Here is a 144,179-nt window from a genome sequence, read left to right as displayed (position 1 = left end):
TTCAGTCCATTTATTTGTGATCACAGGAATGCCCAAAACAACTCCATTAAAGTCGGCATGAAACGGAAGTTGAGATTGTCATTTTTTCCTTGTTGTGACGTATATCCGAGTGAAACGGCTTCTGAAATTAGAAAAAAATGTTGGGCGGGGCTTGATTTCGTCCTTCGGGAATTGATTGGATCGTTGGAGGTTGGGCGTTGCAAACAAAATGGAGGCAGATTTGAATGCCAGTTTACATTCAGTTGTGGAGGATTTCTCTCCACCGGACTCCCCACCGTTACCCTCACATGAAGGATTTTTTATTTTATTTTATTATTCCCGCGAACCAAGATGAGTCAAGTCAAGTTATCAGCCTTATTAGACATTCTCGGTTTTCAGTCAAGTTCACCCTCGAGAGCATCTCGATAGCCGCACCCTCATCGGCTCTGGCCGCACCCTTTCGCCATGGCACGTGACCGAAAGAGAAGAGAGGTCGTTTCAAGGGGGGAGGGAAGGGTAATGTATTTGATTAAAGATTATAAGGGTACATGAATTTTAAAAAATTAATGAAGTGCACAGATAAATAATTTTATAATAAACACTACAATATTACATATAAAAAGAAGATTTGTCAAATTTGATTTCATGCCGACTTTAAGGCTTACACATTTAGAAATATATTGATAACATATCTTATGTTTACATCACATTTCTTTAAAAATAGTGAGCATTTCTATACATTTTCCACAAAATTATGCGATCTGAGGATGTTTGAGCGATCTTTCCGTCTCTCTATACTGTTATCCTTTCAGCCAGATCAACAGAGGGAGCTCACGAGCAGAAAATTGGAGTTATTATTTATACGAGTTAACCGGAGTGCATATTATGACATATGCGGATACAAATAATCTGGTATCAACAAAGGCACAGGGAAGAGACTGATTAGACACGAAACCAAATAAATACACGATTATAATCATATATGATTTGTCTACATTCTTCAAGCAGTCTCTTGTATTTTCCATAAACATACGTGTATTTTTTATCGCAATGATTAGCATAAGTAGCCGTTAGCATTGAATAAATACTGTATATTTCTGCCTTATACGGTGATCAGATTCCCCATCGGATCACAAGGAAGTTATTTCAAACACTCACTGGTGTCTGAAAGTGAGTTTTGAGCTGACAGTTGTTTAAAACATCTTAAATGTTGACGTTAGCTGGTAGCCTGATATAATAACATGGGAAATGAGCAGCGGTGCTGACCGTCTCCTGACTCATATAAACTCCACCTTTGTTCATGACCACTCCTCAAGCCCCAGTTGACCCAAAAAAAGTCCTGGCTGTTGGCCCTGAGGAAGCCCAGATGATGCCCGATCAAGCCCTGGAAGTGACGGTGGAAACGTGACTGAACCTGGCACGCACTCATGCTCGCTTTTTTTCATGCTCGCAATAACACGTACCAACATCAAAGAGATCTAAAAGAGGGTTATGTTCAGGTTGGATGGTTTTATCCGTGTATTTTGTTGAAGAATAGGATCTTTAACAGTCAAAAATGGTTATGTACAGATGAATCATGCTTAGATTTCTCTTATACGTATTCACCCTTTTTCTCATTACAAATTAAGAAATGAATAGTACTGTTAAAAAGAATGAACACTTTAATAAAAAAAGACACATATCAGCGGCCTAAAAAATTGTGTTATTCATGGAGCGAGTTGTCTCACGAGGGCCAACACATTAATATCACATAAACAACGGAATAACACTTGTTTTATTTTAGTAACCCACCCTGTAATTGGACACTTTTGCTTGCGGAATAAATTAATAATGCAAACAGGGCATTTCTACAGTGCAGTCAATAGCTGAAAGCTGATGCTGCATCCACATCAATAGGTGCCGCTGACCACAGAAAACGATTTCCGGACAATTCACATGACACATTATTACGGCAAGTTGTATTTGACACAACGTCAATGGCAAATCATTACATTCAGATTAAAAACTTCAGTACTGAGATTCGTTCTGCTCGTGTCTTCTCTGCACAAGTTATGTTGGAGGCACACCAACAGTAGTCATTTTCAATCAAATTCTACCAAGACCAAGTGCTTTTTTACTCTTTACATAAATTTTGTAGCTCTCCACTTATTGCATTTGTGTCTATTTTCATATTCCCTAAGGGGGAATTCTATTTCAGGAGAAATATCGGGGACAGTAACTCAGATTAGCTATAACCATTGAGTACTTCTTCACGGCGTGCGTATGAGCCGACTTTCAATTATCGAGCTGCAAGTTTTTATCCTGTTTGAAGAGATTTTTAACTAAACAAGTTGGAGGATTATGATGAAATGGGTGAACCTATGGTAGTTTCAGTCACTGGAAATGTTGTCAACTTCATAATTCTGCCCGTTCTAAGGCTAAAGTAAATCGCTACAGTGCCAATGACAGGATTTCACAAGTAGCTTGTAAACCAGGGATGAGGAACGTCAGTCCTAGGGCCGCTGTCCTGCAGAGTCTAGCTCCAACACTGAAAAAAAAAACCTCACCTGCCGAATTCACCCCCTATACTCTCAAATAGGGCGTTATTTGAGGGGACAGCCATTTGTAGTGGTGTCCGAAACCATAGTGGACGTTATTGAGTTCACTCATTCAATCGCACATTGCACTGCAATAACGAGTGTACAATCGATGTACACTCAGCGGCTATCCGAATTTACTCACTCCTTTTCATTCACTCCTTCAAGTGAACAGTATTAGTGGACTAATGTAGGGAATAGTGAATGAGGGTTTAGGGGGCGATTTCGGATTCAGCCTTAGTGATCCTGAAGACATTGATTAGCTTGTTCAGGTGTGTTCGATTAGGGTTGGAACTAAACTCTGCAGGGCAGCCCTCCAGGACCAACGTTCCCCATCTCTGATGTAAACACAACAGTGTTTCATGTGCTGCTGTAACTCTGACAGAAACAGACATAACCTAGAACAGCTCTATGACAACGTGAAACAAGACAGATTTCAGAAGTTTTTGCAAAAAAAAAAGGACAAGGACAAGGACAAGGTTTTGCTGCAAAAGACAATGACATTTTCTAAATACCAATGAATTGACTAAAGTGCACATTTTTGAAAATAAGGCATTTCAATAACTGACTAATAACCTTTTCATTGCCATTAAAGTGAAATTACTGAACCTAAACATAGAAGCCTGATAAAAATGCTCATCTAAAAAAATAAAAAAAAGTCAGACGGACTTAGAGGTTTTTGCATCTGAAATCTTCATTTGCTCCCGCACATCGCCTCTCTTCACAGTAACATTTGTTGCTACCATAACTCTGTACTCTCCAGCTGGGCTCTTCAGCGCTGGAACTGACCTCATCCAAGTCACGAGGTGGCACCAGACGTGGGGCGGAAATGCCAACGTGCAGGGGCGAGTCGCCTCAATCAACTGTTCCCTGTGTAATTAAGAGAAAAGCTGCTGCCTCCCCTGCTATCGCTACCCGTGTCTCCATATTCCCCATCTCATCTACAAAGACAACAGAACGGTCAATCTTCCAGCCAGCAGAAAATCAAAGGGGGGATTTTTGTCAATGCCTTGCACCTCCCATTGACGTTAGAACCGATGCCGCTCTTTCACCGGCTGTGGTAAATATCATGCCATTCCGAAGCCTCTTTCTGAAAGCTGCTTTTATCCCCCTGGCAGCGTGTGGTGGACAAATGCCAGGGAAAGTAAAGGCAAGTGGTTTTTACCGAGGCAGAAGTTTAGATGAAGCGAAGGAGGGGAAATCCACAAGTTACCAGAGCTGACCACTCACGCCCACTCGTCTGCATTCCTGTCCTAAACCTCAGACCTCACAGTGACCGGCGACATAAACAGAAAAACACACAGACACGCACGCATGACACTCTCAGATATTAAAAAAACATCACATGTCCACCACCCCAGGTACAGTACATGTACACTACCAGTCAAAAGTTTTGGATAAAACCTATAAAAATCTATAATATAGATTCATTTTTTTTTTATGTTTTTAAAAGAAGTCTCTTCTGCTCACCAAGGCTGCATTTATTTGATTAAAAAAAAAAACAGTAATATTGTAAAATATTATTATAATTTAAATCTGCTGTTTTCTATGTGAATATATTGTAAAATGTAATTTATTCCTGTGATCAAAGCTGAATTTTCAGCATCATTACTCCAGTCTTTGGTGTCAATATGATGATTTGATGCTCAGGAAACATTTCTCATTATTATGAATGTTGAAAAAAGTTATTTACATTTTTATTTCAAGAATATTTTGATGAATAGAAAGTTCAAAGGAAAAGCATTTATCTGAAATAGAAAGCTTTTCTAACGTTAAACACTACCGTTCAAAGGTTTGGGGCAAAAATTGGGTATTTAATGTAATATATATATTATATATATATATATATATATATATATATATATATATATATATATATTTTTTTTTTTTTTTTTTTTTTTTTATATATATCAAATAAATGCAGCCTTGGTGAGCAGAAGAGACTTCTTTTAAAAACATTGAAAATCTTAACGATCCAAAACTTTTGACTGGTAGTGTATATAGACAGGTTCCAGAATGAACACTTGCCAAGTGCCAATGACGTGTAAAAAATAGCTTTGGCTGTTGGCTGGTAGCTTTATTAGAAACTGGCTCATAATGCATGCTTTTTCATACAAATTATAGTCTTACCCTTGATGTGTGGGACGTGAAAGGTTACAATACAGTTACCGTCATTGACAGGGGTCCTGATATAGTGTACACACAGCAAACACACACAGGAGTCAAACTGTGATCCAAGGGGTCAGCGGGGATGATTGAATGTGAACAGAGCGCCTTGACATCTGTCAGTGTTCATATATTCAAAATCAGCACTTTTAGCATTGGTCCCCACAGTAGTGTTTAAAGCACTGCAATATTCACAAGTCCTGACAAATTAATTAGTATCATGCAGTTTTAATTCCACATGAGTCTCTCGTCTCCAGTGCCTGACTTCTCACAAAGACATTGTTTGATTTCCTTCAAATATTTATTGCTGTTTTGCTGATGGTACTGTGAAACTGATAGTGCCGTGTTTTATCCGTGAATGTGTTTGGCTTAAAGCGAAACAGGAGAGCATCACTTTTCCACATCTGAAAGACCTGTACCTCATGCTCTTTGAGGACCTGATCTGCTTTTATTATAGAAGTGAATCATTACTCTGAAAGTGCAGCTTCTAAAATGTTTTACAACCAAATGCTATTGGAAAACCTCTCGTGAGACCACAGAAGAATGTATATTGGAGAAAGTCATAGGGGAATGTTTTAAGTAATAATAACATTACCGGAGAATCATTATTAAGAACAATTTACCATAATGCCATAGGAGAAACTTTTAAGTTCCTATAACAGCACTGAAAAAAGATGTCATTGTTACAGTGTAATTATACATTTTAAAGTCCACCTGTAGTCAATAATTGTATCCCTTAAAACTCATCTATGATCACCAAAATTACATATTTAAAAGTTGATTCTACTCATCTACTCATGATGACTCAGGAATCTACTCATGATGTTTTATGAACAAAGTTCGGGAGGAGCACGTTAAAATAATCAATCCAATCAACTTGCCATCAAACAATAACCATGTCTACCCTATCAGCATGAGAGGAAGCATACATATTTATTCACTCTGTCAACTCACCTAACATTCCTTGACAGTTTTCAGCATCCCTCTACTCACTCTCGGCTTGTTCTTCCACAGCCAGGAATACGGGGGGAGAACTCTGGGTTCGGGCCGAATACCGAGCCCGGAGCCCTCTCCTCGGACAGCACGCCAAATATGCATTTATTCTATCTGACTTATTTGTAATTGTGAAATCTCAATTCTCCAGCGACAGTCATCTTTGTTGTAAACGATTTCAACCCAAGAGCTCGTTGGTGACGTGGATGATTACCTTACATTTGATCATCTGTCCATCATCGTATAAAGCCCGCCCTGACAATTTGATTGGTCCGAACAGCTTTGGTTCGAGCATAATGGCTCCACAACGGATTAAGTCCAGACCGAACTTCCCGACCTAAAAATGTTGTGGGCGGGGCTAAGTTCGGCTGGCATCCAGGCTTCAATGTTATGGCTTTACAAATCAAATTGGTTAAAACAGAAAAACGTAATATTTTCTTTTGCTTGCTGAGAAAGAGAGAGTGCCGTGTTATCTTTAGTAAAGGAATTGCAGTTGGGCTTAGCTTTCCTCTCTTCTTTCTCTATGCCAATATTCCCCTTTGAAACCCCCTGCCTTGAATTATATCAGCACAACGAGGCAGAAAAAGTCCTTGCTTTTCTCATTTACACTTTAGAAGACCTGTCATTATGACTGTATAGGTAGATTAGAAGCAAACCATTTAAATGCACTTTCTTGTAATGTTAGATAGGCTATAGGGATAGAACAATCAGCGCTGTACAGTGCCGCTTCCCAGCACAAACCCAAAGGGAGGCTATTTTTGGCTTCTCAACAATTTCAGTCCCAGCATGTAGGATCACTGTGAGCTTGAGTTTTCTCCCCAGGGCTTCAACAGAAGCATGCACACCAAACAAGAAAAGCCTTGGGGATACGGAAACAACTTTAAAGACAAAGCCGTGGAATCAGCCTCAATAGCAGTCTGGTAGCAAAGAAAAGAGATGTAGGAGTCGTGTGTGTGTGTGTGTGTGTGTGTGTGTGTGTGTGTGTGTGTGTGTGTGTGTGTGTGTGTGTGTGTGTGTGTGTGTGTGTGTGTGTGTGTGTGTGTGTGTGTGTGTATGCAATGCAGATTGGAACTGAGAAATTCATTAACCTTGTGTTTACGGAGTTTATTTTAAAACCAGCCAGAACATACTTAAGATATTCTACATGTTTATCTTCATCAAATTGCTGAATCACACACATGATCAGGCATTCAGAACCAATTACTGAATCTAGCCGAATCTCCGTGTCAAGTTATCGCAATATGTTCAGCGGGTGACACATTAATGGTGACAGCTCCTCTACCAGCTAGTCAGCCCTCCAGCAAGCAGAGAAGAGGGGAAAAATAGACTAATGTGTCAAAGCCATACCAAGAACTTCACCAGAAGGAGTTAAACTTAATTTACTGTCAAAGCACCCATGACAACAGCAAGAGCAATATCAGACAAACATCAGTCCTAACACTGTTAGTGGCATATACAGTACAATGTATTAATGCTATTCCTCATAATGAAAGATGTAATCATTTTCACAATGACTAGAAAATTATTTGGATACATAATTCAAACAGATATCAAAGCATCCGTGCTAAAATGCTGCTAGAGCTGCTAGAACTTCACTATTCTAAGTCATTTTACGCTCAATTAACCTTTGTGAAAAAGAAGTGAGCTTAATTGTATTGAATGTGCACATGTAGTGTACGTAAAGATAGTACATTCACTGTAATATTGTCAAATTTAAAGTTTCAATTTGAAGTACATTTGTTTTAATAATCTTTTGTCATGCTTTAAAGAAGAACACTGAACATACTAAAGCACATGTAAAGTACTTTATTATAATTTAAACTGTTGTGTGTTATTCAATACATTTAAAATTAATATATTATAACTTTATTACATATTTGTAATTACAAATATATTTAAATGCATGGCATGCAAGCTTCAATAGAAATGACATGAAGTATACTTTAGTTGACCATAAATGCTTGTCAGAACATTCCGCAGTACACTTTGAACATAGTTCAAAGCAGCCGCGGCGCTACCATTGGGTCCAGGTGGGCCTGGGCCCACCCATTTTCTACTATAGTTTTGTACGTTTCTTCATTCGGATCTATTTGTGATCCATTCCATTCTAAACAAACAACGCAGTTTACATGCGTCGTCCTTGTTACATTATTCATTAAGATAATAATTAATAAATGCACGCATAATTAGTGATCTTGCTAAATGTTGCAGATATGTTTTACTATGCATGCACAAACAAATGCCTTTCAACTTATGTGTGCAAAATTCAGAATAAAATGAATGTGCAGCAATTTGTACAAATAGAGAGTCTGTAGGCCTACGTGTTGTAGCCATTAAATAAGCTCATTTAGTTTCATATTTGTTAAAATATTATAATGTTATTTTTTCATTTTATGTTGATTTATGAAAAGTGAACAGCACGAGTAAGATATATGCGCAATATATCGAGAGACATGGCATGGGTCAGACATGATTTTGACCACTTAATTGTTTTGTTTTGTAGAAAGCCTTTTTTTAAGTGAATTTCGTTTTGTATAAATTGTATCTTAATTTTAATTTTTTTTTTATCAACCAATTGCCTGTATTTAATAAATAAGAAGCAAGTAGACGATATAATCATGGAGGTGCCCGCGCGGTCACTTGCATTGCACGTTAACTGGAGCGCATCTCATAACTTAACCGAAACTCAGAGTATGCCTCACAGACATGAAATATATCTTAAGAAAGCTTGAAATGTCTTTTTAACAATTTAAAACGAAAAGAAACTCTCTGATTATGCTACTCTCTGATTATGTAATCCATGATGTGCATTTCTCTCTATAGGCGCGTTCACTGGAGATGGCGATCGTCAACTTCATCTTTACAGCTGTTAATAAACTAAAAATAATAGGCCTATAATTTTATTAAACAATAAATTAAATGAAATTGTAATTGTATTAAAAAAAGCAACAACAAAAAAATCCTGTTTAAGTTTTTTTTTTAACCTATGCTAATTACGCATTAAATTCAGGTAGACTACTGAGTCGCTGTCCTCAGTGCCACAGAAAAGCGCTGAAACGGAGATGAAGGGGAACCCGTTTTTATATATATTTTTTGGCTTATTTTAACTGGCCCATCGAGGTTTCTGGGGGCCCACCTACAATCAAAATCCTGGCGCCGCTAGTGGTTCAAAGACAATAGAAGTATGAAATTGCATTTAAAGTTGTACTTAAGTCCTACTTAATGGGTCAAAAAAGTACTCTAAAGTTGAGCGTATTGCATTTGATATAACTATAACGCAATCTAAAATGCACAAATAAAATGCAGTTAAAAAAACGTACGTGTCCAAAAACATTATAATCAGTTCACACTTAAGTATATTTTTAAATTTTACTAAAGTTTACTTCTTATTCACAAGGGAAGGTCTGTCAATCAAACCTCTGTTGATCAGATACCAATTCACTTCTCTTTAAGCAATAACCGGTCAAGCAATAAACACATAACCAGTCACAGCAGTTCTAATCCACCTTACCAGTAATACAATCTTCCATATCTAGCAGTTCTACAATCATATAGATATTCCACATCTGTGGCAAATAACATGATCCTTTGACTTATGAAACAGCTGTTCAGTTTTTTAAACCTCTAGAGTGCCTTAGCTAGCATCTCCTGCAGTCCTTATCTTTAGTTTCTCATGAGCGATACGATTTTCAGCAGGCTGAGCAATACTGAATATCACTTTTCACCCTTATCAGCATCATTGTGTGTTTGTGTATGGTGGAGGAATCTGTATGGCATGAAGTGTTTAAGGATTATTGACGTCCTGCTGGCCCAACATTTCCCATCCACTTCCAAACAAGTGGAAATCAGCAAGCTATGATGTGGAATGGAATACTAGTTTACTATTTTTTAAAGTAAAACAGCAGGTATTATTCCTCAATAATCATGATCACATTACATGTGTGACGTCTAATTATCATCTTGGAAATTAGAATAATTTAATTCAGTTTTGTGAAATTAGGTCTTTTTTTATGATAGAATACGTCCATACCAACATTGGCTCAACCAATGGTGTGAGTTTGTGGCAGGACTATTTCTCTGACCAATAGCAGAGTGTCATTATTTTTATAGTTCTGAAATATGTAGTATACAGCATGCTAGCCTGTTATTCTGAAATAAGGTGTGTACTGAAAGTCAGTCTGGCCAACTTTGGATTCACAATTAAGATGTTTTTTTGTTTTATGTTTTCTTCAGAAAAGATATGGATGATAGGTTTTTATCAGAATATTACACACAAACTGTGTTATGCTGTATGCATAATTAGAATGATCTAATTTGGCAAATCAAATATAATGTTAGAAACTATAGAAACGAGTCGAGCAATATCACTGAAGCACAATACAGTACCTGCATCAATCCAGTAAGTCCGGCTCCATGGCAACCATTCTAGAGATATTTAATTCAACAACTACAGAAAGGGAGATTAGAAGGTGAAACACAATTTATCTTAAATGGATAGTTCACCCTAAAATGAAAATTAAGTCATCATTTATTCACCCTGGTGTTGTTGTAATGCCTTATTGCCCTCCTTTCTTTTATGGACCACAAAAGGTGTCCCATTCACAGTCATCCATATAATGGCAGTGAATAGCAACCAGCATCAAGCTTTTTAAAAAAATAATCAAAAGTATGACAGATTGATGCCATGCGACACGTGCTTCATATTCCATATGTTCTGGGGGTGTAGATATGAAATTTAATGTATTATTTAACGAAAATCCTGACATTGGCCGTTGGTCTTCTGTGTGGGACATACGCATTTGTGTGACTCTGTGAGCGCCGCAGTTCACTCCATCTTGTCCAGAAAAAGTACTCAAGTTGTGAGAAAATAAAAACGTGATATGAAATATAATCTTTGTACCTTCTTCTCTGAGGTGAATATATACATTGTGTTCGGTCGTAACAAGAAGTTATCGTGTTCACATTGGTCAACTGTCATAGAGATATTCAACTCTGTGAAGAAATTAAACCAATTCCAATTGTAATTCTATATTCTATTTTTTATATGTATTTTTATTTAATTTATATTTGTGCAGCAAGGACAATATAAATTGATCAACGTGACAGCAAAGACTTTAACATTGTTACAAAATATTTTTATTTAAAAAAAAACAAAAAAAAAAACACTTTTGAACTTTCTATTAATCAATTGTTCCAGATCAAATACTGAAAAAGAAGCAACATTAATAATAAGAAGAAATGTTTCTTGAGCACCAAACCACCATTAGATTGATTTTTTAAAGAGCAAGTGACACTGAAGACTTGAGTGCTGAAAATACAGCTTTGATCACAGTGTTACAGATTGACAGACTCGAGACAGGTATGTTTATTACAGCAATGAGCAATGGGAAATGCAGGTAAGCAGATTAGAGTTATTGCAGTATAGTGATGAAGAATTGTGAATTTGGAGATTTTGGACCGGGGATGCAGACGCCTTGTTACACTGATGGTGAATAAGTAATCTTCAAACATACATGGAGACAACACCAATGGAGACAGGAAGGAGAATGAATCACACTGGAGAAATGCAGGAGAATCGAAGGAGTAATCGTCAGAGCTTTGGAACACAGGTAAGTAGTCCTTCACTCATAAAGTGCAGACGAAACTGACCCCTGGGTTAGCTGGTTGACTTGTTGACCTCAGGAAGGCCGGCTGGCATGAGAACGACTAGAGAACCGGCTGAAAGACGGACCTCTGAAGTGAAGACAACGGCTGGCCTGGCGAAACAGAGAGAACAAATTTGAGAATATAAGAGCGTCCATTGTGGCTGAGATGAGGGAGCTTTGATCGGCCTTGTGCACATTACTCCTCCTCAACCTGCAACATTAATAATAAGTACGACGGTCCTGAATTGTTAACAATGACAGAGGTGCGACCGTGTTAGTACGGCTTCAGGAAACTGTCATGACAAGTTCATTTCTCCAACGAAGGATCGTAGCAGGGTAATTAATCAGCGAGTTACATTGTTGTATGGGAAACGCACCAACGACCAGCTGACGAGTGCCCAAACCCCTTCTCAAGTCATCAAGCCAGACCAGCCTAACTAGCTTAGTGGTTTAAACAGTGACAGCAGAGCCTCTGGATATGTGTCACTCCAGTGGGTGCGATGGACCAAGAGTCAAAGTTGGTTTATTGCCATTTTTCTCTTGTGCTATAGAGGAAGGAATACAATTTTGATTCGGTTTTAAAAGATAGTGAACAAATTCACTGTATACTCTCTATATCCCCTAATGCACTCAGTGATTTGGAACGCTCCACACAGTTCTAGTGATGGTCATTCACTCTCGTCATGAGTTTGATGTCAGGGCATTGTTGAGATAATGGCCCTGTTTACACCTGGCATATGTGTTTTGGTTGATCGGATCCAAAGTAGAAGGAGACACATACCCTTTTACACCTGGTGTTTTAATCCATCTCTTTTTTCCACTTTCCACCACTTCTGTCCTGATTACTTCTAGTGGAGTGTCTAGCTGCTCCCGACGAGCTGGATGGCGCCTTGCATGGCTGACACCGCCGTCGGTGTATGAATGAGTGAATGTGAGGCAATATGTAAAGCGCTTTGGTGGCCATGGGTCTGTTGAAAGCGCTATATAAATGCAGTCCATTTACCATTTACCATATGACCAGGTAAATGTATGGGTTTTTTCAGATCTTTTGATCTAGAGGACAAAATTAGCTCGCGCAATTTACATATGAACACAACCGTAGACAACGGAAAAACATACAGAGAGCATCAGCTTTTGTTTCTGCTCTGATAGACGAAAGACCCCGGTGAACTCTGTGAGTGTGTGATAGAAATCAGGAATGGTGAGAGAACGTTGTGCTTGGTACGTTTATCATCTTCAAACCAAACTTGGGTCTTCAGCCGTCAAAGTTTGAATCCCGTCTGGCTAGTGCACTTCCCATAATGTTTACTCATTAGGTCAGTAGGCGGAGAGTAGGCGGACTTTTGTGGCTTTTCAATCACATTTGACCACATGAGCGTTTACACTACGAAAGCAATCCAGTCTAATGCATTTTTGACTACCTCTGGAAGTGATCAAAAGTGGACAAGCTCAAAACGTGTTAGACCCCATTTACATCTGTATTTAGCATCGTCCACTTGTGATCTGATCGATGAAAATGCATCTAAAGCTGTCATCCAAGTCGTCTCATTGTCTTTTCTGCTCCCTTGTTTGTGTGTGTGTGTGTGTGTGTGTGTGTGTGTGTGTGTGTGTGTGTGTGTGTGTGTGTGTGTGTGTGTGTGTGTGTGTGCCTGGAATTCCTGTAAGACAAACCCAGTCATTATCTGCATATTCATTCAAAGACTCTATTGTTATTGATTCTCCTGCTCTTCATTACTCACCTTCATTGGATTGTGTTCCTGCTGGCTCTAACAATAAATGTACCTGTTCATTGTTCATCTGACTCTTCTATCATCATTGTGTCCAAGCCTATGACAGTGGAACAAGGAACGAGGAAGCTTCCAGAAGAGCTTGTATGTCCTGTGCGAGTATGTCGAACCTGACACACATACAAATTATTCAAACGCCTTCAAATCTGTCACAATAATTGTATTTTATGTTTTACCTTTGCAGTTTAAATATACCATTCACCTCACCTATTTTAACAGGGAATTTTGCTTTATTATTTATTATGAATTTCTTAAATAACTAAACTTCAACAACATAAGGGCAGATCCCTTTATCGCAGCTGATGAAGCTTTGAAATGACGCTTGAGTGATCAAAAATCTTCCAATGTACAAATAAGATTTTCTTCTATTCCTCCATCCTCAGTTTCTTTCCTTGCATGATTCCCTTGCATCCTAAGGGAGGTGGAGTTGTGAGAAAGTGAGGAAAAGAAGCAAGAAAAGAAAGTGAGAATGCACAAATAAGAAATGCAAAGCACCCTTCATTTTAAGGTGTCCTTGTTACAATGTAATTATACATTTCAGTGTTGAGTAATATTAATTAACTATGTACTTACTATAGGGTAAGGATTAGTTGCATTTATTTATGTATAATTTATATTTATTACTCGGTAAGTGCTAAGTAATTACTATAGTAATTACATGTAAAGCACACTGTAAAAGTGTTATCTGTATTATAAACATTATCATTACAAATGTGCAATCACAAATAATGTTTAAATAAATGACATCAAAGCTTCAATAGAAATGACATTAAAGTATATTTAACTTTACCACAAATGCTTGTCAGTATATTCGACAGGACACTTTAAACATAGTTCAAAGACAATAGAAGTAATTCAATAAATACTTTGATTCTTCCTCTATACGACTCATTAACAGCACCACAGTTCCTGAAAGATTCTCACATTCTTCACCACCATGGAATCCCAGCATGCACCTCTCACATGTGACTCATTCTAATTATATCCCTTTTAAGTGCAAAACAAACACCTCTTTGGGACAATTTCATGCCATCTCCCCATGCTGGTGATTCACCACAGCTATTTTTTCAAATCATAAATAATGATCAACCAATAATATTTATATTTTATATAGTATAGTGCCTCTTAATCCATAGTCATTTTTATGTCTCAGGAGTAGGCTTATTATTATGTATTTTTATCTAGCAGATTTTAAATTATTATTACACAATGTTATTTTCACAATGTTAATAACACAATGTTATTTTATACAATACTGTACATAATTTTTGTAGTGTAATAATAATCATGTTGTTGTTAATTATATACAATGTTATGTTACGTGTGTGTGTGTGTGTGTGTGTGTGTGTGTGTGTGTGTGTGTGTGTGTGTGTGTGTGTGTGTGTGTGTGTGTGTGTGTGTGTGTGTGTGTGTGTGTGTGTGTGTGTGTGTTATGGCAGGAGCACCGAGAAAGAAACATTTGCATGTATAGAAGGTTGTGGAATATGGAACAGGATTAATGGCTTTGCTCTTAACACAATTAAGGCCATTAACCATATTCACAGCTTGCTAATCTGAACCAATTAGCCTTTAATAAGCCGCCCAAAGACGTCCTTCTTAAATTATGCTTGACCTTTTTGCAGTTTATGAGAACAATTTAGTGCAAACATTAAAGAACCCTCAGCGTGGACATAAGAAGTCATCTAAAGCCATCAGGATTTAACATTAAATGCCTCACGATTTACAAAGACTTACACTGTGTTTATAAATCAGTATGTTTGATTATTGAATAAAAATCAAGCATATTGTCCACCTCTGAAAGGATGGATTTGAAAACTCTCCAGTGTATCTTGATGTGGGCTTTCAAATGAATTTTCAAGAAAGGAGGCGCATGTCATTGTGAACTAACAGAACGCTGAATCAAATAGAACAAGCCTCATACTTTTCCATTTTTCATAAATATTTAAAGCCGAAATAGCTTGACTCGACATTACCATATTTCAATATCAACCTTTTCAACCTCCTTTTGCTACTTTGATGAATATGTCAAAGCTTCACTTCTGTCCTCTACCTTTCGATTTGGCTCTTCACTTTTGGCTCGTTGAAGCTGTCGCTATCTTGTTTATCCAATACCTCAACAGATTCCCTCTGATTAAACTGGAACAACAGCTGCTGGTGCATTTGAACACAACAGATTTGAACCATTATGAAGGAACCAGAATTAACCTGAATGAGCATTTACAGTTTAACATGCTTATTTCTCTGAGACATCCCCTAGAGGTAAACATAAAAACCAGAGGGGACAAATAAACGGCACACTTTCAAACCATAGCTTAATTCACTTTGATTGATTGTTTGATGCTGCACACAGAAAACACTTATCACAGCTACACGGATGATGAAGCAATCACTGGAAACATTTTGTTTTATATTTACAGTACATGCATGATTAACTAGTCTTACAAGTCTATCTTCTAAATATCAAAATATTAGCCTCTGGTAATAAGTATTTGCAATCCATTTTAACCATGTCCAGGTTGTTTTTGTTGTCCACATGTGATAAAAAGTGAAGGCTATCCACAGCAGTTTTGAGAAACTCAAATGCAGCACTGTAAAGTGGTAATGTATTCAGACCTTGCTTGTATCAGAATCCTTTGAACCAGCATGACCTTGTGGTTAATGAGTTACACTTGACTGCCAGTGTACTTTCACCCACAACACACCATATTGGGTAGAATCCAGCATTGTAAGAGTCTCAATGTCCTTTCTGACTCAATGGCTCCAATTTGACTCTGTACTCTACATTTATTCTGCTAGTATGAAGACCTTAAAAAAAAATACCCTGAAGGCCATGGCTCTGATATATTTTAACCAGTTAAGAAGCCATAACTGTCATGATTATGTTTTGTTCAGTGTGTTTTGGTTTGGTTATGTTCTGTTTCTGTTCCCTTGCCATGTGTATCCTGACCTTGTTTCCTAGTGTGTGCCAGTTAGTTCCCTTTCGAGGGAACTGGAACTGCGTCGATGACGACACTTTGGGGAACGCGCTTATCGTAACACATCTGAAGTATAAATTAAACTAATACAATCCCGATTGGTGCTGTGTCATGACGTAACATGTGACAGCATACACGGAAGCTACAAAGGTACACCGGCACACAAAAGAGTTTTTACAACACCTATTTGGTGTTGTTTATCCCGTAAGATCTTCAAATAAAGGTCTGCATTGCAATATAGAATCTAGTAGCTCGGATGTTGCGTTTGCCGAGGCAGCGCGTAGATTACGGGTCTGCAATAAAGATTCTGTGGCTGGGATCTCGCGTTTGCCGAGGCAGTGCGTAGATTACGGGTCTACTCTGCAATAAAGATTCTGTGGCTGAGATCTCGCATTTGCCAAGGCTGTGTGTAGATTAAAGGTCTGCATTGCAATACAGAATCTATAGTGGCTCGGATCTCGCGTTTGCCGAGGCAGCACGTAGATTACGGGTCTGCAATAAAAGGGACACACGCGATCTGTGAAATAATACTGTTTGGGTGCGAGGCATTCACAGTCAGCTCCTGAGGGTGCTGGCTGTGTTCATTGAGAAATATCTCGACGCGTACAGCTGTGTGTTTTCGGGTGTTTCAACTTAGCGCCCGTTGACTTACTTCTCGAGGGATGAAAGCCAAATATATTGTAACAGCTCGAATCTCGCGTTTGCAGAGGAAGCGTGTAGATTACAAGACCGTATAAATAAATAACAAAACAGTATTGTCTGGTGATTATGGCTGCATTTAATTCTAAGAAAGGAAAATTATGGAATGTTATCTGACTTTAAGAAGTTAGATATTTTAATTCAGCCTACCATTCAGACCGTGTTTCACTTATCCAGTGTTTATGGCTTCATTTAATTCTGAGGAATTAAAATGATGAGCAGCGAACGCACGCTGCTCTGTCTGCCCCATAGGCTTGCGGCCAGGCAGTGTTCGCGTCCGCACATCGGAAACTGTTTTCGATTATTCCCTGCCGGTCCTCCGCTTCAGGGTGTCGAGAACGAAACCAAAAGAGCCTGCCCTCTGGGGAGTCCTCAGTAAATCAGCGAAGGCATGTTGCTTTGTCTGCCCCACAGGCTTGCGGCCAGGCAGTGCTCTTGCCCGCACATCTAGAATTGCTTCGACCAAACCCTGCCGGAGAGCTGCTTCAGGGGATCGAGAACGAATCTCAAATAATACCCGAAATTAGTCTCGAGAGGCTGGTTCCCTTGGTACGATATTTCAAAGCATGGCAAGACCTGCCAAATATTTCTCCTTGGGTCCTGCGCACAATAGAGAAGGGTTAAAGGCTGCAGTTCGATTCTGCCTACCGAAATTCATTGGGGTGGTGTGGACTGCAGTCGACCCAGTGCACAGTCGGGTATTGGAACAGGAAGTAAACTCCCTGCTGGTAAAGGAGACCATAGAGCGTGTTCCTCTGCTGGACAGGGAGTCCGGGCTCTACAGCCGCTACTTCATAGTTAGCAAGAAGTATGGGGAGTTGCGCCAATTTTAGATCTAAGGCACTTGAATCTGTCTCTGAGGAGATTCAGGTTCAAGATGCTCACTATTCCCATCATTGTGAGTCAGATCAAATCTGAGGATTGGTTTGTCACGATAGATCTAAGGGACGCATACTTCCACGTATCCATGCTTCCATCTCACAGGAAGTTCCTGAGGTTCGCTTTCGGGGGCAAAGCGTTCCAATTTTGGGTTCTTCCGTTCGGCTTAGCTCTCTTCCCTTGCACGTTTACCAAATGCATGGGTGCAGCTCTAGCTCTGCTGAGGCTTCAGGGTATCAGGGTGCTAAATTATATCAACGACTGGCTTTTTATGGCCCAGTCACAAGAGCTGGCAGTTCGGCATCGAGATGTCATCCTTGCTCACATCCAGAGCCTGGGGTTGAGACTCAACACAAAAAAAAGCGTGTTGGCACCGGCCCAGAGAACCAAGCTCTTTGAAGTGGTCTGGGACTCGGTCACGATGCGGGCACAATTGTCTCCGGCACGGGTCGAGTCCATCCTGGCCACGGTGACCAGGATAAAGCTAGGCCAAGCCATCACTGTAAAACATTTTCAGAGAGTGTTAGGGCTCATGGCAGCAGTGTCCAACGTTATTCCATTCGGCCTGCTGCTGGCCCTACAGTGGTGGTTGAAAACCAAGGGGTTTTCCCCGAGGGGGAACCCATTCCACATGATTCAAAGCTACGCGCAGATGCCTTCGTTCCCTATCTATGTGGAAAAAAGCTTGGTTTCTGTCCCAAGGCCCCGTGCTGGGAGAGTCATGTCACTGGAAAGCCGCTTCAACAGACGCCTCCCTCACGGGATGGGGCGCGGTCATGGATGGCAGGGCTCTGAGGAGCTTCCTCCCAGACCTCAAGGGTCACCATGCAGGCAATGTGTCAGAGGTCTCCTACTTGATTCATCAGGGGGTTCAGAGATCGCACCCTCTATCCAGATTGGCACATCAGGTCCTCCTGTGATCCCAGGGGAAACTGTTATCTCTCAGAGCAATGCACGTCCCAGGGGACCAGAATCAGAGAGCAGACATCCTGTCAAGGCAAGGGCTGAGGCCCGGGGAATGGAGACTTCATACAGGACAAGAAAGCCTGACCAGGTGCATGTGCCGGGTGAGCTGTACCTGGCCTCTGGAAATATTTGTGAAGCATTGAGGATGTTTACATCTGATTCTCCCATCTCCCCAGGTTCTATTGTACCTGATTCTCCCATCTTCCCAGGTTCTACCCATCTTAAAGTCTCCTGTGCCTCTGTTGGTTCTGGCCAGCTTGAAGTCCAGAGTTCCCATCCAGCCTACATCTCCGACCTCAATAATAGTCAGTTCCTCTGCCACGCCTCCGCTTGTTCCCTTCAGCACCTCAGCTCCTCCTCTGACACCTCTCCACTGTATGGATTTACCTTGGGTCTTCCGGTCTCCAGCTCCACTCAGTAAAGAGGTTCCCCCGGCTCTGCTTCAAGCCACTGATCCCATCACTCCACCTCAGCCTGTTGACCTATCGTCTTCGCCTTGGCTGTTCCCTCCCTCGGCTCCACCAGAGACCATTGTCCATGTGGCTCCAATGGGTTTCCTCGTCCCTCTGGCTCTGCCTTGGTCAGACATCACCCTGCCTGCGCAATAGACTTCCCATCCATTCCGCTGCGCTCCATCTCTCTACCCCTTCAGTTCCGACTGGCTCCGCCTTCCCTCCGGCTCCTCCTTGGCCCTCAGTCCCATCGGCTCAACCTTGTTTCCTGTACTTAAGCCCTTAGTTTCCTTAGTTCATTGTTCCGTGGCGTAAGTGTGTAACATGGTTGTGGATTCTAGCTCCTGAGTTTTCCCAAGTTTTCCCTTTTGGGTTTATTAAAAGACTATTTTGTTTTCGTTTGTCTTCATGCGATCATTACAGCCACAGTATTTGATAGTCACATTAGCAAAATTTCATTCAAATTTTTATGCAGGCAAAAATATAAATTGTCTGTTGTCAACAGTGTAGTGGAAGCAGAACTCACAGAAAAGTCCATTTAAAACCAAGCAGCTTCTGTTGGTCAAAGCAACAAATTCACATGACCAGCTTGAACCTGTTGTGGAATTTGCGCGGGGATGCGTAATTCGCTGTCATGCGTAATTCCCGATCGTGTGGATTTTTATTGACTGTACTGGATTTTGCCAGTTAAAATGTGGCTAACAAGCGTAAATGTGACCGCACCTTTATTCCCTGAATGTTATCAAATGACAAAATACTAATTACTAAACACTATGAAAATTTTGGTCTTTGGTGTTTTATGCCCCCAACGGCACCTTCCAGGCAGCGAGGGGATGGGTAGGTTTAAGGTTGAGGGTAGGGTTAGCTGCCTCTAAGGAGCCATTGGGGGCTTAAAACACCATCGAGCGAAAAATTTTCAAACTGCAAAAGTGGTAACCTGGATTTGTTCACTTTTTTTACAAGATTTAAGCCATTGCAACTTATATTATTGTTGGAATAAATGAATACATTTGAGATTGTAACAAAGTTAAAGGCTCAGGGAAGAGGGAGGAGGTAACCAGCGAACAATCAACGGAAATTCTATTATAAAATAAACAGACAGAAAACAAAAAGTAAAGCGACAGCCCCTCACAGACGACTGCCACACATAAACATAATAGAAACACAACATAAATAGTCCAGGCCTGGTCCTCTATCAGCCTTCACTGTTGTCACTCCTCCTTTTATCCTTCCGGAGCTGCTCTGTGAGAGATACGAGGTAGTTGTGGCGCGCAGGTGACGCTCATTAGCACTTGCGCCACCGGTCTCGCTTCGCTCCCACAGCTCTCTCGGCCCTGCACTGCTTGCCACAGAGAAGTTCTGAAGTTGTAAATAAAGGAAAGATTACTGGAGTGTGTTTTACAAGAAAATACTATTTAAAGGGGTACTGAACCACTGCCAAAATAGGCTTTCAGTAAAATTTGGCTGCCTATGCACTAGAAAGGCAAAACAACTTTTGAAATTGGTGCTACCTGACTAGAAAAAAGCAGAGAAAAAATGGCTGTTGTCTTCCCTTTTGCCAAATGGTAGGAAAACTTCAACACCCAGAATGCACTAAGCATTATGCCATCCAAGGCCACTCCCACCAGTCTGCTGTGGATATATTTACCAGAGTCAAATTGTGACAAGGTTAAGTAGTAAATACTTCTTAGCAAACTTTTAGTCATAATGGTCTCCACCTGTATTGTTCCCGGGTACAAGGATTCAAGAGTAAACGTTTAGCGGAAGTGAATTACTTTCAGTTTCTAATGAAGGATACAGCGTGTTGATGGCAGTGACTAAAAAAAATGTAAATGCGGAGAGAACGGCGCAACAGAACATCTTAAAAACTTCTGTGTTTGTAGTCAACATTTCAAACTGGATGAACACAGTGTTTTAGACCAAACAGAGGGAAAAACTGAAGTCCTGGTGACACATAAAGGACTTTTTCTGACAAATAAACCTGAATTTCTCAGTCCAGGCAGGGGTGCGGGAAGTAGGGGTACTGTGGGTGCAGCAGCACCCCCTGTTTTCACATGATTGTAAATGCAACACAAATTTTTGTTCATATATATTTATTCATATTTGGCATTCAGTAATTTATTTGTAATAAACACTTTAAGTGGACTATTAAAAAAGTGTCATTTATATATTTAATTGTTTTCCAAAACATACACACAGAGTGTGATGATATTGTGACCGTTGCAGTGTGCATAGAAAGAATTTGTCCGCTCTACTCCCGAGCGCAAGTCCTCCACCTTCGGTGTTGTACAAGATAGGCAGTTTTTCTTCTATTAATTTTTATTTCCTGTCACTGTGCAGGCTCTTTCATTGTATGACAATGCAAATGACTCAATAGCCCTTTTATTTAAAGGCTTTATTTATGTCCCATAGCTTTGCATTACGATTGCAAGCAGTATCAATAATATCAAAAAAGTGATGTGCAGTCAAATGTCCCAATGTGTATGTTGTTTAAACGAGTGTTCTTACTGATACACTTGTTGTGCTTTGTGGAGTTTTGACGTGTTTTATAGTCTCAATACTGTTTCTTATTCAAATGTGGTGAACCATTGCATTGCACAAAATGTTCTTTCTAGTGGGAAAAATGGTTCTTCTATGGCATCACTGTGAAAGGCCTCTTTCGAAATCCTCATTTGTCAGAGAGAAGTGCAGAATCTGCTCTATCACATCATTGCAGTATGATAAAGATAGTAATTTTCCATGAGGAAAGGTAGTACATCAAGATAATTTTATCTAACTGAAAAGTGAGTTTATATCCACAGGAACAGACTAGTCCTACTTGTTGTACTGGTCTGTGTTCAGGACGTGGTCACCAGGCAAGCATGACCTAGGGCTATCAGGATGACCGATAAGGGAGGGTGCACATCTCCTCAGTGAAATGGAAACCAGAAAATGTTCCATTGTAAGAAGACATCATAATGGCAGTCCCCACAGTCAGCTGTTGTAAGAACAAGATCTATAGATATCAGATGAATCAAACTATTGTCTTGGTTGGTTGTTTGGTTAGCTCGCACCCATTAGGTCCACAAGGAATATTAGTCCAACGCATAAAAACAGAAAAGACTTATCGATTAGGTACGATAAGAGATGACCTCAAGGTCAGCAAAAGATAAATCAATATGAGATAAAGTTCATTTCTGGTGTCTACAGTCTTTGTTTGATTACACATTTTTTCACATTCAACACTATGTGTCCTTTGCTGAAGGCTGTGGCCAATCAATTTTTAAAGCACTTTTTGAAGTCCAAAATAGCTTTCTTTCTATCTTTCTTTCTTTGTCTGTTTGATGTTTAAAGTAGCACTGAACATTGCAGCAATTTGGTTTTGATTGTGTCTAGCTGTCCCCATCACAATCGTTATTAAATAAATAGTGATTCGTAATATTGCATTTTATTTTGTTAGGTTTTATGGTATTTTATGATGATTTTGAACTTCTGCACATAAAATATGAGAGTCTTAATATCTTTGCTGCATATATGTTTTGGACACTTAATAGCATTTTAATCGCAATTAAATAAAAATGCATTAAAATATACATTTAAAATAAATATGCTTAGCTTAACTGTAAAGTGCATTTTGACCCACTTATAAGTAGGACTTAAAGTCCCCCTGTGGTGAAAATCAAGCTTTTAATGTTGTTGTCTATGTGGTCTTTTAATATGCTTTAAGACAAACCATATACAAATTCATGAGTCAGCACCATTGCTGAGTATTTTCTCCTTAAAACTGCAGTGAATCAAAGACAGTCTCAAAAACACGTTTGAAATCGCTGGTGTTTCTGACGTCACAAACTACCTTGTAACCAATCAGGTCAATGTGAGATCATCAATGAGTTGATCTCTTAGCTGGGGTGAGTGAGTGGAGGTGGGGCTCATTTACATATTCATAAAACCGTGTATCACAGTCAAGCTGTTTGAAGGCATGCATATATATATATATATATATATATATATATATATATATATATATATATATATATATATACACTCACCTAAAGGATTATTAGGAACACCTGTTCAATTTCTCATTAATGCAATTATCTAATCAACCAATCACATGGCAGTTGCTTCAATGCATTTAGGGGTGTGGTCCTGGTCAAGACAATCTCCTGAACTCCAAACTGAATGTCAGAATGGGAAAGAAAGGTGATTTAAGCAATTTTGAGCGTGGCATGGTTGTTGGTGCCAGACGGGCCGGTCTGAGTATTTCACAATCTGCTCAGTTACTGGGATTTTCACGCACAACCATTTCTAGGGTTTACAAAGAATGGTGTGAAAAGGGAAAAACATCCAGTATGCGGCAGTCCTGTGGGCGAAAATGCCTTGTTGATGCTAGAGGTCAGAGGAGAATGGGCCGACTGATTCAAGCTGATAGAAGAGCAACTTTGACTGAAATAACCACTCGTTACAACCGAGGTATGCAGCAAAGCATTTGTGAAGCCACAACACGCACAACCTTGAGGCGGATGGGCTACAACAGCAGAAGACCCCACCGGGTACCACTCATCTCCACTACAAATAGGAAAAAGTGGCTACAATTTGCACAAGCTCACCAAAATTGGACAGTTGAAGACTGGAAAAATGTTGCCTGGTCTGATGAGTCTCGATTTCTGTTGAGACATTCAGATGGTAGAGTCAGAATTTGGCGTAAACAGAATGAGAACATGGATCCATCATGCCTTGTTACCACTGTGCAGGCTGGTGGTGGTGGTGTAATGGTGTGGGGGATGTTTTCTTGGCACACTTTAGGCCCCTTAGTGCCAATTGGGCATCGTTTAAATGCCACGGCCTACCTGAGCATTGTTTCTGACCATGTCCATCCCTTTATGACCACCATGTACCCATCCTCTGATGGCTACTTCCAGCAGGATAATGCACCATGTCACAAAGCTCGAATCATTTCAAATTGGTTTCTTGAACATGACAATGAGTTCACTGTACTAAAATGGCCCCCACAGTCACCAGATCTCAACCCAATAGAGCATCTTTGGGATGTGGTGGAACGGGAGCTTCGTGCCCTGGATGTGCATCCCACAAATCTCCATCAACTGCAAGATGCTATCCTATCAATATGGGCCAACATTTCTAAAGAATGCTTTCAGCACCTTGTTGAATCAATGCCACGTAGAATTAAGGCAGTTCTGAAGGCGAAAGGGGGTCAAACACAGTATTAGTATGGTGTTCCTAATAATCCTTTAGGTGAGTGTATTAGGGGTGTCGCAATATACCGGTATTGACGATAATTGTGATATTCAAAGCATGAAATATCGACATCGTGTTAATTTAGAGCAATACAATATACCGGTATTGGCGTTTTCTAGACGCAGTGCTCGTCCGCGCCCGCGCAGCTAGAGTGAAACACTGTCCACACCCGAAAAAAGTAAGCTGAGCTTGCCAGTATTAACAACAGAGTTCTTCGGCTTCAAAGAAAACAGCACCTTAGAGGTGGTCGCACACCGGACGAGAAGCGCAGCGCCACGTCTTTAAAATTCGAACACATTCTGTCTGAGTGTACACACACCGGACGAGAAGCACAGTTCTATTCGGCGCCCAGCAACGGCTCAGGACCTTGTTCAAAATCCTGCCGCGACACAGAGCGCAGAAAAATCACTGTTCAGATCACAGACTCAGCAACTATTGTATTTAATTGTATAGTATAATCATAACATAGTACAGACATTATCTCAATTCCATAATGTCCTTAAACATAATGATATTGCTGGCCATAAACTGAGAAAGTGCGTGTCCGGTGTGCAATACCTCGAGTTGTCATAGACGCGACGCGGCTATTATTTTACTAGTCATCATGGAATGGGAAACGTGACATTAACTGTTAACAGGGGGTTTCTGTGTTCATATATTTAATAAAGGGTGATTATTAAAATTAAGAACCCCGTTTTCTTTACTCATCTTATTTTTGTATTTGTATTTGCACTTGATTTTTTTATTCAAATCTGCTATCTGCATGACTTTATTGGCGTCAGTGCAACAACAGGTTTAAGAGCTTTTCAGTTCTTCAGGAAACCTTCAGACAGTGTTTGGCTTCAGTTTGAAACCAGATAAACTTCACATGCTTGTCTTCCTTCACAAAAAATTGCCATAGATTGAGTACGCAAGAAGTAAAGATGCATGTGCCTTGTGTTTATCAGTATCCTTATGTTTGTTGGGTAAAAAAGAAAAACTATATAAACAAAGTAAAAATTAATTTGACTGATAACTACCCCCCCCCCCCATCCCCATCCCCATCCCCCATCCCCATCCCCCATCCCCATCCCCCATAGATTGTATAGATATCGCGATATATCGATATCGTGAATTCTTTTGGCCACAATAACCGTGGTGTGAAAAATCTAACATCGTGACAGCCCTAGAGTGTATATATATATATATATTTTTTTTTTTTTTTTTTTCATTTATTTTTTATTTATTTATTTTTTTCAAGGAAAAAAGTTACAATTTTGTCATTTTGGTGATCAAAGACGAGTAAAAAAATGTACTACAGGGGGACTTAAAGTACATATTTAAGGCCCCGGTTTCAAAGACAGGGCTTACAGGGATGTCCCTTTGCACACACCGAATGCAAATGCTGCAGCGCCAAAGACAGACAAACGTTGACGAGATGACATTGGCGACTTAATTTGTGAGGTATGAATATTTTGCTTAAATCATTTTCCATCCTGAAAAATACTGCCAATAAAAGTTGTATTACTTCGAGATGTCAGTTTATGTCAGAGAATATACGTGTTTTTCATTGTAGATGAGCTGAGCTGTGAAAGCCAGATCGAATGTTTTGGCAACTTAAAGGTAAAGTATTCATATTTTGAAATCATTTGACATCTCGATAAATGCTGTCAAATCATAATTAACTGATGTAGAATACCAAATAGTATTTGCACTTCACGTTATGAGGTTTTGTCGGAGTCTGGAAGTGCAGGTTGAGGTTTCTTTATTCTTACAGTGCATAAAATGTGTGCAACTTAATTATTACTAATAAAAAAACAGTTTTGTCTTTATTTTGGTGGATAAAATGTGTTTGACTTAGTTATTTTATATTTAAAAAATAATTGGCCTTGTCTTGTCACACGCACATAAAAAAACACACGCACATAAAAAAACCCGTCTCGGTTACTAATTTAACCCTCGTTCCCTGAAGGAGGGAACGAGAGCCGTAACGTCGACGTGACGACGTAATTGGGATCACTTCAGGGAGCCCTATCAACTTCGAGTGTCTACAGAACGAGCCAATGAACGCTGGCGTGCGTGAATCGCGTCACGTGCCCCCGCCCCGCAGCGCGGGTATAAACAGGAAGCGGGCGCACGCACACATTGTTTTTCGCTGAGGAGCCGAGATTTGTGACGGCCATGCAGTGATGGTCAGAAACGGTGGCGACGGGACGTTACGTCTCCCGTTCCCTCCTTCAGAGAACGAGGGTTACATTAGTAACCGAGACGTTCCCTTTCAGTCGCTCACATTCGACGTAACGTCGACGTGACGACGTAATTGGGATCCCATGGAAAACGCCACAGTTGCTGCCACATCCAGCGCCCTACGCAAGACTCTCAGACCCCCAACTGCTGGGGCGGAAGACCTGCGTAAAGGGAGTTCAACTGCTGTTCCATTATACCCCACACAGTGGAACTCTTGGATAACACTGGGAAAGCGTACCTTTCCAGGGGAAAGGACGCTGTGGAGCCACATCCTGCCCGAATGGAGGTAACATGTGGAGAATACACATATGGACTGGCCGAAGGGGCAGTGCAACATATGGAATGTCACTGGGGTGGCTCCACCCGAAGGGGGAGACTACACCGACAGTGACGGCAGAGCAGACTCTGCCGAGGGAAAGACACGGGCTCACCGCAGGGAGCTGGTCGTGGAAGAATACACATATGGGATCGCCGCAGGGATCACCACATATGGAACTCAGCCTAGCACAAGTTACACAAGCATACGAGCACTAGGCCTGGTGTTGGACGCTCTGCAACGTCCGACTGCCGAAGGGTTGCGAAAGGAACTCACAGGGTTCGCCAATTGGGGAACTCGACTGGAGCAAAAAGCGCACGTATCCATTCCTAGGAAGGGAGTGGCGCAGCAAGCTGACACTAGAGCGGGAACTTCGGTGTTACCGGCTAGTTGAAGCGAGCACACAGGAAGAAACCGGCTCAACACGTAGGCTATAAAACCTAGCGAACGTGTTAGGTGTCGCCCAGCCCGCAGCTCTACAGATGTCTGTCAGCGAGGCGCCGTGTGCCAGCGCCCAGGAAGAAGCGACACCCCTAGTGGAGTGGGCTTTCAACCCGGCCGGGCAGGGCACGCCTTGGGCTTCGTAAGCCAAGGCGATGGCATCCACTATCCAGTGGGCCATCCTCTGCTTGGAGACAGCCTTTCCCTTCTGCTGGCCTCCGTAACAGACGAAGAGCTGATCTGAGGTCCTGAGGCTTTGCGTTCTGTCCACGTACAGACGCAGAGCGCGAACGGGACAGAGAAAAGCCAGGGCTGGGTCTGCCTCCTCCGAAGGCAGCGCTTGCAGGTTCACTACCTGGTCCCGGAAGGGAGTGGTAGGAACCTTGGGCACGTATCCGGGCCGGGGTCTCAGGATCACGTGAGAGTTATCCGGGCCGAATTCTAGGCACGATTCGTCGACCGAAAATGCATGCAGGTCCCCTACCCTCTTGATAGAGGCCAATGCAACCAGGAGTACTGTCTTACAGGACAGGATTTTTAACTCAGCTGATTGCAGAGGCTCAAAGGGTGGTCTCTGAAGTGCCGAAAGGACCAGAGACAAATCCCAAGAGGGTATAGAGAGTGGGCGAGGAGGATTCAGTCTCCTGGCTCCCCTCAGGAACCTGACGATCAGGTCGTGCCTTCCCAAAGACTTACCATCAACAGCATCGTGATGTGCGGCAATAGCGGCAACATACACTTTAAGGGTGGAGGGAGACAGCCTTCGCTCCAGCCCTTCTTGCAGGAAGGAAAGCACGGCTCTGATTGAGCAAGATCGGGGGTTCTCCTCGTGAGAGGAGCACCAGTCAACAAACAGGTTCCACTTCAACACATAGAGGCGCCTCGTAGAGGGGGCTCTAGCGGAAGTGATGGTGTCAACTACCGCAGGGGGTAGGTCACCTAGAACCTCCGCGTCCCGTCCAGGGACCAGACATGGAGTTTCCAGAGGTCTGGACGCGGGTGCCATAGGGTGCCCCGTCTCTGAGAGAGCAGGTTCTCTCTCAGAGGGATGGGCCAGGGAGGGGCTGTCGCGAGGAGCACTAGTTCCAGGAACCAGGTCCGGTTGGGCCAATACGCCGCAACTAGCAAGACCTGCTCCTCGTCCTCCCTGACTTTGCACAAGGTCTGTGCAAGAAGGCTCACTGGGGGAAACGCATACTTGCGTAGGCCCCGGGACCAGCTGTGTGCCAGAGCATCCGTGCCGAGGGTCCCCTCGGTCAGGGAATAGAATAACTGGCAGTGAGACGTGTCCGGGGCGGCAAACAGATCTACCTGTGCGGTCCCGAAGCGCCTGAAAATCAGCTGGACCACCTGGGGATGGAGTCGCCATTCTCCCAGTAGCACCTGCTGCCGTGAAAGCTCGTCGGCTGCACGGTTGAGCAGGCCCAGAATGTAAACGGCACGAAGAGATCTCAGATGCTTCTGACTCCAGAGGAGGAGATGGCGGGCGAGTTGTGACATGCGGCGGAGCGTAGACCACCATGACGGTTGATGTACGCAACAGTCGCAGTGCTGTCCGTACGGACCAGTACATGCTTGCCTAGTAGCAGCGCTTTGAAGCGGCTCAGCGCAAGACATACTGCTAACAACTCGAGGCAGTTGATGTGCCAATGCAGTTGAGGCCCCGTCCACAGACCTGAAGCTGCATGCCCGTTGTACGTGGCCCCCCAGCCGGTGGCAGAGGCATCCATGGAGACCACAGAGTGCCTGGACACTTGTTCCAGGGGAACACCTGCCCGCAGGAACGAAGGGTCCGACCACAAGCTGAGAGTTTGGCGACAGTGCGGAGTCACTTGGACCCAGCACGAACCGCTCTGCCACGCCCATCTCGGGACTCGATCATGGAGCCAGTGTTGGAGCGGCCTCATATGAAGCAATCCGAGCGGCGTAACCGCGGCTGCAGATGCCATATGCCCCAGGAGCCTCTGAAAAAGTTTCAGTGGTGCCGCTGTTCTGCGTCTGAGCGTGCTCATGCATTTCAACACTGACTGGACATGGGCCTTGGTGAGGCACGCTGTCATGTTGATCGAGTCCAACTCCATACCAGCCTTAGGTGGCTGAGGTGACTGAGCACCATGTCCCTGTGTTCACACAACTTCTCTCTCGACTGGGCCAGAATAAGCCAGTCGTCGAGGTAGTTGAGAATGCGAACACCACGCTCGCACATGGGAGCAATGGCCACCTCCGCGACTTTCGTGAAGACGCGGGGCGACAGGGCCAGCCCGAAGGGTAAGACCTTGTACTGATATGCCCGCCCCTTGAACGCAAAGCGAAGAAACGGTCTGTGTCGAGGGAGAATCGAGACATGAAAGTACGCGTCCTTCAGGTCGATCGCTGCAAACCAATCTTGGGGACGGATGCATTTGAAAATGCGTTTCTGCGTAAGCATCTTGAACGGTAGCCTGTGAAGGGACCGGTTCAGGACGCGCAGGTCCAAGATTGGTCGTAACCCACCACCTTTCTTGGGTACAATGAAGTACGGGCTGTAGAAGCCGGTCTTCATATCGGCTGGAGGGACAGGCTCGATCGCGTCCCTCGCCAGTAGGACTGCGATCTCTGCCCTGAGCGCAGGGGCATTGTCCGCCAGAACACGGGTGAACAGAATGCCCTTGAAAGCAGGGGGACGCCGGGCGAACTGAATCGCATAGCCAAGTCTGATGGTATGGATGAGCCAGCGAGACGGGCTGGGAAGCATTAACCAGGCTCCCAGAGACCGAGCAAGTGGGACCAACGGCACCACAGACGTACCCGGGGTGGGGCAGCGCGGCGGAATGCAGGGACCCGACTCGGACGGCACAGCGGCCCGAAGTGGGGTCTGAGTGTGTGGTGCAGCACATACCTGCTTCCGTAGAAGGGCAGAGTGAGTGTGCTGAGGCGTCAGTGCATCCGGGACACAGCCACTGCTGCCTGCTGGCGATGAAAGAGGGGCTCGGGAGTGACAAGGCATGGCGGCGTCATCGACTGCCAAGCGCACCCTCTTGGGGCCCAGAGGTTTCAGAAATTGCTCTTTTTTTGAAAATGTGGGTACCACTGACGGTACCCGTTCGTACCAGTGGCGGAACAAAAAGAAAAGGAAACAAAAGATTCTCCACCCGGCCCTCCACCGGGGGAAGGAGTGGCGCCTTCGCCATCTCCTGAAGAACAACTTGATCCACCTCTGGGCCGCCCGTCTCAGGGTCGTTTGCACCGTCGCTTGCCTCCTGGTTTGGCAGCGGCCTGGACAGGCTGGGTCGGCTTCCTACGGCTTACTCCACGCTGAGGCCTGGATGGTTGCTGCTGCTGGGGCTTAGTGGGAGCGGAGGACGCCGCAGAAGGCCGACCTCGGCGACGAGTAGATGGAGGGTCTGCGGCCGGCGGACGGGTGGGAGCAGCAGCGGTTCACCGGGGCAGGATGTGCCGGATGGCCTCCGTCTGCTTCTGTGCGGCCGAGAACTGCTGGGCAAAGTTCTCGACCGCGTCGCCGAACAACCCAACCTGGTAAAGAGGGGCATCCAGGAACCGATATTTATCGGTGTCCCTCACATCCGCCAGGTTGAGCCAAAGGTGGCGCTCCTGGACCACCAAGGTGGACATCGCCTGACCGACTGAACGTGCGGTTTCCTTCGTCGCCCGGAGGGTGAGGGCGGTTGCCACACGGAGCTCCCGGAGGAGCTCTGGGTCAGAACCACCCTCGTTCATGTCCATGAGCGCCTGGGCCTGGTGGACCTGTAAGAGCGCCATGGCATGGAGGGCGGAAGCAGCCTGTCCACAGGCCTTGTAAGCCTTCGCCGTTAGACCGGACGAAAACTTACAGGCCTTGGACGGGAGTCGTGGATTACCCCGCCAAGAGGAGGCGGACGCCGGACACAGTTGCATCGCGACGGCCCGCTCCACTGGGGGGATATCCACATACCCCTTAGCTGCCCCGCCGTCGAGGGTGGCGAGGGGGGAGGAGCCACTAAGACGGCTTCCACGTCCTAGAAAGCTCCTCATGCACCTCCGGAAAGAAAGGTACCGAATCGTCCAACCGAGAAGGTTCGGGACGTGGTGGAGGGTTCCACACAAGCCCAACCTTCTCGGCGGCCCGGGAAAGCATAGCCGCCCATTCTGGATCGGTCTCGGACAACGCTACACGCCCCGAGGGGGGTAACGCAGCCGAGTCGTCATCTCCAGAGGACTGAAGCTCCCCCTCCGATGCTGCGATCGACATCTGGTCGTCAGGAGGAGCCCCAAAGGAAACAGTTGGTCGTTCCGGAGAAGGACCAAGACGTTCGCTAAGGGACTCCAATGGCAGCAGCGCTTGTGAGGCGTGAGGGGCCCGCGGAGGTTGACTCGACGGGGAAGCCCTCACGGTAATCCTCAGATCACCCTGGTCATGCACTGAAGTAGGTCTATTCTGCAGGGAAGAATAAACACTAGATCGGGGCATAGGCGAGGGGACTGCACCTCCCTTGAGGTAAGCGAGTCTCGATCTAAGCGCTGAGATAGTCATATTCCCGCAATGGGAACATGAATTATCCACAAAAGCTGCCTCAGCGTGTTGAATGCCCAAACACGAGAGGCAACTACTGTGGCCATCTGCTGGTGCCAGGGAACGACGGCATCCAGAAACGCACAAGCGGAATGACATCTTGAAAAAGACGCAGGGTCGCGTTTGTGTTGCTCTTTTAGTGAAAACAAAAAAATAGAAAAATAACTCTCTCAGTGCTGAGGCACCCAGGGGTAGCCGCGGTGTGAATGAACACACAGGGAAACGCCCACTGAACCGACACACACACACAGAGACACAGAACAATAGTGCTGTGAAAACAGCAGTTGTGAGCTGCAATGCTCGCGGCCACCGCTGATCGCGCCGTCACACCAACACAAGGAGAGTCCTCTTCTCGTTCTCAAAGGCAGTCTTTTCCTGTAGAGTTCGGAAGTGAAAGCAAAAGCTCGGCTCCGAAGTGAAAGACAATGTGTGTGTGCGCCCGCTTCCTGTTTATACCCGCGCTGCGGGGCGGGGGCGCGTGACGCGATTCACACACGCCAACGTTCATTGGCTCGTTCTGTAGACACTCGAAGTTGATAGGGCTCCCTGAAGTGATCCCAATTACGTCGTCACGTCGACGTTACGTCGAACGTGAGCGACTGAAAGGGAACTCACAATTCTAACTTTATAACATGCAATTGCGACTTTATATCGTGCAATTCTGACTTTATATCTCCCAATTGCGACTTTATTTCTCAGAATTGCGACTTTATATCTCGCAATTCTGAGAACAAAAGTCACAATTCTGACTTGATATATCGCAATTGTGAGAAAAAAAGTCAGAATTGTGAGATAAAAAGTCGCAATTATTATTATTTATTTATTATTCAGTGGCGGAAACAAGCTTCCATAGATTATTAAAACATAATGATTTAAAATGCACTTTAAAGATTATTACGAAGTGTACTTTTTAAAACTGTAAGTGTTAGAAAACATATTCATTAAAGTGTTCTCTCTTTATGTACCTTTAAGTGGCATTTTATTTCATTAATATTATAGTATCTGTACTGTAAGCAGTTTTTTAACTTTTGTACATGAGCACATTCAATATGAGTAGTCTGTGGATTTATAATGTTGCTTGAATGCAACACCACAATCAATAATAAAATGCTGCATTTTACAGCTATGCGGAAGAATATTTGGACCAATGAGATTTCACTTTGTCACACCATGACAGGAATAGAAAGCCAGGGATTGTCTACAGAAGTATTCATACTGACTGCGATATGCAGAAACAAAGCGACTGGAAGTCATTTATTTTTCAATGACAGTCATTTCAGGCGACATGAGTGACAGCGACCTTTGCCAATGTACAAAGATGAGCAGAGTTTTAATAAAAAATGTGCAGTGACACGATGGGCAGTGACAACATTGAACTTCACATGATCCACCACCTGAAACATTAGAGTATGAATGCCTATTAGAAACAGTACAGAGTGACCTCCATTGATTTAATTGTGAACGCCCCTTGCACGTCTTGTCACATCGCTTGTCACAGCTGGTTTGGAAAAAAACGTATATAGAAGAGACACGATTTATTGCTTGTCTCATCATCCTGGTAAGCCTAATTAGGACAAAATGTAAAGCTGAACTATCAGGTCATCTTATGGCGTCATTTTTTAGTCAAATGTTATGAGCGTGTAAGACATGCTCACGAGCACATTATGTTATTTCACACGCGCAAAAATGAACCTTCAGCTGGCATGATAAAAGTACTCGCGCACAAATTCAACAACCGAGAGGTGTACAGGTAGCTGCGAGCGAGCGCCTGGCATACTCTCATAGGTTAACTCTGCTTGTACAGTGGAATCCTGCTCGCGCGCAGCGGGCTTCTGCTCGCAGAATGCTGTTTTGCTCGCGCAGTGGATTTCTGCTCGCTCAGCTGATTTCTGCTCCCTCGAGTCTACACGACTTTTGACAATTTGGGGGCGGAAACCAAGGAGGGCACTGACCCTCTTATGATTGGTCACTTTCATCATGGAAAATCTTGGGAAATCCTAACCCCGCCCACCTTCTGACGCAGCGCGCGTCACTCAGCTCGTTCTGCTACTCCGGTTATCTCTGTGTATATTTTAGGCAACGAAATATGTGATAAAACACCTTGCTAACTATTTTCGTTTTCATTTAAAGAAATCTTAAACATGATAGCCACACAAATGTGGTTCAGGCAACGCGTATTGATTATATTCACTGCACGTAACGTTTGCCTATTTATAACAAAACGAAATATAAAACACAAACCTGCCTCTTTTCGTTTTAAATATAATATAAAAACATTAAACATTTTAATATGGCCCAGGCAATATGTGCATTTGTACTAAACAACAGATTTTGCAGTAAACAACATATACAGTTTTTAAATTTTTAAATACAATTATTACAATTTAAAATGACAAAACTCAACCCAGTCTCTTTTTGTTAAATTTCAGTTTTATCAATATTAGCCATTATAAAAGTATAAGTAAAAGGTATAAGAAGCTATACAAATAAAGCAAACAATTCAGTCAAACACACAAAGTCAGCGCTCTAGTCTAACCATACAACGGTAATGTTAAATAGCTTATAAAGTTATGAAACTTCCCCTCAGCCAAAACGATTGGCCAGGGAATAAATTATAGATTCACGAGACCAAAAATCGGCCGTTAGATATACACAAGACGAATTATATCTCATGTTTAACCACTACAGAGCGGGGTACATGAGCGCCGAGCACCCGGTCATCGTTGTATGGTTAGACTAGAGCGCTGACTTTGTGTGTTTGACTGAATTGTTTGCTTTATTTGTATAGCTTCTTATACCTTTTACTTATACTTTTATAATGGCTAATATTGATAAAAGTGAAATGTAACAAAAGGAGCCTGGGTTGAGTTTTGTCATTTTAAATTTTAATACAACGAAGATGATCTGTAATGGTGTTTACTGCAAAATCTGTTGTTTAGTACAAATGCACATATTGCCTGGGCCATATTAAAATGTTTAATATTTTTATATTATATTTAAAACGAAAAGAGGCAGGTTTGTGTTTTATATTTCGTTTTGTTATAAATAGGCAAACGTTATGTGCAGTGAATATAATCAATACGCGTTGCCTGAACCACATTTGTGTGGCTATCATGTTTAAGATTTCTTTAAATGAAAACGAAAATAGTTAGCAAGGTGTTTTATCACATATTTCGTTGCCTAAAATATACACAGAGATAACCGGAGCAGCAGAACGAGCTGAGTGACGCGCGCTGCGTCAGAAGGTGGGCGGGGTTAGGATTTCCCAAGATTTTCCATGATGAAAGTGACCAATCATAAGAGGGTCAGTGCCCTCCTTGGTTTCCGCCCCCAAATTGTCAAAAGTCGTGTAGACTCGAGGGAGCAGAAATCAGCTGAGCGAGCAGAAATCCACTGCGCGAGCAAAACAGCATTCCGCGAGCAGAAGCCCGCTGCGCGCGAGCAGGATTCCACTGTACAAGCAGAGTTAACCTATGAGAGTATGCCAGGCGCTCGCTCGCAGCTACCTGTACACCTCTCGGTTGTTGAATTTGTGCGCGAGTACTTTTATCATGCCAGCTGAAGGTTCATTTTTGCGCGTGTGAAATAACATAATGTGCTCGTGAGCATGTCTTACACGCTCATAACATTTGACTAAAAAATGACGCCATATCATCTGCTCTGAAATAAATTTGCACAATAACCTAGACTTTAAAATGGCAAATGTGATTTACAGCATCATGTACACTATCGGTGAAAAGCTTGTTTTTGAAATATGTCACTTTTATATATGAGCCTTTACCAAAAAAAACCCGTCTCGGTTCCGTATGTAACCCTCGTTCCCTGAGGAGTGAATGGAGTGAAAGGAGTGTTCCCGTTACGTCAGTGAATGACGAAATGGGGGTTTCTCTTAGAAGCCTATCACCTTCGAGTTCTACAAAACGAGCCAATGGCAATGGAAATGCCATGTGTCTGCGGAATTTGCATAGCGCAACTCCGCCCCACCGCGTGGGTATAAAAGGAGGACGCTGGCAATCTCGCAATCATGTTTTCCGCTGAGGAGCCAAGACTGAACTCCAGGCCATTCCAGCGGTACAGCTGTTGTGGCAGAGTTACGTCAGTGAATGATGAAATGGGGGTCCCAATTCAATCATGCCACAGCAACATGTCTTCCAGTGCCCTGCGCAAGACTGAGCTCCCTGTCGTGAGACTAGCACGGATGAAGGGCTAGGTTTAATGCAGGAATACTAAGCTACATTGGGTGGCATATCCCAGGTGGAATATGTAACACAATGCCTACCCGTAGGGAAGACTTAGAATACACATATGACCCGAGAGCGGGATGCATATGGAAAACTTAGAGGTATCCAGCCCGCAGGGTGGAATGTTTCAACCTCGAGATGGCAAGAGGGGTCTTGCCAAGGGAAAACACATGCTCGGGGGAGACTTAGCGTGGAAATACAAATGTGGTGGTTGCCCAATGGGGTAACCATGCACATGGAGCACCTAGCCAATTACGAGGGCTGACTAACTGGGCTTGCACTCTGGTGACGGCATCAACAGTGCCGGAGGAACTCAGGGTCTAAGGAGAACTCATCTGAATGAAATAGCGCACATATCCAGTCCACAGAGTCGAATGGCACAGCAAGCGATGACACTGAGCAGGTCCTACTTTCTGGATAGTGGAAACGAGTACATGAGAGGACACTGGATCTGTGCGGAGATTATAGAAAATACATATCATTTACTCTATCTAATTATATGTAAGTGTGAACTTGTGAAAGTAAAGACAGCACAAGACAAGACACAAGAACCAAACAGAGGGCTTGAATACATGGCTAAATGAGGAACCAAACAAGACTCAGGTGAACATAATTAATGAAGCAATGAGTAACCATAGAAACCAGCTAGCAATAGGGGCTTCCTCACCAGGTAGTTATAGTTTACACGACAACGCTATGCTTAAAATGAGGAGACAGTTTTCAAAAACGTGCACTTTGAAACCCATTAGCAAAATGTTGCATTTTCATGCACCGAAAACACCGTTGTCGTGTAAATGAACGGCCAAAACTCATAAAAAGTTTTACGTTTTTAGTTGAAAACAGTGTTTTGTAAACAGCCGCTTAGTTATATGAACTAGCCACCATGGTGGTTCCCTGAGAACTAAATTTCCCCCTAGAACCATTTTCCTGGTTGCATTCGCACAGCCAGTAGGAACTCTGAAGTGACGTTAGACCGGCTGACTGCGACGTCATAGTGTAGCAGTCTCAACATTGTCAACAACTAGTTGGAATGTAGAAAGAGAAGAAATCTCCTACGACAACCTGTGGAGCTACATATCATCGAGGCTGAGAAAAGAACACAAAAAGACAAAAAAGCGACAGGTAAATGCCATTTAAAATAGCTTTCAGTATGTTTATTATGGAGTAAACTGTGTGCGTTTGCATGGCTTTTTTAAAACAAATGGTGGGTGCCGGTGTTTCGAATTGCATGCGTTCAATGCGTTGCATTGCATGCCATTCATTAATCCTCTCCCATGGCCTCATGGGATAGTAAAGTGTCCATCGAATGCGCACTTCAGAATCTTTACCCGGAAGTAGTAGGTCATCCGGGTACTTTTCGCTGGGTACTTTTTTGAAAACTATGTATTTGAACATACTACTCTTTTGGCATACTGTTCTTTTTTTGTACATACTATATAGTAGAGAAGTATTTGATTTCAGATGTAGTGATAGCCTTTCAAAGTATACTCCATGATGTACATGTACAGAGGCGGTCCCTTTTTAATCAACAGTGTGTGGACTGTTGCCATTTTGTGGACATACTAATTAGTGCAAAAGAAAATCAGTGCGCAATTGCAATCTGCACGTACAGAGTATGCACGGTTAGAAAAATCGGGCTGCACACAGTATGCATGTACTGTGAATATGACAGTTAAGTATACTTTGGGCAGAAGAGACTTCATTAAAACATTAACATTAAAAAATATGTATTATTCCAAACTTTTGAATGGTAGTGTAATTCTGTCACTTATATGGGTATTGTCACTTCCTGTGACTTCCTGTGACTGCTCAGCCCTCTAGTTCCACACAAACCATAAAGAAAACACCATCCTAACCTCTTCCTACTGGGAAAGTATCCGCTCTTGTCTAATTATGGGGCATTCGGGGCAGGAGGGAGAACCCGAGCCAAGCACAACATGCCAGTGACTGGCAACACATGAGACACAGAGGCCGTTCCTGTTTTCAGCAGACCATCACTCCTTCCCTTCCGCTCCAGTCATCCTTCGTCTGGGCAAGGATGTTGAATGTGAGTGTGGAGGTGAGTCCGTCCCACACTGACCCATATATAAACACGAGGAAGAAAAAAAAAAAACCAGGAAGCAGCCCACGACAGCTGTGGCTGAGCCCAGCCAGTTTCGCAATGGGAACCTGTTACATTTGTCTGACAGGAAGTTGGTGGTAAATGGTTGCACCATGCATTACAGAATGTGCCCACAGAAATGCCACATCAAATGGTGCTCGCTATCTGGATCCCTTTCTGCATAATCATGGTACTTTTAATCAAAGCAAATGTTGACTGATAGTTCAAACTGACACGTCTGGGTCAATCCGTCCTTCACTCAAACATGTCAGATCATGACCCTTGAATGTACAGTACATTGGTTACTATCCAGTGAATAGTGGTAGATGCTTTAAAGATCAGAAACTGAACTATACCATCTGTCTGAACTGTGAGGAAGTCATAAAGGATTGGTCAGGAACTGGAAGGGCTGTTTTAGTATCATCAAAACTGCAAGCCAGCTAACAGGAAATGATCTCAAAACTTTAGCTAACAGTGTGGCAAGGTTCTATAATTTTTATTTTTTTCAAAAAATCTTACAGATATGTTAATAAAATAGTTGTTCAAACTTATCTGGTCTTAAATAATGTTCTCAAAAAGTTAGCACAAAAACATTACACCTTTTTTTAAATGTTGCCACTTCTTTCAGAATGTTCAGAGAACATTCCCATTATATTTGTAAAATTATAGAAAGGAATGTTTCCTTAACGTTCGCATAACCGAGGGAAAAAAAAAGATTTTAAAACATTTAAAAAACGACATATCAGAGAACATTATTCAGTTTTTATAACTTACTGGGCACGTTAGCAAAATGTTAGCACCCTAGCAACCACATAGCAGCCTCATTATAGTGACTCTTTGCACAGCTTTGCATCACATTGTCACCTAAAAGTGCTAAAAATCTAGTTAAGGTTAAGGATAATGTACATCCACGCTGCTGTTTTCACAAAATAAACCCCGACAGGAGGATAAGGCCTTGTTTATTTTGCGATAACAACAGGCTGGATATACATTATCCCACTTATTATATGGCTATTTGCCACATAAGTAAATAATCAGACACACAATATTGATGTAAGTTGATATATTTTATGAGCTCATTAAACGCAAAGCTTCTGTGAATAAAAAGAGTACAAGTTCAAACAAGACATGTAAGGGATTAAGTACAGTTTTATCACTTATTACACAGCTTTTCACCATAAGTAATGATGAGGAAATGGGATACTGATTTGAGAAAAAAACATTTGAACATCTTATCTGTTTATTATCTTATAAACCATTACACAGTTCAAAACAATCATTCTAGCAACAAAACAAACACTTCAACATTATTACCATAGGCCTACCATTAAAACTGAAGTGGCAGTCATTATACAGCATTGCTATTGACCACAGTCATTATCGGGGAATAGATGACCTCATAATGTCGCAAATGACCAATCAGAATCAAGCATTCCAGAGAGCCATGCAACAATATTGTTTATTGTACAAACATTGGGAAGAATTACATTCTCTACAGCCACCTGCCTGCACAATAGTGTAATCCTTCCAAGAGAAATCTGAGAAAGGTTAAAATGACAGGATTTAACCTCAACCGAGGGGATTTCTGTGTGTTTCTTTATCCCAGGCTTTAGCTAAAGTACACTGGGAGGACACATCGCCTCATTTCACGACTGAATCAGCACACTTGAATAAGACTGTCAGTTTAAGACCAGCAGTAATATGACCTTGAGCAGCTCTATGCATCCGAGCAACATTACACTGTATTTCTATTTAGGTTGGGAGATAATAGAAAACACTCCTGTATATATTTATTTCTTGAACACTATGCACTTGTACACAGTGCAATGATATGGCACGGTGCCACTCTTTTTGATGTGGAGTGATCAAAGCCAGGATCTGTTTTTTATTCTCTAGTCTGTCATTCTTTCTCAATTCAAAAGGTTTTTCATTGTCCAGATCTTCTCATCCACACACATTCAGCAACGACAAACTGAGTGTGTGGGTCTGAACTCTCAACATATCTTATAACATCTCATCCATCTTCTAAATCTGCATATGGTAAGAGTTATTTCTTTATTCAGATTTTTAACAAATTCTAATCCATCCTTTTTACAAACCATTTGTCCTATGCAGGGAAGCTGGATCAGACATGCACTATTGTTTAAAAGTGTGTAAAGCATGGCGGATCAAATTGCAGCATAACTTTAATAAGTAAAACAAAAGCAACGTAATGGTGTGCTCTGCACAGACACTAAACTGGGGAACCTGAAGGACTTAAGGGCTGTTTACACAACACCGTTTTCAACTAAAACAGGAAAAATTGTATGCGTTTTGGTCGTTCATTTACACTACAACAGTGTTTTGGGGGCCTGAAAATGCAAACTTTTGAAAACGGGTTTCAAAGTGCAAGTTTTTGAACATGATATTGTTTTTGTCTCAGTGTAAACTGTAAAAATGTGAATTTGTGAAAGTGGTGACGTCATGCACACATGCGTAGTACGTGTTCAGTCTATAGGCGCGTAGTGTCGCCAACTACTGGCCTGGCATGAACAATACAGTGTTTTTAGTTGTTTTCGTGTGTACGGGGATCATTTTGACAATGTTGTCGTCTGTTCACGAAGAACGTTTTTAGTGCATCGTTGTCATGTAAACGTACTCTTAAATGCACAAAATAACTAATTCAATACTAACCAGGTGTGTTCAATAACATAATGAATTGCCATTACAACTAATGACAAGGGGAAACATATAAACCAAAACACAGGCAAAACATGCCAACTAGAGTATTAGTAGATGTCCTGCTTAATATCTGCTAACATTTTATTGTGATGCTCCCCTAACAGACTACAACTACATGTCAACTTATTCTACTAACCCGAAACCTAACAGTACAGTCTACTAATACTCTAATGATACTCTAATGAGAGTTAGTTAACATGTAGTTACTTATAGTTAGTGTAATGTCTAAAGTGGACCATAGAAATAAAGTGTAACCATCACTTTTGATCAATTCAATGCGTCCTTGCTGAATAAAAGTACAACCTTCTTTTAAAAAAAAAAAAAAAGATAATTCTTAGCGACCCCATACTGTTAAACGGTACTTTACGCATTCATACTCATTCTCAAACTTATAGACAATGTAGTGTCTCCAATTCCCCTGTCCGTGGATTGTTGAAGAAACAGGAGAACCCATAGGAAACCCACGTCAACATAGGGAGAGCATGCACAAAACGGACTCCTGACTCAGCCGTGACTTTAACCCACTGACCATCTTCTTGTGAGGGTAACCCACTGAGCCACTGTTTATTATTGTAAAGTCATGTATTATACTTAATATTTTAGCTCATTATCATAAAAAACTGACTTTTCCACCCATTGTCTACTTGATCATGGACTACTACACTGTTGTGTCACTACACCTCTATTGCTGACATCTCTATAATACTTCAGTCCTCTCATGGGTCACTCAGTTTGATTAAACCCAATACCAGTCAAAAATGCCTTATTTAAGCACTTTTAGGCCTTGTTCACACAGAGATGCATTTAGCTGTATATGTTAAAAAAAATTTAACGTTGTGCCGTTTCGTCCAGACGGATCCGACGTTTTGGGAGCCTGAAACCCCAGTTTTTTTTTTAAACCGGTTCCCGGAGTGGATAAATCTGAAACCGACACCCTTGCATTTTCGTGTGTACAGCCAAAGCCAGCCAATCCATACATTTTGTGAAACGATGATGTCATCACCCCACGTGTCGACCCTAGTCAGACACCACTACGTTATTTATAAATACGTGTTATTTTATTTCATTTTATTACTGCACACTGCAAAAAAAATCCTGTTGTTTTTACATTAAAAAAAAAAAATCGGGACGATAGAATAATGAAAGAAAAAAAAGAAAAATTTTAAACTGGAGATGAAATGCCATAAAATGTGAAGTGTCACACAGGGAATTCTGTGAATGTCATTGTACGCTTTTTCACTGTAAATTATATGATGATTTGTTCTTTTTACTTTCTAAAACTGTACATTTTACTGTATTCTACCTTAAAATGACATGAAATGTCCTGATAGATCTTTTATCACAGTATTTTACAGTCTTTTACCATTCAGTTCTAATTATTTCTCAGTACATTGCAATAAAGAAATAGCATATATTTATAAATAATAGTATGACAAAATATAAATATATGTGACTGGTGACTAAGACTAATGAAACAAGAGGTTGTCATATGTTCAGAATGGGATCTCATCAAGGGCTTGATCGTTTTACTTTTCAGTAGACTCCATTATTGTGAGGAGAGCAAGAAAGATGAATGGTGGATGAAAGCTGGACTCATCTTTGATGATGGATGCTTGGATGAAGTGATGTTAGATTGGCAAGGCATGAGTCACACCAGCTCTATAGGCGAGAAATTGCACCCTGTGGCTACCACGTTTGAGTGTGTGGATGCACTTCATTGCTGTTCGTTCACTGTATGCATGTGTTCAAAAGTCAAGGTCACCCACTGATGGATTGTGTCATCTTGTATACGCTATTTAAAGCACTATTTACAAGGAAATTCATAATCAAAGTCTACATAAGGACTCTTCAACAAGGATGTTTCATTGAAGTTTAAACCATATGGCAATTACATGAAAATATTTTCATCGCAATTATGCTGAATAGATTTTTTTTTTTTTTTTTTTAACCAACAGTGAATGTATTTCGCTGGTTATAAATAAGTAAAGATCTGCGGATGGTGTCTGTGCGCATGTAAAAGGTCAGCCACTGCAGTTATCAATAATGTACAGAATTCATCTGCCTCAGGCTGAAACTCAAGTTGAGATCATCGTTTACAGAGAGACAAATAAATGCCAGCTCAGACAGACATTTGTCAGCCCAAAATGAAAGCGGAGCCCTAAAGATCATGCCGATTATGAAACCGTTCCATTCCTTTCTTCCTTTGTTTCATTCTTTGTTCTTGTGAGACAACTGGAAATGAGCAGCCAGATTCTGACTGAAATGTAATGTGATCTTGCGGACGCTTTATAGATGTAAGCGATTTGTGTTTTGTTTTTTGTGTCAATACCTGCTCTTTCCTGTCTGATTTGTCACTGCAACCAGTTGCCAAAAATTAAAATTTTCCCAGACCTGGCAATGGCAGAAGTATCAAGAAAGTTTACCATCAAAACAAAACAAGAAAAAACTAAATAAAAAATATATATTTTTACATATAATACATTTTTCTTATGACAAAAGCATAAGGATACGTTTGCACGAAAACGATGTATTAAAACCGGAAACGGATTTTCCGCATACAGACGACAATGTCAAAGTAACCGCCGTTCACTCGGATCCACGGAAACGGCTAAAAACACTGTATTATTCATGCCAGGCCAGTAGTTGGCGATATGACTTTGTAAAGAAATATTGCGCCTAGTCGCCTACAGACTGAAAACGTAATACGCATGCACATGACATCACCATTTTCACAAATTCACTTTTTTTTTTTTTTTTTTTTACATGGAGACAATAACGGTATCGTTTTCAAAAACGTGCACTTTGAAACACATTTTCAAAAGTTTGTCTTTTCAGGCCACCAAAATGCATAAACAATTTTACATTTTTAGTTGAAATAGTTGTTGTGTAATGTCCCTTAAAGGAGAACTCCGGTCAGTTTTAACATTGAGCTCATTTTTTTGTAAATTTGGAGTGCTGTCAATACAGAGAACAACGACAAAAATCGGTGTTGCCTACACCGTGTTATCCTCTTTTTAAAATTTGCACCCTGTTGACTTAAATGGGACAAGTTTTAAACTTGCTTTTAGCCTCTTAACATCCTTGATGTGTCATTACAAGTGCCCAGCCATGTGAGTGATTCCTTCAGAGTTAACACGGGTGAATCTGACTGCAGTAGATGTGAAAGATATGAATAAAAATGATGTTATTTCAGCCAGCGCACATACCTGTATTTACATCCTGTTTTCGGTCGAAGTCCACAGTAGTCGATTGTCGAGTTCACATAGGCACATAGGTTTAGTACGTACGATCATGCTCCCGAACTCGACAATCGACTACTGTGGACTTCAACCGAAAACAGGATGTAAATACAGGTATGTGCGCTGGCTGAAATAACATCATTTTTATTCATATCTTTCACATCTACTGCAGTCAGATTCACCGTGTGTTGACTCTGAAGGAATCACTCACATGACCTGTGCACTTGTAATGACACATCAAGGATGTTAAGAGGCTAAAAGCAGGTTTAATACTTGCCCCATTGAAGACAACAGGGTGCAAATTTTAAAAATAGAATAACACGGTGTAGGCAACACCGATTTTTGTCGTTGTTCTCTGTATTGACAGCACTCCAAATTTACAAAAAAAAATGAGCTCAATGTTAAAATTGACCGGAGTTCTCCTTTAAATTAGCTGGGGGTTTTTTTAGCTGTTTTTTTTATTTTTATTTTTCAAAAAAAAAAAAAAAAAAACAGCTAAACAGTTTGCTTTTTTTCTCCAGCAAACAAGCATCAAATAGTCAGAATTAAATAGCCAGTCTATTGTGTAAAATATTATAACCCATTTTTATTTTTTCTAAGATTTCCTTAAAAACTACGGAGCCCCCCTAGTCCCACTTTGGCAAATTTTTTTTATTATAACTATCTTGTGGCCTCAAGATAGTAACTCGTGGCCTCAAGATAGTAACTCGTGGCCTCAAGATAGTATCTCGTGGCCTCAAGATACTAACTCGTGGCCTCAAGATAGTAACTCGTGGCCTCAAGATACTAACTCGTGGCCTCAAGATAGTAACTCGTGGCCTCAAGATAGTATATCTCGTGGCCTCAAGATAGTAACTCGTGGCCTCAAGATAGTAACTCGTGGCCTCAAGATAGTAACTCGTGGCCTCAAGATACTAACTCGTGGCCACGAGAAAGTGAGTTTTTTCAAGGCGAACGTTTCCATGTTAATGTTTCCATGGCGACGCGTCACGCGATTGACCGCAGTTACAATAATACTGTATGACAGATGTGTCGCTTTTATTTCGCTTTTCCTTTTTTATTCAAAATATTCACAAACTTGCTTACCATGTAATCAAGCCTATCTGATATTCCGATTCTCACATACGTGTAAGTGAGTGTGTTTAGTCGTTTAAAAACCTTTATAAATAATCTTGATCTATAATAACATGATGGGCGCTGCAATGTTGTCCGTCGGATTTACAGCACGTGAATTCATCAGTTTCTCCCTAAATAAATGCAAGAAAGTGGCCGGTGAACTGAGAAGAATAGAGTAAACTTTATAGTTCCTTGTCTTGCACTATGTTTGTCTAATATGAATAACACATGTCGGCAAATTATATTTGAATAGATTGTGATTGCTGCTTCCACAGACATCAGTGTGTTTTACAAACTCCAAATGTATTGTTTTACTCATGCTTATGTGTATTTAAATATCTGAAACCAAAAATAAACATTATGAAGTTGAAAAAACTGCTTAGTTGTGATGAACGCGTCCGACTCTGGCTCAGCGCCAGCCAATGCGCGAAAGCACAGTTTGGATCTGGCAGCACTGAACATTCTAAATGTGGCGCCGTACTCCCAGGGGCTAGTTGATGACATGGTAAGCAAGTTTGTGAATATTTTGAATAAAAAAGGAAAAGCTAAATAAAAGCGACACATCTGTCATACAGTATTATTGTGGCTGCGGTGTATCGCGTGACGCGTCGCCATGGAAACATTAAAAGGAACGTTCGCCTTGAAAAAACTCACTTTCTCGTGGCCACGAGTTAGTATCTTGAGGCCACGAGTTACTATCTTGAGGCCACGAGTTACTATCTTGAGGCCACGAGATATACTATCTTGAGGCCACGAGTTACTATCTTGAGGCCACGAGTTAGTATCTTGAGGCCACAAGATACTATCTTGAGGCCACGAGTTACTATCTTGAGGCCACGAGTTAGTATCTTGAGGCCACGAGATACTATCTTGAGGCCACGAGTTACTATCTTGAGGCCACAAGATAGTTATAATAATTTTTTTTTGCCAAAGTGGGACTAGGGGGGCTCCGTAAAAAAACAGTTATTACACTTAAAGAAAAAAATATTTGTATTTTAGCAAAAACCTTTGAAGTTTGTTTTTTTTCTTTTTCTTTTTAAATGTATATTTGCCTGTGAATTGAATCGCTCACGTTGCCTACATCATTGAAGGTCAGAATGTCAGTTTAAAACACATGTTAAAAATGTTCTTGTGAGAAAAACTTAGGCAACTTTCCCCAATGCATTTGTTGTTTTAATGAGTCTACATTTCCACAGCAGAGGTTTTGTGACCATTATTGTCTAAACCTTTCCTCAGGCTCACTTGTCATGCAAGCCTGACATTAATTCTTTTAATTGTGACTTCTATCTGGAGCACTGTATTTGTTTTTTAACAGCATCTGAAAACTAGCCACAGTTTGTACCTTAGACTCAATCAAGGTGTCAGACAGCTCACAGAGCAGGCTTCAAAAACCACCGGGAACGCAGCGCACCTTCACGTCAAAGTCTCAGAAAAGGAACATTACACTCTGTGAGGTGTAAAGAACAGGCTACAAAAACATGAAAGAAATTCAATTATCCTCCTCACAATACTGCAATAAACCTAATTTTACTCAGGGACATGTCATGCATCTAAACAGTCTGGATGTCAGTCAAATTGATGCATTGAAACCCTGCGAGGGACGTCACATTACTGCCTGACTGTAAAACCAATAGAGATACTGAGACTTCATCGGCAGGAGACCCAGCTGGACCTAGATGGTGTAGAATCATCAATTCATATTGATCCACTGATACCAGCCCTCTTCAAAGTTTTATTCCCACATTCCAATTTTCTTCTCTTGGAGGAGGAACAATCCATTCTTGAAATACCTCCCTGACTTGGCAAAGAGTCCACCTAGGATCGATGCCAAGAGCGAGCCACCGCTCCTCTAGCTCGAACACACCGCGTCTCAGCTCACACTCATTCGGGAAGACCAAAGGTCATCAACTTTTAGCGACAACAATTTATAAATATGACACTCTGACATCATCCTGGGAAAAGCATAGCTGAGGAGGCGAATGGAAAAACTGCTAAATTTCACCTGGTTGACCTCTCTCTATATAAAACGCTTACTGCCATGCATAAATGGGATTATTTTAGACACAATGCATAAAAAGGGGAATTATGTATTCTGAATACTACTGAATGAGAGTTTTTTTAACCATCATTTTGTAATTTTATCTATATCCCCATTCAACCTACTGTGTAAACCATCATTTATCTTTGCATTGGGATGAATGCGAACATCAGTGACTCATGAAATATTTATAGAGCTGAATCATATTAAGTAGGTGGGCACCAAAAGTAAGAATTAGTCTCAAGTGCTTGCTAAAGGCTGGAAGATTTTAAAATGCTAGATATTATACACTTGCCAAACTTTGTAATGGTTACTAAGAAAAACTGGGCATCATACACTAAATGACTGAGGATCACACGCTACCAGACTTTCAAGTCCTTAAACACAACAAACACATGCAGAAACATGCGCCTCGAGACTAGGAGATGCATGACAAATAAAACCAACATGTGTTCTAAAATCAGCTCAAAATATCAAACATGTTTGATATCCTCTGACTGGATAGAATCATATAGGGCTAAAAAAAAAGAAATAAGAGTCTGTGCCCATTACACACTAGGCCTATATGATTTTCTGCTAAATCATTCAGCTCAAAACTGCAGACTGGCACTGACTTTCAGCAAGTAACATAGATTCCTCCAAACTGTAAATTGTGGCAAAACATCTGGGCAAAAGTCAGTGTAGTGTTGTGTATTCCAGCATTACAAATTCAGTATTACATTTGCACACTTAGAAATACGTATTTAAACAAACCTTAGCTCTCATTGTTACACTATGGCACACTCGTCAATGAATGATAGCTCGAATCAAAGGACCTGTTGAGGTCAAGTGTTCTATTAATTACATTTCTAACCTGGCAGACTATGAAAACAGCCAAAACATCCCATAGATGTAAGCTGTGGTCACATTGGCGACATTTCACAAGCAAAAAATAGGTCCGTCTTTTGTCAATATTGTCGTGACGCATGACGCCCAGCCCAGACAGAGGTCAGTTTCAAACCAACCAGCTTTCTGTTGCTCAGTGTGTCGAATTCACATGACCAACTTGAACTCAAGCGAAATCTGCATGGGCAACTTTTTTGCCCTCACATGAAACTCCAGATTACGTGGATGCTAGCTGCCCAGCAAGCAATTTTGCATTTAAAAGACATCTAATAGCTGTCTAATAGCCGTTTAATAGCTAAATCACGACTACAGATTGACCATGTCATGAAATGATACTGATATCTTGTAGATATTATTGACATTGGTAACATGATGGGATATCAACCATATCATGCGCTGCCTGGCCAAAAACTACAATGAATCAGTTTTGACTATAAGTGGGCTACAAATAGCATAGAACATGTCAAAGAAATGAAACCAAACACCTTGTAATCATTGTTGACTTTGCTAACATGATGGATTATCATACATCTAGCAAGTTATTTTGGCAAAAACGACATGTAACCAAATTCAAGGTTATTCAGTCTATGGGTCATAGCCAGACTAGTTAACCTACATGGTGAAATGACGGCTATTGCTTGCTGGGTGACAGTCGGCCGTAGTCCTTTCGGTGTGTTCAAGTTCAGCCTTTTTGCCCCGACGCAGGCGACGCGAGGCGACAACACAGTCAGCTTTCATCAGCCCTAGTTCTTTGGTGTCCGTTTGGTGTGTCCTTAACTTAACCCTGATCAAACTGAACAAGCTAATTGTTACGTCCTATGTTGTTATTTGTTTGGAGTAGTTGTTTTTTTCCCCCCTCCCTTTTTCTCTCTGTACTTTCACTTTAGCAGGACGAAGCGGCTATCTGATTGGTTGACCCATCTGTCCATCATCAAAATGCCGGGTGACGACATGACGCGGCTTCTCCAATGAGGGCGCGCCATGTGCCTTTAAAGAGCGCACCTGTGTGGGAAGCGATAGATGATTTGCACGCTAGAGCACTTGACCGTTTTTGTGATGCATGTTTATCTGACCTGTACTGTTATAGTGTTTTGAGAAATGTGTTCTTTGAGAACTTGGTACTTGAGGCTCATTTGGGTTGTCTTTCCTCTGTGAGTATTTCGCCGTTTATTTTGTTCTGGCGGTTTGATCTGTTATTAAACGAGGTCTTCAGGATTACTAGGGCTGCATTTAACTCAACTTTTAGGGGCTGTTTACACGACACCGTTTTCAACTAAAAATGTAAAACTTTGTATGCGTTTTGGCCATTCGTTTACACGACAACAGCGTTTTGGATGCCTGAAAAAAAAAAGTTTTGAAAACTGTCTCCGTGTAAACAACAAAAACGGAATCTCTGAAAACGATGACGTCATGCACATGCGTATTACGTGTTCAGTCTACAGTGTTTCATCGCCATCTAATGGCCTGGCAGCAGAATACTGCGTTTTTAGTCGTTTTCGCTGATCCGTGTGAATGGAGATCGTTTCGACAATGGTGTCGTCTGTACACGGAAAACTCAAAGGAAAAACTTCTCCGTTTTAAGCATATCGTTTTCGTGTAAATGTGCTCTCAGACAAACTCTCGCAAACTTCCCTAATCACTTCCCTCGGGTGAATCCCCACCTCCATTATGAAGTGCGTTCAACTTCAAGTGGACGAGGGAAGTTTATTTGGACAGACCCTTGAGGGAGTCAAGGGACTGTCCAAATAAACTTTCCTAGTCCTCTTCACGCATTTAATCGCACTTCAAAATGGCAGCAGGGATTCTAAATAAACTGTCCAAATAAACTTTCCTCATCCTCTTGACGTGGTTGAACGCGCTTCAGAATGGCGGCAGGGATTCCCACCGAGGGGACGTGTTTAGGGAAGTTCGCGAGAGTATGTCTATAAGTGGAGTTAAACACAGCCTAGAAAGTTACAGGCACAGGGGAGTGCTGGCTGGGATTCTAGCAATCCTTGCACACAGTGACATGTTAGAAACCACTAAGCAACCACATTACAGCATTCTGACAAGACTCTAGCATAGTGGCGGTGACTTGTTTGCTTAGGCAAGCACCAGTTATCTCTTCAAAAAACCTGTTTTATTTTCCTTGCAGGCTGTTAAGTCGTAGAAATCACTATTGCTCCCATAAAACTGGTATGTAGATCTGAATGAATGACGTCCTACCTCTTTTAATATTGCTTTATGTCGCGAGCGTAGTGACGGGTGACTTTACATTGCTCTTTTGGGCAGCTCACGGGCCAGATTCTTCTATCAAAACCTAGAATATATAAGATATCCGTGAGCCTCTATCAAATAGAAATGGTAGATTCTGCCAACAAGCTCATCCAACTGGCTCATCAACATTCTGGCTTTACAAAAACGTTCATGTTCCTTGTCGGAGGCTTCAAGGAAATGCGTGTGTTTGCGATTTTCACAGACCTGTTTGAGAGGTAATGAAATCTTGTTGCAACAGCTAGCATGATTACAATGCTTTATTTAGGCCGGTACACCCCCCTCAACACTGTATTCTAGACTGCAATGAAAAATCCATCTAGCGCCGCAATGAATAATCTTGACAAAAAGGAATGTTAATCAATTTGAGGCAGAGTTGTGAAATGCTGACACTTTGTTTGCCTTCAAAGTGTTGCGAGACACTGGAATTCATTTCATCATTTTATTTTTTTTCCTGGCTCAATCACAAAGCACCTTTGTGCTGTTAAGCAGCAGTTCTCCTTTTTTTTTACTTTAGGACCCAGATTTTACTTTGAAAAATAAATGGCGACAGTACTAAAATTGTTTATCATTATAAAAAAAAAGAATACAGAAATGTCCTTTAAATGACACATTGAAACATGAGTTTTATTGGACAAATGGCCTTCAATGTCAACATCAAGATATATGGGAAGCATCACATTTTAAAAATGGATTTAAAAATGGATTTTCTAACCTAATAATTATATGATTCGTTGCATTTTATTATTTTCATTAAGCATTTTTGCTCTTCTGCCTGAACAAAACTATTTGGGGTTGTGACTCGCCATTTGAGAACCTCACAACACGGACCGTCCGCATCGCAAGCCGAACTACATGGTTAACATGTTTAATATGCAGGTTTGTGATGTCAAAAGACGAGAGAGACAAAAGGTGCTCTCCTTTTGTCACCTTCCCTTCGGCCACCTATTAATGAAGCACTCTATTTTCCGATTTATAATAAACACAATGGTGTGCTCTTACAAGCTCTCAGATTTCCCAGATCACGTCAGATGAGCGTAAGAGCGAATAATGGAAGCAGAAAGGATAACATCTTTACTGCTCCAGATCCTTTGTTATATCTTGAAAAGGAGCTGAAACTGGCTTACATTAAGGAGGACAGTGCAAAATATGGAAACGTTCATTAAAGCCATTTAGCAGTTGAACAAAGAGGATCCCAGCCTACAACCCTGATTCATTTTACTCTCGTGCTGTATTCATAAATATGCTCTCTATGATTTTATTGTTTTATCATTCAAGAGGAGCTCATACTACACTGGCATGAGAATGCATTTTTATCCTTGTGTAATCTGTGAGTCTTTCACTCAGAATCGAATAGGACGTTACAGTTTAGAGTTGGTATGCTGTTTACAAGAGTGGACAGAACACATCATATTTTAGAAAAACCTCTGAAACCATATTCATAGCTCTCCTACGATGTGCAATTTCCAAGAGTTTTAATGTGACCTTCACATAAAAACACCCCTCTGTTTATCTGTTAGTTTCAAAATGAACCACGTAGCTGAAGAAACACCCACACGTGTTTTTCTGCAGAACTATTTCTGCTGTTATTACTGCATATACTTCAGCTGCAGATCTAGGAAATATTAGGGATAATTTTAGCAACTGCTGCTATAGATCCTGCAGCAGAGATAAAAGAACAGGGAGGGGTTTGAAGTTTTGGAAGGCAACACATATAGCAGGAGTTTTAGCAGGAGTTCAATGCAGATACTGTAAAGTTTCATAACAAGATCGACTAAACTACTATTAAATTAAATGAATATTTTGCAATCAAGTCCTGGATCTAAAACGGTGATGTTCATCAACAATCACTTTTTTTTTTTTCTGGCATAATTGCATAGATTTTTCTAAAGTTAACATTTAAATCACAGTTATTTGAAATTTTGAGACATCATTTCTTATCTGCTAGTTTTGAGTCTGATGCGTTCTATTCAAAATACATGCCCCAGACATAAACCAAATTCATAATTCTTGTAGTGTACTGTTAGGCTGATGAAAAACTCCTTTTCTGATGAAAATATGTTTTATTCTTAAATTTCATTACCATACTGCTTTGGATTTACATCCTTATGAGGCTAATCTTTCAAAATCTGTTAGTTTGGGAAAATGTATTCAAATTGTCCATAAAGCAGGCTACTTTATTATCTTAATTTCCCATCCGGAAGTCTCAGCGTTTATGGAGAGCTCTTGCATCACAATAGAGAAGTTGATCTTAAATACATAAATGCTGAGGTTGACAGCTAAGGTAAAAACCAGATCATAAAACCAGACGCCCAAAGCTTTTAACAAACACTGTAGGCTATGCTTAATGGGACAGTTACCCCAAAATGAATATTTTGTCATCATTTACTCACCCTTGCGTCGTTCCAAAACTATTAGTTTCTTTCTTTGATAAGGGTGAATTCAGGTTAATCAAGACACTTTTTCCCACTCATCTCAATGGAAAAAAAAGTGTCCTGAATTCACCATGATTTTCATTTTGACTGATTTCTTGAACAGATACATTCAAATAATTAGAAATTTTAAAAGACATTTGATTCATTTATTTCCCTGATATTTTAAGCATTATGTGGTGTTTTTTAATCAAATTTTTTTTTTAATGACAGTTTTACCACCACCGATCACCAGTTAACGTGAGTCTAATGCGCATCAGCGCCCTCTGTCTTCACACAAAGGAACTGCACTGGCATTCCAAGCCGAATCTTTTTTTGAGTCGCTCTTCCTTGAGTCTCACGGACTCAGCCAATCTGAATGCTGTGACGAGGAGAGGCAGGATCCCAATATTTAACACACAGGGCACTGATACATCTACACCTGTCACTGACTGCTCTCCATGAAGAACTAATGCACTTTATCTCTCTCTTCACATACTGAAGAAATCCACACATGGGACTGCCGACCCGACGTCCGTGCGGTTCTTGAGAAGTCAAACCGCGGTTTCCTTGTGTTTTGTCATTATTTACCGGGACATTTTTCCAGATGCGCTTTATCATGATGAACTGAAGGTGTAAGGATGCGACTTCACCAGAATCAACTATGCCGAAAATAAATATTTCTTGATGGGCTACACCTGGAAACAGCAGGATGCAGAAGAAGATTTTTGCACCTATTTGAACATGGATCTCATATCATAAGGAGGATTACAGAAGGACACCACACAATATCCTTTATTAGTATAGCCTGGCTGTATCATATTGTGGCAAGTGCTTTAGTTAGCCTATAAAGATGATCCTTTTTCGTAAATTTCGCGTGTTGATTTTAATGGTGTTTCTGGTCGCCTGCACCATGCACATCATGATAGACCTGTTACCCAAGCTGGAGAAGCGCGCGGCGGGCTCGAGCTCCAGCGCTGGAGGAGGAGGCGGCTGCTCCTGCGCTCACACCCCGGGCGAGGAGCCTCGATCCTGGGCTAAGCAGCGCGCCAGAGCCGCCGCCGCCGAACCGGGCTGGCCTAATAAACACTCTTTGAGATTACTGCAGGATTTCAGCAATGAACCCAACTCCAATCTCACTTCGCACTCACGGGAGAAGGTGACCGAGAGAGGCGAGTCTGGAAAGAGAGTGAGACAGCTGCAGTTGGGCTCAGAGAAGAGGGGTTTGATGAGAGACACAGCGAGCGGACAGAAGCAGAGAGCTGTCCAGGGTTTCTCCAGACTGAAGGCGCTCTATGAGAATCCGCTATATGGGACTGACCTGCCTCATCTCACTGAAGATGACACCTTATTCAACCTCAACGCTGATATCAGATTCTACCCCAAAGCTGCCGGACAACAAGAATGGCAAGTGCTACTCTAAACCTGGTGTAGGCTATATTATATGTTTAAAAGTGAGCTGTTAAGTCCCGGGACCGGGTCTAGTTGTACTGTAGCCTAACACACATGGAGGTTGTCAATATTCTGAAAAAGAATCCTGTTGAAGATGACTTATTTTACTTATGAAGATTTTATATATATATATATAAAAAAAAAAAAAAGTCACACTTTATATTTGGTGTCTACTATGTACTTAAGTAAAAAAAAAAAAAAAAAAAAAAAATGGTACAATGCACTTATTGTGTTGATGTTGCATTAGAAACACTTTTATTGGGGTGGATACTGGTAAGGTTAGGGACATGTTTGGTGGAATGGGTAGATTTAAGGGATGGTTAAGGTGTAAGGGAAGGTCAACAGTGAAATTATAGATTTTAGCTGTAATTATTTGCAGGTATTTTAAAAAGAATAAGTAGCCTAGAGTGTTAAAACATGTACACAATAAAAGCATTGATTAATCGAAACGTTTGTACAAAGACACTCAATATAAAGCGGCTTGGCCTGGTAAATGGTTCGATTTGTTTGTTGACCAAACAATATATGTTTCTACAGTAAACAGAAATTACTTTCAATATTAAACCTGTCCTGAGAAATATTCACAGAAATACAAAAGTGTGACAACTTGCCCCAGTCTTGCTTCTAAAGAGATGATATAAAGAAAAGCATTGAAAGTGATTGCTCATATTTAATATTTAAAAAGAAGAATAGAAAGTGCAAGTTTAAAAACATGTGAAAAAATGTCCCAGTTATATGCATAATTAAAATGTTAATGGAGACTGGAAAGTTGTCACAACTATAATATTTATAGTAAAAGAAAAAAAAAGCCAATTAAATAAAATGTGTTTTTTTCTTGCAGTGGTTTTGTATGTTGGTTTTAAGCACCTAGTTACCAAATGACATATTACGATAATTGGGAAAAAATTAGCTGATCTTGTTTTGTTTTCGCAGTTTTCTTGTTTAAATTCAGCTAAAAATGAAGTTTATTAGTTTGTAATATTAGTTTATTAGTGTTTTAAATATACATTTCACTATAGAAAATAGATCTTATTTCTAACAAAGACAAATCAGAGTTAATAAACTTGAGGTTCCCATTGTGACTAAATGCTTTTTTGTAGAACATGGTATGTCCCTTTACAGAAAATGTGTTTATCCAAAAGCAACAGGAAAAACTAGTATTTCAAGAATGGCTAGAGCTAAGAAATGTTTCTCACATCACACCTAGGGCCAGGAGTCATAATTTTCTCGATTTGTCTAGTAATAATCATAAAAAAGTCATATTCTCAATGGAAATCAACAATGAAAGCAACGATTAAAAGAGGGAAGTACATCTCTTAAATCTAGAGCTAAAAATAAGAGCGCATATGTTGTGGAAAGACGTGATACTTTTATAATTTCCAGTTGATACTGAGTCATTGTGAGTGTTAAAAGCTTTGCTGCTAGGACTCGTCTCTGTTCCTCTGGTGTGATGTGTTGTTTTCTTCAGAGCTGTCAGATGCATTAAGCTAAAGGGTTTTTTGTTGGTGTCATGCCCTTTGTTTGCTCCTGCGTCCTCTCTTTTTGTTCTTCACCCGACAAGCTCCGGCGTCCTCAGGGATATATCTCAGCTTATTCTCTCTGCCTTTAACTATGACTGTATTAACTAAAATGCCTTTTAACCATGCCTGACTGATCCAGACTGATCTCAGGAACAGTTGAGTTAAAGGCCTTTTTAACAGTGCTTTGTTAATCACTGAGAATGCATGTGACAGCTTGTCATCCAGATGATGTCACATTTCAGTTTAATATTGCTTTTCCTGTTTTGAAGGGACGCATTTTTTTTTTATAGACAGAACTCGTGTCTTTTTTTGCTTGTGTGTTGTTGTGAGGTCAGAGGCCTCGGGGAAATGAAGTACAGCTGATGTATTCAGTCATTTCACTGTCATCACAGTATTTTTCTGTGCATGGCATCAGTCCAGCCAACACATTCAAACAGGATCACCTTCATTTAAATGTTTTAAAATAGCTTTCACAGTCATCAAACTTAATACTAAATGGTCGAATTCGGTAATTGAAGCTAGTATGTTAATATAATTTAAATAAATAAATAAAACTCAAAACAGTTTAATTAAATGACACTGCTCTCTTCAGATAAAGAGTATAGATTGAGCTCAAATTAAGCTGACTTTTGAAGCACACGTGGAATCTACACCGAAAACCCTGCAGATAAAGGGTACGTTTAACATGACAGCGATGTACTAAAAACAGAAGAGTTCTTCAATTGCATTTTTCACAAAGTCGTTAAAATGTGAATCAGTGAAAACGACTAAAATTTCTGTGTTATTCATGCCAGGCAAGAGGTTGGCGATGTCACTTGTGTAAAGAAACACTGCGTGCCTATAGACTGAACACGCAATGTGCATGACGTCAACGTTTTCTCAAATTCGCACATTTTTACACTCACAAAGTTGCATGGCTATTATCTCATTTGAGTTCATCTTAATGTAATAAGCTGGGTTGGTGGTGTGCTGGTAGTGACTAATGTCCTTCACTGTCCTTTATCAACAGGCATAACGAGGGAAACGTGGAGGAGGAGTACAGTCCGGCAGGGGAGGCCTCTGCCGAGTCGTATCCCAACTGGCTCCGCTTCCACATCGGGATCAACCGATACGAGCTGTATTCCAGACACACCCCTGTCATAGGGGCCCTGCTGAAGGACCTGGTCTCCCAGAGGATCACCAGTGTAGGTAGGTACAGGTACAGGACCTCATCCCGTTTAAAGGAGCATTTTACCCACGGGAACATTGATCTTTATTGAAAGTGGGTCATATATGTAGTCGAAATGTAAAATAAATTTCGAATTTGGTGCCTTCTTGACCGAAGAAAGACAGAAAGTAGCTTCAGGGCACATTGGTATGAAAGACAACAACTCCCACAATACACCACATTGCACAGCTCCGCAAGCCACTCCCACTAATCCAGAACAGCGCATATGAGGTATCCGCCTATAAGAGAAATCACTCTTCCGTGTATAAGGCTAGCTACCACCAGAGCTTGAAATTCATTTCACACAAAATGTCTAGTTAGTTGGCGAACTCATTAGTGAATTACTCCTCGTTTGTATTTCTTTCAAATGGTGAATTATTGCATGGTACCAGGATGTTCAGTCAGAAACTAGGATGGTTCACAACACAAACGTCCGTGTCCTCGTCTGATTCAGAGATTTCGTCCTGGAGAAACTGCCATCGTTGAAATTCTTTGCAGCAGACAGACTCTATCTCTGTGTCCGTAGGCGCACAGTGAGAGCAAAGGCACCACCAGTCCGCCCCAGCTCGAGCCAGTCCGGGCTCCTCGTCCGCGACAGGCAGGTCTTCTGCCTCCTGTTCCTTCATCAGCCTCCGCTGCTCTTCGCTATATTTCGGCTCGTAAAAGTAGCCACGAACATCTGATTCGAGCATCAGACTTTCGATATCCTCTTCTTCCATGTCATATTGAGTACCTTCCGCCATTGTCGTAACTTCACATCTGACTCCATAGTGCCTGTTAGCTTAGCTTCCAAACAAGATGGAGGATATTCCTTTTAGTTTCTGCAAGTGAAGTCCCACCCACTGATCTGTAATAGGTCTGTAGCGTGAGTGGGTCCCACCCCCTGGGAAAGATGAGGAACGAGTGTTTGTAGTCTCAACCCCTCTATAAAGATATGGGACTTCCTGCTTAGAATGACACAAAATGATGATTTTTGCGTCATTGTAAGCAGGAACTGCAACACTGAAGTCCTTATTTCTCCCGTCTCAGGGGAAAATGAGGGAATAATGCACGACCATTCAAAAATATGACTGGGTTTCTAACGATACAAGGCTTGATGCCAATGGGTGAAGTGTCCCTTTAATGGAATAGCCAGGTGAAGTGGGATGGCTCTAAGTCCTGTGCTGCCATCCCCAAAGCAATTATTGCCAAGTGGTTTAGAGCCATTATAGGAATGAAATGAGCCAACTAGGTCAGTGGTGTGCAAAGTGTTATTTTGGTTGGATCACAATAAATTTTTGTGGCTAAGGGTGTGTTCACACCTGGCATGTTTGGTTTGATTAAAAAGAACCCTGATGCGATTGCTCTGTTAGTGCGGTTCATTTGAATAAGTGTGAACGCTGCCATCTGAACCCTGGTGTGAACCAAACAAGTGAACTGAGACCCCTGAAAAGATGGGTCTCGGTCTGCTTTCAAACTAACTCTGGAAAGGTTTGACTGATATATGATTGCACCACGGACCAATGACATCTAAATGAACCAAAAGGTGGTGGTGTCACAAGATGTGAGCCTAAAAAGGACAGAATGCTCACGCATACCTGTTTTTCTCATCATTGTGGCAATGTTTCCATTACAGTTCGGCACAGGCGTCAGAACGTCTTCTCCTCAAAGCAGATCTTTGTTTGTGTGTGTGACGGAGGGATTCCCGCCGCTGTTTTGACTCCTTTACACATTTTGTAAGCTCTTCACGAGTTCTCTGCTCCGTCACATACCATCATATGCCCACACAGCGAGCACATTTAGCCCAGCACACAGCATTGTTTGGAATGTTCAACAAGGTCCGTCATGAAAGTGTACGTCAAAAAAAGTAGTTTTTTGGTTTTGTATATTTAGGTTTGGTGTTAAAAATTACAATGTGAGCACTAAGTGAACCAGGGCTAAATGTATCATTTGCTTTTTTGGTCCAGACCAAAAGAACCAAGTGAGCTGAACTACAAGTGTGAACACAACCCTAAAGGGTTTTATTGGATGTAATGTGCATGTTTAAGTGGATGAGGAACATGAAAATCTCAATAATTTGAGAAAATTGGGCACTTTCAACAAATAGAGTACACTTAGTAGTGAAAAGTATTAGATATGTTACATAAACTATTATCAAACATAAGATTAATATGGCATGATAAATAGGTACATATTCAATGTTTATATTATTTAAATTTTTCTCAGAAATTGCACTGTCAATGAAGCTAAAAAATGTGTCACTGTTACTAAAGCTATTGTAAGAATAGCTGGAAAGTTTAAACAAATGAATTGAAGAACCTCCAACTTAGTTACTGTTTTTAGGTTCAATCTCTAACCCTGTTACCAATTGGCTGTAGTGGTGAATACTCACAATGCAACCAAATACAGAAACACACTGCAGATACTCACAACTTAACCAAATACAGAAACACACTGCAGATACTCACAATGCAACCAAATACAGAAATACAAAACTTAATTATGTGCAGCATGTTTCTGTATTTGGTTGCATTGTGAGTATTTGCAGCGTATTTGTGTATTTGATTGCATTGTGAGTATTTGCAGCATGTTTGTTTATTTGGTTGCATTGTGAGTATTGATGCATACTCACTGATGCATAAGGCACACAAAATGGGACTTAAGGAAAGTCGTCATCCGATTGGTTGAATTGTACGGGATTTCCGGGAGACGTGTGTCGCGTTCTTTAACAGTCCACCTAGAAACAAAGATACCGTGATGCCAAACCCCCTCATTGAAGAAGAAAGCCATCGTGTTTACAACTGTGACAATGAGCACTACTCTGGATCAACTAAGCACTGGATTATCAAAATATTTGGAGACTGATGTGCTATTGTCGCAGTAAATTTGCACATTGTTTTTTAAATTTTGAATGAATGATTTATTGGTTGCATACCGGTCTGTTATTGTGGGGACATCGACTTTCCCGCCCCTAAACATGACGGTGAGCAAAACGACCTGTGATTGGTTGCTTTAGATGTCAGTCAGACATTCTCTTGGGCGGTCCTTGGCCAATGAAAGCTGCTGTGTAATCCAGACCTTCTGCCGTCAGTCTGAGGGTCTGGCTACGTGAGACTAACATTTTGGTAACAAGTTCTCAGATCTCTTAAAGGAGACCTAGCATGCTTTTAAATCGTTCCTTTTTACATATAAATCATACATTTGTGTTCTATATAAAGCGGAACTGCAATGCTTGGGTCTGAATTCCTCATTATTATAGCTCCACAGGCCCCTTTTCTACCCCTTTTCTGATGTGCGTCTGAGAGCAACTCGTTTTGGTGCAGTCTTTTTAAATGCAAATGAGACACGTCATACCCCGCCCCCTCTCCAGGTTGTAGAGGTGACACTCGGTTCAACTCCACCCCGTTCGGCCATTTTTGTAGTTTGATAGCAGAGATACGATTATCTAGCGGCACAGAAACTTTTGGACATCCAAGATTTGTGTCAACACAGAAAACATTTCATCATTGGATAGTTTTTTCGTTTTATTAAAGTGTTGTTTTATGTCAGCTTAATGCCCGGAACGCTTTTCAGAAAAGATAAGGCAACTTATTTAGCACAATTCACACGGTAATTCAGGAAAAAAATATCTCCGAATGCTCCACATGAAACTTTGGTCTTCCGACCTTTTACCACCGTGTCGATTTATTTTGATTAATATGTGCGAGGGAGAGAGAGCAAGACAGCGTCTAGTTTGGAGACGGTGAAGTCTTGTTTACACTTTCGCCTGGCTCGGAAGAGAGAGAGAGCGCGCGCGCGACCGGGTCTCTCTCTCTCTGCTTGTTCTTTCAGTTAAACATGCGCCCTGTCACAAGCGCGGCAGTTCATCTACATTACTCACCGATCAAATAAGACTTTGGCGGGACAAAAAAATCGCTTTGGTGGGCACTAAAACAAGTTTAATGCAGGAAAAACCCTGTTGTTGCTGAAGTAGTTATCCTTGAAGTGCTTCGCGTTCGCGCACACAAAAATTACTTTATGGGTACATTTCCGTTAAAAATAAAACTCAACCAGGCACTTCGAAGAGGTTCTGATGCTGGGAGACGGTGTAATAAAGCGTGTGGGTTACTACATCCAACAACCGAACATTTTGACTTACCCTCTCATAAGTTCTGCATCTTTGAGCTTGGACTACAAAATCGTAGCGAGAAATAAAAATGGCGGATTGCTCGAAGTGTTGAGCCGGTAGTTGATGTCCTTATTTGGCAGTTCCGCTGCAAATACTGTGACGTAATTGTTCACAAAACGTCATAGAGAATAGAAAAATCGGAACAGGTTGAAAAATAAGGCCAAAACAGAATATAAAGATATCAACGAAACACCTGAAGAGACTAATTTCAAATTTTCTATACTTCTAAACACTAAAAAATATACAACAAAATGCATTTAAGGGCTAAAAAAGTGGATTTAGCATGATATGTCCCCTTTAAATAAAATTAAAACTGCTCATAAAATATTTAGTCCAGGGGTAGGCAACGTCGTTCCTGAAGAGCCGCTGTCCTGCAGAGTTTAGCTCCAACCTTGAAGAAAAGTCACCTGCTTGTAGCCTTAATAATCCTGAAGACATTGATTAGCTTGTTCAGATGTGTTTGATTAGGGTTGAAGCTAAACTCTGCAGGACAGTGGCCCTTCAGAACCGATGTTGCCTACCCCTGATTTAGTCTGACCTCCTGAGGTTGACATTTTTGAAGGTTAAGCATGTCCTTTCACTCTTCATTTACTGAAAAAGGTTTGTAAGACTGTACTTAATTTGTAAGAGTTTCAGAACCTATTTTGTCCCCTATTCATGGAAAGTGCCTTTTATTTAGAAGGTCGTGAGGTTAGAATGATGTACAGTATATGCATGTATGTGCATGCACTCAGGCACTTGAGATGGCTAGTGAACATCAGGGCCTATTTCTGTAGGCAGAATGATGGCAGAAGCGGCATGCACACTTCCTTTTATTCCCTAGAGAGAGTGCAATTGACAACTTCTCTTCTTCCATTAGTCTGAAAGTCCACCTGAAGATATTACATGCCTTTTTTTCCAGCCCTTAGCATGTCAGTCTGAGACATCTGTATTGTGTATCTCTAACTTAAGAAATTATAACTACAAACCTCAGAAGTTTGCTTCATGTGGTAACATCTGAAGTAAATGAAATGGATTTATTTGAATAAACCTGACACCAACTAAATCCATTTTAAGGGTTATTAAAAATAGCTCAATGATGGTGAAGTGTATACATTCTACTGTGACTGTCACCACTTTAGCATACTTTCAAAATTACAGAAATAATATGCTTTAAAAGAATATACTTAAGTGTGAACTGTTTTTAGATACTTAATTACATGTTATTTGCAATAAATAAAAAAGTATTATATACTAAAATTTCTGGGCTGTTTCAACCCCATGTTTGGGTCAAATATGGACAAAACCATGGTTTAAACCTGGTTTCAATTTTTTCATTAAAATTTGAAACCCAACATTTTAAAGTGGGTTTTCCATATTTGACCCAAACATGGGTTGAAAAAACCCCCCAGCTTTTTACAGTGTAGTTTAAATTTATATTAAATGCAGAACAGTTGAGCTTAAAAGTGCTTTTTTCCCCAACCCAAATAAGTACTTTTTATGTAATTTCATAATTACTTCTATTGTCTTTGAAACACTATTAAAATGTACTGCTGAGTGTACTGACAAGCATTTATGGTAAACTGAAATGTAATATATTTGTAAATTACACATTTGTAATGAAGTTGCAATTTATACATTTAAATATATTCAATTTAAATAGAATTTAAAATGTACTTTAAAGTACAATTTTAATTTGATATTATTACAAAGTCAGTCGTGAAAGTGAACTTTTATTTCATTAATATTATATTATCTGCAAGTACAGTTTTTTTAAATACTTTTCAGATTTGACGTATACTACAATTGCATTTTTAGTGTTGCTTATAATATTTGAGTTCACACTTTTCACAAACTTACAAATAGCTTAATTATTATTTTCTGCATGTTAAGCAGGGATAGGAGAAGGTATTTAACATTTTTTTAAAAATGATCTCTATACGGTAAGAATTGCCTATGTTCACTTTTTACACTGTGGCTCAATGCAGACTCTGGAACAAATAGCACCTTGCTTGAGGTAATTTTAGTCATATTAGGATTAATTAAGGTTATAAAGCCTTGATGAAATACTCCACAGTCATTGCAGCGCTTTTAAAAAATTATACTAAAATAGTGTTGCTGGAAACATTCAGGACACATTTAATCAAATAAATAGAGCAGTTCTCTGGGGATTGAAGCAAATCAAAAGATGTGCAGTTAAACAATACTTGTTTGTGTATGTGTAGACCTATATACTGTACACTAGACTAGATGTTTGTGGCTTTGTTCCAACTGACGTGTCTCTGCTCAACTAATGAGTTCAATAAGACTTTACTGCTGCAGAATTGCACAGGTGCTCTCTGGGGAAATATTATACAGAGATTTTTTTGGGATTACTCAACGTAAAGCTGTATCAGCTATCTTTGCTGTCCAATCTCATTAATCAGCCTGACAAAACATGTGTTCTGCTGATCTAAGGTCAGTTTTCTGACTTCTCTCATAGTTTTCATAGGACTTCCAAGAACTAGACTGTCTGGATCTAACACAAAAGAAAATGTGAGACAGGTACTGACACAGCCCTGGCTGGAAAAGCCACGAGAAACATGACTTCACTCTCTAGACAGTATGGTGTAATTTTGGGGGATTATTCGCTTTGTAGTAAATATGATTTGTTGTGACTAAGTTAAGCTGCCGAAGGCCTACGTACACGCAAACCACTTGTGCACACTTGCGAGGGACTTCATTTAAACTTCAAATAGTTTGAAATGCTCTCCAAAATTCTTAGACAAGGTTACATTTGATTTTGAAAAACATTGCATGTAAATCTGCATGTGTTCGTCATGAGATTTGCCGACAGCCTGACGAAATCACCACTGCTGTTTACAAAACTGACTCCCAAAACATCACAGCTAATACATGGTTGTGTGAGTTAGAGCGAAAGCTATTTAGCATGAATGCTGGAAGAGAAGGTTGTGTTAGTGTGTGGGTGTGTGTTCATATTGTCTTGTTTTTAGAAAGCTGGTCAGCTGGTGTTACAATAATTATGTTGCTTTCACAGCTATGAAGTCAGGCGGCACTCAGCTGAAGCTCATCATGTCATTCCAGAACTACGGACAAGCCCTGTTCAAACCTATGAAGTAAGTGATACTGCAGTCTTTCATTTTTCATGAATGCATTTCCAAGAGAGAACCAGGTTTTTTTTTTTCTCAGAAAGTTCCTGGCATACTTTCATTCAAAGTGTACTTATGAGGCGTGGACTAAACCTTTTGTGTTTCAACAAAAACATGTGGTTCTGCTGTCAGATGTTGAACCAGATTAATGGTTCATGTAGTTGCAGACAATCTTTATACATGTGTAAAATATACAAAAGTATGTTAAAAATAGAATGGTGTCAAGAAATGGGACAGGCTCAGATCTAATTCAAATTGCCACATGAGTATCAGGACTCAAACTTCTAACTACTTAAAGCTCCAGTCCGTAACTCTTTTTGTGTTCAAAATGTACAAAATTGATATAATAAGCGAGTACTTCATGAATCCATTTTCCAAAAGGTGTTTTTGTTTTTTGTCACTATGGTACACCTATACTAAGTTTATATTCGGACTATTTTAGACTGGTTCGGGTCGTACCGCTGTGGAGTATCCCAGTACCTGCATGACTCGTCATAGACATAAACATAGAGAAGTCGCTCCGGCTACAATGTTCTTCTGCAAGACCCATGCAGTTCTGTTTATTAACCACTAGAGCGACAAAAGTTACTGACTGCAGCTTTAAAGTAATAATTCACACAAAAAAAGTTAATTCTGTCATCATTTACTCACCCTCATGTTGTTCCAAACCCATAAAGGGCTGTTCACACTAAGGACAATAACTATATCTATAACGATAAAGATATCGTTTTAAAAATTGTTCTAAATAAAGAATAGCAGAGTCCACACCACAACTAACAATGATAATTTGAGAAATGATATAGTTGGAATCACTTTCAGAATATTTTTTTTCCAGTTGATGAACCATAAATACATTGACAGCCACTCAGAATCCACCCTACTTGAAAGAGTTAGAGGATTTAAAGTGGCAGCGTGCACATATAATAAAAGAACGATATTTTGTGGACGCTAATGTAGTTATTGTTATAGTTATCTTTGGTCTGCATTGGAAATTTGTGTTCTGCATCAGCTAAATTACATAGTGGTGTGCCACAGGATTCTATACTAGGGCCTATTTTTTTTTTTAAAGCGTTGCATGGTATTGCCCCAAGATACTGTATATTGTTGACCTTTTGATACCTTATCAAAATACAAGAAATATCTTCTAGTCAGATAATTCTTCCTGCTCCTAAAACTAGATTAAAATCAATGGGTGATAGGGCGTTCTCTGTGGCTGCTCCACGCTTATGGAAAAGCTCTTCCAAAGCACATTAAATCTTCCCCATCTGTGGATACTTTTACATCTAGTTTGAAGTCGTATCTTTTTAGTATGGCTTTTAGAACTGATTAGAGTTAACAGGTTTTAATTTTGTTTGTGTGACTTTATGTAATTGCTTATGTTGTATTAATTATGCTGGAAAGCACTATGGCCAATGGCAGTTGTTTTAATTGTGCTATAGAAATACAATATGTATTATATTGTATTGTTTCTTTATAGTTATCATTGTTGGTGTGAATGGGCCTTTGAATGAAGATAATTATTTAAAATATGAGATTTCTGAGATTTCTGTCTCTCCATTGAAAGTCTAAAATCTGATGCTTCACAACTTTCATAGATTGATCGTAAAAGTAATCCATATGAATCAAACGGTTTAATCCTAGTTTTCCTAGCCGCTTTATATGATGAACAGATTTAGCTTAGGCTTTTATGCGCTTATAAACATTGATTGGGCGAAAATACAACATTCAAAGTTGGTAACGTGAAGCTCAAGCATGAGAACCAATGAGGTTCAATGAATGCCCCTATTATGATATTGAACAAAGCGAAGATAAACTGAGTATACAGCTATTTACCTAAAAATCCCCAATTGAAAAACTTTTTTAAAACCCACTAAAGATGGCATCTGAACTGAAGGATTATTAGCAACTCCTCAGTTGTGTTCGGCGTTTGTTGGCCGGCAGCATGAGCGTCCGTAAGATCTTTCTGGGTGGGTAATGATCAGTCTGGTTTTAATTAACATCGCCAGGCTTACGCATTAATTAAAAACTGCGAGACACTATCACACGCTCTCGGGGATATTTGCCAGAAGAAGCTGTAATAGCATATTACACATAAAACGGGGCGGATCGACGGAGTGTGTCTGCCATATTCCCTCTGTTGAAACAACACTGCCAGGGCTACCTGACTTATTCGTGATCAAATAATTACTATGTGATGGTTGATTGCTTCCACCCAGAGGAAAACCTTTTTTTTTTTTTTTCTTGTTATTGTTTTGTTTGATTATGCTTTGTCATTTGCCATCTGTGATTTCTTAGTCTTTCTTAGTGGGTACAGACACAAGCATTTGGTGGCTAAACACACACACACACACAGAGAGAGAGAGAGAGAGAGAGAGAGAGAGATATTACAGTAGCATCAGGAGAGGCACAATTCACACACCAGACAAGGTGGCTTATGCATGTTTGGATTAGTGCTCCCTGCTGAAAAAATCACTGGCTTAGGCCATGATGAATTACTGCTGGGATGTACAACATAATACTGTGCAAAGTCTTAGATGATTTTAAGATGTTTATTATTGTCTACCAGTAGGACATGCCAGTTTACATTTCCAAACAGTCCTTTTGCCATTTATTGTAAAAATCCATTGATATTTTTGTATGCACAAGGAGCAGTGTTGTTTATATACTATTTAAATAATATTTGAAATCATTTTTATTTTTATATTTTAACTTTTCATTTGAATTTTAGTTTTAGTCTTTTTTTTTTATTGGCTTTTGTTTTTTAAAATATTTATATTTAGCTATTTTTATTTCAGTTGTAGTTTTAACTTCAACTTATTTTAAGTTAGTTGCTTTTTTTTGTTGCTTTTTTTTTCTTTTTTCTTTTTTTTTTTACATTTTTCATTTTATCTTCTTTCAGCTTTATTTCAGGTATCAATTTTTTGTTTAAGGATGCTTTCACACTTGGTCCGAACCATTGTTCGGTTGCTCTTTTTGTGGACTCAGGTACAGTTTGCGGGTGTGCAATTGAGTTAGGAAAACAGTGCTCAAATTATCCAAACGAACCGAACGCATCAAGGGCCAGATTAACTAACATCTTGTGCCAGCGCAAACCCTCTTTTGCCGTTAAAAAACTACTGTCAGGATTTACTAAAAATACGCAATGAAAAATTAGCGCTGAAAAGGCGTGGACAGGGTTATTTTTGCGGCTCTCCTTATTGCATATGCATTTGTAGGAGTTTCCCTTTCAGACGCAAAAATTATGGGAGGACAGTTTTTAAATGAATCATGCGAGGTGATTTACTAAGTCAGTGTACTGGTATTTGCGCCATTATCTAACGACCAAAAAAAGCATGTCTTAAACCAGACGCTAATTTGCGCTGCTCTTGGTAGATTGCATTGGTCATTATGGAAATTATCCAGCTGCATCTGTGTTCTTTAATTTACTCGTCGTCAGTAGATTACGTGCAGAACTTTCCACTCCCATCAGCGTTTTTTTTTTTTGGAATTGCACTCTCACGCTAATTTGCCGTTTAGTAAATCTGGCCTTAGTTCAATGCCCTTGTCCGAACCAGAGTTCGGTTGTTCTCTATGCGGACTCCAGTACGGTTAATGGGTGCGCATTCCAGTTCGGAAAACAGCATTCACATCATCCAAAGGAACCAAACTCTGACGTCAATCGAACTGGATCATTTCCTGAAATTTGGAAAGCACCAAAGTGCTAGAGCGGAAGAACCCTTAGTTTTAGGAAGTGACAACAACACTGACAAGGAGTCTGACAAAAGATTGTACGATTCACATAGAGATCTGATCTCACCGGCATCGAGTTCATCTGAGATTACATGAAGAGATGGAAAAAAAAAACCTCAAATTAAATCCATAAGAACTGTGGCAATATCACCAAGAGACTCGCATGTATACCAAGGACAAAAGCTGTTTTAAACACAAAGGGTGATCAAGCCACATTTTAATTAGAAGTCAAGTTCATTTTTAAATACAATCTACTTATAACATTTTATTAAAATCTAGTGAAGATGAATACGATCAGGGTGAATATTTATTAAACAAAACAAACTTAGGGAGAGTGACGAACAGTGACGAAACTGAGTGCTAGGCACAAACAATACCAGACAAATAACTGAATGAGCTGAAGGACTGAAATACACAGGGGCTGAATCCAAAATCGCCCCCTAAAACCTCAATCACGATTCCATACGTTAGTCCACTAATACAGTTCACTTGAAGGAGTGAATGAAAACGAGTGAGGATTTGGAAAGACGTTCAGCGTTCATCGGCTGTACACTTGTTATTATGGTGCAATGTGGGATAGAATGAGTGCACTCGATAATTTCCACGATGGTTTCGGACACCACTACAAATGGCTGTCCCCTCAAATAATGCCCTATTTGAGGGTATACGGGCGATTTTTTTTTACCATCATGGTAACAAATGAAGAGCGGGAAAATGGAACAAAGGGAACAGGTAACTGAAGAGAAACAATCTTTAAAAATGTTGTTTTGCACATCCCCTAGTTTGGCGCTAATCTCGTTTGTGGACCAATATATCCATTGGGTAAACTTGATGGTAAACATTAAATTGGTCATCCAGCATGGTTTTATTTAATCATTTAAAGGAGGAAGGTTTGAATGTACATAATACACCTACCTAGATGATACACATCTGCTAGGATAACAGTGGTGGAAAAAAGGAAACATTGTTTATTGTTTTCTGTTGAAATCCCAGCTTTCGTCTAGTTCTCAAGAGAGATCATGAAAGGACACAATATTTTAGTGGAGCGTTTGGCAATGTATGTAATAAAAACAATAATTAAACATAATCTCCGACTAGACAGAGACAACAACTGAAAGACTAGACTGACTAATACAAACAGAGTTCTCTTTAGCTGTGTTTCACAATTTTGAGCAATTACACCTTGGAGGTGTTAAAACATTCATATTATGCAATGCATTTCTCGGTTTGTGCTGTGAATAATCATCGCTAAAGGACGCAAATACCATGTGCTAAGCTTGAAGAATCATCTATTCATCATATCATTGACATGAATAGCCTTCCATATGGTTCCACTCAAACCATTGAACATCCAGAGCACATGGCCACCCTCACCACAGCAAGTATGCACTTTTTTATCCCGAATAAAGCTCTTTCCCAGGCTCTGCATCCATCTCCCACTACAAGATGGCTATAGATATATCCAGCTCTAAAAGCTGGGAGTTTTTCCCAGAATCCTCATTGACGGCACGGGGCCACCCTTTCCCTCACCTGCCCCTCTGTGTAGCCGTACTGAGCATCAAAAGCTTCTTTTGATGTGCTGCTGCTTTGAGCCGGATGCTAATCTATCTGCCGGCGCATGGAGGGGTAACTGCTCCGGTTCCCGCAGTCTTAGAAAGCCACGCAGGCTGCCGTGTGTGTGTGTGTGTGTATGTGTGAGGAATTTATTGAACTTGAGTGATCTGACTGGGATCTAGGTGCAAATGCAGCAATAAATCATTGTGCAACCATTCGCTCTACCTTCTCCATGTTCAGTAAGAGAACAGACCGGTGGGACATGTGCCACGGAAAAGCACTCGTCCCATCAGAATGAGGAAGGAGTAGCTGTGCAGGAAAGCCCTGCTCACTGAACGGTTTATTTATGCCACACCACAGCACCGAATACTGATGATGATCAAAGAACGAGGAAATCAAATCAAATCAGAGAAAGACAGAGAGACAGAAAAAGCCCCTGTGTAAGTTAAGGCAAGTTTATTTATATAGCACATTTCATACACTATGGCAATTCAAAGTGCTTTACATAGAAAGGAATAAAAATGATCACAAAATTAAAGCAAGGAAAATTAAAACAGTTATTCAAAATGCTTTACATAAAAAGGAATGAAAATAATCACACTATGGTAATTCAAAGTGCTTTGCATAGAAAATAAACACAACATAAAAGCAAGGGGAATTAATATAGTTATAAAAGGAATGAAAGTAGTAAAAAGATGATACATACTGTAGAATAAACTTCTCATCTGGCAAAACATTGGTGTATCTTATTTTGAATATATGTTTGTCTCTTATCCAATTTTCAGTGCCATTTGAGTTTAGAATCAAAAGGAGGATGCAGAAATAAAATAGTGTAATCAGTCGGACGCACAGTGGCACAGTACTCATTCAGTAAATGCACAGCTAAACATGTGTTTTGAGTCTGGATTTGAATGTGACTACTGTAGGAGCACGTCCGATCTCTTCTGGAAGCTCGTTCCAGCATAATAGCGAAAAGCAGACTCACCATGCTTAGAGTGAACCCTTAGTATTTCTAGTTGATGTGATCCTAATGATCTGAGTGATCTGTTGGGTTTATATTCAGTGAGCATATCTGCAATATATTGAGGTCCTAGGCCATTGAATGATTTATATACCAGTAATAATACTTTAAAGGGGGGGTGAAATGCTATTTCATGCATACTGAGTTTTTTACACTGGTAAAGAGTTGGATTCCCATGCTAAACATGGACAAAGTTTCAAAAACTAAGTTGTACGTTTGAAGGAGTATTTTTGTTCCAAAAATACTCCTTCCGGTTTGTCACAAGTTTCGGAAAGTTTTTTTCGAGTATGGCTCTGTCTTACGTAAGATAGGGCGGAATTTCCTTATATGGGTCCTAAGGGCACTTCTCCGGTAAGATCGCGGGCGCGCGCGCACTCGTAGACCAGAGCAAGAGAGTGAAAGCAGTTCGCCATCAAAGCGCCCTGCCCGGCTTTTGGGAAGTCAATGTCACCAAAGAAGTGTGTTTTTGGTTGCCAGGGCAAGACAACCCTGCACAGATTCCCAAAGAACCCAGCATTAAGGAACCCGTGGATGGAGTTTGTTTTCCTGAGCATAAACGGAGTTGTGTAACTGTTAGACTGTTTGTTCCCTGCATTTCGACGATGATTGTTTTATAAACAAAGCCCAGATCTACGGATTTGCAGATCGTCTAATGCTTAAGGATCGAGCAGTCACAATGATAAAGGTTCGCGGTCGTGCGTTGGAACCGGACGGTGAGTAAAACTGTTTGTTGAACAAATGTCTCTGTGTGTTGTCACTAGCTTGGCGCGTTAGCACAGCTAAGCTTCGCCCACACGGCCCGCTCCCAGCCGCTCGGTTTTTTCCGGAAAGACTCGGTACAGTCTATCTTTCTGTTAAAAATTTAATAAAACAAAAGACTTTTTGGAGATATGAAGGATGCAATATTACTCTATAGGTACTCAAGATTAACAGGAGATTGAGTGAAAATGAGCATTTCACCCCCCCTTTAAAATCAATCCTAAATGTAACTGGGAGCCAGTGTAAAGACCCGAGGACTGGTGTGATGTGTTCATATGTTCTGGTTCTGCTCAGCGTTCTGTATGAGCTGCAACTGTCTTATGGTCTTTTTGGGAAGGCCAGTGAGGAGTCCATTACAATAATCCACCCTGCTGGTGATGAAAGCATGAACAAGTTTCTCTAAGTCTTGTCTGAAAACGAAGCATCTAATTCTTGCAATATTTTTGAGATGATAGTATGCTGATTTAGTTATTGCTTTGACATGACTACTGAAACTAAGGTCTGACTCTAGTGTCACACCAAGATTCCTGACTTGATCTTTAGTTGTTTGACCCCTAGAGTGAAGGTATGCGTTCACCTTGAGAACTTCATCTTTGTTTCCAAACGCAATGACTTCAGTTTTGTCTTTTGTTTAACTGAAGAAAGTTTTGGCACGTCCAACTGTTGACTTCATCAATGCATTGGCACAGGGAGTCAATGGCGCTGTAGTTGTTAGGCACAACTAATTCCATATATTATACATTTAAGTTAAGTAGCTCTCACTTTGAATGTAATGTTTTCTGACACTTAATTGCATGTTATTTACAATTAAATGAAAATGTATCATAGTTTAAATGTATAATATATGGAATTAGTTGTGCTGTTTTAATTTACATATTTATATTTCATTTCATAGACTTCTATTGCCTTTTAAATGTGTTTAAAGTGCACTGCCAAATACATTGGCAATCATTTGCTGTATGGTAAACTAAAAATATACCTTAAAGGTTTAGTTCACCCAAAAATGAAAAGTCTGTCATTAATTTCATTCATTTTCATGTTGTGAGACTTTCGTTCATCTTTAGAACACAAGTGAAGATATTTTTAATGAAATCTGAGAGAGATCTGTCCCTCCATTGACTGTCTACACAACTACCAATTTCAAGCCCCAGAAAGCTAGTAAAGACATCATTAAAGTAATCCATGAGACTCCAGGGATTTAACCTCAATTTTATGAAGCAACTCGAGTGCTTTGTTTACGAACAAAATTATGCATCACGATAATGATGTTATTATTACGTGTGTTGTGTTGACGCCTTAAAGTAACAATTACAGAAGAATAAAATAAAGCATATTTTGTTACCTTGGAAGGGTTCAGTTTGAGCAGATGTTTCATACCATCATCACTGTCCTTGTCAGAGCTCATTTCCCAATACATTCAACATCTGGCTCATATTCGCGATCTCAAACACATTCTCAAAACTATAATTTTCAACATCTTTCAAAAACATGATAGCTTCTTCACCAGATCCACCATCATGTGAGAGTGACGCTAATATTTGATTGCGTTCAGTACTTGCTCTGCAGTAAATCGCCAAGCCATTTCAAGGTTTGCTGTTGAACTTCCTATTCTTATGTTTTCTGCCTGCTGTAACTATGAGTGAAATGTCAAATCATCATTGTGTATCAGACATTGCCATCTTGTGTAATAACTTGGTACTAACCCTGAACCTATCCCTAAACTTAACCTTAACCCATGTAGTTTCCCAGTACTTTCTTAAGTAAGTACACTGAAAGTATACGCATGTGCACGTACTGTAAAATAAAGTGCAACAAAGAAGTTCTAACTTTTAAAAATGAATGAGGAGGAGGACAGTGAATGACGTCCCGGGACACTAAAGACCTGAGGTATGCGTTTAAGGGTTATTATGAGTCCAAAAACAAGGTGCGTAGGCCAAAAATCCATTGTAGAAATAAGGGGGAAACAACACTATATATGGGTTAACAAGGGTTATTTATATTGCATCTAGAGGTTTTTATTATTTTATTCTCAATTCTGCTGTACCCAGGGTTGTAATGTTTGGGGTTTTTTCCTCATTTTTATTCCGAGGGAATATGTGAACTGATAAAACATGCCTTGAAGGCGAATGTAAGATTCTTTGGATAACAGCATTTGCAAAGTGCATAAATGCATATATGCAACAACTTTTTATTTTCATCTCCTATATTGGGATTCCAGCCTTGATTATCAGACCCACCCATTATTCACTCCCTGACTTCAGGATCTCATCCTAACTTCTAAATTCAGAGACCAATGATTGGTTAATAGGGATATTCCAGGACCATCAAGAGTGTTGCTTAAGGAAAATGTCCTACTTGGATAAACCATGTTATGAACCCTCAAACAGTTCTCTTTTACTCACAGGATGGAAGTTTGGTCTGTGAGCAGCTCTTTCAAGTGTGTGCCAGGCTAGATGTGTCTCAACAGGAGCAAAAACTCTAACACAGCAAAATAGCTTGTGGATCTTTAAGCTACGAGCCAAGTTTGAGGTTTCCACTCCTTTGATGTTAATGATTTTTTTCCTCGAATTGGTTCTGAAATTGCTGCTGTGCTTTGATATGAACTCTCACAGCAGCAACAACCAAAGACTTTTCAGCGCTACAGCTTTCGTGCATGCAACGCTGTAATGTAGAATATGTTCATGTCATGTAGAATATTACATGCATATCACTCAGGGAGATACAATCACATGATTCCTACTGTCACTGTGTGTGGCTTCTCTGTGGTACCAGCTTCCAGTAAGATCTGTTGTAGGCTATGCGCACACTTATTGTCTTGTATTGGTACGTATGAGGACAGAATGGATCTATCTTTACCTTATTGATGCATGTCAGGTAGATTTCTGAAATGGGAAATTATTTTGATAAAGCACAATGCATGTCAAAACCTGCGCTGAGGACTTTCACAGTAAGCAGGGTGTTGTTTTGGATTGCAGATGAAAAACCCAGTTGGAAAATCCAGGTTTATTCCCAGCTTCAGATGTGTTTTGTCATGTAAATTGTAAGAAAAAAAAAAAAATGGAGAGAGTTTTTTTTGATTGAAAGTGTGGGCAGGAATAAAAAAAAGATCCATGATAAAACATGTTTTATGGTCAATGGATAAGCGTATTTAAAATAAATAAATAAATAAAAACACTACATTTGCTGCATTACATTGAATCTCATATTGAAATATTCTGGTATAGTAAAAGAGGCTTAGAATATTTTAGGTTCAAATCCTGTTACGGCAGTTCACATGTCAAACTCCATGAAATTTGACAACTGGGGTAATGTTTAGCGCACACTGTCTGAGCCCTCAGCCGTAGCAGGAAGTTAAGCTGAAGTGATGCATTTATGTGTGGAGAAGGGTTGGATTTTTACGAGTGGCAGACGTGGGACATGCTGAAAGACACGATGTTTAGGGATTACAGAATGTCAAATCTGACTAAAAGAGATTGTTGATGATGCAACCAGATCTAGAAAACACAAAAATTCTAGTTAACCCTAATGAGAAAAGTGCTAAATGTTTAAATTTAGGACTAAGGGGTCAAAGTTTTGCCGGTTAGCATGGTTACCATTAGCATTTTGCTCTATTGATGGCCTTTCAAAAGTATATACGTGTATTTTGGGTTTGATTAAGATTAATGGTAACACTAACTGCTAACACCTAATTATAGACCTCCTTTATGAAACTGTGCTTTTTGGTTGTTTTTACACAACTTCTGTAAAAAGGAAGACAAATGTTATTATTAGATTCATCTTGATTCAGTTTTGACAGTTTATTTTGGTTTGCCTTGCTTGACACAAGAACAACCCGCCAAAGTCGCTGGTTAAACCCAAGCTATCCAGTCGTGTCTGTATGATTTCCAAGTCCTCCAAGCAGAAATTATTTATGCTGGAGCCCCTGAGGAGGGTCAAAGAAACTTCCATTAACGCATGCATTTCTGAAGCGATGCAGGCTGCTCGTAGCCAGCGAGCAGTGAATCAACATGTCAAAGCACATTGTATGCCTTATTCCTGACAGCTGTCTCGCACAGCTGCACGGCTTTCTGCACTGATCCAGGGTCTGTGCACAGAGGGAAGTCTGTTTCTCAGCTCAGATGAATGTGTTTGTGTGCGTGTGTGTGTGTGTGTGTGTGTGTGTGTGTGTGTGTGTGTGTGTGTGTGTGTGTGTGTGCGTGCGTGCGTGCGTGTGTGTGTGTGTGTGTGTGTGGTGAATTCCAAGTGTTGACATCTGAAGGCTAATAGTCTAATTGGATTTGAAGAACCTTCTTTGCAAAAAATTACCATGGTAACTATAGTTACTAAATATGCAATAAATTTGGACATTATGCTTTGGTTTATAACAGATAGAAAAACCTTTTAAAAAAAAAAACAGACCCTGATAAAATGTCTACTATTTAATAAAATATCCGCAATATATATGTTGTTTTCCATTTTTAGATGCTTTTCCTTCTAGTGTAGTTACAAAATCTACCAGCAAGGGGCTAATGCTAACCAGCCCCACCTTGACCCCTTGGTTACCACAGATTTAAAGTTGTTTAAATAACTGTAGCTGTATCTGGTCCTACTCGACTGCTCTGTGCCGGATTTTAACCAGAATCAACCGGCATGGGAAGCTAAAGGATGCAGACTGTAGCGTCAGTTGCTAGTATGCCACCTGTCAGTAGAGGAGTGAGGTTTACCAGAGCAGCTCTATTACTGTCAGCCCTTGAACACTCACTCCCATCCGGGTCATGGCACCAATGAAACTGGTCCTATTCTCACAGAAATTAGTGGGATTAAAACCAGCATTAAACCAGAACGTGAGGCTAAAGGACACAGCCTGTAGCTTTGGTTGCAAGCATGCCTCTTGATGACACGGGAGGGAGGTTTACCTTAACAGCTCTTACTATCTGGCCTCCGTTACACTCACTCCCCTAAAGCTCACTCCTATCTGGATCACGGCACCAATGAAACTAGTCCTACTCGTAACGTAACGGATTTGAACCAGCATCAACTGGCATGGGAGACTAAAGGTTGCAGCCTCTAGTGTCAGTCACTAGCACGCCTGCTTTCTCCTAAGGTTTTTTTTTTTTTTTCTCCATTCTGTTACCTAATGGAGTTTTGGTTCCTTGCCACTGTCACCTTGGCTTTTGGCTTGCTTAGTTGGGGACATTTAATGACGTTATTTTCTTCTAGAAACTAACTTTGTTGCATTATTTTCTTGTTATCAATGCAAAGCTGCTTTGAAACAATCTGTTTTGTAAAAAACTATATAAATAAAGGTGACTTGACTTGATTCTTGAGTCCAGGGGAGTGAGGTTTACCTGCACAGCTCTTACTATCTGGCCTCTGCTACATCTATCCCCCTAAACCTCCCTCCCATCTGGGTCATGGCACCAACGAAACTGGTCCTACTCTCACTGTAATGAGTGGGATTAAAACCAGCATCAAACCATCATGGGAGGCTAAATGACTAAACCTGTAGCTTTAGTTGCAAGCACGCTTGTTAGTGACATGGCAGTGAGGTTTACCTGCACAGCTCTTACTATCAGGCCTCTGTTACCCCCTAAAGCTCACTCCTACCAAGGTCACGGCACCAATGCAACTAGTCCTTCTGAGTGGGATTCATAGCAGCATCAATCAGCGTGGGAGGCATACGCGGTAACAAGGACACAAAAAAATTCCACAGCTTCTAGCGTCAGTTTCTAGGGTAGTGGAGTGAGGTTACTTGCACAGCTCTTCCTAGCTCGCCTCCGTTACATAGTCACTATGGTATTTTGATTTACAGCAAATTGTAGTATACTCTATCACTGTTGCTGATTTGATTGCATTACTTCATGAGTGGTTCATTGCCTCGTGAAATATATTAGGTACACAGTCCTGTACTGTACCTTTGTCTTCTTGGTTTATGTATTTTGTTTCTTAAATGAATCATTAGTGTTTTTTAACAAATCCCTGTGAAAATTAATAGGAATATAGTTACAGAACGAATGCCGTTGTAAACGTGGGCAGTCACTGTTGCACACCACAGCTTAGTGACTCAGCTTAACAATGGCAAAGGGGAAATCTGATGCTAGCTCTGAATTCGTTGAGCACTAGCCCTTTTTCTTTCAGTTACACCTCATCTTCCTCCAGAAAAACCATAGTACAATTTATCTCCCTGATAGTATGTTGTTGTGCACCAGGGAGCCATCCAACAGGAGCTGTGCTATCAAACACTGTGGCTTTTCAGGGCACATCAGGAATCGATTTGTTAGTTCTGACTTTTATGGTGCAAAGCAAACTTGTTCAAAAACTTCTGGGGAATCACCTGGGATTGATGAAGGCTCATCTTCTCACTTGGAGTCAAAAACACGAAGGGAGGGGGTGGTGGATTATTTTCTGAATTCCTCCTGGCTGTTGTGGGATGGTATTACTTGCTAGTTATACTGGGGAACTATCAAGAGAAGAGTGTCTTCTGTGTGTTTGTAAAACTACCGTCCTCAGACGAGATCTCATTAACTTGGATATGGCTTGTTTGGATGTTTGAAACATGTTAGTCACATTTTATTTTGGTCAGATTCCCCCACCCCTCCCCCCTGAGTCATGCTTCACACGCCGCATGCAATGCTGGGAACCTCATCTCCAGTAAAGTTGAGTGGTTCCTGCTTCACAATCTCAGCATTGTGTTTTAGTTTCAGTTTGGGCTGCTCAGCGAACGTGACCCTCGGCCCACCCCCTCATCTCTCATTCCCCTCTTTGTGATTCCATCTGTAAGATGGCAGGCAGTCAAAACACGGTCAGATAACAGCCCTCTCCCTTTTTCTTTCTCTCTCTCATGAGCATACGCTCACTGACTTTGTATGACTGTCCTCTCAGTTCCTCTTTTCCTCTAACCTCCTGTCTGCCTCATTCTGTCCTTGTATACCTATCTCTCTCCATGTCCACTTGTCTCTCTCCTATCCTTTTGACCCATCTTTCGTCTTCCCTCTCTACCTGTCTTAATTCCTCCCACCCTATACCTGTCTCGCTCCCTCGCTCGCTTCCTCCATGTCCCCACACCTTCATATCTCTCCCTCCCTTTTGACTTCTCTCCCTTTCTACCTGTTGTGCTCACATACTTTCCCACTCTACATGTCTTTCTCTTTTTCTCTGATTCTCTACCTGCCTCTCTTTCCCTAATTCTTCCTGTCTGTTTCTTTTATCCTCCTTCTCTACATTTTTCTCACTCTACCCATCTCTTTTTCTTCCTGCCTCTCCAGATGTTTTTCTCACCCTCTCACACTGAATATATTTTATGTCCGTCTCTCTACCTGTCTCTCTACTTGTCTGTCTTTCTTCCTGTCTCTCTCTTCCTTCCTCTATACATGTCTGTCTTCCATTGCCATTCCTGTCTTTCTTCCTCTCTCTCTACCTGTTCACGTCTCACTCCCTCTCGTTTTGTATCTCTCCTTCCCTACCCCTCTGCTTCTCTACCCGTCTCTCTCTACCTGTCTCTCAACTTTTTTTCCTCTCTATCTGTATCTCTTTCTCCACCTGTGGTTCTCTCTACCTGTATCTCACCCTCCTACTCTACCATGTCTCTCTATATTATTTTTACCTGTCTGTCTCTCTCCTTTTAGACTGTCTCTCTCTTCCTTCTTCTCTACCTGTGTGTCTCTCACTACCCCTCTTCCTGACTCTCTTCCTCACTACCTGTCCATCTCTCACTCCCAATTATTTTGTCTCTCTCCTTCCCTCTCTCCCTTCTCTACTTGTCTCTCTTTCTCTGTCTGTCTCTCTACCTGTCTCTCTTTCTGCTTTTTTTCTCTACCTGAGAAAAAAAAAAAGTTTAAAAACCATTCATCTTTACCTGGCTCTCTTCCTGCCTCTTTCTCTATTTCCAGTCAGTTCAATTCTACCTGTCTCTCTCTTCCTCCCTCTGTACCTTTTTCATTTCCTCGATATACTGTACATCGTCTCCCACTACCTCTCATCTTGTCTCTCTCCTTCCCTCTCTGCCTGTCTATCTCTCACTACCTCTCTCTCGTCCTCCCATTCTACCTGTCTCTTTTTTTCTTTCTTTCTTTCAGGACTTTTTCCACTGCTCTCTGCCCTCAGATCTGCTGAATTGTATGTGACAAAGGGAAATGTGTGTCAGAATTAATCAGTGAACTTGAGCAATAAAAACCTCAGCAATCTCACCCCTGCAGACAATGAGCTGAGTAACTAGTGAAGCACAGAAACAGCAATGCGGACTTAAAGGACTTTTTAATCTCATCCCCAGTCATCAATATGCGCTTTAAACATGTTTCCAGAACATTATAAAGAGGATTTTGAAAAAGTTTCAAGCATATTTGTTATATCATTAAAGCATCCACCCTGATCCATCCGTGATCTGCCCATCATAAATGATGTGTGAGAAAGCAGATGGTCCATTGTGTATTAAGATTGATCTGTCCGTCCACTTTCATTACAGCAGACGCCAGTCAAACTTGCAGTTCTAATCATCTTGTGCTACCAAAAAAATTATCAATTGAAATTCCCTTCCATCTTGCTTTTTCTTTCTGTGCCATTAAAAACAGGACGTGTTCTGGCTAAGGGTTTTTGCCAACGTATCTTGTGTTTTCATCTCTGTTTGAGCAACACAGCCCATTTCACCTCGTCCACATTCTAAACAGAATGTCTATCTTTTTATATTTCCAGATACTCTATTTTATGAAAAGTAATGCCGTATATCTTTGTACCGCAGCTACTTACACTTGACTATTGTTCTAGTGTAAAGCCACAGAGTGTTTCTGGTGGCTTGAAGGAATGCTCTGGGTTTATCTAAATCGACATTATCTGCGGCATGCTGCTGATTACCACAGACAACTATTTTGAACCGTCTCTCAGTGTGTACAAACAAAAAACATGTTGACAGAAATACACTTACATTGGAGGTCTATGGGGAATTGTTGTGCGTTTACCCGCATACTTCCACTGCAAGTACTGTAACCAAGAATGCATTCTTTGTTTGTTGGCATCTGCGTAGCGCAGATGTTGATAAAGACGATAGCAACAGTTCACCCAAAAATCTGTCATACTTACTCTTCATGTTGTTCCAGATCTAAATGTATTTTTCTTTCTTTTCTTTCAAATGGAGATTAGAAAATAACCATAAATGCATCATAAGTAGTCACTACTGTACTGCTTTTTTGACTCTGCACCCTTAAAAATAAAAGTTCCAAAACTGTGTGTTTGCAATGATGCCATAGAAGAACCATTTTCAGTGAACAGTTCTTAAAAGAAGCCTTTTTTTATCTTAGTTTGAAGAAAAGTTTTCCACTATTAAGAACATTTTGTGGAATGGACAGGTTCTGTGAATGTTCGTGGAACCATCGATGCCAATCAAAAACCTGATTTTTTAAGAGTCTGCATCATTAGCAGCTTCAAGAAACTGAATGAGAAAAGAATGGAGCGTATAATAATGGCCCACACGAGCTGACAAATCGGTGATCTCACGGCTTTGAGTTTGAGATTATCTCCAGACAAGTTCATTAATCCTCTCATGTTAATGAAAAGAACAAATACAGCTTCCCTGACAGCATGTCAAGCCCCAGTAATCTGGGGTGTGCAGAAAATGTGCAATAACCTGCAAGTTCAGCCTTAGGATCGAGACTCTAAAGGAAAAGGATGGAGACAAATAACAGTAATATCTCACAGAACAGCTTTAAGATCAACTCAAGTTGAGGCACTTCACATTGTACCATACATGCTTTATTAAAATTTCAAACAGTAATTGTCCCCTAATTGTGTAATTTAATGTCTCGGATTATGCCGACCCTGTTTTTGCAATTAATTGTGCATAGGTGCTAAAAAATTTCACTTGTGTTTCCACTCATGCTAATGATACATTCGTTTAGATGTGTGGCTTCTTCAATTATGGTAAATGTTATGGATGAATGCATTTAAATTAACCAAGGAAAATTTAAGAGCACATTAGGGGGAGAAAAAATGATTCATTCCTGCACTTTGTGATCATTAAATCAGTGCCATGGTGGTAGATTTCACTTCTAATCACCTTTTACAAAAAGAAAAAGCACTTGAATATCTCGAACCGCTGTTGTACCTCCAATTAAAATGACAAAGTACGGCTTTAATAAATGAAGGGATACAGGGACTAAGAGTGATGTCTTAACAAAGAAGAGGTAAGAAGATGTAAAGAGAGGCCAAGACTTCTCAAAGTTACACTAGTACTGGAATATGCTCCAGCTACATCTTAATTATGCCTTTTTCTCAAGCATGAAGGAGTGTAGCAATCATTATCTCTTCTTTTTGCTCATTCTAGCCAGGATGTAGTCAGATCTCAGATCATCAGGTCATGTATCACTTGGTCTAAGCTGAAGAATTGTAATCCTACAGCTTGGCTTTTTAACCCTGCTTCTGCAGAGCAGCAATTAGTGCTGGTTGAAAATGTTTCAGTCTTTTGCTGATATTCAATATATATCACAATATTTAATAGTTAGTTTTAATTAGACCAACCATTCAACCAAACACCCATTGCTGTCAATAAGATTCATATTAATTCAGAACAAAAACAGAACAATAATATTGAGTTCAAAATAATCATCTAGCGCATGCTTTCCACAATTTTTTTATAAATTAAAACAACAATAGGTTACATTTTATTTGAATGTGTCCTTGTTAGTGCAATTATACATTTAAGTACTGAGTAATATTAGCTGCAGTTTTTCTGCACATTTAGCCATTGTTATTGTCATGAACTGTTCTGCTTGAAGGTATAGCTGAACTGCCATGGACAGAGATGCTTTTTTCTTTCTAACTCAGCTCAGGAACAAAATGATGTCTTATAATGGTGCTAAAGGCCCTCAGCCATCTTGCCTAAATGGCTTTATTTGAGAAGTGTTTCAGTCCTTGCACACAATTGCCGACAGGTTCTCCAAGCACACTATGCTTTTTCTTTCAACTAAAGGAGAAAGTTGTGCTGTAATCAAGCAAACACCATTGAGAGGCCTAAGTGTTACTTGAGTTTGGAGAGTGAAGACTGAAAAGACCGTCCAGAGATTTTAATGTAGAGGTATAGCATTGATACCTGCAAGTGCCTGAAAGAACCTCCAGATTCAGTTATAGCAGTAAATGGGTCTCATATCCCAAAGAGAAAAACAAGCCTAGTCTTTTTTTCTTTTTTTTTATCCCTTTATCCTGGAAAGCCACCACTATCCACCCTCATTCCAGCATGACCACAAACCACTAAATGTTGTTTATGTATTTGTTCTATTTATGTATTAGATACAGTTTTAGAAACCATACAAGATGATGGGTTCACTAACATTGTATCAGATGAATTTTTATTTTATTTTTTTTAAAGCAGGCCTCTTCAACAGGTTCAAATCGAAGTTTTCATATATAGTATGCATATACAGAAGCTATATAGGGTTCACTATACACTGTAAAAAATCCAACTTGCAAATTGTTTACTCACCTTAAGATTATAAGTTGAGTGGGCAAATGTTTGAGCGCAATGTTGAGTTAACTTATAAAAACTATTTAACTGCATGTTTACTACTATTTGTCCAATGAACACAAAAAAATAAGTTGAGAAAACTTAATGTTTTGATTTCTGCGCTGGAACGTTTAACTTCCCACCATCGCGCATGCGCAGTCTGTCTCTATGTACGTTACACGGGGTTTCCTCCTTGCTCCTTCAACCACGCTATGGAAGGGACTGGATTCATCTCTGAGGTAAGTTTTATTTTGCTTTATGAATGAAAATAAGCTACATTGATTGCAGGCATATGTTGGTAAAATATAGTATTATGTTAAAAGATATTTTCTGTGGAGACGATAAGTGTCTATTGTTAGAGATTATCCGCGTAGCACATGGCTAACTTACTTAGGCCTAACTATTGACACCTAGACTAACGTTAAAGTGAGGAAACATGCTTGAATGAGAAAAGACAAGAACGTGCACGAAGTTTAAAATGTTAAGCGCAGTAAGTCGTTAAAAAAGACTAAAATCTGGTGCTTGCGCTGATTGAGACAGAAGAGAGCTGTTTATCTCAGACAGAATGTGAGTGCGAATTCAGTTATCTTTCACGGCTTATTGCTAATTAATAGTGAAATACACACAATTATTAAAAAAAAAACACTGTGTGTGTAGTATTCATGTAAATACAGTCGGCTATGTCTTAAGTGAACAAACAATGTTGTAAAATCCAGATGTTTCAGTATTAAATCTGTGCAATAACGTTAGCTCTTAAAGTGACAGTAGTCTATTCAATTTAAAATTCAATTTCAAGTTTATTTGTTATATAGGCCTATATACAAATGTCAGTGACAATTTGTACATGCTTAGGTTGAGGCTCAGGCATTCTACAGTAGTGCAATATAATACAATTTAGAGGAAAAAAATATATAAGCCTATATATATATGCAAAACAAATGTTATGTTAAAAATACGCATGTTTGCTTTGTATATTAAATAATGTTTAAAGTGAAAATATGTTATCTGCCGCTGTCAGTGTCCTTCCTGTCAATCAACGAAAGACAAAATCACTCACTGCTCTTTAATAACTTTTGTATTTTTAAGGAAAAAATGAATACATTTTTTTTCACATTTGATTATTCCATTTCTGTAGTATTTTTACTATATGTAAATTAACCTACTGTAACTGTTTTTTTTTAGTTTAATATGAATCTTTGTTATGTTGTATTTGTCCCTTTTAGACTAAAGAACATCAGTACAGCAACAAGAACCTCTGATGTGCTAAAACAGTGGCCTTTGTTTTTGAAAGATCAGGTGAGTTTATCATTTTTAGTTAGTAGAACTGAATTAACGTGTAGGCCTACACTTAATTCTTACTGTTTTAACAATGTTTTTTTTTTTTTTTTTCAGGGTCTGTGCTGAGTATTACAGGTTTACACAAACTAATCAGAAGAGCACCTTTTTCTCTTAGTTAGATGAATACACATCTAATTGTACAAAACAAGTGGTTGAGCGTATACGATGAGATGAAGATCCTCCTAGACCAACTTAATCATCAGGTAATTATTTTGCATGTGGTCATATCTCTCTGGTTAAAGGCTGAATTTTGCCATCTCCTTTTCAAGGTAATTCCCATGCTTCTCTTTGGATATAACATGCATAGCTTGTTCCATATTTGTTTTCTGTCTTTCAGACACAGAAACTACAATGTGCTTGGTCAAAGAAAGGCTACAACTCTCAGAGCTCTACCTTTGTTTATGAGGGAAAAGTCAGGAAACATCCTGAAGACTTGCCTGGTAAGAAGATGCGTGTCACCAGCATATACACTCACACTTGATATAATTTCACCTGTTCACCAGATCCCCATGACGTTGTGCCACGTGTAACTATATTAAAGGAATAGTTCACCCAAAAATGAAAATTAGCCCATGATTTACTCACCCTGAAGTCATTAGGTGTATATGGCATTCTTCTTTCAGACAAATACATTTGGAGTTATATTAAAACGATTCCTGGCTCTTCCAAGCTTTATAAGGGCAGTGATATAGTGGCAGACTTGAGGGTGAGTAAATCATGGGCTAATTTTCATTTTTGGGTAAACTATCCCTTTAATACTGATATGGCATCTAACAGCACAGGTGCAGGAAATTGGGAGATGTATTCTGTTTATCAGTTTTAGTTCTATGGCTGAATTTGAACAAGCTTAAAAACATGACCACCTTTACTTTTCAAGTGAAGGTACATGAGCACATGTTTAGGGTCACTCTGTGGTGTAAAAAGTTATGTCAATTTATTTTCTACTGCAGGACACAGAGCCAGAAGACATTCACAAGGGGAGAAGATGAGGATCTTAACTATCATTGAAGATGATGTTGCAACTGTTCCACTCCAGCCCAATAATAAGGTGCCTCTCTGTAGTACTATAAGAGCAGATTGGGCTAGATAATGTGCAAGAACTTTGCCACAGCTGTTACTCTCATCTTTGGCTTGATTTATGCCCTCAATTTGAACTGTCCTAAACAATTAAAATACATAAAATACACTTTTGACTAAATTAAAAAATGTTTATTGGTCTTGACTTAAAGTGCTCAGCAAGAGTCCGGTCCTTCAACAAATTATTGTTCAAGTAGCTGCAATCCATATGGATATAAGATTGAGCATTTATTTTTTCCAGTTTGTACTCTTATTTAGTGCATAGTCTTTTAATGGCTTCATTTTTTCTCTAGAACATAAAGATATAAACCATGTTTTATATAAATGTAACACATATGATTTAATCCATGTCTTCTGAATACAATCGGATATCAAGATTTAAAAAGAATTGTTAGTTTATTGTTTCTCCCAAAACTGTATTACTTCAGAAAATACAAATTACAGCTGCATGTCTTTGTGTCCTTGAGACAGAAAAAAGTAAATAATTATGATTTTGGGGTAATATATTCCTTTGAATAAAAAAAGAAAATTCTTGTCATGATGACAGCTAATTGAAATGACATTTTTATTTGCCTTCAACATGCTTCTGAATAAATGTTTTGTTAACATTGACTCACTGTTTTCAGTTTTTGACTTGGGCAAAGTTATTGTAGTTTCCAGTCTTAACATATTATTACTTAGTACCAATTTCCTTTAGGATTTTTTTGTTCACTCAACTTCAGACATTAAGACAAATTTTTTTGAATTGGCTCAACTTAAAAAGGTTTGTTAAAAAATAGTTGCACCTCTCCAGAAAACTAACAATCTTAAGTTAACCCAATAAAAAAAAAATTGTAAGACTTACAACTTAATTTCAGTCAGTCTAACTGTTATTTACAAAAGTTGAGTAAACAAGAAAAAGCTGAAGGAAATTAGTACTAAGATTTTTTTTGTTGTACTGGCTTAAAATTTTTTACAGTGTACATCATATTAAACAATTAACAATTGAAAAGAACGTGGCTTGAGCACACACTTATTGGATTCTGGAAGACAAAATCTTACACAACACAAAACATCTGCATTTAAAAAAACAACAACTTCATAACCATTCACTTGACAGCTAAATAAAAGAATCTAAATAAACAGGAATTATATTATGAATCATGTGCCACCGGTAAATAACGTTTTAATGAGCATCAGGCTATTTTAGGAGGGGGGGGGGGGGGGGTTCAGTGTATTCTTAGGTTGTTGTTGTTGAACTCTATGGAAAGAGCCCAAAATTGAAAGCTGTGAAAAGCCACACTTCTATTGTGGTCGTTTCTGTGGCACATCCAGTGTGTTGTTTAAGTAGACACAGATAGAGAGTTGACAGAACATGCTCTCCATATCTCTTTCTCTCTCTCCCTCTTTCACTCCTTCTCTCTTTGTGTCGCCATTTTTCTTCTTCGTTCTCACTAGATTTGTTGATCAGATCTTAGCGGCTGCCAGATTCTCACAGCTTTCGACTTCGTCTAACGACTTTTAACTCCTGAAACTTAGCTCAAAACAGAAAGCCTTTCCCAAAGCCTTCAGCACTGTGCATGAAGAGAACAACTCTGCTGAGATTCATTAGTCAGATGTTAAGAGTCAAATGTTAAGAAGAGTTTGTTTGAGAGGATAACTTTAGACAAGAGTTGACAAAGCCAGAGCACATCTGGTAACTCAAAAGCCCAAAGTGATTCAGATTATTTCCAATTAACATTGGCATATTTATCTTTGCATATCAACAAGAAACTTAAGCAAAATTCAGCTTCAGATACTATAGTTGTGATTTGGAACATGGTATCTGGTGTCTAGCTGATCCAGGCTGGTCAATAGCTGGTCTAAAATGGTTATTAATTTCTCCAAGCTGGTCATTAACTGATCTAAAATGGTTATTAATTGGTCAATATCTGGTATAAAATGGTTATTTATTGATCCAAGCTGGTCATTAGATTGTCTAAAATGGTTCTTATTGGTCCAAGCTGGTCATTAGATGGAATAAAAGTTATTAATTGGTCCTAGTCATTAGCTGGTATAAAATGGTTATAAATTGGTCTTGGTCATTATCTGGTATAAAATGGTTATTAATTGTCCCTGGTCATTAGCTGGTATAACATGGTTATTAATTGGTCCAGACTGGTCATTAGCTGGTCTAAAATGGTTATTAGCTGGTCCAAGTTGTTTGTTTTTATTCCGCTTTCTGCCCTAAGATTATCATTAGCTAGTTCAATCTGGTCAATAGCAGTTATAAAATGGTTATTAATTGGTCAAAGCTGATCATTAGCTGTTCTAAAATGGTACTTATTGGTCCAAGCTAGTCATAAGCTGGTATTAAATGGTTATTAGTTGGACCAAGATGGTCATTAGCTGGTATGAAATGGCTATTAGTTAAGATTATCATTTGCTAGTTCAAGCTGGTCAATAGCTGATCTGAGATATGTTTATTTCTAGGTTATTTCTATAGCTGTTCTAAAATGGTGAGTAATTGGTCAAAGCTGGTCATTAGCTGGTCTAAAATGGTTATTAGCGGGACCAAGCTGGTCAAAAGCTGATCTAAAATGGTTATTAATTGGTCCAAGACAATTATTATTAGCTGCTCTAAGATTTTCATTAGCTGGTCCAAGCTTGTCATTAGACTGATCAGCAGCCAAACAGCAACGAGCTGGTCATTCAAGTGAAGTTGGTAGTGTAATGTCCAGCTTTTTGCAGCTGCATTTATTGCTTTAAAACCATCCTGTATTACAGAAGGATTAGACAACATGAAACCGCATATTTGATGCATTAAACTTCCTCAAAGTGGTGTATTTCTGAGGGAAACAGAATATTCAGCAGGGAATAATATTTAGACTGTACATTTTCCCTTACATATAATTTATTTCCAGCACAACCTTGGTTACATCAGCATAACGTTGTTTTAGAGGGAGAGAAGGTTATTACATTTTGATCAAATATTGTGAGAAACATTTTTTTCTTAAGAATAGCATGCACTGATGAATTTTGCACAATAAGACCATGTGACATTTATGAAGAAATTAAAATTATGGTAATTCTCTGTTCCTGTCCTTTTCTCTTCCTCTGTCCATTCTGTCCCTATGAACCTGGCAGGCAGAATTTCCATCTACAGTGTCTGTGTACTTTGCAATAAAGACAGTAGCCCAATATCTACGGCAGCGAGACAGTTTGAGACATGTCTTTTTTATGATTTTCGGTCAGCCCCTGAGAATTGCGTGCTCCTGGCAACAAAGACACCGTTAAATTGGAAGCGTGATGGAAGTGTTCCTCCGTTTTGACTGTAGTGTTTTCTCATTTTACCAAAAATGCTTGTGAGATTAGAATGTGAAGTCAGCCCTCAGGTGGAAGAACATGGTGCTTTTTATACTCATTTTCAGCGGCTGTCAAGCTCAGATGAGCCCCTTGCAGATCCGGCAATTTCACCAGACGCAGCAACTCGGTTTGCCATCAATCCCTGAACCGGTGCACACTTGCATGCTAAAAGGCCGCAACTCGATATACAAGACAGTACAGGGAGAGGAGCTTGATAAACACCAATTGATTTTGTGTGCTGGGAAAGACACAGGAAAAGTGCTTAAGATGGCTATCAGAGTTAAGAAGCTGGAAGTGGTTGGGCTAGTCATCATTAATGCTCCTGATCACTGCTCACCGTCTCTCTCGGCTTTTGTTGGGCAGGGACACACTTAAATTTTAATACCAAAGCTGGCTGTTATCCCGGGAAGTAAAGCTAAAACACCACCGCCTGCCCTCTCCTCCTCTAGCACCTCATCCATCCTTCTGTGCGCTCTCTGAAGCCATGAAGGATTGAGGCCTTTGACTGCGGCTCTCGGGAGGGGAATTCTTCTGGATCTCGGCTGCCCATTATTCCGGTAAATCTGGGCTCTGCGCACAAAAAGCTTAGGAATGAGGAAAAATGACCAGCCCGTGGCGCTCTTAAACCATGATTGTGCTTTCATTATCTGGTCCTGCTGTAATGGCTCGCTTGTGTGTATCTTCGATGGACCACCAATCCCTACATGGCTGACAATACACATCCATTAGCTTTCCAACAGCGTTTGTTATTTATTCGCATTGCCGCTCAGTGGAAATGCTTTGTTGTTGGAGTGTGTGGAGTGATAACAGGTGTACAGCAGAAAAATTATCTAAGAAATAAATAAGTCAGAGTTATGTAAACACCTGGGGTTTATTTTAAAGGGCCCCTGAAAACAAAATGTAAGTTTTTTAGCTTTTAGTATGAATATGTTAGCCATAAGGCTATAAATAAGCTGGTGTGTTCCAAAACATTGACAAAATTTGCATTTAGGTGATATAAGCATTCAAAACTTACAGTGTCTCACTTCCGCCTAAATAGATCACGGATTTTTATGACTAGCTTTAATAATAAAACAAACAAATCCAAAACAAAAGTAAAAGACTGAAGCCCCTCATGGACAACTGTTGTCACATAAGATAAAACATAAACATAAAAAAAAAAAAGTCCAGGCCTGGCCTCTTTTGTTCTTCACTATCGTCGCTTCTCCTTTTATGCTTTCGCTCCTCCGTGAGAGATACGAGACCGGTGCGTCGCACAGGTGTCGCTCATTAGTAATCACGCCATCGGCCTCGGTGGACTTCAGGTTCTCATCACATCTTCTGTCCAATCAAATGCTCTCTAGAATCTAAAGTGTCCTGCCCCCTATGCTATAAGACACGTTACGGAGCAATATGGGTTGGAGATGTGTGTTCGGTTGCTCAAACGCTCGAGTTTGTACGTTGGTTAAAAATGAAATGGCTAGAATTTATTCACACCTCTACTATTTAATCCAACGTATCATCAGCGCTCGGATTCACTTCCATGGTGCTGTCAAGTACGACTTGCCTTCTGTGAGGTAAACTAAACGCTATTGGCTATTTGAAAAGAGGGAGGGGCCATTCAGTATGTCCCGCCTTAGCTTCCTGTTTCAGTGGAAATTCAAAGCTATGCGTTCTAAGGCACTTCAGTGGGCCTTTATTGTAAGGATCTGGGAGGCTGCAGTGTTGCTCGTACTGAAAATGTAGTGCATTTCCCCTCAGTGCTTTGCATTTTTCATGTTTTGAATAAATTAATACAGTATATCCAGACAAAAAAAAAGAAAAGTGAGCGTTATGTCATTGACCCAATTCACTGATTATCTTGTTTTCCAGTGAGCTGTTACCCACTACAACAAATGAATCCATGAATGAATTGTTCTTTTAAATCTGCTTCTTTTAAATGAACCAGTTGAACTGGTTCACAAACTTTACAAACATCAACTCACTATCGCAGCGGTTCTCAATGTAACATCTCACAACACAGATGTACAATAGTACAATAGAAGTAAAATAGTAGGCTCCACAAACTAATAATGATCCTCAAATGTGTGTTGCAACTGTTTGTGGCCGCCACACTGTGTCTGACAGCAAAGCTAAAGGCTGGTAGTTATCGGCATTCACTAAACAAAGAATTTAATCAACTTTAATTTGATCCCTCACTGATTGGTTGCAATCAAGTGAAATGTGTTTGCACTCTTATTTTCATTCACTTGTTGAAACAGTCGGTAGCTCATTCAAGGCCACCTTGGCTTTCCTTGGCTCTGTGTGCTGCCAGCAAAAGGGAAAAAAATAAAATTGTCACCTCTGCCTTCCAAGAAATCCATTTCAAGATGAGGATTATGAATTATGGAAAGGTCTCTGCTGAAGATATGGTGCACAATATTTCCTCAGAGATCGAAGAGGGCCTGTGGTAGAGAATAGGAACCTGTGAGCTATAAAGAAGCTTTCATAGGGTTTGATATTCTCCAGCAAACCTTGTGAACAGAGTGAAGCAACACGCTTGAGTTTGACGTTGTTGAAAAAGTTGAAGCAACCATTCATCAACTCTCACAGGATGGAACTAGTTCAATCATTTCTCTTACAAAGTTTTTAAAATGTCCTGTGGATTTTTTTTTTTTTCCCCGTCTTACAGGATTCCCTACTCACTCCTTTTCATTGTGAAAGCAGGGGGAAGAAATTGGTTGCACACTGCATTTAATGGAAAAGAGGCACTTTTAACTTCGGTATTCAGCAACTTGACTTGCACTGATGAGCTACACTGGTACACAGTTAAACTGCACATTTTTAACCCTTTCATTTATATGCATGACTTAACCAGGTCAGTGACACACATCACCAATTAGTAATTAGGCTGGTCATTACACCAAATTGTTGTAAATTGAACAAAACCTCTTAATATCACAGCGTAACTCATTAATAACTTGAATTATTTAACAAATTAATCACTCTAAGTATCTCTAAGTATATCCAACCTTACCCAGATTCACAGTACATTCAAATCTCAACTGCTTGATTATTAAATCAGCGAAAAATGTAAACTATCGCACAGCTCTATATATAAAGTTTATCCGAATACATACTGCATACTCACATAATGCTATATATACCATATCTCAACTTTTTTCGTCGCAAAAATAACTATATTATCACACGGCTCTTTATTTATAGTTGTATGAGCATGTCCAACTTTATCCACATAGATACAGTATATTTGCGAAGGGCAAATCTCGTCGCAAAATGTAAACCATATTATTGTCCAGCTCTAATCTGCTAAATGCATGAAAATACTAAGATAGTATAAACATTAACATCATGATTTTCTGCAAAGCTGCTTTGAAACAATGTGCATTGTGAAAAGCGTTATACAAATAAATTGAACTGGTTTGCAGAGGTTAGCCAATCACAACAGAGGTAATTTGCATATAGAAGATACAGTAACTAAACAGCCTGTTCAATTGTGTCAAAAGTTTAGAAAAATATAATGAAAACATACATTTGGTGCAAGACAAGCTGACTAGAATTTTCGAAGAATATTTAAGCAAAAAAAAAAGAAGAGAATGGTCTGTGTGGAATAGACAATGGCCAGTCTGTTCTTTGAGTTATTTCTGAAACTGTCTGTGAATTGAAAATTAGCACGTTAAGCCTCAGGGGTCTCCAGTACTGAGCAGGAGTCTGGTTCTGTCGCCTCATTCATTTTGTTTTTCCCCTCTCAAATTCTCATTCTAAGTATATTCATTCTCTCTTAATTAAAGAGACCTTGAGAAGCATGTCACCCATATGTGCTCTCACAGTGGCACGCTAGCAGAACAAGAGCTTACTGACATATGTCCAGGCTTCACACTCCTCTCAGGGGGTCGGAGAGGATGCTGGGACGTCTGGGACCACTCCAATTTACAGCAGGGCAGCCACTAGTTGGATTGGTTTGTTTACACTGATCCTTATTGTCTGCTGGTCTGGTTCCTAAAGTAGTGGCAGACTTAGGGTTGTGTTCGCACTTGTTGTTTGGTTGTCTTGGTTCTTTTTGTCCATAGCAAAGAAATAATTAATTTAGTCCTGGTTCACTTAGTGTTCACACTGTCATTTTTAACTCTGAACCTTAAGATAAAAAAAAAAAAAAAACAGCTTATGATGTTGTTGTGTCTGAACTTACTGGACATCCAAAACAATGCTGTGTGCAAGGATAAACACGCTTATTGTATGTGTGTACATGTGATGGTATTTGTATTAGCTGAGAACTTGTGAAGAGCTAATAAAATGTGTAAAGGATTCAAAACAGTAGCAGGAATTCCTCCGTTGCGAACAAAAAAGATCCGTTTCACTTTATTTTGATGGTCCCTTTAACACATTCTGTTAACGACGATTCTATTTTAGAAACGGTTTCTATTTTTCTGTGACGTCGCGCTGGAACAACAAACACAAAGTGTGGCAATGATAATCTCAGGGACTGTTTATGTGCTTTATTTAATGTTAAAAGCATGCAGTGTGACTTTAAATATCATTTAGTGCTCCAGCTTTATAGCTGTAAAAGCAACCATGGATAATTCACCTCAGATCTTGAAATTAAACGTATGGAAACAAGAACGTTCAAACTGTGAACTAACAAGTGTATTATTTGACAAAGATTGTTTTAGTAACTCAGAAGCCTATGTATTTTTAATAATGTTTAAATGGTGTAATATTTGTTAATGTGATTATGTAGCCTACTAATCAATTTTCTTGCGAGTGTCGTCAAGATTACTCTCTGGTTCTGTGCACTTGCCGCGAGACTCCGCCCACACGCTGTTCTGATTGGCTGTGGGTTTTGATTGATTTTGACGCATCTCGTAGTCGCGTCGCATCTAGTGAGGACAGACAAATTATTTGTCGCTGGAATCTTATCACATCGCGTCCGGTCTTTTGGAGGAGCATCACAATAAATAGTTAGCAGATATTAAGCAGACAGTCTACTAATTTTCTAATGAGAGTTAGTTGACATGTAGTTGAAAAGTTACTTATAGTCAACATAATGTTCAAAAGGGACCATCAAAATAAAGTGATACCAGAAAATCTGTTGCGAGAAGAAGCGGTTCTGATGCCTGTACCGAACTGTGATGAGCAACGTCGCGAATATGATGAGAAACCAGGTATGCTTGAGCATTCTGTCCTTTTTAGGCTCACATCTTGTGACATCTCTTCCTGGTTTTGGTTTGTTTTGATCCCAGACAGTTAGCCCAGATCCGGGCCACATCTGGTACGGGGCCGGATCTGGGCCGACACTGTTGCTGTCTGGGATGTCTTTGGTCCTTATTGCGAACCTCACCAGAGTTCGAAGTGGACACCCTGAAAAGGTGGATCTTGGTCCAATTGTTTGCCGCTTATTCAAATGAACCGCACTAACTGAGCAATCGCACCAGAGTTTGTTTTAATCGAACCTAACATGCAAAGTGTGAACACAACCTTAGAGAGAACACGAAACACTTAATTCAATGTCGAAAGATTGTTTAGAGGTGACAGAAGGAAACACCTCAAGGCATGCTAGGTGGGAACTGCGACATGCAGAAAACACTGACAGAAGCTTGAATCTCCGCCCATCAGGAAGCTGCAGCCTGGGGAAAATGTCAATTATATTCTGGGAGAAATAGGTTTAGTACGGCAAGAGAGAGAGAGAAATTAAATCAATGCACTTTAATCTTCCTAGGGTGCCCTAGGGCAATTCAAATAAAAAAAATCACAATGACCCTTAATTCTCTTAACCCTGGAATATAATTACTGCAGTAAATTGGACTGTTTCTAATTATTATCATGTGTGTGTCTTAATGCATTTTAAAGCCGCGAAGCAAAGTGTTTGCGACAAAACTGTCAGCAGAAACATCCGCTCCTTTCATTGCATGTCTGACATCAGCTGTTGCAGGATCTACTCTGTACTAACCGCTTCACTGTTTATTAATCAAACTTTAAAGGTTGGAGCCTTGCACATGCTTACGAAACTTAATTGGATCTCAGAGTTAAATTAGACTCTAAAAATCATTGCTGCATTAATTACACCACTTATGAAAATATGTCAAGTTTCATTGATTTCCTTACGCACCCACTCCAGTTATCCAAGCATATGGCAGGCATCATTCCAGACTTATTTCGTAGCTTTTCTTTTCCGACAAAAACGTGTGTACAACATATGCAACAAGGTTTAGATAGTTCCAAATATCTATCTAAATGTAAGTATTAGTTATGCATAATTCACTGAAAAATTACTTATTTTTTATGTAACAGAAAAAAACTGTTATACACTAGGAATGAAAGATTCATTTGTCTGAATTAGGATGGGAACCTCATAAGCTGATAAAACTGTATAATATGCTTTGCACTGGCTTATGTAAGCCCTGGGTAAGCCTCCTGAAGACACTAAATGTTTTGGCCTTAAATTTTTAGGCCTTTTGCTTCCTTGCTCTTGGTTTCTGAATCATTTGATCTGTCAGTATGAATGACCCTCCAGCCAATCTCATCTCTAATTCTCTGTCATTCTAACTCTTTGAGTTTCATACTTGATCTATAATTATACTTTCTCTAGGTTTCCTTCATGCTTGTCTTCTGCTATATCTCTCTTTCTCTCCTGACGTGAAAGATGGTGAGTTCAGGTGAAGCATGAGTTGCTAACCTGTCCCCTCCGGCACAGTCTACACGTGGGCTCTAACAATCGGTCCTGTCATTGGTGCAGTAACAATATCCGGGATTACGTCCGAATGATAGATCCCTCCTCTGAATCTGCCTGCATGAGAAAGGACAGGATTCAAGGAGGTTCTGCGCAGGCGGGCCGAGCTCAAGAGCTCAATCCTGTGTGTTTGAGAGCTCAGGGAGAATTCACGACCTGCTTAAAGGTTTCAGGTGTTGGTTACAGTGTTGAGGTGTTGGCCTCGGCCCCTCCTGCACCGATAGCACCATGGGTCACTGAGTTTGAGCAGGTGGCACTGACTTCTTAATACCTGTGGGAAACGCTGTGAGGACACTGCAGAAGAGCGAAAAAATAATTTGGTGGGATGAAGCTCTGACACTCTTAATGCTTGGTTTGGGACATCTGTGGCGGGATAAAACCATCTGGATGTGCTTTCGTGTGTTGCTGATTTAGCTGACTGACAGCTGTCACTACTCTGTGTTGAAATGCCATCATTATTTTAGGATGTGCACTCATAACCCTGCTCATAACGTCCTAGTTAGGTTTCTATAAAACACTGTTATGGATTGACAATGAGTGACAGGTTATTTCATGAATTACGTCATTTTGTGATGTCTACATGAATTATCTTTGGTCCAGATACAATCAATCTGCTTATTCGTGATCCTTTTTTAAATACACATTCATGGCCTGGTCATGATTATTCATCAGTGTATGTTATTCTAAAGAAAAACATTTTTTTCAATTTCATCAAAATGTAATAGCTTATCTTTTCAGATGAGCCACCATCTCTTCTTTTTCAACCTCTCAGACCACTTCCACAATCCAATCAATTCCAATGGATAAAATCGAGTCATGTCGTACATTTTTACTTGTTGAATATCCTGTTTCTGTCACAAAGCATAGGAGTCATTCAGATCCAAGTGCAGCTTGTCTTTGTTAAACAGAGTAGTCACCAGGCAAGGGTAATACACCAGCAAACACAGCAGAGAAGAACAGGCAAAATCGTGGTCAACAAACAGGCAGGATATCAGGACAGGCAGCAAACAAACAGGATTCAGGAACCAGGCAGAAGATCAGGAACCAGGCAGAAGATCAGGAACCAGGCAGAAGATCAGGAACCAGGCAGAAGATCAGGAACCAGGCAGAAGATCAGGAACCAGGCAGAAGATCAGGAACCAGGCAGAAGATCAGGAACAGACAAGGTCACAACAGGCAGGTAAACACATGGAAAACGCTTGGAAATGTTCGCAGCAGCAAAACAAGACTTTGCCCCGAGTGTTGTGTGAGTGTGGCTTAAATGAGTGTTTGAACATGAGGTGCAGGTGTGTGTGTAATCAGCGCAGTGCAGGTGTATGGTGTTATCAGTCCGGGGAGATGCATGATGGGAAATGGAGTCCGTAATCACCCAGGGAGTGTGTGGCTATTCGTGACAGAGCCCTCCATGGTCCTGTCAAGGGACACACTGCCCCTCCCCAAAATCTTCTTAAGAGCAGATATGGGATTCTGCTCAGGAACAGACACCAGCTCGGCAACAGGAACAGACAGCTCGGCGGCGACCATCTTGTCCGGAGCCACTGGCTCGCCGGCGGCCATCTTGTCCGGAGACACTGACTCGGCAGACTTGACGTGAACAGTCTCTGGATCGGCAGACGTGACGTGAACAGTCTCTGGATCGGCAGACGTGACGTGAACAGTCTCTGGATCGGTCTGTCACGAATAGCCACGCACTCCTTGAGTGATTATGGACTCCATTTCCCATCATGCATCTCCCTGGACTGATTACACCATACACCTGCACTGCGCTGATTACACACACACCTGCACCTCATGTTCAAACATTCATTTAAGCCACACTCACACAACACTCAGGGCGAAGTCTTGTTTTGCTGCTGCGAACATTTCCAAGCATTTTCCATGTGTTTACCTGCCTGTTCCTGATCTTCTTCCTGGTTCCTGATCTTCTGCCTGGTTCCTGATCTTCTGCCTGGTTCCTGATCTTCTGCCTGGTTCCTGATCTTCTGCCTGGTTCCTGGTCTTCTGCCTGGTTCCTGATCTTCTGCCTGGTTCCTGATCTTCTGCCTGGTTCCTGATCTTCTGCCTGGTTCCTGATCTTCTGCCTGGTTCCTGATCTTCTGCCTGGTTCCTGATCTTCTGCCTGGTTCCTGATCTTCTGCCTGGTTCCTGAATCCTGTTTGTTTGCTGCCTGCCCTGATATCCTGCCTGTTTGTTTGTTGATGTACTCAGCTACATAGGTTTAAGTAAGACTGAATTATGATGACTCATTTCAGATCAGTCAGAATCGCTTCTTTCTTTTGGGAGACAATTTATCTTCACTTTGATCTCTGAATCTTTGCAGACCTGTTTATATTCAAAATGACACACTACATTAAAGGTAATATCCAAAAAAGCCTAATAGGGTCACTTTAAAAGGGCAGTTTCATTCAGTAATTCCACCAAACGTGTCAACAATCTTAATCCAAATAAAGTACTTGCTACACTCTGTTCTTTTTTTATTATGAAGGGATATCTAAAGGTAAAAATGACCAGAAACTAAAATAAGCTAAACTAGTGCCATTTCATAAATGGTGCCCTTTTCACATATATTAGAGGATATTTGTCAAATTATTAAGGGATTGAATTCATGAAATGAGATGTAAAAAAATGTTTACAGGGTTTTTGAGTGCAGACCATTGCTAAGTATTATTTAAGTGAAGAAATAAATTGCATAAACTCCAAGACATCTAATGCCCAAATATTTTTCCTAAAAAGTGGTAAAAACCAATTTAAAAAATCATTGGTTTTGCTTTAAAAAATATTTTGAGGAGTAGGAGAACAGGGGAAATTTCACACTGAATGTTGAATAAGTTAAAAGCATCTCTGTTTGCTGATGTTGTGATATTCAGATCTTGCATGCATTACTGTCCAAAACTCAGTTGCAAAAACTATGGTTCATACATTTATTTTCTTAAATTACGTTTTGGCTGTCTCAGTCACCTTAGTGACACTGCAAAAAATATAATTTAGTTAAAAGTCAATATCATTTATGACTTCCATTCCATATTCCTTATTGTTTTCTTAGAAGGATTGTTTCCAGACCAGAGATTTTATTAATATTTTAGTTTACAGCCAGTTCAGAATATTTTATTCACGTGTTTCTTGTTTATCTGACTGACCTGGCCTCCCTTCTGTCTGTCTCTTCCACATCAAGAGATTTCCCCATCAAAACTAAAAGGACTTCTTAAGAGGATTAATTGCTTAATACATTTTTTTCTCTCTTAAAGAGATAGTTCACCCAAAAATGAAAATTCTGCCATAATTTACTCACTCCTCATATTGTTGCAAACCTGTATGATTTTCTTTCTTCTGAAGAATACAAAATAAGACATTTTGAAGAATGCTCAGTCTGCTCTTCCCCACACAAGACAGTGACCAAAAATGAGGCATGACACACAGCTCTCACGTTTAAACCAAGCAGCTTTCTGTTGGTCAATTCAGTGATGAATCTGCGTGGGGAAATCTTTCGCCTTGCCACAAAATCCACAATCAAATGGATTGCTATTGAAATGACTGGATTTCACAGATGAAAATTTGCGGAAACAAATGTAAATGTGACCTCACCTTAAGTAATTTTCATTAAGAGGTGAACTGTACCTTTAACTCTTTCCCCACCAGCGTTTTCTGAAAAAGTTTCCAGCCAACGCCAGCATTTTTTATTTATCATATTCACTCAACTTTTATGGCCCCCAGAATATTTTGTTGTATGAATATGTAAACATTCAAGATCAAAAGAAAGAACTGAGCCTCTGCTTTAAATAATTTATTTTTTAATCTAGCTTCATTTGTTCTTTTTTAGCAGCACTTGAATGTGGGTAATAATCAAAACATTTCAAACAAGATGTTGTGTTCTCTCAGAATATCGGTAACAGTGCCCCCTACCAAACAACAGTGAAAACACGGAAAGCCGGAAAAATTTGTCCACATGGTGTGGAAAGAGTTAAAGGTTTTAGATAGTTGTAATCTGGTTGTTAAAAAAATCATAATCAATGTGTTGGATGCAAGAGAAATGGGCAGGAATAAAGAACTCGGGGCGACTTTGACAAGGGCCAAATTGTTATGGAAAGGCGACTGGGTCAGAGTATCTCTGAATCAGCAAGGAAAGTGTGTTGCTCCCGGTCAGCAGTGGTGAGAATTTACCAACAGTGATCTGAGGAGGAACAAACCACAAACCTGCGACAGGGTGTTGCGAAGGCTATCCCGTCTGGTCCGAGCCAACAGAACTGTGGCACAAGTCACACAAAATTTTAATGATGGTTATGGAAGGAATGCATCACAACCATAGACTGTAAAAAAAAAAGATTGATGACACACCTTCACTCTTTTCATTGTAGTAATTTAAGGTGCCAGTGTCGCAATATGGCGCTGACATCTTAAATCTCGAGTCTGCACTGTAGTGATTGCAAAGTGGAGCCGCGATATCAAGGCCCCGTTCACACTCCCGCAGAATCGGTTAGCACAGTTTATGTAGGTGTGAAATAAACAGTTATGGAAATGTAGAAATTAAAGTTTAAGCTCCGATCTCCTTCCAGAGATCCCGACAAAAGTCAGTTGGCTGAAGCTGTCAATCATGACGTCACATCCCCATTTGTATAGCATCAAATAGCTAACTAAAACCAAACTTAAAGAACAAGCACTTGAACTAACGTCAACGTGATAAAAACTGCCTAAAATTATAGTAATTATTTTTGGAAAAATAATTATTTGAAGTGTAATTTGATTGTTTAGTTTGCCTCACGTCCATTATGTTACATGGAGAAGGCGGGGTTTATGACCTATACTGCATCCAGCCACCTGGGGGCAATTGAGACGCTTTGGCTTCACTTTTCAGGACTCGATGGTCACAAAACACATGGTGCATCACACTCTGCTGTGTATGGGGCTGCGTAGACCAATCAAAGTGCCTATAATGACCCCTGGACATCGTCGAAAGCACCTACAAATGGCACGCGAGCATCGGAACTGGACCTTGGAGCAGTGGAAAAAGGTCGTCTAGTCCAATGACTCCCGTTTTCTTTTAAATCACGTGGATGACCGTGTGTGTGTGTGCGCCGTTTACCTGGGGAAGTGATGGCATCAGGATGCACTGTGGGATGATGACAAGCCGGTGGAGGAAGTGTGTCGCTCTGGGCAATGTTCTTCTTGGAAACCCTGGGTCCAGCCATTCATGTGGATGTAAATTTGACACATGCCACCTACCTAAGCGTTACAAACCAGGTACACCCCTTCTTGACACTGGCGTTTCCTGGTGGAAGTGGCCTCTTTCAGCAGGATAATGTGTCCTGTCACACTTCACACATTGTTCAGGAAAGGTTTGAAGAACATGATGAGGAGTTCAAGGTGTTGTCCTGGTCTCCAAATTCCCAAGATCTCAATCCAAACGAGCATCTGTGGGATGTGCTGGACAAAGAAGTTAGATCCACAGCGGCTCCACCGAACAACCTATAGAACTAGAAAGATCTGCTTGGTGCCAGATACCACAGGACATCTTCAGGGATCTCGTAACTCGTCCCTGCCTCGGCGGGTTGGCGCTGTTTTGGCTTCAACCAGAGGACCAACAGCATACTAGGCAGGTGGTTATAATGTTTTGGCTCATCTATATATATATATATATATAGAGAGAGAGAGAGAGAGAGAGAGAGAGAGAGAGAGAGAGAGAGTAACCGCCTTTTAAACATGCTCCTTTCCAAGTACGGTGGAACATGACACATGTTTGTGTTTGCTGGCTCGGACTCAGCCAGCTCTTAGCGTGATTGCTGTCCAGATGATGTATGCGTCATGTTATGGAAATGCGACAGTTTCAGGTGGCTGCCGTGATGATTTGTCATCTCCACTATTGTGTGTTGACTGTTCGTCAAAGCCATCTGCCAGAAAATAAAGCCCGTTGTGTTTGCATTCGTTTGTTAATTCGTTTGCCATTTGTTTGTTGTTTGTAAAGTATTTAACATTCAGTTTTTCTGCACATTTAAGTGACAGGAGTTGAAGCTGTGGCAATATCAATTAGACTGCTCTGCTATGTGGTGATATGTTTTATGTCAGGATTGTCACAGATTGTCCTTGAGGGTTCTCAGCAGGCTGCCGTTTAACTGCGAGGTGACCCGGCTTTGTTTACCTGTGCGGACGGGGACTCGTATCCGTTTTGAGTGGCACACATATTGCTGCTGCTTGGCAAACAACAAATACGCAGGCTGTCTCCTGCTTTTATTGGCAATGAGATTTATATCAACATAATTGATTTGCCCGTTCTTCAGCAGAAAAAAGCACATTAATATGGCTCGACCGCTGAGCGATACACCCACCAGCCCCTAGAGCCATGAGCTGTCACACGTCAAACTGCCTGGACTTCTTCCCAAATTGGAGGCTGCACGCAGGGTCAGGGTGACCGTGGCAACCCTCCTGCCAATCACAGCCCAGTAAGAGACAACAACGCATCCAGAAAAGTGCTCTGAGCGCTTTTTAGCCACAGCACAAGGTGCCGGAGACTAGCATGTCAAGAGCATTTGAAAAAAACGTCATTTGTGTTCTGTTACGGGGGATGTGAAGACATAATGAGAAACAAAAAGCTACTTTTTACAGCTATTTTGCATGTTAGGTATGCAATTGAGTCACTTTCCATTATATTCCCCTCAGCCGCATTTGCACAATGTTCATAAATATACAGATATACATTAATATAGGCTACATCTCAAAGTCATTTCTATTCATGTTTCAGAGTGGTGCCTAACGCACTTGTTCTGATGCGTGCGGTTTTGCAGATCTGGCCTTTTCTCCATCTTCGAATCATTTCTTCTCTTGACTATGTTGCTAATGAAGATGGTTAAAACATTATATGGTAATATGATAATAAAAACATCACTTCTGTGGAATACAAAACGAGAAACAGTTTCAACTGAAATTTAGTGTGGTTCAAACATCATTGGACCCCATTGACCCTTGATAAAAAAGTACTGCACACCGGCAGTGTTTTATTTGCATTTTTTTAAAGTTGCCAGCCACCACTAGCATTTTTGATCATTTTCACAAAAGTTTCATGGCCCCCAGAAAATGTTGTTGTATAAATATCTGAACATGAAAAATGTCAAAAGAAAGAACAGAGCCTCTGCTTTTAACCAACATATGACCCTGGATCACGAAACCAGTCACATGGGTCAATTTTTTGAAATTGAGATTTATACATCACATGGAAACTGATTAAATAAGCTTTCCATTGATGTATGGTTTGTTAGGATAGGACAATATTTGGTCGAGATACAACTATTTAAAAGTCTGGAATCTGAGTGTGCAAATAAATCGAAGCATTGAGAAAATCGCCTTTAAAGTTGTCCATGTATGTTCGCGATTGTGCTGCATTCACTCACAAAAATACATGTTTTACATATTTACGGTTGGAAATTTACTAAATATCTTCATGGAACATAATCTTTACTTAATATCCTAATGATTTTTGACATAAAATAAAAAACGATCATTTTGACCCATACAATGTATTGTTGGCTATTGCCACAAATACACCCGTGCGACATGTGGCTGGTTTTGTGATCCAGGGTCACATATATATAATATATATATATATTCTAGCTTCATGCATTTATCAACATTTAAATGTGGGTAAGTTTCATAAGAAAGCAACATTTTGAGCAAAAAGTTGAGAAAATCACATTTTTGTCAAAGACTACATCCAGATGGGATTCAGAACGATGATCAAAACACAGATGGAGTATATCGAGTCCATCAACACCCCTAAAGCTTCACAGTCCTAAAGCTCGTCCTGGGTTGACATTTCATTCAGTAACATTAGGCAGTTTTGATTTATATGCTGTTTAATGTTGGTGATTGTGTTATTTTACAAATTGCTTACAAATGCTATGGCTCATTTCTGCTTCTTTTTCGCCTGTGTTTTGACCAGGAGATACTGTACTCTTTCAAAAGAATCGTCATACTTTAAGTAGTCAACAATGCTTATGGACTCCCACTGGCTGAATAAAATCCCACTCTGTGGTTCAGGTTGTGGCACATGACACTTCATTCACTTCCTGTGTGACTCACTGCATTCTGGGCCAAAAGCTTTGCCCCCCATCCCTTTCTCCAGAGAGGTCGCCTGAATCAGCAGTACATTTTAGGCCTCATCTGGCAAATAAAAATCCATTAGTTCCCTTTTGATCCAGGAAATTGAGTGGATCATAATGGTGGAGGAGGATTTCAGAGCGAAAAGCTTGCTTTGTCCCTCAAATGAAAATATATGAAGTCACAGAAAGTCTTTTCCATTAGTGTTGTGACAGTGGCGAGGGAAGAAGACATAAGCAGCACTTAGAGTTCATGGCTAGATGAAAATGGGAATTTGGGGACTAAAAAGTTAATGTAATAACTTTCGACATTAAGGTCTGATGGCTGGAGTTTTTGTAAGAGCAGGGCTTCCTGTAGGAAAGAAAAATCATTAACTAGATCTCTTTAATATCTCAATTAGTTTTCCTGGACAGCTACTATGCGATTATACGAAGATGGATTAATATCCTGAGTAAAAGACCCAAGTAATCTCACATTATTCTCCTCTGGGTTTCAAAAGAGATCTCAATGATGGCTCAAACTCTGCGCTGATTTGCCAAGAGACCATTCACATTTTAAACACACATCAAAGATTTCTTATTGAGATTTCTAATGACCAAATGTTCTGAATTTCTGATCCGAGAATGATATCCACATTCATTTCATACCACTATAAATAATTCATTTTAATTTCATTCAGTTGATACTTAAAATAAACTCTATTCAATATGAGCAACCTTTAGGCAATACCGTTTTCCTTCTGTTTGTTCGTCCACTGAAAACTGAAGTGGGCTAAGATTAGCTTAGCATAGCTGGCTCTGATTTGCCGTTTTCTGTGATCACTCCGTAATACTTCCAGGAAAGATCTTACAGTTGTTTCAGAGAAGCACCATGTAAGAGACACCATGAGCTGTTGAGAACGATATCTTTGTATGTGATTGATAGTTAAGATCTGTGGTTTAGTGCATGTCTGTTTGGATTTTATGGCTTTTTTTCCCTGCGCCTGTCTGCGTGAGTCTTGTAATCTGTCTGTCTGAACGCATAGGTACGTGGAGAGAACATGCACCTGCAGTTCTGTACACACACAGACACACACACCCCTTTAGTTGCTGATCCAGCCACGCAGGCCACTCGGCAGACGTCCATGTTGTCTGTTCGCTGGTGTCACAGCTAACTGAAACTAGCATAGCACTACCTGAAAAAAACAGAACGCTGAAAGCCACCCTTTCCTTTTGTTGCAGGAAAAGAGTTCTTAATTGACAAGACAACTAATTGCATTTACATTTGTAATATGTATTTGTAATTTAATCCAGTTTTGTGTATAAATGTTTAGATTTTCTGACCAAATAATTAGTCAAGAAGAAGCTACACTGTGGGAAACAGTATCTGCAGTATTTTCCGTTTTATGCTGAACATTATGGTAAATACTATATGGTCACCCAGCTGTTTCATGAATATATGGATATATAGACTACTGCATAATGCTGAAATAATAAGCAAAGTATGGTAGTATGTTATCCTAAATATAGCCTATAACCAATATATGTGGTTAATGACATGGAAGCAAAGTCAGCTATGATTTAATACAGGTTTCAACATGGTACTTACAGTGGTGGCCAAAAGTGATGTTGACATCTTCACCCTATATTTAAATATTTAAGAACAAAAATGTTTTTGCAATCATATTACGTAGTTGTGATTGGAGTCAATTATTTTATTTGTGATAATAGTGCAATGAAACATGCCAAATATTGCGGACATGACCAGGCTGTCAAAAACAAGAGAGATGCAATGAAATATTCATAACTGATTATGTCAGTGAATGCCTTTCTTGTGAGCATTTTTTTATTATTATTATTATTTTTTTTTTTGCATAGTAAAATAAAACCTGTAAGCTGTAGTATATATATATATAGCTGCATATATATAGTTTTATTAACTTGTAGGGTCATACAAACAAACATCCCCTTCTGGACATCACTTTCTGTACATATTTCATACTAAAAGTTGGAACAGTTTTAATCAAAAATTGATTTCAGATGCAAAATTTCTTCTTAAACCTGCAGCAGTGAAGTTATGTGATGGCAATGCAGCATACAGGAGACTGATGCTGACCAAAGAAGTGCAAGAGTGAAGGAGTAGGTCACATGATAATAACAACATAGCAAATGTATTATGTCCTGATTGCATTCATACTACACACACTCGTACTATATAGAACATGCTTTTTTAGCAGTCATTAAGTCATTACTTATTCAAAATAATACCTTCTCAAGAGGGTATGTGATTTCGGGTGCAGCCATACAGTCTAGAATGAAGTATAAAGTATAAGCTGCACAGTAAGCAATACTCTAGTTTTGCATTCTGAGGCTGTTAGGTGTAAAATAAATATTTCTACTGTAGTTTGTGTGCTAACTGTGCCTCTGATTCTGCCAGAAGCTCATTGCCAAACAAGCACTAACGTCAACGTTGTTTGTTGTTTCTACTCTTTTCTTCTAGACAAACCAGAGAACAAGAAACACCCCCAGACTTCTTCTACTTCTCTGACTTTGAGCGACACAACGCAGAGATCGCTGCATTTCATCTGGACAGGTAAGACTAAAACACCAGCAGTGAGAAAGAGAGAGAGTGAGTTATTTGCATGTCTCAATGGCCAGTGGGAGAGTTTGGGATGAGGTGTTTACGCATTTGTAGTTAAGTTGTTTTATTTGATAGCTGCATAATTTCAAGCTATTATTGAAAATGAAAAACCTATACCTGCATGCAATTACAGTACATCTACAGTTGATTTCTAAAGTGACTGCTTAATTACACTGTTGACCTTCACTTACACCTTAACCCACCCTTAAACCTACCCGTACTATAACCTGTCTCTAACCTTATGCCTGTATCCCACCTCAATATCAGCACAAGAGTTTTGCAATGTATGAACACAATAAATATAAGCACAATGTTACCACATGTACAGTATGTACACAATAAGTGAATTGTATCAAATGATTAATTGTTAATGTTAGTACATAGTAGTTAAAGATGTAAAGTGGGTCCACATAAATAGCTGATCCAATATTTTTGTTGGCTGTATTCCTTATTTTCTTGTAAATTTGACTGTTTCAGAGACAAACTGGTACCATCTGAATAACAATGAGATCATGTGACCTTAAGCATTGCCAAGAATTTATGCTTAGCATCCCACTGTGTTTACTTTGTGTTTGCTCTGCCTTTATCTTCGTCTGGCAGAAATGTTTGGAGGCTTTTAGATATGATGGGTATGTGATTTTGTTTTAAGGTGTATGACAGTAATGATAAGGTTGGAAGAGACAAGATCAGATTGCCAGTGAATTTGACAATGTAATCAGTATTGTCTGAACTTCAAATTGTATTTCTCATTATTCTAGACAACTTTTTCCTGATTTTTAATGTGGCATAATGACATTTACACAGCAATCAATAATGTCTCTTGCACCTGAATGTTTATATTATAACATAAACTTGTCTCAATAGTTTTAATTATTAGGGGCCAAGCACTGTTAGTTATCTTTATCTGTTGGTTTATGCTAATAACATAAGAAAAAATAAATAAAAAGTTATTAAAAGCTTTTTGATAAACGTTGTCGAATAATGACGCAAACAAATTCGATGAAGAGCACGTAAAAATGGATGCAAAGCTATATCTCCACAACGCATTAGCGTATTGAGACGAGTCTGGGTACATGTCATCACAAGAATGAACTGAGGCTACTTGTGGCTTTTCGGGACAGCGCCACCTACTGGTCTGGAGATATGAAAATAGTAATTTTTGCTTGTAACTTCTGAACGGCTTACCAAAAAATCATAAAACTGGTCTCTTATGATAAAGTGCAGGATACCGAGTCAAATGATGATGGCCATTTTGAATTATGTCGTAAAAAGTTGTATTTTATGAACACATTAGTGTATAGTCACGAAACTTGATATGTGTCATCGGCACCATGCCCTAAAGGTTTTGAGACAGCAGCACCTTGTGGTCAAAAATGATAGTGAAATTTCCATTTTGTCTATTTTAATTAAACTGGTGCTCTCGTACAGAGAATAATGTTACCAATTTTGACATATTCAGTTAAAATTGCTGTCTGCCATTTTGAACTTCTTTGAAAACCTACTTATTTTAACTCCTCCTAGACCGTTGGTCCAATTTTCACATAAATTGCCTCAGATTATTGTGAGACCATGCCTGCAAAACATTTATTAAAAGATTTTTGATTGTCCAAACCCTTCTCGAATAACACATCAACAAAATTGTTGGCATGATGCCAAGCTGTAACTGCAACCCTTTGGCATATTGACACCAAACTTTGTACGTGTCATTGTCACCTTACACTGACCCCACAACATCAATTTGGTTACAGCGCCAACGATTGATCAAAAGTGATAAGCAGTTAAATCATATTATTAGTATTAGTTGCCTAAAATAATCAAAAAAATGATTTAATTACTCATTGTTGAAGTCTAATAACTCATTATGCCTCATTTTTGCTTGGCCCCTTAATCGCTGCTTGCAGCTATATTTATTATTATTATTATTCTCATGCACAACCAACATCAAAAGCGACACATGCTGATAGATTCCAGAAGCAACACCTACATTCTGTTATTTTGTTATATAAATACTAAGCACATCTGAATTCCAGTGAAGCACTGTTTTTTAGTAAATAAATTAAATAGAAATGTTATTAAGAAAACACCATTACTTATTTGAAAGAAATACTTTGATGATATATTGTAAATTCAAAATGTCTGGTTGCGTTACAATCTAGTTGCCTGTGTGACGGCTCATTCAACCAAATAGCCTTTAAGAGTAAATTCCCTTTCACAGAGACCTTCAGTTTGGCGTTCATCCAGTTATTTCACTGAAAACACCTGTAGGACTCTGATACTGCTCTGGAATGGACGTGGGCAGGGGAAAAGAAACCAAAACCACACACACACACACACACACACACACACTCAAACATCTCACATTTACGCACAAGATCGCTCACACTGTTGTGATGTCAGAAAGCCAAACCAACTCTTATTATATTCCCGCCACTCTTCGCATGTCACTCAAGACTTTTGGACAACGGCCTGAAAAGCACTTAGTGCTATAGAGTCGATACACCTTACGGTTACACCGAGAGGAACATGTGTGCTAAGTGGGCTAAGATTAGCTTAGCATAGCTGGCTCTGATTTGCCGTTTTCTGTGATCACTCCGTAATACTTCCAGGAAAGATCTTACAGTTGTTTCAGAGAAGCACCATGTAAGAGACACCATGAGCTGTTGAGAACGATATCTTTGTATGTGATTGATAGTTAAGATCTGTGGTTTAGTGCATGTCTGTTTGGATTTTATGGCTTTTTTTCCCTGCGCCTGTCTGCGTGAGTCTTGTAATCTGTCTGTCTGAACGCATAGGTACGTGGAGAGAACATGCACCTGCAGTTCTGTACACACACAGACACACACACCCCTTTAGTTGCTGATCCAGCCACGCAGGCCACTCGGCAGACGTCCATGTTGTCTGTTCGCTGGTGTCACAGCTAACTGAAACTAGCATAGCACTACCTGAAAAAAACAGACCGCTGAAAGCCGCCCTTTCCTTTTGTTGCAGGAAAAGCGTTCTTGATTGCATTTACATTTGTAATATGTAATACAGTGTGATTAAAATTAAAAGATGAAATGTGTTCAATGTTTCAATGTTTTTGAAATGCTCAAATTTAATCCAGTGTTGTGTATAAATGTTTAGATTTTCTGACTAAATAATTAGTCAAGAAGAAGCTATGGGAAACAGTATCTGCAGTATTTTCTGTTTTATACTGAACATTATGATAAATAGTATATGGTCACCCAGCTGTTTCATGAATACAGAATATACGGATATATATAGACCACTGGACAACGGCCTGAAAAGTACTTAGTGCTATAGAGTCGATACACCTTACGGTTACACCGAGAGTAACAAGGTGCATGTGAGTGCAGGCAGAAGAAAACTCCCTGCTGACTTTAACAAGACGCCCCACAGAGGAAGGCTTTGTGGAATCAGAGAGCTAATTGAGTTTGTGAGACCCACTTGATTTCCTCCAGAACGTTGTTGCTGTCATGTCCATGATATATTTTATTTGGGAGAGAAAAAGCGCAGTACGATATGCCAATTTATTGTCAGCTGAGTGATAACGCTGAGAGGATGCTTGCTATTGAATTATTATATTGATATTCCATTAGCGTGTGAGCATGTGAAAACAATTGAATTTGACAAGCAACGTTGTGCTACTGCAGTATGTTTACAGTACGTAAACCAATTCCAACGGCGGTTCCTCGCTGTTATAGCTTATTTCCACAAATGTCTGTTTCTAGAATGCGGTGTTTCCACACTGGGCTCTTTGTCGCCTGCGTCCAGAGTTGCGACCCCTGAGTGGTTTCATCTCAAAGGCTTGGGTTTCTGTCTCTCAGGGGCCTGGAGCCCGTGCGTCGTTGGAGGTTGAATGTTGAAAGCGCACACACAACACGATGTGAGCTTTTCTCCGAGACGGCCCACTGCACACACAGACAAAGACTGAGAACTGAATAAACCCTCCACCAGGGTTGTGCACCAGTCAGAATTGAATTCTGAAAGACTTTTACATTACAATTCAATTCCTCTATTTTAATTGAAATGCAAACAGGGTGCAAATTCAAACTGTATGTCACACTGTGTGGCTGTAATGAGCTCGCAAAGACAAAATAGGCAGTCTTTTAATAATAATCTTCACAGAATAACACAACCATATAATACTAAGATGACGAGGAACACAACTGAGGAAACTAAGGACTTAAATACAAAAGAAGTGGTAATGAATTGAACAGAAACAGGTGCATAATTAGCAACTATGGAAACTAATAGGGAACATAGACAGGCAAACAGGAAAACCAAAACACCATGATAATGAAACAGAACTAAACAGAACATAACATTTATATATTGTGATTCGAGTTTGAATACAAGAAAGTTAAACTGAATGGAATTAAACTGAAATAACTATTCTGTGTGTAGTTATTAGTAAGTTTAATTTTACCTATGAATTACTTCTAAACAAATTGTCATACACACAACATATGGAGTATATTTCCAGAAACATTATAAAATACTGTATTAATAATCAAACGTCCTGTAGAAATTTATAGTTAGTGTGCTAATTAAATTAATATTATTGTATTGACCATGGTAAGATGTTAAATGCTTTATATTTATTAAGTTAACTTTCATTCATATTTTTATTTTACTTTTGATGCTGTATAGCAAAATTAAAATGTGTTTTTGTATGTTTGGCTGTTGTTTTGACATTATTGACCTTAATTTTGGGAAATATCTCTAATCGGTTGAGGAAAAAAAAACAAGATGCAGATTTGTAATTAAAATCCAATTTAATCTACAATGTAAATACAAATTATAATATTTATTATCCTCTCTAGGGTCAACAAATCTCTATATATATAGTTGCATTTTAAATAATTCAACCCCCTCGGAGACTGTAATAATTTACAAATTTCTAAAGATACAGAGTTTTATAATAAATAAAAATATCTTTAACGGTTCAGTGGTAAATAAAAGTGATAATGTCAATATATAATGTAATTATTTTGAGTTACAGGATTTTTTGTAATACAGCTATGTCATAATTATTCAACCTCTATTCATCGCTGCTGATTTTAAGTCGCATATTTGTATGCTATGGTACAAAGCCTTTGGAAACTCTATAACAAAACTGAATAGCTTGTGTGGTTACACATACATACATTTAGCCCTTGCATGTGCTGAAGTTGAGTAGCAAACATGGCCAAGTTTAAAGAGTTCTCATAAAAGCTATAGAGAATAAACTGTTTTATTACATTAGAAAGTCTAGGGCTACAAGAAGATTTCCAAAACACTAAAAGTTTGTAGAGACACAGCTGGCAGCCTTATTCATAAGTTTAAAATGTGTTTTACCAGAAAACCCTTGAGGGTGTTGAAGGAAAAGCACAATATCATTAAGGGGAATACAATCTTTGATCAGAGAAAAAAACAAACAAATTACTGCCAAAGATCTGCAAGATGACCCGATGAAAGGAGGAAAAAACATTTCAATGCAGAGTATAAGAAGAACACTAGACAAGCTATGCTAAAATTCATTTGGATAGACCTGTGGAGTTCTGGAAGAATGTTTTATGGAGTGATGGGACCAAACTGGAACTTTTTAGGACCCATGGATCAGCAGTATGTCTGATGCAAAAAAAGGTAAAGCTTATGAGCAGAAGAACACCATCTTAATGGTCAAACATGGATGTGCTCCAGTCTTGTTATGGGGTGCTTTGTTGTAGCAAGAAGTGGAAATCTTGACTGTATAAAGGACATCATAAATCCTTTGAAGTATCAAGCCATTTTGGCAAAGATTGTGATGCCTTCGGTGCAGAGACTGAAGCTTGATGATCAATGGACTTTCCTGCAGGACTGCCATCCCAAAGTGTACATCCAAATCTACTGAAGCTTGGTTCAGGGATTAGTCAGAGAACGTTCTTGAGTGGACTGTACAGTCTTCAGATTTACATCTCTTTGAAAGTATTTGGTGGAAAAATGAAGCAAGCAGTGGTATCGTGAAAACCAAAGATTATCAGTGATCTGGAAGCTTTTTCAAGCCAGGAATGAGCCAAGATTGCAGTAGAGAGGTGACAGAAGGTTCTTAGCACTTGCAGCGTTTATTGGACGTTATAAAGAATAAAAGTGTGACTTTTGGGGGTTGAATAATTTGTAACATGAGTGTTTAGAGCCAGTTTAATCAACTTTATGTTCTCAGAATCACTCAAATGTGTATTAATACATTTTCTATAATAGTTTACTGATGCCTTTGTTGAATTGTTTACATAAAATGTTGTTCTTAGCAGCAAAATGTCTTGCAGGTCAAAGGGGTTGAATAATTTTGACTGTGTGTCTACATAGTTCCTACATGGCGTCACAACATACGGGCATTTGCCGACCCGGCGCCATTTCTGTGGGCATGCTGTGGGCAGAACATTAGAAGAAGAAGCTGAAACGAGTTAATTTCGTGATAAAAAGTGAAAATGGTCATCTCCTTCTGGATCAATGGATGTTCAAATCGTGCCGGAGGTTCAGTTAAATTTGGATTTTACAGTATAAGTTACCCGTCATTAGACTTCATGAATGTGAGAAAACTAAGCTTTTGTCAGAACAACGACGGAGGTTATGGCTGGCGAGGATAAACAGGAAAGAAACTCCCTCAAAACACGCAAGAATTTGCTCAGAGCACTTTGTGTCAGGTGCACAATGTTGTGTTTTATTGCGAGTGTACAGAAATATAAGTTAACACTTTGCAGTTTGAATGATGTCCTGAATGAACAAAATGACAAGGTATTAAAAACATACAAAAACAACATTGTTTCCACTGTTCGATCGCGCCCGCGCCTCTCTCTCACTCACTCTCACACACACACACACACACACACACACACAGACAGACAGACAGCGTTAGCGCATACGGATCCACACCATTTATGACTGAAATTTCCACATTGTACCTCTCTCTGTCTTGTTAATAGAGTCTCTTTATAATCTCTTTATAGTCTCTGTCACTTTGTCTCTTCATGATTTTCATAACATTATAAACAGAAAGAAATATTCGAAATTTGCTTGTAAAACTTCGTAAACACAGCAGCTTATGCCATCAAAGATGGCGTCTCCGGGGAGGACATTAATTGGCCTGTGGGAACTATGTATATATATATATATATATGACCATAGTGAGAATAATAAATATCATATATTTGTTTAAATTTGTATTTACATTTAATAAATTAAAGTAAAAAAATGACTTAGAATAAGTTTTTGTCGTTTTGTTTTTCATTTCTTTTTTCAAAATCAGTCTATCAGTTATAGAAAGAAATATTCAGGGATGCAAAAAACATATAATTATAAAAATGAATAATCTAAGGTTGTGTTTTACTACAAATCTTCCTATAATTCCACTTCAACTTCTTGTGGGGCATGTGGCTGATTTAATTCAAAATTCACATTCTGGAATAATTGAAAAGGAGCCAATTCTGACTTTTGCCCAAGACAAGTACACAAGAAAGATGAAATGAGTGAGAAAGTAGAGGGCATTTATATCCTGCGGTCTGTGGCCAGATGCTAAAACGCCAACAAAAGTCTTTAAAGAGCTAATAAAGAACAATCACAGAGGTGTCATAAAGCCAGTGAGTAAAGAGTGGGCTCAGTTGCTTAGCAGTTGCTCCTTGAAGAAGAAAAAAAAATCGTTATCCAGCCACTTTAGAAATTGCTTTATTCTATGGATTTTCTGCACTGTTTATTGTTTGCTTCCTCATTATTGATTGCGGCAGAAGATTGAATATCTGGTGTCACTGTTCTCATAAAGCAGCTTGTGATGTGAACTGTGCAACATCTGGATGAAGAAACACCACAGGTGTTACATCTGATAATGCATTGCAAACGAATAATTGACACGGTTGTTTGTGTGTTGCACAGAATCCTGGATTTCCGGAGAGTTCCCCCTGTGGCCGGCAGGTTGGTGAACATGACACGGGAGATCCGAGACGTGACCCGTGACAAAAAGCTCTGGCGGACATTCTTCGTTTCCCCAGGTATGAGTGGCTTCCGCGTGGCCTTTTCTTCTATCCCATCACGCCATACTCCCCCCCCCCCCCTGATTGTTAGCTTCTCACGCATATAGAGTTCAGCACAGCGACAGAAACTGCATCACTCCATGCTAAACGTATGCAATTCCCTGCCAAATCCTCAAAACAATTCACACTACTGAGCATGAAGTAAGCCAGTTTTATGATGCCTATGTTGTGTAGAAGTGATAGCATTTAGCTACATTTGTTGCACAGCCTACATAGCGTCAACGATGGCATCTTGATTTACATATTTATAACTGCATATTCCTTATTTCAGCAGCTTAAAAAATCCTCAGAGAACCATCACAAACAACTACAGCCAATATTAGCAACCCCCAGCCAAGATGCTAGGCTAATTACAGCCTTTAATTGGGGAGTAACAAGCATGCAATAACACACGTGCAGCAAGTTTGGCAACTAAATTACCGACATTTAGATGATGTAAGTGTTCGGATGAGGCACACAGATTGGCCATATTCTTTCTCTGCAGGGCTATCATTAGCATTCTGCCTCCACTTTTCATGACAAATGTGTTTTTGTGGGAAGGAGTGAAAGGGCTCCTCTTCCCCCGGGGAGCCGTGTCAGGAAACATTTGAAAAAAGGCGTTATACACAATGATTCATCATTGGCTAAACAGCAGCGCTTAATGAGCCCTTGGTGAATCCGAGCGTTTTAGATCACTGACATCCTTCATCACATAAAGGCACATCTGGAGAAGTCACCTATTTCAAAAACATGCTCTACAAACTGTATTAACACTATAAACAAGGTTTCTGCAGAAAAGATTGTCATAGTTGCTTTCAAATGTGTTTACCATCATGATGATGGGGGTAGGGCCGGGCGGTAAAATGCTATATAACTGCTATATAACTGTATGTGTCAACCTTTTTTTTTTTTCCTACCATGGTAGATGCATGTATGTGGCTATTACTGGGGCGGCTGCTTTCCGTTATTTATATATAAGACTGATTAAGAAACATGGAGTGAAGCAAAAATACAGAGCAGGATGTGTCTCAAATAAGTCAACATGAAGAAAAAGTCAATCTAAGCAGTTCAACTGTTGTGTGTTGGTTATTTTATAACAAAATGTTGCTCCTCAAAACAGAATTTATAATATCCTTGTGAAAAAGAAGCACACTTTTAAAAAGAGTACTTATTACAGAAATAATATACTTTGAAGGAACATAGTATAAACTGAATGAAATGTTTTGGGACACTTAATTGCAATTAAATGAAAATGCATTACAGTTTAAATTCATATTACATGGAATTAGCTTAACTTTTTTGACATTTAAATAGGACTTAATAACGTCATAATAACGGCTTTTGTCATTGAAATATGGTTGTAGTGTGAGGCTGAATGTGAGAATTTATGGTAAACTAAAATATACTTCAATGTAATTTCTCTTAAAACTTGTATGTTATGTATTTAAATATATTTGTAATTACACACTTGTAATTATGAAGTTGCAATTTAGTACATTTAAAATGTATCGGCTTTAATTGTACTATCAAATAATACACTACATTTAAAGTTAAAATCAAGTAACATGCTCTTTAGCATCTTAGTCAAGACACAACATAAGTTATTTAAAGTATGACAAAAGAGTATTAAAGCATACAAATTTAAAGATTACATTTTAAACTTTAAATTTGATACAAAGTGCATTTTGGTTACACTTGTTACACGTTACACCCGTACTTAAATATATAATTACACTGTAACATAGACACCTTAAAATAACTTGCACGGTTACACTTTATTTGGTAACACTTTATTTTACAGTGTCCTTGTTACATATGTTACATGTACTTACCATAGTAATAACAGTAAATTATGCATAATTACATGCAACTAACCCTCAACCAAATCCTAATCCTACCCTAACCCTATAGTACGTACATGTAGTTGCTTAATATTACTCAGTACTTAAATATATAATTACACTGTAACAATGACACCTTAAAATAAAGTGTAACCCACTTAGGTTAGGTTTAGGGTTATGCATGATTTACTGTTGTTACTATAGTAAGTACATGTACCGTGTAACAAGGACACTGTAAAATAAAGTGTTACCTTTAAGTGCACTTCTTTTTCACAAGGGTATGGTTTCACTATATTTCAAGGTGTCCTTGTTACAGTGTAATTATAGATTTGAGTACTGAGTAATAATAATGTACTTACTTTAAGGGTTAGGATTAGGGTATGCATAATCTATAGTTATTACTACAATAACTGTGTAACATTGAAAAAGTGTTACCGAGAGTACATGTACTCTTTTGAGTCTGTGTTTAACACTTTGCCACATTACTAATAGGTAGGAAGTAATCATTTATCACAGTAATACAGCATGTATCAAGAGTTATACCATGGTCTGGGTGAATACTCGATTCTGATTGGCTGCATGGTGTCTATTAAAAAGTGTTATTACATGGCTTGGCTGAATTCCAATGTAGAATGCGGTGTGTTATTTCTTGATATCAGACCGCTGCGAAGTATAACAGACCGTTGCCATGAAAAACAGCGCGTTGCTATGGACGCGGAACGGACTATTTTCTTTGGCGGAAGCAATACAATCGTTTTTAAATCAATAAACTCCTTTTTAAATCAATAATTCGTGTCAAATTATTTATTTATTTTGTAGGTAACCATGTAATAAGCGGGATAATGTATAGAGAGTCGGTCGTTACAGCGAATAACAACCCCTTCAGGCTGATTCAAGACCCCTCCGCTTCGCGTCGGGGTCCTGTTCAGCCTGTCGGGGTTGTTATTCGCTATAACGACCGCCTCTCTATACATTATCCCTTACTTATTACATGGCTTGGCTGAATTCCAATGTAGAATGCGGTCTGTTAATTCTTGATAACAGACCGCTGCGAGCTATAACAGACCGTTGCCATGCAAAACAGCGCGTTGCTATGGACGCGGAACGGACTATTTTCTTTGGCGGAAGCAATACAATCGTTTTTAAATCAATAAACTCCTTTTTAAATCAATAATTTGTGTCAAATTATTTATTTATTTTGTAGGTAGCCATGTAATAAGCGGGATAATGTATAGAGAGGCGGTCGTTATAGCGAATAACAAGCCCTTCAGGCTGTCAAGACCCCTCCGCTTCGCGTCGGGGTCTCGTTCAGCCTGTCGGGCTTGTTATTCGCTATAACGACCGCCTCTCTATACATTATCCCTTACATAGAGGACACCTAGTAAATAAACCGTCAGGCGTAACCAGGGAAACCAAGTTATTGTTTGTAAAAACTTTAGATTTCGATTGTAAAACTAATTAAAATATAAACTAATGTTTTAAAAATGTGTTATTTGGCAAGTGACCATGGTATAAGCGGGTTAATGCCCTTCGAGGTGTCCATTGTCAGGTATTAATGGACTTTGTCCACTGCGCGTCGGACGGTTCACACCTCGCCGTCGTCCATTAATACCTGACAATGGACACCTCGTCGGGCATTAACCCTTACATATTTTCCTACAAAATCAATGAATGGTTAATATTAGATGTATAATTCATGATTTGAAACATGAATTAGGCCTACTAGATTATTTTCTTTCTTTATTTTTCGAAACTGGATGCAGTCTAATAGATCAGATTATGTATGCATTACAGATCAATGCATCAGTGAGAAACAGCTGCTTTACATTTTATAAAACTTGAGTTAAATATCTGGGGAGTCTGAAAACTTGTAGGTTCAAACCCCATAATGAACGGTCGATAAGCTATTACCATTGTGTGCCTGAAGACACTTAACCCCATGTTACACCAGAGGGACTTTCCCTCACTAGTGGTCCATTTTGAGACCCCAAGATCAGTTTTACTCTTTCCTAAGACCCTTTCACTTCCTCACCTCTGCAGCCAACAACATCTGCTTCTACGGCGAGTGCTCGTACTACTGCTCTACAGAACATGCCCTCTGTGGGAAGCCCGACCAGATCGAGGGCTCCCTGGCTGCATTTCTTCCTGACTTGGCACTAGCTAAGCGCAAGACCTGGAGGAACCCCTGGCGCCGGTCCTACCACAAACGCAAGAAAGCTGAGTAAGCTCTTTTTCTCTGCTTTATCTCAGGTCTCCACGCACCACCCCATATCTTCATTAAACTACAGTCTGGCTTTATCAGCAAAAAAGACTACTGCGGTTCTCACTTACTCTCAGAGAAATCCTATCTGTGCTGTAAAACAATGGGCCATCCTGTTTGAGATGGAAGTTGTACTCTAGTAGGGTTATTTACGAGAAGGGGCAAAATGCAGATCAAATTCAAAGGTGAAGTGAGTTTCTTAGTGGTTTTCTCTGTTATAAGGTGGGAAGTGGATCCGGATTATTGTGATGAAGTCAAACAGACTCCTCCGTATGACCAAGGCACGCGACTTCTGGACATCATGGACATGACTATCTTTGACTTTCTAATGGGTAAGTGTTTTAAATTGTTGCAGTTTTGAATTGAATATTTGTATAGACTCGTGAAGTCTTGGATAAAATTGAATTGGAAAAATATACAGTTCATTGAACACCTTTTGTGACAACATGCCCCCGATAATAACCTGTACATTTTGTCTCCTAGAAGTTGTGTAATAGCCAGCCAATCAAATTGATTAATATGGTCTATGAACTATATGAAAGCATGTTTCTGACTTAGTGTTAAAAATAAATAAATAGGGAATTGTGCACTGTAGGAAAATTATATGATCCATAAGTTTTTACATTGCTTTAACTCATCAAATAAGTTTTTTTTTTATAAGTTATACAAGATTCAACTCTTTTTTTTTAAGTCAGTTTAATGTAATTTAAGTTGAAATGACTGAAACATCCAAGTTGATTGTACTTAAGGCAGCAATTTTTTTTAGCGAAGTCACAATTGCTATACACAAAGTCAAACTGTATGATAAAAAAGTCCCATTGTGAGATTACAAAAATACATTTGGGAAGTGCAGTCACATTGCTAGCTTTATAAAGTCATGTCTCAAGATAAAAAAAAAAATACATTTGGCAGATATTAAGTTGCATTATGAGATGTGAAGTCACATTGCAAAATAAAAAAATGTACACGGCGAGATACATTTTTATATAAAGTCACATTTTGCGATAAAGTCACACTGCGAAATAAAAAAACAAATCACATTTGGGTGATATACAGTCACTGTGAAATTGAAAAAAGTCACACTGTGAGATATGGTCACCTTACAAGATAAAACAGTATATAAGTGTATATAAAGTCAAATTGTAAGATGTAAAGTCCCAACTATATAAAATAGAATGTCTCAAAAATAACAGAGTAAATAAACAGATACAAAGTCAGGTACAAAGTTACATCTTTGTTACATGTACTTGCTGTTGTAAATTTTGAAAAATAACATGCAACTTACCCTAAACATAACTCTGATATTAAGCAAGTACATTTTCAAGTTCATTAATATTACTCTGTATCTCCCAATTGTAACTTTATATCTTTCCGTGTGACTTTTTTATTGTGTCCTTGTTACAGTGCAATTATACACTTAAGTACAAAGTTAGGAGTATAAAGTCTCAGGTTTCGAGAAATAAAGTCACAAATGCAAGATATGAAGTCAGAATTGTGGGATGTAAAGGCTCCAGTAGTGATCAGACTGTGGGTGGTCTCTGGGTGTGGCGTCTGAGGTTGAGAGTATTATGATCACGTCTTCAGCGAGGCTGTTCTGGTGGGATTTCCCCCGTTCGTCATAAGTCCACGCTGCTTTTCTGTAAAGCATTGTGTGAACAAACTCCTTCAGCCCTGGTTGTGTGTGGATACACACTGGGTGTGTATCAATCAGCTCACTAGTTCAGTAGTCAGGGCACCGATCAGGGTGTCGGCCATTTTAAGGGCTGTCACAATCGCAAAATCTTTCCAGTGCACTGGAACGTTAGCTCCCTGAAAAATCCCACAATGCACTGTGAAAACCAGGGAATGGTTTTATGATCCATCTATGCTCCCTTAACGGAAATTATGTCGCATTTCTGAAGCGCAAAACATAAAACGCATGAGATTTGACATATCAGGCTTTTATGGCTCATATAGTATGATATAGTGAGAATGAGGAGGAGGAAAAACACCTCACTTTTATTCGGAGGCCCAAACTGAGCAAAAATATGCAATTTGGTCCAGATGCTGATATTTACATGACCGAAAAGTAAGATGAAATGATAGCTTGTAATGTAAATCATTGAGATCTAGTAAAGCAGATATAAAATGTATATAACTATCAGTTGTCTCTCTATATATCCCAAAAATACGTCTTATTAGGATGATATTTAAATGCTTAGTTTTATGATCAAAGCTCGGTAGTTTTTACTGTGGAGGCAAAACATATAATGCATTCAATACAGTGATGATTGAGAGTTGGATTGATAAACGTTTCTGATGGATCGTATTTGATACTCGCATTTTAACAAGATTTTTCTACAGCGTGTCGTAAGTTGTTTTAGTCCATGACATATTACTAACAATAAAGTTATTCTTATGTTAAGATTTCACAGCAAAAAGACCTGTGTATCATACATCATGAACTATCAGTCAGACGACAGACGGCATGTAGTAGATTGTGCAACAGGTTTTTCAGCAGTTGTGAATGTGATCATGTTGATTATATGACACAGTAGGGCTAACTTAAAGGTGTGTTGGACTTCCTTTTATCAGTAATGAACATTAAATCATTTTAGGTTCTACATCCTCCCCTATTTCACTCTCTCCATTTGTTTTAATTGAACAGGCAACATGGATCGTCACCATTACGAGACTTTTGAGAAGTTTGGAAATGAGACTTTCATTATTCATTTGGACAACGGCAGAGGGTAAGCCGCCTTTATTAATGTGTAACGTCCTGTCCGTCCTTCACACCTCGCTCCTCATGACTCCACACACAGGCTATTCCTTTTTACACTGAAACCATGGAAACAGTGTGTTTCTATCTTAAGAGGTGTGAATATGTGGAGTGGAAGGTCAGATTTATATGGCGTCGTGTCTCAGGGTGTAATATGTGTGCAGTCGAAGGGCTCATGGTGGGTATGAAGTCACACAGGTGCTCGCACAGATAAAGGATTTTGATTAAACTGACATTTTGCTTTTTCATTCTCTAGATTTGTTGCTGAAGCAGGCCACTGTGTGGAGCCGTAGCTCCCTCAGTGCCAGATTAATCTAAGGCCTGGCTTAAATTTGCGTTTATTTTCCTCCATTTTGTGTGAAATACAAACACCGAACTGAATCTTCGATGGGGTTTTACCGCTACAAATATGTTGCAAATGTCCTGTCATGAGGTTATATGAAGGACTACTCTTTATTTGTCAGTATTTTTGTTGAAGTTACTGTTCTGTCATTACTTGTACTTGGCAGTTTTGAGAACATAACCGTAAATGTAAGGTATGGCCTCTGAAAAACACATTCCAGCTCCACTGAACCATAAAAGCAGTGCATACAATTTGACACACCAATATGAAAGGAAAAGTTTAAAATATTAACATAGGTGATTTTTCATGTTATAGGCTGCGTTTACTTTAAAGAGCTGAAAGTATAATTTGCTGTGTTCTTCATATTCTAACTTTTATGACTTCTGGAAATTTAAACAAGTTTTAGACCCTGCATATCATGCATGTGATTTCCCTGAATCCTTTGAACATCATACTGGACTTACTGGTATTTTGGAAATTGGCTATTGGGGTTTTTAGCATCTTTACCGTTATGAAAAAGAAGTACACTTTAGCATACTTTCACTGTAAACCCTAATGCTCAAAATAATTAATTGCTTTGAGTGGAGCAAACTTAAACAAATTAGTTTTAAAAAGTATTGAGAACTTTCTTTTTTTTTTTCAGTTCACAAACTTAAATTGAACTGAAACTGGGCTGGGATTTCTACTTCCCAGCATGCTTTGCTATGACACTCAAAACGGAGAGTAAATGCTAAAATTAAGTGTTCTATAATGTGTGTTTTTTGTGTGCAAGATTAATGTTAAGTGTGAGATTTAGTAGTGGTTAATGTTTAGCTATGCTAATTTAGAAGAGTTTCTGTTATTTTGGATTTTTGGGAGGGGTTACAGTACCATCATGGTGACGAGTGGAGCATGAGCTTGGTTTGAGAACAGATATATGTCAAATGTTTCAAGAACAGATATATGTCAAATTTTTCATATTGCCGTTCATTCAGCAATAGCTATGCTATTAGCATGTTAGAATTTACTTTATTTAACTAGGTAAAGCTTCCACTACTAAACTAGACAAGTTTCCACTACTAAAAATATTTAAGTTGAGATTACATGATAATTGAATTTAAAGTCCCCCTGTGGTGAAAATCACTACCTTGTAACCAATCAGATCAACGTGTGATCATCAACAAGTGGATCTCTGAGCTGGTGTGAGTGAGTGGAGGCGGGGCTCATTTGCATATTCATAGAACCACGTATACTATATAAGGCAAGGGTGTAGAGTTACGTTCAAGCTTTGGTGATCAAAGATGAGTTTTAAGGGATACAATTATTGACTACAGGGGGACTTTACATGTTTGAATTAGCTTACTCAAATATTTCAAATTAAGTGCAATTCAAATGTACAAACAAAATAAAAATATGAAAGTTCTGCTTAAACTTTGAATTTATTAACTGAATGTAATGTTTTCGTAAACTTAATTGCATGATAATTGCAATAGTTGCACTTTTTGTAACCCACTTAAGTAGGACATAATTACATCTTTATATAACTCATAATTACTTCTACTGTCTTTGAAATATGGTTAAAGTTACTAAAAAGCATTTATGGTGAACTAAAATATACTTTAATGTCATTTTAATTGAAACTTGTATGTCATGTATTTAAATATATTTGTAATTACACATTTTTAATGATGAATGCAATTCAGTACATTTAAAATATATTAACTTTAAACTGTCGATAACACACTACAGTTAAAATTATAATCAAGTACTCTTTAGTATGCGCTTTATATGCTAGTCAACACGTCAAAATAAGTGTACTTCTTTAAAGCATGACAGAAGATTATTAAAATTATTCAAACTTTTAAAGGTGCAGTGTGTAATATTGACAGCTAGTGGTTGAAATAGGCACTGCAGTCCAAATTCAAAATATTGGAGAGGGTTGTTTCTCCCGCCCCCTCCTCCACAGACTCAATGCTCACGCAGGTTGCCAGATAGAGGACATGTAACAGGAATGAGCACTATTGACAATGAATAGTGACTAGCCTTACACTGTAAGTTGATGAGTTGATCTATCCGTGTTTTAATATGCCTCTAGTCATAGAGCTTTTTAGATGGATGCCGAGGCTTTTTAGGTCAGGTAGAATCTGCAATCTATGACCTAGTATTTTTACTGGCTTCCATGCTGCCCTACAAAGGCAAAAGACCTTAAGTCGCTAGAGTGTGGAACTGAGAAAAATGACTTTAAAGATTTTTAGTTGTCCCGCTTAATTAATTATAGGTAGGACACTGGAAATTTGGCAAATAGATGTTTTAGTAATGGAAATTATATACATAAAAAAATCTTGAGCTCAAACTTGACTTTTGACCACTATTTTAAAGTTACTGTACTCTGCCTTTGTATTGTCAGCAAAAAGTGAGAGGTCATACCAAGGCAAAAGGCAGTCACTTCCACATTATCAATATTTAGTTGCTGATCACCATTAACAAAATCATTATAGTACACACCTGTATAAAATCTAGTGATCATGGCATTTATTTTGTATGATTTACAATTATTTATAGCCATCTACTTATTGCTATCCTGTGCTTTGGTCGCATTCTGATGGCATTATTAATACATTTGACATGACAAAATACCTCCTATTAGTCCAGCGTTGACTCGACCGCGTTTAGGGCGGGGCTGAAGGCGAAGTTTTGGCACTCTGCCAGCTAGTTTGCGAACTTTAATTCATGGATGTATTCATCTGATACGGCAATGCAATGTGTAACGTTTTTCTGTCAACTCTGCATAATCCTTCGCGATCGTAATCGCACGTTTGTCGATGGAGCAGACCATACTAAATGTTCTGACCGCTCTGAGGACATCAGAAGTTAGAGCGACTGATGGCAGCTGTACAAAGTACACAGGATACACCGTAATTTTAATTTTAATGGACATTAAAACAAAGGCAGATAACCTTACAATCTGGTAGGTAGCATTATTTGATTAAACACCGGCACCGTAACTTCATATTGACGCGCGGCTAAACAAAGGCAGAGCGTAACTCGTAATTTGAGCGTTCCAAAACAAAGCCAAAGAGCGGTAACTGATGTTACGGTGTTCTGCCTTGGTTTCTCATGGGCTTTTGGAAGTTACTGTTAAGACAAATCATTATTTTCTCGAAAAATAAACGGAATTGATTCAAGATACTTATCCACATGATAAAGAAGGTCTTGAATGTGCCAAAAATATAAATAACTCATTTTCGACCAAAAACGAAGTTACGGTCTTTTGCCTTTGCACGGCAGTATGGCTACAATACACTGTGTTTTCCACCAACTAGCAACCCGGTTGTCAAAATACTATTGGGTAAATTGACAGTGGGCGGATTCACACATAAAAAAAAAACCTCGAAACTCACATTTTAAAGTAGAATAGCTGGCTGTAGCATTGTTTGTCAGAGAAACGAGTATGTGAACTTAGCGTGTTCCCTAAATATCTGCAAACATATTATGTTTTTTTTTTTGTGCTTTAGTACAGTCAAAAAAATACATACAGCACCTTTAATTTGACTTTTAAAAAACAAACATTTTTTAAAAGTAAAACATAGCCATGAAAGAGTGTTGTCTTTAAACTTAAGTGGCCTTTTATTTTACTAACATTATCTGCAAGTACAGTTTTTGTTTTGTTTTGTTTTTTTAAGATTTGAAGTACACTACAAGCGCACATTCAAAAGAATTAAGGGCACTTCACCATTTAAAAATATAAAATATCAGACATTCGACTTCTGTTTCTTTCTAACCCCTCAGATTTGGAAAGCATTCACATGATGAAATGTCCATCCTGGTCCCGTTGACTCAGTGCTGCAGGTAAGATTGTTTTTCTCCTCTTTGAGACATCTCTTGAATTGAGGCAATAGCTTCCCAACCGAGAGAGTGACTGCAGTGCAGTAATTCACTATAGCACTGACACAAACACATCCTGCTGTCTGCTGTGCTCTGTAACTGCGGCTATATCCTTTATTGCACATATACATTTATTTCCTGTGGCTGATGTTTTCTTGCTTGAACAATCTGTATAAATGGTTGCAAAAAAAACACTGGCACACCGATTTGCATACTTCTACTATGTACCATAAGCTGCTATAGACCACTTTGCTGCTAACAATTTGTCACTGTGAGCATGTGGCTAGATTTAATATTCCAAGGGGCCGTTCACACAGAACAAGTTTTTTCATCACACTGCACTACTTTTTCATTGATTTTTTATGTAAACATGTGCTAGATGGATGTCTTTGACCTTTTAAAAAATGCGTCTTTGAACTTTAAAAAAAAAGAATCTTGAGACTGAGACTTTCGTTTTTAAAGTGTTATGAAACTTTTTTCTACACAACAAAGGTTTACTGTTAAAATTAAAAGAAAAATTGTGTGATATTGCGTAAAAATAAAGTTTTATTATTTTTAGTGTAGTAGTAGTCGTAGTAGTAGTAGTAGTAGTAATAGTGTGTATCTGATGATAGTTTTAATGAAATGTAATCCAGGTCTGGGCTTTCAGGAAAACTGCAGATTGGCTTTTGACTATAACATGCCCAGTGCATTATGGGTGTTAAAGTTTTCCTACCTATTTGGCAATATATGTTTTCAGGTAGTACAGATTTAATTTTTTATTAAAATTTTTTTGCCTTTCTGCCACAAAGTTTCAAAAAAAAAGTTTTATTGAAAGCCCATATTGCCAGCTGTGAGTTACTTTTAAGTGTACAGCCCTACTTTTGATATATTAAATCCAAATTTTTCCAAATTCCATGACATTCCGCATTAGACTGTAAACAGACTGGATTCTGCAGTTCCGTCTGTTTAATATGGAAGCTTGTTTCCGCCACAGAGTGAAAAATAAAAAAGGTAATTGCAACTTTTTAATCTCACAATTCTGACTTTTTTTCTCACAATTGCGAGTTTACATCTCACAATTCTGACTTTTTATCTCAGAATTACGTGATATAAAGTCGCAATTGCAGGTTATAAAGTCAGAATTGTGTGATATAAAGTCGCAATTGTGTGTTATTAAAGGTTGTATCAGTGATTTCATTGAAACAATTGGTTTCACCAACCACTCAAAACCAAAACAAATAGTGTTCCAACCAATCACCGACAGGGGGAGGGTGTTGGAACACTATTTGTTTTGGTTTTGAGTGGTTGGTGAAACCAATTGTTTTTGTGTGCAGATCTCAGAGCCTAGGCTGCCTACAGAGACGCGTTTTTTTGACGGCATGCTTATGGGGCAGGCAGCTAGTGAATCGTTAGGAAAGATTGAAATCACTGATACAACCTTTAAGTCAAAATTGCGTGATATAAAGTCGCAATTGCGTGCTATAAAGTCAGAATTATGAGATATAAACTCGCAATTGCAAGAAATATACTTGAAATTCTTACTTTTTTTCTCAGAATTGCATGTTTATATCTCACAATTCTGACTTTGTTATTTTCACACTTGGGAGATATAAAGTCAGAATTGAGTGTTATAAAGTCAGAATTGTGAGATATAAACTATTCTGAGGTAAAAAAAAAAAAAAAGTCTGTCTTTTTTTTTTCCTTAGAATTGGACTTTATATCTCACAATTGTGAGTTTATGTCTCACAATTCTGAGAAAAGATGTCAGAATTGCGAGATATAAACTTGCAATTATGTGTTATAAAGTCAGAAATGCGTGATATAAAGTCGCAAATGCGTGTTATAAAGTCAGAATTGCGAGATATAAAGTCAGAAATGCGTGATATAAAGTCGCAATTGCGAGAAAAAAAGTCAGAATTCTGACTTTATTTCACGCAATTCTGACTTTATATCTCGCAATTCTGACTTTATATCTCGCAATTCTGATGTGAGATGTAAACTCGCAATTGTGAGATAAAAAGTCGCAATTATCTATTAAAATGTTTTATTCTGTGGCAGAAACAAGCTTCCATAGTTTAAAGCTCTACATACTGTACTAAACAAATTAGAATGCTGTAAGTTCACCATAGTTGTACCTATCTTTCTCTCTCTCACAAACACACACACACACCCACACACACACAGAGTGAAGAGGTCGACGTACCTGCGGCTACAGCTGTTGGCTAAAGAGGAGTTCCAGCTGAGTTCACTAATGGAGGAATCGCTACTGCAGGACCAGCTGGCGCCCATCCTCATCCAGCCCCACCTGGAGGCCATGGACCGTCGCCTGCGCCTGGTGCTCAAGGTGCTGGCTGACTGCGTGGAGAAAGAAGGCTTCTCATCAGTGGTGGAGAACGACCTGAATGGACAGCCCTCCTCGCACCACCACCAGGCGCACGGAGGGAGGTAGTGAGGCCTGAACCTCGACCCCTGTCAGTCAGTTCCCCACCATGAGCCCCACCGAGGCTTGTGCTCGAGTCACACTCTGAATTCAGTGAATTCCACGACTAGCCACCAATGCCTCTGAGGAGCCAACCTATTCTGTGTGTAGATGCGTGATACGGATGTACAGAGACACAGCTATCAGAGGAGCGCTGGGATGAAAGAGATATTTGGTTTCTGGATGGCCAAGGCTGTTGCTCGGAGCTGAAGTACATCTTTTTTTCTGCTGCATCCTGATTTGTTTGACAAGTCATGCTTCTATAATTTAATACATTTTGAGTTGCAGAGTGTACAGAAGACTTTACAGAAGGGACCAAAGTTGGAACAGAGATCTATATATTCATGTACACAACTGTTATTTACTTTGCTCATTTAGGTCTTTGACATAAGGGCACGTAAACGAGCTTTAATGACAGTGCTGCAGTGCAGTGCTACTGTGCAAGGACACTTAGACACATCCTCCTCTGTGCGTTCACAATTCCACATCATTTCCTGCCATCTGAACTAAGCCATCGTTTAAATCTCACATCGTGCCATCAAGCCTTCAGTCATTCGGCACATTATTTAGGGAAATTCAGAGGTGAAGTGCACGCTTCATTTAAGGTTATTCAGTGGTGAAGCACGTGTTTAAACATCTCCATGGAGAAAGAGAGAATGACGCTGATTGGTTGTTCAGGTGTCCTATTCCCGCAGTCAGTGTTTCCAATCTCAGGCCCCGTGCTCTCTCTTAATCAGAACCTTAAGGACGAGCTGATGCTATGCTAGCGGAAGTTCATAATGTTGTTAGTCGTACTTCACGCTGCACCTATCTTGTGTCTCATCTGGAAGAGCGATTTCAGCAGTTGATTATAGAGTAGGGCACAGGCTTGAGGGAATGAAACAAACCAATCGAACATGTAGGGGAACTGACACTGTGTCCCAACTACAACCCTGTTTACACCTGGTGTTAAGATGCGTTTTGGTCAGTCGGATCACATGTAGACGAGGGAGACACATTCCTGTTTATACCTGGTGTTTTAATCAGTCTCCTTTGAGGGGAGGATCTATGGGCAAGGCTTTTCCTGATCTTTCGTTCTAATATTGTGCAATTTGCACATGAACGTGAAAGGAGACTAGGGAAAGCGATACAGAGAGCAGCAGCTTTCATTTCTGCTCTGATAGCCTCAAAAATATGCCAAACGCTGTGGGATTGTGTTAGAATCAGGACTGGTAAGACAACATTGTGCTTGTTACATTTTTTCACCTTCAAATAAAGCTTATGATTTCAGACGGCAAAGTTTAAATCCTATCTGGCTCGTGCTCTTCACGAGATTAGACGGTCTTTTGTGGCTGTTCGAACACATTCGACTACATGAGCGTTTACACTACGAAAGCAATCTGGTCCGATGCGTTATGGACTACCCCTGGAAATGGTCGAAAGTGGACAAGCTCGAAAAGTTTTAGACCCTTTGGCCACTTGTGATCGGATCGACGAAAACAAATCTTAATACCAGGTGTAAAAAGTCCATAGTATCAGTTTTTGTCCTAACCAGTTGAGAACACGACAAGTGACAAGACATTTTGGTTGGTTTGTGTTTCTTTGAGTCTGTTTCTTTTAGCGAACTAGCACTGGTCCTAAATCCTGCTCCACATAACCGTGTATTATGCGCTCCATTCACAGTCAAATATAGGTTATTCATATTTCATATCTCTGATCTCTGATTCTCCTGTTAGTTTTGCAGGTGTTGCATTGTCTATAAAGATGTGTCCTAGAAATAAAATTGGGGAGGTTACATGATGGTACGCAGTGCAAGCATTTGCTGTCCTGCGATTGTTGTCAGAGATGATCAATCATAGTGTTTTACATAGTGTTTCCTGAGAACCTGGGAACTTTGACTCGTTAATGCATTTAATAACTTATAATTGAATGTTTAGCATTAACTGTGTGCATCTCCCTGTGTGCCACCATGCTTGTGTGATCATACACCCATATCTATGTGCACGAAGTTAGAAGTTGGAAGAGCCGTTCTATTGCACTTTTCCAAGTAAGACATTGGAATATCCGACTTTGCAGGTTAAAGGGAATTCATAAATGTTCTGGGGCCGGATTCACAAAAATGTTTTTAAGAAAGAAGGAATTTCTTAACCCCTTTCCCGTCAGCATTTACTAAAAAAGTAGCCAGCCAGCACATTTCAAACAAAAAGCTGAGAAAAGTGCATTTTTACGTAGTTTATGTACTGTAGATCTTCTTCTTCACTTGTTTTTGGATCCGGAGATGCTGTGCTATTCGAGAAGATCCGTAACGGCGCACCCTACCTTATAACAGTGAAAACATGGATTGCTGGAAAAACTCATCAATGGCGGGGAAGGAATTCCAAGAAGTTTGTAAGATTGTTTCTAAGTATAATTCTTAAAAAATTCCTAAGTTCTCAATTATTTTCTTGTTTTGTTTTTTTTTTTTCTTAAGAAAACCACAGGCCTTGATCTGATTGTATACCGGTTATTAACGAAGATTTGCTGATCAACTCTATGAAAAACGACTGGCTTGACGGGAGTTTAGCACTCTGCATTACAATTTTTAATGTCCCGTGTATTTTAAAAAGAGACTGTCTCAAGATAGAGCCGTCTGCTTCATTCATTTGTACTCTCTCTTGAGTGAACGCATCCTGTGAATGGCATTGACTGAATTTTCCGGCTTTCCGTGTTTTCACTGTTATATGGTAGGGGGCGCTATTACACATCTTCTGAAAAAGTACTGAATCTCCTGATCAAAACACAGGTGAAGAAGAAGCTGAAACAAGTGATAGCATGTAAGCAGATGCATATGTAAAATGTAAAATGCAATCATCAACATTAAACAGCATATAAATCAAAATTGATGTTTCTGCTGATGTTACCGAATGAATGAAATGTCAACCCAGGACGAACTTTAGGACTGTGAAGCTTTAGGGGTGTTGATGGACTCGATCTACTCCATCTGTGTTTTGATCATCGTTCTGAAACCAATCTGGATGTAGTCTTTGACAAAAATGCAATTTTCTCATCTTTTTGCTCAAAAGGTTACCTTTTTCATGAAACTTGAAACTTTCATGAAAATCATGAAAAAAAAAGAATGCATGAAGCTAGATTTTTTTTTTTTTTAAAGCAGAGGCTCTGTTCTTTCTTTTGATGCATTGCATGTTCAGTTATTTATACAACAAAATATTCTGGGGGGCTATAACATTTTTGTGAAAATTATCAAAGACTGTATGTTGGCGTTGGCTGGCAACTTTTTTCAAAAACACTGGCGGGGAAAGAGTTAACTTTAAGAGGTTATTTACAATGATTTATAAGAAGAGTTTTATATTAAGGAATTAAGATTCTTCAAGTTTTCTCTTTAGAACAATCTTAAGAAATACGAAGAACACTCTTAAACAGGCTCTATGTAGAATTCAGAAACTCTTGTTATGAGCGACACTGGTGGCCATTAAGTGAACTGCAGCAACTTATTGTAATGTACAAGAGACTGAACGTGATTAAAGGCCCCGATATTCTCACAGCAAAGTTATTTTTCAATTTCATGTGTCATTGAACGGTTGAGAGGCTCTCGGGAGCATGTAAACGTCAGATCCTTTGGATTTTCCTGGGAAAACGACCCGAGTCCGAAGGTTTTCATAGACAACGTAGGAAGTCGGGGAAGGTCTCTTTTTTACATTTCGTTACAAGCTGTTCACACGGTGGCAATAAGAAAGATTAAAACATAAAAAATCTTACATATAGCCCCTTTAAGAAGCATTTATGGGAGCACAAAATTGTCTGTTTTGTGAATCTGGCCCCTGAATAGCAAATTACTTGCTGCTGGAAAGTGGTTAGGACATGGTGTAATGGTGATAGATCATTTTATTTTTCAGCATTAGTCACATATTTTCAGCAGAAAAGTTACTATTGCATTGCTCTGTATAAAACAAGTTTTCAGTGCTCACTTATTTTGTATTGTGTAAACTACAGCCAAAAAGGCAATAGAGTGCCTTTAATCTTTCTAGCAGTGGTAATCGCCACTTCCAGTCTCATTCATTCACTCATATTCATGCCATAACATTGTAAAGACATTTTAGTTAGTCTCTTAATGAAACCTTTTTAGTCAGTCATGTGTGTTGTATGTTAAAAGCTCACATTGCTATATTTATTAAGAGAGAGTGCATTTGTGAGGAAATCATGTGGGGTTTTAGGTCATATTTTGCATTTGAGATTATTTTCATGCTTTAAATGAAGTCCCTGTTCCTGACAGACATTATAAAGATGATCTGATAATCTGACTGCTGACAATACGGCTGAATCTTTTAAGAGGGGCCACGTGTGTTTTGTGTTTAACCCCAGTGCCTGTGCAATGCTCAAGAAACTTGAATGTTTTGGGATTATTCACAAACTGACCTTTTAGTGGCCCATGGCCTGGTCTCAGAGGTGTTTTTTCTTTTCTTTTCTAGTGGGCAGTGAGGAATTATGGGATGGTCAAGGCTTCTATTAGCCAAACAGAATCAAAAAAACGTTCCCAATACTCTCAGTGTTTCTGTAAATATCTGTACGATAAATACGATACGTTGATCCAAGAGGCTGTTTTTGGAGCAAAAAAAAAAAAAAATGCATCAGTTTTCTTTTCATCTCGTAAGCATTGTTACTGTGAAGATCTGTTTGCAAAATGATAAAAGTGTGCAATAAATCAAGCTATGTTGTTGAACTCTTTTATGTGTAAAACGCAAAGCAAACACAGATTGTGAAAGATCAAAAACTTAAATAAATGTTCCGGGTTCAATACAGGTTAAGCCACGTCACATGCTGTGACTTCTCAATCTTTTATTGGTCACACATCTTCTCGTGATGCGAATTCACAGGTCAGAGTTCACATAATTAGGACTTTGGAATGCAGAGAAATTTGCATGTACTTTCGTTTCCGGTCATTCGTATGGCTATGAATGGAAGTGCAGTGTGACTGTCCCTTTAAAGGGCAAGACAGCATGAAGGTATTAAAAGCAGTCATGAAGTATGAATATTTTTGTTGAAGTGCATCTATTATTCTGTAATTATTTCTTAAAAGTATATTTTTTAAACTGTATTTGCAGATAATATAATGCTAATAAAAGGCCACTTAAGTGCACTTAAAGAGAGCACACTTTCAAGATTGTTTCTTAACACACTTAAAGGAGAACTCCGGTCAATTTTAACATTGAGCTCATTTTTTTTGTAAATTTGGAGTGCTGTCAGTACAGAGAACAACGACAAAAATCGGTGTTGCCTACACCGAGTTATCCTCTTTTTAAAATTTGCACCCTGTTGACTTCAATGGGGCAAGTATTAAACCTGCTTTTAGCCTCTTAACATCCTTGATGTGTCATTACAAGTGCACAGCTAATGTGAGTGATTCCTTCAGAGTGAACACGTGAATGTGACTGCAGTAGATGTGAAAGATATTAATAAAAATTATGTTTATTCAGCCAGCGCACATACCTGTATTTTCTTCCTGTTTTCGGTCGAAGTCCATAGTAATCGATTGTCGAGTTCACGCGCGTGATCATAGGTAACTAAACCTATACGTGTGAACTCGACAATCGATTACTATGGACTTCGACCGAAAACAGGAAGAAAATACAGGTATGTGCGCTGGCTGAAATAACATCATTTTTATTAATATCTTTCACATCTACTGCAGTCAGATTCACCCATGTTCACTCTGAAGGAATCACTCACATGGCTGTGCACTTGTAATGACACATCAAGGATGTTAAGAGGCTAAAAGCAGGTTTAAAACTTGCCCCATTGAAGTCAACAGGGTGCAAATTTTAAAAAGAGGATAACACGGTGTAGGCAACACCGTTTTTTGTCGTTGTTCTCTGTACTGACAGCACTCCAAATGTACAAAAAAATGAGCTCAATGTTAAAATTGACCGGAGTTCTCCTTTAAGTAGACTTTTGAAAAAAAAAACTTTATAATGTCAAATTAAAGTACATTTTGAATCAGTATGTTTTAATCTTTTGCCATGTTTTAAAGAAGTGCACTTATTTTGATGTGTTGACTTGCATACTTGTAAAGTAATTGATTATAATTTTAACTGTAGTTTGTTACTACATTACAAGTCAATACACTGTACATTTATTAAAGTGCAACTTCATCATTGCAGATTAATTGTGTAATTACAAATGGATTTAAATACGTTTCAGTAGAAATTTCATTAAAATTGAATTTATTATAAATGCTTGTCAGTATACATTCAGCAGTAACTTTAACCACATTTCATTCAAAGACAATAGAAGTGATTAAATTGCATATAAATATGTACTTAAGTCAGTCAAAAAGCACTCAGCTCATTGCATGTAATATACATTTAACCTTAAGTACATTTTCACTTAATTGTAAACGTAAAATTGCAATTACTCTTTTTAAGAGTATGCTAAAGTGTACTTCTTTTTCACAAAGGGTTAAAGACAAAACTGTTATACTTGGACTTTTCTGTGTTTGAACAGTCCCCTTTCTGATGTCCTTGGGCATATCATGCAAGTTCATGCCAGGACTTTTTTTCCCAGACGGCAACATAGTTTCGGCCCAGATCCGGCCCACATCTGGGCCGTGTGGAATCTGAGTGTGCCAGATGTGGGCCGGATCTGGGCCGACACTATGTTGCTGTCTGGGTAGTAGTGTCATTTTATTTGCTCCATAGACTTCCATTGTAAATGCATTATGATAAATACATTTTTGTTTGTTTTTACAAACAGAGGGACTAACTGAGAGTGTAACTTGTATGTGGTACTAGAGATTAACCGGTATCCAGCCTGTATGATTTCATGTACGTATAATACATCTCAAGTGAAGTCTATGAAGAAAATATAATGGCTGCATTTGAATGTCTTAAACTCACAACCACTGGACTATCAGTAAAAGAGCCATGAAAGCAGGCAGATATATCAGCTCTGTGCTTCTTCAGATATGTGCGGCTGCTCTCTTACTCTGACATTCTGCCAGGTCATTTACAGACATACATTTAGAGCCGATACATAATACCCCTCTAATCCGTAAACCCTCTATCTCTCACACCCATATCCTGCGTTTTTCACTTCTATTGCGTTATAATCGTTCACATGCAGAGGCAGATACAGGACACGCAAGAATGTCACTGTGACCTTAAAGTAAAAACCTTCCTGTCGGCACCAGAGATGAAGTTCAAGTCTGCAATTACATCAGTTGGTGTCTGTCACCATTTAATAAAGAACTAAATGGACTTTTTTATAAATGTCAACAACCAAAAAAAGCATGAAATATCTCCAGCACACTACATATAACCCATTTTTTTTACATTCTATGGAGGTCAATGAAGACCATCAACTGTACCATTCTTAAAAATATCTTCTTTTGTGTTCAGCAGAAGACAGAAATTCATACAGGTTTGGAACAACTTGAGGGTGAGTAGATGCCAGAATTTTCATTTTTAGGTGAACTATCCCTTTAATGTTATGTTTACACAACAACAATGCACTTTTTCGCGTACAGGCGACAACCCTATTCCCACGGGCCCGCGAAAACGAGTGAAAACGCTGTTTTATTCATGCCAGGCCAGTAGTTGGCGATGTCAATTTGTAAAGAAACACTACGCGCCTGTTAGTGGAGCGGCTAAGTGATATAATCGTTCAGTTTATGATACAAGTGTGAAAATTGGCATGAGCAGTCTCCGTGGGTCACTTGACAAGAAAATTGTCCGAGCCACTTGAAATTTCAAGATTTTTCATTTTTTAAGATGGCCGACACCTTAGTGGAGCAGTTAAGTGATATAGTGGTTTATTTGGTGATACAAGCATGAAAATTGGCATGAGCAGTCTCTGATGGCCACTAGACAATAAGCCACCCACAGCTACTTGAAATTTCAAAATGGCGGCCATTTTTCAAGATGGCCACCACCTTAGTGGAGTAATTAGGCTCATGGCAATTTTCATGCTTGTATCACCAACTAAATGATTTCTTAAGCCTAATTGCTCCACTAAGGTGGTGGCCATCTTGAAAAATGGCCGCCATCTTGAAATTTCAAGTAGCTGTAGGTGGCTGATTGTCAAGTGACCCACAGAGACTGCTCATGCCAATTTTCATGCTTGTATCACCAAATAAACCACTATATCACTTAACTGCTCCACTAAGGTGTCGGCCATCTTGAAAAATGGCTGCCATCTTGAAATTTCAAGTGGCTCGGACAATTTTCTTGTCAAGTGACCCATGGAGACTGCTCATGCCAATTTTCACGCTTGTATCATAAACTGAACGATTCTGCCAAACATAAGCACTTAGCCGCTCCACTATGTAGACTGAACACGTAATACGCATACGAAAGACACCACTTTTTTCACAAATTCACGTTTTTGGAGTTTACACAGAGATGATAACCGTATCATATTCAAAAACTGAAAAAAACGTTTGCATTTTCAGGTCCCCAAAACACCGTTGTCGTGCAAATGAACAGCCAGAACGCATAAAAAGTTTTCAGTTTTTAGTTGAAAACTGTTGTGTAAACGGCCCCTAAGATATATATTTGAATTTCCATCCATTTAGATGAAGTTTTAACACAAACTAATTGCGTAGTGTATTTGTCAGTAATACATAAACGAATAGTGTTGGGGAAAGTTACTTTTTTAATGCATTGTAATAATGCGTTACTCCCTAAAAAAGTAACTAATTGTGTTACTTAGTTACTTTTTATGGAATAATGTGTTACGTTACTTTTGCGTTACATTTTCTCACCTGGACTGGCTTGTTTGTTTTTTAGTTACAAAAAAAGGTTCTATTTTTGGCAAATGTTAAGGACTTTTCACACCAAAAGTGAAATGAATAAAGGCCTATTTATACTTCTGCGTCGAACTCACGCAGTAGCTACGTCGTAGGCTGTGTGTAGCGCGCGTACCCTTCGGCGTACCCTGACGTGCACCTCTCCAAAAATGTAACAACGTGTCAGCTCTACGCGGACGCAAGCGCTGTGATTGGTCTGCTAGGACCACTCCCTCGGGTTTCACACGCTCCCTCTGCATGCGCGTCAATGCGGACAACGACGCAGAAGTATAAATGAAAACCAACGCGTTGCCTACAGCGTAGAGGCTATGCCATGAGTTCGACGCAGAAGTATAAGGTGTTTGGTGTTTTAAGCCCCCAACGGCGCCTTCCAGGTAGCGAGGGGATGGGTAGGTTTAAGGTTGAGGGTAGGGTTAGCTGCCTCTAAGGAGCCATTGGGGGCTTAAAACACCATCGAGCGAAGTATAATGAGGCCTTAAGCCTCAGGCTGAAGGAAATGCAAATTCACACCTGTACAGTAGAGGGCGCCGCTCATACAAACCTTTCTGCTGTTCTGGATCACAGAAGATTAGGATGCAGGAGAAGAAAATTCAGCACACTTACTTCAACAATATGAAATGCAAATGTGTTTAACTAAAGTCATTTTTGCTTAAGGTTGAATTGGATCATTAAAGATCAGCGGCAAAGACATTGGTTAATAAAAGTGAGATTAAATACATCAAGAATTTTTATGTTATGTAAAGTCCCCCTGTGGTGAAAATCCAGATTTTATTGTTGTTTATATGTCTATGTGTTGTTTTTAATATGCTTTAAGACAAACCATGTGCAAATACATAAGTCAACACCATTGCTGAATATTTTCTCCTTAAAACTGCAGTGAACTCAAAAACACGGTTTGAAATCGCTGGTGTTTCTGACGTCACAAACTACCTTGTAACCAATCACATCAAAGTGTGATCATCAACAATCACAAAACACAGTTTGGAAAACGGATTCATGATCTAGCTACTTGCTTATATCAATTTTGTTCATTTTGAACACAAAAAAAGTTACGGACTGTCACTACAGCTTTAAAATGATTCAGTCATAAAGTATGAACACTGGAGCAAGCCAGATTCATTAGTTTAAATTGTAAGAGATTGAAAAAAATTGGATTGATTGATGGTAATAAACCTGGTTATGGTGTATTTAAAACACCCTCAGTTTATTAGTACAATTACAGAAATCTTGTCTGTTTCATTAATGCATGATTGACAAATATGCAATTCAAATATATAAATCTTATGTAGGCCTCTATCGGCCGGTTTCCCAGACTAAACTGCATGTTTGAGGTGTTTTAAAACTGAAAGTAGGCCTAACTTGCACTGACACATCTTAAAATAAATCAGTGCCATTGTTTTGTCTCAAGATTCACACAAGTAATGTTTGTTTTTTAGGCACGTTTATAAAAGCTACTTAAATGTCCTAATTTAACTAAGACCCTAACTAATCTAAGCCCTGTCTGTGAAACCAGACCTAAGTGTATCAGAAGCAGAAGGACGTGCAATTTATTACTTGACCACTGGATGGCAGCAACTACCAAGTAATGTCCCTGAAATGCTGTGTTACCGTAGCACACAATTACTTGATGCACAATGCCATAGGATGTAGTGTGAAAAATGACAGGCTTTCCACTCACTGATTTACATTAAAGCGCCCGCAGATCTGCTGTTGTTTCGGCTTAGTTATTCCTTCACAAAGCCAACTCATCCTCAGCCTTTCATTTGAGGAGTACAAGTAGGAGGTGTTTCATGTCGCGAAACGGACCCCTGTAAACCCGCGTCCCGCTGAACGGATTAGACGACATGATGACGGAAGAGAAAACTGCGGTCTCCAGGCAACAGCTCGTGGCGCACTGAGGCAATATCTCATGTAAACAAAACTGAGATGTCAATGTCGCATTCATCCCCTATTGCCTAACAGCAGGTTGCATTTCAAAGGGGAAAGGGCCTTTTTCACATTTCCTCTGAAATTAAAAAGCTCTACCTGCAATATCCAAACTCTCAAAGCTGATATTTCGCACAGAAGGGCGTACTGAAAGAGACTTAGCCATTTAGGATTGAAATTGAAATGTCTCTATCGACACGTCATTCATAAAGGTCATTAGCAATATGCGGCCCTGCTCACCCTATAATTGCATTTTCCAATATAAGATCTAAATTACTTTTGCAGGGCAGCGAATTTGAATTTCCCTGTCTAGTAGGCTACAGATTAAATTTCACAAGGAGTGTTATTTTGAAGAGTTTAGTGAATTTAGTACGAATGGGATTTGAAGGGTCTGATTTGGAGCACGCATGCCGTGACTGTGAGAGATTAATATACAAATTATGTAAACAGGTCATGCATATTCATCAGACAGACAGGTGGCTTGATTGTGTAGTGTTTGATTAATATTACTTATGAGCTACATTTACATGTGTCATCAGCCCCAAGGGTGAATTTGCAAGCAATTGAACATTTATAGTTCTATTTATTCAAATCTAAGAACTGCGTTTTTTCTTTCTTTGGTAGAATTCACACTTGGATTTACAGTATAATGCATAAATGAGTAATTCTTAAGTGTATAAAGTCACCATGAACCATTCTTACCATTGACCATTCTTATTTTTTTACAGAATATTACAGTGTTTTTTTATAAATGATTTATTCGTGCATTATTTTTTCATTTTTTTATGTTAATTCATGTGCCCTCGTAATCTTTAATCAAAATAAGTCCCCTCCCTCTTGCAGCTCTTCTCCTCTGATGATGCGTTTACCGGCGCGAGGGCGGGGCAACCTGTCACTCACATGAGATCAACCAATAGCAAACCACAACCATCCAATCAATTCCACATGCACAAAATCAAGCCCCGCCCTACATTTTTCTTGTTTAAGAAGTCGTTTCACTCATATGTCACAATAGGGAAGAAAACACTATCTAGCAGTTACTATTACTTTAAGAACACATGCATTTGTTTGGCCTTATAGTGTTTACACAGTGTTTATACAATACTGGCTAAATTATTATTTTAAAGTCAATTAAAAATGGTCCAAACTACCAATATATTATTATCCCAGATTAAAATAAACTAATTCAGCTATGTCTAATTATTCAAAAACCATTTGTCACTAATAATTGTCATGGTTGAGACTCTCAATACTGAAAGCAAAATGGAAGTTAATTATGACTAATTAGTCAATTAGTTAATGCTTAAATTATTGCTTTTATTAATAGTACTGCTTTACAGTACACTAATTACAAGTTCAGTCCCCTTAGATTAGATCGAGGACACAAAAAAAACTTTTAGGGTTTGAACTTGAAGGTCAGATCTTCAATCAAAAAAGTGTTTAATAGTTAAATTCTCTGTGGAAAACTACAGTACTCATAATCCTAAAGTAATATCCACCATTTAGAGACGTCACAGTTAACTTGGAGACTACTGGATACAGTACGTTATATGTCAGAGAAACAAGCGCACAGCCATCTTTTGAATCTTGTGTTTGGACTTCCAGTTTTTGCTGGTGCTCTGTATATTTCTATGGCATCGCTGTCGAAGAGAAATTTACTTATTTTAGAGGTAACGTCATGAGCATTGTAATGTTTGAAGCGGATTACAAGTGTCAGTAGACTCGGAAGATTTAAAAACGGGCTACAAAAGGTCTATAAAGCATTGTGAATAATGACTTGATCAAGTCAGTCTCCCTCTCAACCTATATAACTGTACGTCCACATATTTTACATTAAACTTAAAACACATTGATTTTATACTTAAATACTGTCCTTTTTTTTTTTTTCCATTTGTGATCCAACAACTTGATTCTCAATGACTCCTGGGTTTGGTTCATTCCCTCATAAAAGACATCAAGTACACAGTCTTTTACCTTTTTTTTCTTGATTTTCACGTTTTTGTTTCAAAACAGTTTAGATCACTGTTACCTATTAATGACGGACCATTATTCTGAAGTGTTACAGAAATGTCACAGATTGAACATTTCGCATGAAGTCAGTTCAGTGACAGCAGGACTGGTCTGAGGTGTGATTTTCAGAGGATGAGTGAGTAAATGTGTTTTCATCTGATCTTCTAGAGAGACGATAGAGAACATGACACTCACTGGGTCAGAGATTACCAGAAGGAATTATATTAAATAACAAGTTATGACAACATATGTTTTTACATTCCTTTAACTCATCAAAATAGGTTAAGCAATGTTCAACTTTTTTGTTAGATTTAGCACAAAAAAACAAAATCCTAAGTCAGTTTATTGTAATTTAAGTAGATATGACTTAAACATCCAGGTTCCCAGACAGCAACATAGTGTCGGCCCAGATCCGGGCCACATCTGGTACATGTGGATTCAACTTGTACCAGATGTGGGCCGGATCTGGGCTGACACTATGTTACTGTCTGGGTTGATTAAGGCAGCAACTTTTTTTAGTATATATCAGTATAACTATTTTCTCACTCCACAGTGCAAACTAAAATGTTCTTTCTTGAGATTTGGAGAAGATAATAAATAATGATTAATAATAAAAAGGCAGACACTTTTATTTTGTTGAAGAGAAAAAGAAACTTTTTTTTTTTCTATCTTGACAACTTTTGTTTCACATCTTTACATAACCTGGAGTCTACAGAGATGGAAATGAAAAATCATATATAGCAGAGGTGTTTGTGTTACTTTTGCTCAAGTTTTTATTTGTCTAAAAGTAATAATGATTTTAAAATACAGTAGGCCTATCCATACTTTAACGTAAGTGTAGTATCTGTGTCACTAAAGCAGCCAATATTTAGCCTTGTGATTTGTAGCACTTGCCCTGTATCTCCGCTAGATGGCGACAGAAATCATTCAAAGACAACCGAAGTCAACAAACTGTCTCGTCTAACCTTAGCAACGCAGAATGCTATTTTCTGTGATTGTGTAGGCACTTCTGGTTCATTCGCCGCTATGGTAAATAATAACAAAATGCAGTAAATGAACAAATAATCTGCGCTCTACCAACTTGTGTTTAATAAATTAATATGATAGCAAATAACAGTTTGCAATATTAAGCAGCACAACTTCTAAAATGTTTGTACAGCTAAAACAATTGGAAGCGGATCAAACCAGAAGCCTCGCGTGAAGTTACGCTCGCTATTACAAGAAGAGTTTTTAAATTGTTGTTCTGTCGACGGATCCAGAGTTTTGCCCTGGTTAGATAGAGGTTTGACTCAGTTGTGTATCATCAGATAGAGTTGTGTATCACTGTGTCACCGCTAGATGGCAGCGCTTCTGTTATTATTGTATAATTCTAGCTGTGTTTACTTGAGCTGGCGTTGTAGTAAACATATTCTCATACATCTGCCGAATGAATGACAATATCATGAACGTATAAACATGTCAGAAATAAATGTTACATTAATTTGACTCTATGAACATGACATTGAGCCTTTTCATGTTATAGCCTACAAAGGCAACAGAAATTCGGATGCTCTACATCAAGAGGTTGAATAGTTTAGATTAGCCTACCTATTGCACTAATAGCTCAGATTTAGCTCTACCTCAGTGCAACCATGTCTTCTGGCTTGTCTGAAGCCCATCTCTTATTTTCATGCACACCAGCGTTTATAACCTTTCCCACCGCTTGTATGAGCATCCCTACCCAATATGTTCAAGACCACTGTCCTCTCGTCTCTATGGTAACAGTGAGACACCCTCTCCCCCAACACACACACACACACACAAACAGATTGATCATGTGCTCATGAGAGCATCTGACCCAAAGATCCCCCTCTCTCTCTCTCTCTCTCTCTCTCATTAACATGATTCCTCTGTGTCAGGCATCCATTCACCATTAAAGTAACGTAAATGGAGGAGAAGAAAGCGACAGACATTCATTAATTGTGGTGTGGGACTTCATTAGTGCGTCCCAAAAAGAGGCATATGACACAATCTCCCCCTCAACAAGCCATTAATGAACCTGTGTCTACCTGCAATTATATCTATCTATCTATCTATCTATCTATCTATCTATCTATCTATCTATCTATCTATCTATCTACGTTTAAGAATGCATATAGAGAATATAGTGTCGTAATGGAATTTATTTCTGCATTTGTTGTAGGAGATGACAGCCCCAGTCACCGGTGAATTTCACTGTATGTAAAAGAGCAGCCAGGAAATTCTGCTATATTTCTGTTTGTGAATTTTCCTTTCTGGTGACCTATTCCTTTAATAATTTCAAATTGCATGAACACGATCAATAACAAATGAGAATGGTTTTGCATTTTAAAATCCGGAATGATTGTCCTCTGTAAATCAGATACATACATAATAATAATAATAATAATAAATGTATATGTGTTCACTCCACTAGAGAATATTTAAGGCTGCATCCTAATCTAGTATTTATCCCAGTGCCTGAATGGATTTAATTTGTTAACAAGAGCAGATTCGAGAGCAAAACAAGAGCTGATTCATTCAAAGAATTGTAAGACTTGATATTCTAGACAGAACATCTGCATGTAAATAGTCTTGCGTGTTCAAGGTCGCACAGTGGCGCATTTCTGGAGAGAAATGAAATCCCAAATCAATCGGAGAGAAATCCCGTCAGGCAGTGTCAGAGCACGGTCAGAAATGCAGCGATCTAGTCCTTTAATATAGACTGGTTGTTTAGTGTGATTTTTGCACTTCCGACTGAGATGAATGAGGTATGAGGGTTGTTGTGCAGTGATATTGATGATGACTGCATTCTGGATTCTGATTTGATGGTTGGTAGAGAGAGTATAAAGAAGTGGACTTGCAATGAAAGGCAGAAAGGTATTAGTATGCTTGGCTTATTTTTATTCATGACACAATCTGTGACACACACACACTCTCTGCACTCTGCCTCATAAAAATCTCCAGCCTCAGTGTTTCTCCCCGGAGGAAAACACCTCAGGAGATCTGAGTTATGTCTTCTAAGTATTTACTTTATCTCAGATGTTTATCCTTAAATAGACCCAAATGAGAAATTAGGCTTTTAACATAACATATTTCTGATAATTTGGTCTTTCATGTTCTTTTTTTTTTTTTTTTTTTTGAGAATTTTAAAATATTGAACTTCCCTTGTGAAAAATAAGAACATCTAAGTACACTTTAACTCTTTTAAAACCAAATGAAATGACACTTAATGATAAGTGTCTGATGATAATAATAATTGACATTAAATGAAAATATGTTACAGTTCATAATTTGTTTTTAAATTAGTTAAGGTGCACTGCCGAATGTACTGACAAGCATTTATGATAAACTAAAATATACTTTGTAATTTCTACTGAAACTTATATATATATATACAGTGCCCTCGACAATTAATGGCACCCCTGGTAAATATGATCAAAACTGGCTGTAAAAAATAAATCTGCATTTTTTTCCTTTTGATCTTTCATTCAAAAAATTTGCAAAATTCTAACCTTTCATTGAAGTAAAAGAATTGAATGTGGGGGGGAAATCACATTATGAAATAAATGTTTTTCTCCAAAACACGTTGGCCACAATTATTGGCACCCTTTTATTAAATACTTTTTGCAATCTCCTTTTGACAAGATACCAGCTCTGAGTTTTCTCCTATAATGCCTGATGAGTTTGGAGAACACCTGACAAGAGATCAGAGACCATTCCTCCATACAGAATCTCTCCAGATCCTTCAGATTCCCAGATCCATGTTTGTGCTTCTTCTCTTCAGTTCACTCCACTCATCAGGTCAGGGGACTGGGACGGGCATGACAGAAGCTTCATTTTGTGCTCAAATTGTGCAACAAATTTTTGTGTTGATTTTGATGTTTGTTTTGG

General features: G+C 39.4%; 1 protein-coding gene and 1 long non-coding RNA gene across 3 annotated transcripts; both read left to right on the top strand.

Annotated features, from left to right (window-relative positions):
• The first annotated feature begins 53,213 nt into the window (after positions 1-53,213).
• On the top strand, positions 53,214-132,587 carry fam20ca (FAM20C golgi associated secretory pathway kinase a). 2 transcript variants are annotated; one of them, XM_079870880.1, is made up of 10 exons: positions 53,214-54,299; positions 56,874-57,052; positions 64,235-64,313; positions 105,882-105,974; positions 113,910-114,025; positions 117,928-118,108; positions 118,370-118,479; positions 120,795-120,876; positions 125,017-125,076; positions 132,019-132,587. In XM_079870880.1, exons 1-10 carry the CDS (start codon positions 53,746-53,748, stop codon positions 132,026-132,028), a joined length of 1,464 nt encoding a protein of 487 aa, XP_079727006.1. In that variant the 5' UTR covers positions 53,214-53,745; the 3' UTR covers positions 132,029-132,587. The 2 variants fall into 2 exon arrangements, with proteins under 2 accessions (XP_079727006.1, XP_079727005.1); XM_079870879.1 differs by lacking the exon at positions 132,019-132,587 and adding an exon at positions 127,279-127,678.
• LOC307161112 lies at positions 83,092-85,739 on the top strand. Its single transcript, XR_013821680.1, has 4 exons — positions 83,092-83,115; positions 84,100-84,417; positions 84,552-84,654; positions 85,165-85,739. It is a non-coding gene; the product is annotated as an uncharacterized lncRNA (long non-coding RNA).
• Positions 132,588-144,179: the final 11,592 nt, after the last annotated feature.

The sequence above is a fragment of the Squalius cephalus genome (genome assembly GCF_949319135.1).
Source record: "Squalius cephalus genome assembly, chromosome: 1".
Classification (NCBI taxonomy): domain Eukaryota; kingdom Metazoa; phylum Chordata; class Actinopteri; order Cypriniformes; family Leuciscidae; genus Squalius; species Squalius cephalus.
The sequence above is the reverse complement of the archived record's forward strand: the minus strand, read 5'-3'. Positions and strand labels throughout refer to the sequence as shown.

Bases quoted from the DNA above. Each gene is read 5' to 3' on its own strand.
- fam20ca (XM_079870879.1), top strand. From the start codon at position 53,746: ATGATCCTTTTTCGTAAATTTCGCGTGTTGATTTTAATGGTGTTTCTG. The intron at 120,877-125,016 runs GTAAGCCGCCTT...CTAACCCCTCAG, and splicing joins CATTTGGACAACGGCAGAGG to ATTTGGAAAGCATTCACATG. The intron at 125,077-127,278 runs GTAAGATTGTTT...ACACACACACAG, and splicing joins CCGTTGACTCAGTGCTGCAG to AGTGAAGAGGTCGACGTACC.